General features: G+C 37.0%; 1 protein-coding gene, 1 long non-coding RNA gene and 2 pseudogenes across 24 annotated transcripts; 2 read left to right on the top strand and 2 right to left on the bottom strand.

Moving 5' to 3' along the window:
• The first annotated feature begins 66,177 nt into the window (after positions 1-66,177).
• On the top strand, positions 66,178-115,266 carry NXPE4 (neurexophilin and PC-esterase domain family member 4). Of its 23 annotated transcripts, XM_077893597.1 has the most exons (8): positions 67,047-67,483; positions 68,317-68,374; positions 93,505-93,702; positions 93,853-93,955; positions 99,119-99,852; positions 100,356-100,414; positions 111,317-111,523; positions 114,411-115,266. In XM_077893597.1, the coding sequence occupies exons 4-8, from the start codon at positions 93,872-93,874 to the stop codon at positions 114,944-114,946; spliced, it is 1,620 nt and encodes a 539-aa protein (XP_077749723.1). In that variant the 5' UTR covers positions 67,047-67,483; positions 68,317-68,374; positions 93,505-93,702; positions 93,853-93,871; the 3' UTR covers positions 114,947-115,266. The 23 variants fall into 23 exon arrangements, with proteins under 23 accessions (XP_077749711.1, XP_077749716.1, XP_077749718.1 ...); XM_077893585.1 differs by lacking the exons at positions 67,047-67,483; positions 68,317-68,374; positions 93,505-93,702 and adding exons at positions 66,178-66,227; positions 66,709-66,821; XM_077893590.1 differs by lacking the exons at positions 67,047-67,483; positions 93,505-93,702; positions 93,853-93,955 and adding exons at positions 66,178-66,227; positions 66,709-66,821.
• LOC144311292 (uncharacterized) lies at positions 97,177-136,015 on the bottom strand. The gene is made up of 3 exons (XR_013376842.1): positions 135,842-136,015; positions 121,765-121,900; positions 97,177-97,707 (listed from the first exon to the last, which is right to left on the bottom strand). It is a non-coding gene; the product is annotated as an uncharacterized LOC144311292 (long non-coding RNA).
• Positions 105,945-107,441, bottom strand: LOC144311291 (large ribosomal subunit protein uL30 pseudogene; annotated as a pseudogene).
• A 7,998-nt stretch (positions 136,016-144,013) lies between the features above and the next one.
• The window catches only part of LOC144305601 (stress-induced-phosphoprotein 1 pseudogene), a 1,828-nt pseudogene continuing 1,662 nt past the window's right edge, over positions 144,014-144,179 (top strand).

Genomic DNA, 144,179 nt, shown 5'->3' with positions numbered 1-144,179 from the left:
TGGCTCGCTTTAGAAGCATAATTGGACTCGAAAGAATTAGACCCAAAATACATGCAGGTGTGCCAGACCAGGAATTTAGGATTTCCTACAAAAAGGCAGGAGTGTGTAAGGAGAGCTCCCCCAACCCAGGCTGCAATGATGACCATCTCAAGAGGGAGCCATATGTGGCCAACAGGGAAAATGGAATCATCCTGAATAGACTCTTCCTGTAGAGTTAAGACATGGCCTTCAAAATAGGAAGGCCTCTATGTCTCCATGATTATATCTCCTTTAGTCATTGGTAAGATGTTTTTGTTTTTGTTCGTTTGTTTTTTTAAAGTCCAGCCTCTTGGGGGCAGCCCAGGTGGCTCAGTGGTTTAGCACCACCTTTAGCCCAGGGCCTGATCCTGGAGACCTGGGATTGAGTCCCACGTCAGGTTCCCTGCATGGAGCCTGCTTTTCCCTCTGCCTGTGTCTCTCTCTATCTCTCTCTCTCTTTCTCATGAATAAATAAATAAAATCTTAAAAAAAAAAAAAAAAAAGCCAGCCTCTTTTGTCTGAGCCATAGGATAAAGGGATTGTTCCACAACTTGATCAGGAAAAAAAACAGTGACAAAGGGGTGAAAGGGAAATTTTGTAGGGATGTAGGATCAGTTGTCTCCTGTGCTCTGCCCTTGTATCATCATAATGTTTGAAATAGATTTGAACTTGAATTTCCAGGGCATTATGTTATCCTACTTGTTTTTCTGAACCCACATCACACAAATAAGTCCTCTCTACAGTAGAAATTACCAAACTTTGGAACTAAAATCTCTTTAAATGATCCGTTAAAAAAATAACTGTTCCATGGTCAAATAATTGTGAAGTTCTGCATTCTATCCCCCCTTGAAGGGATAGATACTACAGTTACTGAAGATGTGGCTGCAAATAAACCTATTTAATTATTTTCCCAGACTGTATTTCACTTATTTTTCCATTCAACAGTTGAGAATCCAGATGTTAGGCATCATACAAGAATGTGAGAAAAAATGGTGGCCTTCAAGGTCTTCCCATCATATACAGATGGTCTCTAAGCTCTGCTTCTGCCTCTCACCTCCTCTTCCTCATTCACTGCATTCCAGCCTCCGGTTCCCTTTACAATTCCTGGAACATTCCAGCATGCTCCTGTCTCAGTTCATATACCCTCTCTAGGGGATGGTATTTCCCCCCAAATTCACCTGACTCACTTCCTCACTTCATACAAGGTGCTGTTCAAGTGTCCCATTCTCAGGTTGGTGTTCAAGACAGGCCTTTCCTGGCCTCTTTTAAAATAGCATTTACCAGGGCCACCTAGGTGGCTCAGTCAGTTAAATGTCAAACTCTTGATTTCAGATCAGGTCATGATCTCAGGATAATGAGGTTGATCCCTGTGTCAGGCTCCATGCTGAGTGTGGAGTCTGCTTAAGATTCTCTCTCTCCCTCTCTTAGCCCCTCCATCCCACCCCTGCATGCATTCTCTTGTTATCTCTCTATATACATAAAGAAGAAATAGCATTCACCATTTCAGTGAAATTCCATATTCAGGTGACTGTTACAAACCTGTTTGTCTTTTTACCCCACTAGAATGTTTAATTCCAAACACCTAGGGCTATGCCTAGAACATAGAAAGTCCTAATTGTTGACAAATTGAATAAATGGTGAAAAAAAATAATTATGGTTATTGCTTCATGGAGCTTATGGTTTAGCATAAGATGAAAAAATATGGTTGAAATTTAATAATGTTGTGAGTGTTGTCACCGGGGACAAACATTACACACCGGAAGAATATGAGACTAGCACTGACATGGAGGAAATGACACTTAAACCAAGGCTTGTAAAATGCCAGAGTTGAGAGAATGCATGGTCTATTTGTGAAATAAAACTTGAGTTTGCCTGATGGAGCAAAGCAGCATAAGGGTGAGACAACAGGCTTCAGAGCTCAACAAGTCCTTGTAAACATTAAAGAATCTGGATTTTGTCCTTAGAGCAATGAAGTCATAAAAAGGGTTTTAAGCAAGGAAAAGTAAAAGTCATCTAGATTTTAGAAACATTGGCCTGGGTGCAGTGTGGAGAGCAGACTGAAGGAACAAGATTATGGACAAGGTGGGGCACCTGGGTGGCTCAGGGGTCGAGTATCTGCCTTTGGCTCAGGTCATGATCCCCAGGTCCTGGGATCGAGCTCCACATCAGACTTCCCTGCAAGAAGCCTGCTACTCCCTCTGCCTATGTCTCTGCCTCTCTCTCTCTCTCTCTCTGTGTCTCTCATGAATAAATTAAAATATTTTTTAAAAAAGATTATGGGCAAGGAAACCAGCTCTGGAGATTGTTGCAATAATCTAATGAGGGTACAATGATAGTTTACATAAAGATTGAGGCAACAGCAATGAAGTGAAATGGCTGGGTTCAGGAGCTACATAGGAAGTATAATTCCTAGGATTTGGTCATTTATTTAATGTACAGGGTGAAGTAACTAAAGAATAATATCATTCATGCTCCCCCTTTTTTTACATCACATCAACTAATATCCTGTAGGATTGGTGTTTCATGGAATATGTTCTAGAAAGTACTGGTCCCTAAGAAGTTACCACATCTAGAAATATTATAAACCATGGAGGACTATTGGCATCTGTGAAGTGCATAATCAGTTCTACTCCTTAAAAACCACAGTCATAGAAGTGACTTGTATGGGGCCCTGTGAGTATACTAGCAGGTGAAGTGACTCTGAGCCACGGATGGATTTATAATCTAATCAACATTCGTTGACCTAAGGGGGCTTGATTAGGAAAAGTTTCTAGGCGGGGTTAGTCTGAACCTAAGCCTCCCTCTTTATACCGGTTATTGTATGTGAAGGCCTGTTTACCTGTGGAAAAAACTTCATTCTTCCTTTCTAAAATAAGAAATATTTCCATTGCTGGTGGTCTTGTGGAGCAGGGCCTCACAGGGAACATGTGGAGGACCTCATGCAGTAGAAGGCTCATTGGTCTCCAAAGTCCAGGTATTTGCATAGCTCAGCACTTGAATTTAGGGTCAGACTAAATACTTTTTTCTACTAATATATTTCTTCTGAACAGCCTATTTTCTTTGTCCATTTTTAAATTTCAATGTCAATGTTTTCAATTTCTGAGTTGACAGTTCTTTACATAACAAACATCTTAACATTCAGGCTCTCAATTTTGTAGAAAATATTTGATTAATTGCTTGACATTTTAGAAGTGTTTAATATTTACAGTTAAAGCACTGAAGAATACCTTTGTGACATATTTCTATTTCTTCTAATCTTAGGCTGTCCTCCACACTTCCATTTCTAAATATTTAATTTTATTTTAATATTTTCTATGATTGGACTTTTTATTCTTTTGTGTACCTAGATTCAGCCAAGTGGATAGAAAGGTCTACTCTGCTGGTTATTACGATAAAGGTACTTTCTGCCCTCATATTGATCTTAATAATTTAAATTTATTTACTACTAATTAACTACAAAAGGAAGACACACAATTATCATTTGCAGCTGATATGATTATATCCCTAGGAAAGCCAATCCAGTGAGAGGAACAAACATGTAAACTTACTACAAAGAAGTAAATAATTTAAAGATACATAAGCAAAATTTCATGGGTACCAGAAATATCATGGCAAATTTGGCCTGGGACAGTTAAAAATGGCTTCATGGGAGTGAGAGGTAGAGGGCAGAATGGAAGTTATAGTTCCATTATATGAACTATATATAATGAATATATATGAACATATATATGAACCAAATATATATGTGTGTATATATATTCATATATATATGATATGGTGTTTCCATATGGAATGATGAAAAAGTTTTGGAAAAAGATAGTGGCCGTGGTCCCATAATATTGTGAATGTAATTAATGCCACTGCTTTATACATTTCAGTGGTTAAAATAGAGAAGTTTTAGGTAATCTATAATCATAATATTTTTCATCATAATGTTTATAATTAATAATGTAATGTACCAGAAAGCATTGAATTACAGACTTTAAATAGGTGAGTTGTAGGTAAATTATTATATCAATAAAGCTTTATTTTTTTTTCTTTAAAGAATGGCTGTACAGGGCTGATGACATTTGATTCACAAAAAACTGGAAGGGGATTACCAAATAAAGGGGAAAAACATATTTTAGATAAGAAAAGCTATCTTTGGCATGGGGATTTTTCTTTTCAGAAAAATGTTATTTTCACTATATTTCTGTCAACTGTGTGCATAAGTCCAGAACCATTAACTTTCCTTTGAGAACAATTTTTGAATCAAGAAGGAGACTGGTGTCTGCCTTCAGCTCAGGTCATGCTCTCAGGGTCCTGGACTAGAGCCCAGAGTCAGGCTCCCTCCTCAGTGAGGAGTCTGCATTTTCCTGCCCCATCCCCCCAACCCTCCTTTCCCAGTTCATTTTCTCTCTCACACACACATGCTCTCTTAAATAAGTCTTTTTTAAAAAAAAAAGTCTAGGCTAACAAGTGATAAACATTCTGGATGATTTTGAAGAATTATAACTTATTTTTTAATTGAAGTATAATTAACATACAGTTATATTAGTTTTGAGTGTACAATATAATAATCTAACAATTCTATATATTACTCAGTGTTCATCACCATAAGTGTATTCTTAATCCTTTTTATTTCACTCATCCCCTGCCCCTCATACCTCCCCTCTGGCAACCAGTTTGAACCAGTTTGTTCTCTGTATTGAAAAGTCCATTTTCTTCTCTCTTATCTTTGTTCATTTGTTATATTTCTTAAATTCCACATATGAATGAAATCATATGGTATGTGTTTTTCTGAGTTATTTCATTTAGCACTATGCCCCCAGTCTCCTCCACGCCATTGCAAAAGACAAGATCTCATTCCTCTTTATGGCTAAGTAATATTCCACTATGTGATATATATATATATACACACACACACACACACACACACACACACATATACCACATCATCTTTATCCTCTGTGGATGGACACTTGGGTTGCCTCCATATCTTGGCTGTTGTAAATAATGCTACAATAACATAGGGGTGCATATTGGCTGGTGTTTTCAAAGAAGAATGATAACTTATCCTTAACATGGAACTTCCAGAGTAGAATGTTCATCTGATTACTCAGAAATAACATGTTTGTTCTTGAGTCTGTTAAAAATTCTTGCCTTTAGGACTCCCTTTCTAACTCTGGATCCTGAATGATTGAGGGGAGAAACTCTAAAGTTGAAGAGTTTGGATCTCTACCACTAACCAACGATCATACCTGAAACTCTGGAATCCAGCTTAGTATTGCGAAGAGTGAGATTGTCAAGGACTCAGAATAGACCATTTAAGACATCAGATATTCCAAGAAAATAAATTTTCCTTCAACAGAATCACTATAATGATTACATGCTCCAGTAAAAACATTGAGTCTTGATTCTTGGTATCACCATTTACTACCTGTGTAATAATGCATTAGGCAAAGCTCCATTTCTTATTGTTAAAGTAGGGTTCTTTACATATGGGACATTCATGTTGAAACAAAATAATAGAATACGTGTATTTAATTCCAGATGTGCTTTATAAATAGCAATTCACTGGGTCATTCTTTAAATTTTTTTCCTTTGGCCCATTTTAAAAATTGTGTTAAATATCAATAACATAAAATTTACCATTACAACTATTTTAAGTGAACAATTTAGTGGTATTAATAATTTAAGCCATATATTGTCATTTTAAAGATATTTTAACTTTTTATTATGGATATTAAAAGCATACAGAAGCAAAAGTATACACACCACTTACTCCTGCAATGTACCCTCAATTTCAGAAACCTGTTTCTGCATCCCCAGAATCAATTCCACTTGATCGCTCTGATTGACCTTTATAGTGATTGTTGGATACACTGTGGTAATATTTTGTTGAGAATTTTTGCATCTAGTTCATTAGAGATTTTGGCCTGTAGTTTTCTTTTTTTGTAGTGTGTTTGCCTGGTGTGAGTATCAGGGAAATGCTAGTCTTGTAGAATGTATTTAAAAGCTTTCCTTTCTCTTCTGTGTTTTTTGTTTGGGTTTTTTTTTTTTTTTTTTTTGGAATAGTTTGAAAAGAATGGGTATTAGCTCTTTTTTAAATGTTTGGGAGAATTTATCTGTGAACTCATCTGGTCCTGGAATCAATGTGAGTTATGTGAGTTTTTAATTGTTGATTCCATTTCATAACTAGTAATTGATTTCAGGTTTTTCTATTTCTTTCTGACTCCAGTTTGGAGGATTGTATGTTTTGAGGAATTCAGCCTTTTCTTGGTCTGTTTTGTTGGCATATTATGACCAATCCTATTTCATCTATATTGCTAGTGACTTCCGGTGCATCTTCCTCTTACTGGATTATTTCAAAGAAAATCATACTGTTTAATCACAAACACTTCAGAATGAGTTATAAAAGATGAATACTCAATTTTTTATAAAAACATACACACAGGGCAGCCTGGGAGGCTCAGCGGTTTAGTGTCACCTTCGGCCCAGGGCGTGATCCTGGAGACCTGGGATGGAGTCCCATGTTGGGCTCCCTGCGTGGAGCCTGCTTCTCCCTCTGCCTGTGTCTCTACCTCTCTCTCTCTCTCTCTCTCCCTCTCTCTCTCTCTCTCTGTTTCTCATGACTAAATAAATAAAATATTAAAAAAAAATCAACCAAAAAAAAAAAAAACCCACACAAACTGTCACTTTACCCAAATGCACAATAATTTAAGTTAGTGTACACATTTCCCTTCGTATTTCATAAGTGATTTTTATTAAACTGTAGTTGAAAAATATTATTTCATGCATGCAGTATAGTGATTCAATAATTCTATACATTACAAAATGCTCACCAAAATAAGTCTGGTTACCATACGTCACCATACAACATTAATAAAATACTAATAACTGTTTTCCTCCTGCTGTACTTTTTGTACCTCTTAATATCTTTCGTCTGTTTTGTCCATTCCTCACCCACCTTCCTCTGGCAACCAGTTTTCTGTCTCTTTGATACTAGCCATTTTGACAAGCGTGAGGTGATATTTCATTGTGATTTTGCTTTGTATTTGCCTGATGATAAATGATGTTGAGCATCTTTTCATGTGACTGCTCGCTATCCATATGTCTTTTTTGGGAAAATGTCTATTCAGATTGTCTACCCATTTTTTATTTGGACTGGTTGAGGGAGTTGTAGAGTTGTATAATTTTATATATTTTGGATATTAACTCCTTATTGGATATGTCATTTACAAATAACCTCTCTGTTCAGTAGCTTGCCTTTTCATTTTGTTGATGGTTTCCTTTGCTGTGCAAAAGCGTTTTCCCTTGTTGTCATTCCAATAGTTTATTTTTGCTTTTCTTGCCCTTGCCTGAGGAGACATAACCAGGAAAATGTTGCTAAAGCTGATGTCAGAGATCACTGCCTATGATCTCTTCTAAGAGTTTTATGCTTTTAGGTCTCCATTTAGGTCTTTAATCCATTTCGAGTTTATTTTTGTGTATGGGGTAAAAAAAATGGTCCAATTTCATTTCTTTAGCATGTAGCTGTGCAGCTTTCCCAGCACCATTTATTAAAGATTACTGTCTCCTTATGTACATTCTTGCCTCCATTTTTGTAGATTAATTGACCATAAAAGTGTGGTTTACCTCTGTCTCCTAATTCTGTTCCATTGATCTATGTATCTATTTTTGTCTCCGTACTATAGTGTTTTATTATAGCTGTGTGGCATATCTTGAAATCTGGGATTGTGATACCTCCAGTTTTATTTTTCTTTCTCAAGATTGCTTTGGCTATTCAGGGCTCTTGTGGATCCACACAAATTTAATATTATTTCTTCTAGTCCTGTGAAAAATGCTATTGATATTTTGATAGGGATTCCATTGAAAGTGTAGATTGCTTTGGGCAGTATAGATATTTTAACGATATTTTTCCAATTCCTTAGCATGGAATATCTTTTCATTAGTGTCCTCTTTAATTTCTCCCATCAGTGTTTTATAGCTCTCAGGGTACAGGTCCTTCATCTCCTTGGTTAGGTTTATTTCTATAATTGTATTTTTTTTCATGCACCTGTAAATGGGACTCTTCATTTGTTCCTGCTACTTTGTTAATAGTACATAGAAATGCAACACATATCTGTATATTAATTTTGTAGCCCACAAATTTACTGAGTTCATTTATCAATAGTTTATTTGATGGAGTCTTTAGGTTTTGTATGTACAGTATCATGTCACTGAAAATAATGGCCATTTTAGTTCTGCTATTCCAATTTGGGTACCTGTTACCACTTTTCCCTGTCCAATGGTTATGGCTAGGACTCTTACTATGCTGAGTAAAAATAGCAAAAGTTGACATCCTTGTACATCCTTGTACTCTTCTTGATCTTGGGGAAAAGTTCTTTTTTCACCATTAAGGAGGATGTTAGCAGTGGGTTTGTCATATATGGGCATTACTATAGTGAGGTATATTATCTATAAACCCATTTTGCTGTTCAGAATTTTTATCAAGAATGGATGTTGAATTTTGTCAAATGCTTTTTCTGAATCTGTTGAGATCATCAGATGATTTTTTATCCTTCATTTTGTTAATATGGTGTATCATGTTGGTTGATCTGTGGATATTGAACCACACTTGCATGCCCAAAATTAATCTCACTTGGTAGCCATGAGTGATCCTTATAGTTATTATGGAGTGCACTTTGCTAATATTTTGTTGAGAATTTTTGCATTTTCTTCATCAGAAATATTGGCCTATGTTTTTCTTTTTTTTACAGTGTGTTTGTCTTGTTTGGATATCAGAGAAATGCTAGTCTTGTAGAATGTATTTAAAAGCTTTCCTTTCTCTTTTTCTTTTTCTTTCTTTCTTTTTTTTTTTTTTTTTTTTTGAATATTTTGAGAAGAATAGGGGTAAATTCTTTTTTGAATGTTTGGTAGAATTTATCTGTAAACTCATCTGGTCTTGGAATCAATGTGAATTTTTAATTATTTATTCCATTTCATAGCTAGTAATTGATTTCAGATTTTTATATTTCTTTCTGACTCGTTTGGAGGATTGTATGTTTTGAGGAATATAGCCATTTCTTCTACTTTGTCTGTTTTGGCATATGATTTCTCAAGTAGCTTCTTCTAATCCTTTGCATGTCTGTGGTATCTGTTGTTATTTCTCTTTCATTTCTGATTTTGAGTCCAAACTTTTTTTTCCCCAGTGACTCTGACTAAAAGTTTATCAATCTTGTTTCTCTTTTCAAAGAACCAGCTTTTAGTTTCATTCATCTTTTCTACTGATTTTTTTTTTTTTTTTAGCCACTATCTTTCTTATTCCACTCTGATCTTTTTATTTCCTTCCTTCAAGTAACTGTGGGCTTTGTTCTTTTTCTAGTTCATTTAGATGTAAGGTTAGATTGTTTATTTGAAATTTTTTCTTATTTCTTGAGGTAGGTCTATATTGCTGTAAATGTCCCTTAGAACTGCTTTTGCTTTGTACCAAAGCATTATATTTTCATTTTCATATGTCTTCATGTATTTTATTTCCTCTTTGATTTCATTGACCCAATGTTTTTTTTTTTTTTTAAAGATTTATTTATTTCTTTATGAAAGACACAGACTGGGAGAGAGGCAGAGACACAGGCAGAGGGAGAAGCAGGCTCCTGGCAGGGAGCTGGATGCGGGATTCGATTCCGGATCCCGGGATTAGGAATGGAGCCGAAGGTAGACACTCAGCCACAGGGCCACCCAGGCTGCCCCCCAGTGGTTGTTTAGTAGCCTATTGTTCAGCCTCCACCTATTTGTGTTTTGCCCATTTTTTTTTCTTGTGATTGGTTTCTACTTTCATACCATTGAGGTTGGAAAAAATGCTAGATATCATTTCAGTCTTAAGTTTACTGAAACTTCCTTCGTGGCCTACCATGATCAATCCTGGAGAATGTTGCATGTGCACAAATGAAGGTGCGTTTTACCATTTGGGGATGGAATGTTCTGTATATATCTGTTAAGTCCATCTGGTCTAATTTGATATTCAAAGGCAGTTTCTTTATTGATTTTCTGTATGGATGATCTATCCATTGATATCAGTGTAAATACCCCTACTAACATCGTATTACTGTCAATTTCTTCCTTGATGCCTGTTAATATTTGCTTTATGTATTTAGGTGCCCCAGAGTTGAGTGCATAGATACTTAGAATTGTTTTTATCCTCTTGCTGATTGATCCTCTTAGCATTATATAATGCCCCTTTTTGTGTCTTGTTACTATTAATATTGCTACTCCATGTTGTTAGAACAACTTAGCAAAATAAATTCCTGTTTACTATTAGAAAAAATTGTTTCACATATACATCAAACAGACCAAAATAAATAAATAAATAGTAACTTCATAGACAATCAAGGAAAAAAAAGAATTTGTTTTTATCTTTGGCCTTTTTTTAACCATCTCATACAAACCAACTACTTTTAGTAGAGCTCACTGCATACACAAAGTTACTGGAATGCTCGAAATAAGATTTTTGTTGTGGTTTTTGCCTTTTTTAATAAAGTTTTTTCTCTTCTTTGAGATTATAATGAACATGGTCACACCACAAGTAGGACAGAGAATGTTCTGATGGCTGTTTTGGTTTTCTGAGATCATTAAAAATGGCTGACCCCTAACAATATGTACAAAAATATAAAATGTAAATTTAAAAAAACACACTTTCCTTCTTAAACTATTTTGAAGGAAAAAAAGCAGGGCCTTGGAAATTTGGGTTCTGTTTTTCCTGTTCTGTTGCAAATTCACGTGGTGGTGTTGGTTGAGTGATGGAGAGAGGGTGTCATCTATGGCTGGCACTGCCCATGTGGGGCAGCAGGGCAAGACTCTGCTGGGAAGTGACCATGTGTAGATTCTGAGATGGGAAATGAAGAGTGAATAGCTTAGAGTGTCCTTTTGTTGTTGTTAAGTTTAACTTTTCCTTTTTTTTTTTTCCCTGTCTAGTCATCCCCTCAGTCATCTGTTCTTGGTATCAGCATCATCCTCATCATCTTCAGCTGCCCATTTTCCCCTAGCTACCACAGACTCCTCATCTTCATCTCCATCCTCTTCCTCACCCCCTCCTCTCTTCTTCATCTATCTCATTTTTGCCCTCCTGCTCCCCATTTTCCTCATTAGTGTTCCCATTAGCAGCTTCCATTCTCTGCCACCTCCACAACTTCCTTCTTGTGGAAGTCCTTGGTGATGATCTCAGAGCTGGCGTCTGACGGTAAGTCTCTTCTTGCAGGCTGCATATAGTTGGGTCTGAAGATTTTTAACCATCTCATCACCCTAAATCTTTTGACTAAAGCATTTAGTCCATTTACAATTAAAGTAATTTTTGATAGGTATGTACTTATTGTCATGTTGTTCATTGTTTTCCATTTATTTTTATAATTCTTCTCTTTTCTTTCTCTTATTCCCTTCCCTAGTAATTGATGACTTTCTTTCGTGTTATGCTTGACTTCTTTCTCTTTACTTTTTGCATATCCTAGGTTTTGGTTTGTAGTTACCATCAAGTTCATATATAACATGCAAAGAATATAGCAGTTTATATTAAATTAATGGTTACTTCTGTTTGAACACATTAAAAAAAAATCTTTAGTTTTACTCTTTCCTCCATGTTTTATGCACATGTTGGCATATTTTACATCTTTTTACTTTGAATCTTTTTGAGTGATTTCTTAGACCTAATTGATTTTACCATATTTGTTTTTTAATCTTTTTTTCTTATATTTTTATTTATTCATGAGAGACAGAGAGAGAAAGAGGCAGAGACACAGGCAAAGGGAAAAGCAGGCTCTCCGCAGGTGCCCGATGTGGGACTCGATCCCGGGACTCCAGGATCATGCCCTGAGTCAAAGGCAGACGCTCAACCACTGAGCCACCCAAGCATCCCAATTTTTTAATCTTTATACTGGCTTTATAAGTGATTAATGTACTACCTTAATGTTTATTTCTCCAGTGAATTGCTTTCCTTTTGTAATTTCTTTCTTATGGCCTCTTTTCCATTTAAAAAAGTTCTCCTAATATTTCATTTAAGGCTGGTTTACTGGTGATATGCTACTTTAACTTTTTGTTGTGGTTGTTCTCTAAGTTTTAATTTAAATTCCAGTTAGTTAACATGCAGTGTAGCATTGGTTTCTGGTGTAGAATTTAGTGATTCAGCACTTATACACAACACCCAGTGCTCATCACAAATGCCCTTCTTAATGCCCATCACCCATCCTCCCCACCCATCTCCCCTCTGGTATTAATCAGATTGTTCACTACAGTTAAGAGTCCGTTTTTTGGTTTGCCTCTCTTCCCCCCACTCATGTTCATTTGTTTTGTTTCTTAAATTCTACATTGAGTGAAATCATACAGTATTTGCCTTTCTGACTTATTTTGTTTAGCATAATACTCTCTAGCTCTATCCACACTATTTCAAATGGTGAGATTTCATTCTTTTTGATGGCTGAGTAATATTCCATTTTATATATACACCACATCATCTTCATTCATCAGGCAATAGATATTTGAGCTCATTCTGTAATTTGGCTATTTTTTCATAATGCTGCTATAAACATCAGGGTGCATGTATCCCTTCAAATTAGTATTTTTTTATCCTTTGGGTAAATACCTAGTAGTGCAATTACTGGATCATAAGATATTTCTATTTTTAATGTTTTGAGGAAACTCCATACTGCTTTCCAGAGTGCCTATGCTGGTTTGCATTCCTACTGACATTATAAAAGGGTACCCCTTTTCCACGACCTTTCCAACATCTGTTGTTTCCTGAATTATTTTGGCCATACTGACTGGTGTGAAGGGGATATCTTACTGTAGTTTTGATTTGTATTTCTCTGATGCTGAATGGTGTTGAGCAGCTTTTCATGTGTCTGTTTGCTATCTGTATGTCTTCTATGGAAAAATGTTTATTCATGTCTTTTGCCCATTTCTAAACTGGATTATTTGTTTTTTTGAGTATTGAATTTTATAAGTTCTTTATAGATTATGGGTACTAACCCTCTATCAGATATGTCACTGGCAAATATCTTCTCCTATTGCATAGGTTGCTTTTTAGTTTCGTGATGGTTTCCTTCACAGTACAGAAGCTTTTTTATCTTGATGAAGTCCCAATAGTTTATTTTCGCTCTTGTCCCTCTTGCTTCAGGAGACATATGTAGTAAAAAGTTGCTATAGCTAATGTCAAAGAGGTTACTACCTGTGTTCTTTTCTAGGATTTTAATGGTTTCCTGTCTCACATTTAGGTCTTTCATCCACTTTGAACTTATTGTTGTGTATGGTGTAAGAAAGTGCTCACTCCAGTTTCATTATTTTGCATGTAGCTATTCAGTTTCCCAGTATCATTTCTTGAAAAGACTGCCTTTTCCTAATTGTATATTTTTGTGGGGTTTTTTTTTGTCATTGTTTGAATATGCATGGGTTTATTTCTGGCATATTTGTGTGCTCTATCCTGATTCATCAATTTATGTGTCTGTTTTTGTGTTAATCCTCTACTGTTTTGATTAGTACAACTTTGTAGTATATTTTGAAATCTGGGATTGTGATACCTCCAACTTTGTTCTTCTTTCTCATGACTGCTTTGGCTATTCAGGGTCTCCTGTGGTTGCAAACAAATTTTAGCATTTATTTTAGTTTTGTGAAAAATGTTGGTATTTTAATAAGGATTGCATAAAATCCATAGGTTGTTTTGGACAGTAGGATCATTTTAACAATACTGGTTCTTCCAATCCATGAGCACAGAATATTTTTATTTTATTTTATTTTATTTTATTTTATTTTATTTTATTTTATTTTTATTGGTGTTCAATTTACTAACATACAGAATAACACCCAGTGCCCGTCACCCATTCACTCCCACCCCCCGCCCTCCTCCCCTTCTACCACCCCTAGTTCGTTTCCCAGAGTTAGCAGTCTTTATGTTCTGTCTCCCTTTCTGATATTTCCCACACATTTCTTCTCCCTTCCCTTATTTTCCCTTTCACTATTATTTATATTCCCCAAATGAATGAGAACATATAATGTTTGTCCTTCTCCGACTGACTTACTTCACTCAGCATAATACCCTCCAGTTCCATCCACGTTGAAGCAAATGGTGGGTATTTGTCATTTCTAATAGCTGAGTAATATTCCATTGTATACATAAACCACATCTTCTTTATCCATTCATCTTTCGTTGGACACCGAGGCTCCTTCCACAGTTTGGCTATCGTGGCCATTGCTGCTAGAAACATCGGGGTGCAGGTGTCCCAGCGTTTCATTGCATTTGTATCTTTGGGGTAAATCCCCAACAGTGCAATTGCTGGGTCGTAGGGCAGGTATATTTTTAACTGTTTGAGGAACCTCCACACAGTTTTCCACAGTGGCTGCACCAGTTCACATTCCCACCAACAGTGTAAGAGGGTTCCCTTTTCTCCACATCCTCTCCAACATTTGTTGTTTCCTGCCTTGTTAATTTTTCCCATTCTCACTGGTGTGAGGTGGTATCTCATTGTGGTTTTGATTTGTATTTCCCTGATGGCAAGTGATGCAGAGCATTTTCTCATGTGCATGTTGGCCATGTCTATGTCTTCTTCTGTGAGATTTCTGTTCATGTCTTTTGCCCATTTCATGATTGGATTGTTTGTTTCTTTGGTGTTGAGTTTAATAAGTTCTTTATAGATCTTGGAAACTAGCCCTTTATCTGATATGTCATTTGCAAATATCTTCTCCCATTCTGTAGGTTGTCTTTGAGTTTTGTTGACTGTATCCTTTGCTGTGCAAAAGCTTCTTATCTTGATGAAGTCCCAATAGTTCATTTTTGCTTTTGTTTCTTTTGCCTTCGTGGATGTATCTTGCAAGAAGTTACTATGGCCGAGTTCAAAAAGGGTGTTGCCTGTGTTCTTCTCTAGGATTTTGATGGAATCTTGTCTCACATTTAGATCTTTCATCCATTTTGAGTTTATCTTTGTGTATGGTGAAAGAGAGTGGTCTAGTTTCATTCTTCTGCATGTGGATGTCCAATTTTCCCAGCACCATTTATTGAAGAGACTGTCTTTCTTCCAATGGATAGTCTTTCCTCCTTTATCGAATATTAGTTGCCCATAAAGTTCAGGGTCCACTTCTGGATTCTCTATTCTGTTCCACTGATCTATGTGTCTGTTTTTGTGCCAGTACCACACTGTCTTGATGACCACAGCTTTGTAGTACAACCTGAAATCTGGCATTGTGATGCCCCCAGATATGGTTTTCTTTTTTAAAATTCCCCTGGCTATTCGGGGTCTTTTCTGATTCCACACAAATCTTAAAATAATTTGTTCTAACTCTCTGAAGAAAGTCCATGGTATTTTGATAGGGATTGCATTAAACGTGTATATTGCCCTGGGTAACATTGACATTTTCACAATATTAATTCTGCCAATCCATGAGCATGGAATATTTTTCCATCTCTTTGTGTCTTCCTCAATTTCTTTCAGAAGTGTTCTATAGTTTTGAGGGTATAGGTCCTTTACATCTTTGGTGAGGTTTATTCCTAGGTATCTTATGCTTTTGGGTGCAATTGTAAATGGGATTGACTCCTTAATTTCTCTTTCTTCAGTCTCATTGTTAGTGTATAGAAATGCCACTGACTTCTGGGCATTGATTTTGTATCCTGCCACGCTACCGAATTGCTGTATGAGTTCTAGCAATCTTGGGGTGGAGACTTTTGGGTTTTCTATGTAGAGTATCATGTCATCGGCGAAGAGGGAGAGTTTGACTTCTTCTTTGCCAATTTGAATGCCTTTAATGTCTTTTTGTTGTCTGATTGCTGAGGCTAGGACTTCCAGTACTATGTTGAATAGCAGTGGTGAGAGTGGACATCCCTGTCTTGTTCCTGATCTTAGGGGAAAGGCTCCCAGTGCTTCCCCATTGAGAATGATATTTGCTGTGGGCTTTTCATAGATGGCTTTTAAGATGTCGAGGAATGTTCCCTCTATCCCTACACTCTGAAGAGTTTTGATCAGGAATGGATGCTGTATTTTGTCAAATGCTTTCTCTGCATCCAATGAGAGGATCATATGGTTCTTGGTTTTTCTCTTGCTGATATGATGAATCACATTGATTGTTTTACGGGTGTTGAACCAGCCTTGTGTCCCAGGGATAAATCCTACTTGGTCATGGTGAATAATTTTCTTAATGTACTGTTGGATCCTATTGGCCAGTATCTTGTTGAGAATTTTTGCATCCATGTTCATCAGGGATATTGGTCTGTAATTCTCCTTTTTGGCGGGGTCTTTGTCTGGCTTTGGAATTAAGGTGATGCTGGCTTCATAGAACAAATTTGGAAGTACTCCATCTCTTTCTATCTTTCCAAACAGCTTTAGGAGAATAGGTATGATTTCTTCTTTAAACGTTTGATAAAATTCTCCTGGGAAGCCATCTGGCCCTGGACTCTTGTGTCTTGGGAGGTTTTTGATGACTGCTTCAATTTCCTCCCTGGTTATTGGCCTGTTCAGGTTTTCTATTTCTTCCTGTTCCAGTTTTGGTAGTTTGTGGCTTTCCAGGAATGCGTCCATTTCTTCTAGATTGCCTAATTTATTGGCGTATAGCTGTTCATAATAGGTTTTTAAAATCGTTTGTATTTCCTTGGTGTTGGTAGTGATCTCTCCTTTCTCATTCATGATTTTATTAATTTGAGTCTTCTCTCTCTTCTTTTTAATAAGGCTGGCTAATGGTTTATCTATCTTATTAATTCTTTCAAAGAACCAACTCCTGGTTCTGTTGATCTGTTCCACAGTTCTTTTGGTCTCGATTTCGTTGAGTTCTGCTCGAATCTTTATTAGCTCCCTTCTTCTCTTGGGTGTAGGATCTATTTGCTGTTTTTTCTCTAGCTCCTTTATGTGTAAGGTTAGCTTTTGTATTTGAGTTCTTTCCAGTTTTTGAATGGATGCTTGTATTGCGATGTATTTCCCCCTTAGGACTGCTTTTGCTGCATCCCAAAGATTTTGAACAGTTGTATCTTCATTCTCATTAGTTTCCATGAATCTTTTTAATTCTTCCTTAATTTCCTGGTTGACCCTTTTATCTTTTAGCAGGATGGTCCTTAACCTCCATGTGTTTGAGCTCCTTCCAAACTTCTTGTTGTGATTTAGTTCTAATTTCAAGGCATTATGGTCCGAGAATATGCAGGGGACAATCCCAATCTTTTGGTATCGGTTCAGACCCGATTTGTGACCCAATATGTGGTCTATTCTGGAGAAAGTTCCATGTGCGCTTGAGAAGAATGTGTATTCAGTTGAGTTTGGATGTAAAGTTCTGTAGATATCTGTGAAATCCATCTGGTCCAGTGTATCATTTAAAGCTCTCGTTTCTTTGGAGATGTTTTGCTTAGAAGACCTATCGAGTATAGAAAGAGCTAGATTGAAGTCACCAAGTATAAGTGTATTATTATCTAAGTATTTCTTCACTTTGGTTAATAATTGATTTATATATTTGGCAGCTCCCACATTTGGAGCATATATATTGAGGATTGTTAAGTCCTCTTGTTGAATAGATCCTTTAAGTATGATATAGTGTCCCTCTTCATCTCTCACTACAGTCTTTGGGGTAAATTTTAGTTTATCTGATATAAGGATGGCTACCCCTGCTTTCTTTTGAGGACCATTCGAATGGTAAATGGTTCTCCAACCTTTTATTTTCAGGCTGTAGGTGTCCTTCTGTCTAAAATGAGTCTCTTGTAGGCAGCAAATAGATGGGTCCTGCTTTTTTATCCAGTCTGAAACCCTGTGCCTTTTGATGGGGTCATTAAGCCCGTTCACATTCAGAGTTACTATTGAGAGATATGAGTTTAGTGTCATCATGATATCTATTCAGTCTTTGTTTTTGTGGACTGTTCCACTGAACTTCTTCTTAAAGGGGAATTTTAAGAGGCCCCCTTAAAATTTCTTGCAGAGCTGGTTTGGAGGTCACATATTCTTTTAGTTGCTGCCTGTCTTGGAAGCTCTTTATCTCTCCTTCCATTTTGAATGAGAGCCTTGCTGGATAAAGTATTCTTGGTTGCATGTTCTTCTCATTTAGGACCCTGAATATATCCTTCCAGCCCTTTCTGGCCTGCCAGGTCTCTGTGGAGAGGTCTGCTGTTACCCTAATACTCTTCCCCATAAAAGTCAGGGATTTCTTGTCTCTTGCTGCTTTAAGGATCTTCTCTTTATCTTTGGAATTTGCAAGCTTCACTATTAAATGTCGAGGTGTTGAACGGTTTTTATTGATTTTAGGGGGGGATCTCTCTATTTCCTGGATCTGAATGCCTGTTTCCCTTCCCAGATTAGGAAAGTTTTCAGCTAGAATTTGTTCAAATATATATTCTGGCCCTCTGTCCCTTTCGGCGCCCTCAGGAACCCCAATTAAACGTAGGTTTTTCTTTCTCAGGCTGTCGTTTATTTCCCTTAATCTATCTTCATGGTCTTTTAATTGTTTGTCTCTTTTTTCCTCAGTTTCCCTCTTTGCTATCAACTTGTCTTCTATGTCACTCACTCGTTCTTCCACCTCGTTAACCCTCGTCGTTAGGACTTCTAGTTTGGATTGCATCTCATTCAATTGATTTTTAATTTCTGCCTGATTAGCTCTAAATTCTGCAGTCATGAAGTCTCTTGAGTCCTTTATGCTTTTTTCTAGAGCCACCAGTAGCTGTATAATAGTGCTTCTGAATTGGCTTTCTGACATTGAATTGTAATCCAGATTTTGTAACTCTGTGGGAGAGAGGACTGTTTCTGATTCTTTCTTTTGAGGTGAGGTTTTCCTTCTAGTCATTTTGCTCAGTGCAGAGTGGCCAAAAGCAAGTTGTATTGGGAAAAAGAGAAAAAGAGAGGAGAGAAAGAAGGAAAGAAAAGAGAAAGAGAAAAAAAAAGGGAAGAAAAAGAAAAAAAAAACGAAAAAAAAAAAAAAAGAAGAAAAAGAGAAAGAAAAAGAAAGGAGAAAAAAAGGGGGTGGGGGAAGGAAACAAATCAAAAAGCAAAACAAAACAAAAACAAAAACAAAAACAAAAACAAACAAACAAAAAAAGAACCACCGGGGAGTATCTTCTGATTCTGTGTTCTTTAAGTCCCTTGGCTTCTCCTGGAAGTTGTCAGTCTAGCTGGTGTTCTGGGGGAGGGGCCTGTTGTGCTGATTTTCAGGTGTTAGCAGTTGGGGGAGCTGCTGTGCCCCTGCCTGGTGCAGGGCTCGGTGGGGGTTGTTTACCCCGTGAGGCCGCAGGAGGAACAGCCCCAGTGGCGGGGCAGCTCTGGAAACCTGGATTCAGCTCCGGCAGGAACTCCGTCTGCAGGGCCTGGAGGCTCCGGGGCGGGGCCGCTGATCTGCTCAGCTGGGGCAGGAGCGTCCTTGCTGTCCTGGGCCCTCCCGGCCTCTGCCTGTCCCGGGGGAGGCGGGATCCTGGGCTGTGTCCCGGCGCCCTGTGCTCCGGAGCCTGCGCTGGTGGATTCGCGCTCCCGGGCCGCGCAACCCCCTCCGCGGAGCTGCCGCCCGAGCCCCTCCGAGCTGCTCCTGGAACCGCGCAGCCCCCTCCGCGGAGCCTCTTCTTCTGCCCGAGCCCCTCCGAGCTGCTCCCGGGGCCCCGCAGCCCCCTCCGCGGAGCTGCCGCCCGAGCCCCTCCGAGCTGCTCCTGGAACCGCGCAGCCCCCTCCGCGGAGCCTCTTCTTCTGCCCGAGCCCCTCCGAGCTGCTCCCGGGGCCCCGCAGCCCCCTCCGCGGAGCTGCCGCCCGAGCCCCTCCGAGCTGCTCCTGGAACCGCGCAGCCCCCTCCGCGGAGCCTCTTCTTCTGCCCGAGCCCCTCCGAGCTGCTCCCGGGGCCCCGCAGCCCCCTCCGCGGAGCCGCCCCCGAGCCCCTTCAGCTGCTCCGGGTCCCGCCGGGTCCCGCCGTGCGCGCTGCAGCCCTTAGGGAGCTCGGCGCACTCTCCCGGGGCGCAGGTGTCTGTTAGTGTCCCCGGGAGCCCGAGGGCATCCCCGCCCTCCTGGGTCCTGCTCCACCTCCCCACGAGCCCCTTTCCGCCCGGGAAGGTCGGTGCAGCTCCTGCGTCTCCGGGACGGGGCTCTCCTGTCCTGGGGACACTCGCCCCAGCCTCAGCCCGGCTCCTCGCGGGGCCCCTCCCCCTTGGAGGCCTTTGTTCCTTTATTTCTTTTTCCCCGTCTTCCTACCTTGATAGATGCGCGAACTCTTCTCACTGTAGCATTCCAGCTGGTCTCTCTTTAAATCTCAGGCCGAATTCATAGATTTTCAGGATAATTTGAAGGTTTTCTAGGTAGTTTGGTGGAGACAGGTGATTTGGCGACCCTACTCTTCCGCCATCTTGCTCCCAGAATATCTTTACATTAGTGTCATCTTCAAATATCTTTCTTTTTTTTTTTTTTTTTTTTTTTTTTACTCAAATATCTTTCATCAGTGTTTTATAGTTTCCAGAGTACAGGTCTTTCACCTTCTTGGTTAAGTGTATTCCTAGGTATTTTATTCTTTTTGTGAATAGCAAATGGAATGATTAATTTCTCTTTCTGCCACTTCATTTTTAGTGTATATAAATGGCAACAGATTTCTTCACATTAATTTTGTATCTTGTGACTTTACTGAATTATCAGTTCTAGTAGTTTCTTAGGGTGGAGTCTTTAGGGTTTCTTATATAGAGAACCATGTCATCTGCAAATAGTGAATGTTTTACTTCTGCCTTGCCAGTTTGGATACCTTTTATTTAATTTAATTTATTTTATTTTATTTTATTTATTTATTTTTTCTTTTTTTAAATCTTTTTTTTTTTTTTTATGATAGTCAGAGAGAGAGAGAGAGAGAGAGAGAGAGGCAGAGACACAGGCAGAGGGAGAAGCAGGCTCCATGCACCGGGAGCCCGACGTGGGATTCGATCCCGGGTCTCCAGGATCGCACCCTGGGCCAAAGGCAGGCGCTAAACCGCTGGGCCACCCAGGGATCCCCTATTTTATTTTTTTTATGATTGCTGCGTTAAGCGTTTAGTACTATGTTGAATAAAAGTTGTGAGAGTGAACATCTTGTTTCTGATCTTAGAGAAAAAGTTTCCACTTTTTCACCATTAAGTATGATATTAGCTATGGGTTTTTCATACACGGCCTGTATTATGTTGAGGTAAGTTACCTCTGAACCTACTTTATTGAGTATTTTTATCATGAATGTATGTTGTTCTTTGTCAAATACTTTTTCTGCATATATGAGATAGTCCACTAGATTGTGGTAAATGATTTTTTAATGTATTGTTGAATTTAGTTTATTAATGTTTTGTTGAGGATTTTTGCATTGATGTTCATCAGAGATATTTGCCTGTAGTTTTTTTTTTCCTTTTAGTTTTTCTTTTTCCTTTTAGTTTTTTTTTTTCCTTTTAGTTTTTATCCTTTTATCTGATTTTTTGTGTCAGAGTAAAGCTGGCCTCATAGAATAAATATAGAAGCTTTCCTTCCTCTTCTGTTTTGGAATAGTATGAGAAAAATAGATGTTAACTCTTCTTTAAATGTTTGGTAGAATTCACCTGTAAAACCGTCTGGTCCTGGACTTTCATTTTTGGGGAGTTCTTTGATTACTGGTTGAAATTCATTTATAGTAATGGATCTGTTCAAATTTCCTTTTCTTCCTGATATGGTTTTGAAAGGTTATATGTTCTAGGTATGTATCCATTTCTTCTAGGTAGTCCAATTTGTTGGCATATAATTTTTCATTGTATATTCCTATAATCCTTTGTATATCTGTGGTGTTGGTTGTTATTTCTTCTCCTTCATTTCTGAATTTGAATTCTCCCTTTTTTTCTTGATGAGTCTGGCTAAGGTTTATCAGTTTTGTTTATCTTTTTAAAGAACCAGTTCCTTGCTTTTATTGATCTGTTCTATTGTGTCTTTAGTTTCTATTTCATTTATTTCTGCTCTAATCTTTTTTATTCCTTCTTTCTACTAACTTTGGGATTTCTGCTTTTTCTAACACCTTTAAGTGTAAGCTTAGGTTGTTTGAGATTTTTCATTACTTGAGGTAGGCCTGTTTTGCCATAAACTTCTCGCAAAGAGTTTTTGTGCATTCTAAAGGTTTTTGACCATTGTGTTTTCATTTTCATTTATCTCCATGTATTTTTTAAATTTCCTCTTTGATTTCTTGGCTAATCTATTTATTGTTTAGTATTTTGATATTTAGTCTCCATGTATTTGTGTTCTTTTCAGATTTTTTTTTATGATTTCTAGTTTCATATGGTCAGAAAGGATGCATGGAATGATTTTAATCTTTTTGAATTTGAGATTTGTTTTTGTGGTTTAACATGTGATCTAGTCTGGTAAATGTTCATGTGTTCTTGAAAAAATGTCTAGTCTGCTGTTTTTGGATGAAATGTTCTGAATATATGTTAGGTTTATCTGGTCCAATGTGTCATTCAACACCAGTGTTTTCTTACTGATTTTTTTTCTGGATAATATATCTATTGATGTAAATGGGCTAGTAAAGTTCCTTTCTGTTATAATATTATTGTCCATTATTTCCTTTATGTCTCTTAATAGTATTTTATGCATTTTAGTGCACCCATGTTGGTACACAAATATTTGCAAGTGTTGTATATCCTTTTTTCCTTTTTTAAAAATTTAAATTCAATTAGCTAACATATAGTACATTATTAGTTTCAGATGTATTTTCAATAATTTATCAGTTGCATATTACACTCAGTGCTCATCCCATCACATGCCCTCCTTAATGACCATCACCCAGTTACCCCATCCTCCTGCCCACTTCTCCTTTAGCAACACTCAGGTTCCCAGAATTAAGAGTCTCTCATGGTTTGTCTCCCTCTCTAATTTTTTCCCATTCAGTTTTCCCTCTCTTTCCTTATTGTCCTCTGTACTATTTCTTATATTCTATAAGTGAAACCATATGATAATTGCCTTTCTCTGATCAACTTTTTTCACTTAGCTTAATACCTTCCAGTTCTACCCACATCAATGTAAATGGTAGGTAGTCATCCTTTCTGATGGCTGAGTAATATTCCATTGTATATATTGACCACATTTTGTTTATCCATTCACCTTTTGATGAACACCGAGGCTCCTTCCACAGTTTGGCTATTGTGGACATTGCTGCTATAAACATTGGGGTGCAGGTGCCCCTTTGTTTCACTACATCTGTATCTCTGGGATAAAACCCAGTAGTGTAAATACTGGGTCATAGGATAGCTCTATTTTTAACTTCTTGAGGAACTTCCATACTGTTTTTCCAGAATGGCTGTACCAGCTTGCATTCCCACCAACAGTGTAAGAGGATTCTCCTTTCTCCACATTCTTGCCAACATTTGTTGTTTACTGTCTTGTTAATTTTAGCCATGCTCACTGGTATAAAGTGGTTTTGATTTGTATTTATGTGATGCCAAGTGGATGTGAATCATTTTTTCATGTGTCTGTTGGCCATTTGTATGTCTGCTTTAAAATGTCTGTTTACATCTTCTCATTTCTTGACTGAATTATATCTTCTGGTTTGCTTGTTCTCTTTATCATTATGTAGTATCCTTTGCTTCTTATTATGGTCTTTGTTTTAAAGACCTTTTGTCTGATATAAGTATTGCTACCCCAGCTTTCTTTTCCCTTCAATTTGCATATCTTTCTATCCCTTCACTTTTAGTATGCAGGTCTTTAGGTCAGAGTGTGTCTTTCCTATGCAGCATATAGGGGTCTTGCTTTGTTATCCATTTAGTCACATTCTGTCTTTTGATTGGAGCATTTAGGCCATTTATGTTTAAAGCGAATGATAGTTATATAGACCTATTCCCTTGTGGTTTGATAGCTTTTCTTAATGTTATGCTTGGATTCCTTTTCCTATATTTTTTTGGTGTCTATTACAGGATTTTGATTTGTGGTTACCTTTAGGTTCATATATAAAAGATCTATGTATACATCAGTCAATATATTAAGTAGATGGTATCATAAGTTTGAACTCATTATAAAGCATTAAACTTTTCTTCTCTTGGCCTCCATGTTTTATGTATATGATATCATACTTTACATTCTTATATGAATCTCTTGACTGATATTTACAAATATAATTGTTTTTATTCCTTTGTGTTTTTACCTCCACACTGGTTTTATAAGTGATTAATCTACTACTTTTATTATGTTTGCATTTACCTGTGAATTTTTTTCATAATTTTATTAGTCCTGATTAGGATCTTTTCTTTCCACTCAAAGAATTCCCTTTAATGTTTCTTGTACGATTGGTTTAGTCATGAGAAGTCCTTTTTTTTTTTTAATTTTTATTTATTTATGATAGTCACACACACACACACACACACACACACACACACACACAGAGGCAGAGACATAGGCAGAGGGAGAAGCAGGCTCCATGCACCGGGGGCCCGATGTGGGATTCGTTCCCGCATCTCCAGGATCGCGCCCTGGGCCAAAGGCAGGCGCTAAACCGCTGCGCCACCCAGGGATCCCATGAAAAGTCCTTTAACTTTGTCTTGAAATTCTTTATTTCTCCTATTCTGAACAATGATCCTGCTGAGTACAGTATTCTTGGTTGTAGATATTTTTTCCTTTTAATATTTTAAAACATATTGTGTCACTTTCTTCTGGCCTACAAACAAAGTTTCTGTTTAAAATTCAGCTAATAATCGTATGAGATTTCCCTTATATGTAGGTGTTGTACCTTGTTGCTTTTAAAATTCTCTCTTTATTACTACTTTTTGCCATTTTAACTATTTTTTTTATTTAGGTGTGCCTCCTTGGGTTATTTTTCTTTGGGGCTGATCCTGGATCTGGATGTCTGTTTCCTTCCCCAGATTAGGGAAGTTTTCAGCTATTTCCCTAAATAGATTATGTGCCTTCTCACTTTGCTTCCTGATACTCCTATAATGAGGATGTTATATATTTGATGATGTGCTGTGTTCCCTTAGCCCGTCATCATCGTCTTCCTCGTCGTCTTCCTCCTCCTCCTCCTGTTCAGATTGGTTGCTTTTTATAACTCTGTCTTCCAGATTGATAATCTATTTCTTATGCCTCCTCTAATCTGCTTATAATTCCCTCTAATGTATTCTTTTAAATTTCAGTTATTGAGTTCTTCAACTTCTTTTTTATATTTTCTGTCTCTCTGTTGAAGGTCTTACTGAGATCCTCCACTCTTAAGTCAAATGAATATTTTTAAATATTTGGATTCTTTTTAAATTTAAATTTAATTCATTAACATATAGTATATTATTAGTTTTAGGGGTAGAGTTTAGTGATTCATCAGTTGCATATAGCATCCAGTGCTCTTTGAATTCTTTATCAGGCCTATTGCTTACCTGTTTTACTTAGTCCTTTTACTATGGTTTTACCCTTTTCTTTCATTTGAGGCATATTTCTCTGTTTTCTCATTTTGTCTAACTCTGTTTCTGTGTATTAGGAAAGTTAGCTATGTCTCCTGCTCTTGAAAGTCATGGCCTTATGAAAAAGACGTCCTGCTGATACTTGTTTGCTATGTTGAGAATGTCCTATCAATGACTAAAAGTGACTACTATTCTGCAGTGCATGTACAGAAATGTTTAATAACAGTTATAATAAAGATGACACTTCCACACTATGTTGAGAACAGTATTATATCACTTAATGGAAATTTTACACAATCTGCAATGTATATGGAAAAGTGTTTAAAGATGTCTGTAAGAGAGAAGCATAGGTAGAGAGGTATTTAAATATACATGAAGTAAAAATGTTTCTAAAAATGCTTTTGCTTACTATGTTGAGAGCAGAATTATTTCAGTCAATGGATGTATTGACCAGACTTTATTGCATGAATAAAATTAACAAAATATACTTGAACACACACACACACACACACACACACACATATATATATATATATATATATATATTTTAAATGAGGTTCTGTGGTGCCCCACAGCACAAAGCCCTCTCTTTTTTTTTTTTTTTTAATTTAATTTAATTTTTTTTTTTATTGGTGTTCAATTTACTAACATAGAGAATAACACCCAGTGCCCGTCACCCATTCACTCCCACTCCCCGCCCTCCTCCCCTTCCACCACCCCTGGTTCGCTTCCCAGAGTTAGCAGTCTTTACGTTCTGTCTCCCTTTCTGATATTTCCCACACATTTCTTCTCCCTTCCCTTATTTTCCCTTTCACTATTATTTATATTCCTCAAATGAATGAGAACATATAATGTTTGTCCTTCTCCGACTGACTTACTTCACTCAGCATAATACCCTCCAGTTCCATCCACGTTGAAGCAAATGGTGGGTATTTGTCATTTCTAATAGCTGAGTAATATTCCATTGTATACATAAACCACATCTTCTTTATCCATTCATCTTTCGTTGGACACCGAGGCTCCTTCCACAGTTTGGCTATCGTGGCCATTGCTGCTAGAAACATTGGGGTGCAGGTGTCCCGGCGTTTCATTGCATTTGTATCTTTGGGGCAAATCCCCAACAGTGCAATTGCTGGGTCGTAGGGCAGGTATATTTTTAACTCTTTGAGGAACCTCCACACAGTTTTCCAGAGTGGCTGCACCAGTTCACATTCCCACCAACAGTGTATGAGGGTTCCCTTTTCTCCGCATCCTCTCCAACATTTGTTGTTTCCTGCCTTGTTAATTTTCCCCATTCTCACTGGTGTGAGGTGGTATCTCATTGTAGTTTTGATTTGTATTTCCCTGATGGCAAGTGATGCAGAGCATTTTCTCATATGCATGTTGGCCATGTCTATGTCTTCCTCTGTGAGATTTCTGTTCATGTCTTTTGCCCATTTCCTGATTGGATTGTTTGTTTCTTTGGTGTTGAGTTTAATAAGTTCTTTATAGATCTTGGAAACTAGCCCTTTATCTGATACGTCATTTGCAAATATCTTCTCCCATTCTGTAGGTTGTCTTTGAGTTTTGTTGACTGTATCCTTTGCTGTGCAAAAGCTTCTTATCTTGATGAAGTCCCAATAGTTCATTTTTGCTTTTGTTTCTTTTGCCTTCGTGGATGTATCTTGCAAGAAGTTACTATGGCCGAGTTCAAAAAGGGTGTTGCCTGTGTTCTTCTCTAGGATTTTGATGGAATCTTGTCTCACATTTAGATCTTTCATCCATTTTGAGTTTATCTTTGTGTATGGTGAAAGAGAGTGGTCTAGTTTCATTCTTCTGCATGTGGATGTCCAATTTTCCCAGCACCATTTATTGAAGAGACTGTCTTTCTTCCAATGGATAGTCTTTCCTCCTTTATCGAATATTAGTTGCCCATAAAGTTCAGGGTCCACTTCTGGATTCTCTATTCTGTTCCACTGATCTATGTGTCTGTTTTTGTGCCAGTACCACACTGTCTTGATGACCACAGCTTTGTAGTACAACCTGAAATCTGGCATTGTGATGCCCCCAGATATGGTTTTCTTTTTTAAAATTCCCCTGGCTATTCGGGGTCTTTTCTGATTCCACACAAATCTTAAAATAATTTGGTCTAACTCTCTGAAGAAAGTCCATGGTATTTTGATAGGGATTGCATTAAACGTGTATATTGCCCTGGGTAACATTGACATTTTCACAATATTAATTCTGCCAATCCATGAGCATGGAATATTTTTCCATCTCTTTGTGTCTTCCTCAATTTCTTTCAGAAGTGTTCTATAGTTTTGAGGGTATAGATCCTTTACATCTTTGGTGAGGTTTATTCCTAGGTATCTTATGCTTTTGGGTGCAATTGTAAATGGGATTGACTCCTTAATTTCTCTTTCTTCAGTCTCATTGTTAGTGTATAGAAATGCCACTGACTTCTGGGCATTGATTTTGTATCCTGCCACGCTACCGAATTGCTGTATGAGTTCTAGCAATCTTAGGGTGGAGACTTTTGGGTTTTCTATGTAGAGTATCATGTCATCGGCGAAGAGGGAGAGTTTGACTTCTTCTTTGCCAATTTGAATGCCTTTAATGTCTTTTTGTTGTCTGATTGCTGAGGCTAGGACTTCCAGTACTATGTTGAACAGCAGTGGTGAGAGTGGACATCCCTGTCTTGTTCCTGATCTTAGGGGAAAGGCTCCCAGTGCTTCCCCATTGAGAATGATATTTGCTGTGGGCTTTTCATAGATGGCTTTTAAGATGTCGAGGAATGTTCCCTCTATCCCTACACTCTGAAGAGTTTTGATCAGGAATGGATGCTGTATTTTGTCAAATGCTTTCTCTGCATCCAATGAGAGGATCATATGGTTCTTGGTTTTTCTCTTGCTGATATGATGAATCACATTGATTGTTTTACGGGTGTTGAACCAGCCTTGTGTCCTAGGGATAAATCCTACTTGGTCATGGTGAATAATTTTCTTAATGTACTGTTGGATCCTATTGGCCAGTATCTTGTTGAGAATTTTTGCATCCATGTTCATCAGGGATATTGGTCTGTAATTCTCCTTTTTGGTGGGGTCTTTGTCTGGCTTTGGAATTAAGGTGATGCTGGCTTCATAGAACGAATTTGGAAGTACTCCATCTCTTTCTATCTTTCCAAACAGCTTTAGGAGAATAGGTATGATTTCTTCTTTAAACGTTTGATAAAATTCCCCTGGGAAGCCATCTGGCCCTGGACTCTTGTGTCTTGGGAGGTTTTTGATGACTGCTTCAATTTCCTCCCTGGTTATTGGCCTGTTCAGGTTTTCTATTTCTTCCTGTTCCAGTTTTGGTAGTTTGTGGCTTTCCAGGAATGCGTCCATTTCTTCTAGATTGCCTAATTTATTGGCGTATAGCTGTTCATAATAGGTTTTTAAAATCGTTTGTATTTCCTTGGTGTTGGTAGTGATCTCTCCTTTCTCATTCATGATTTTATTAATTTGAGTCTTCTCTCTCTTCTTTTTAATAAGGCTGGCTAATGGTTTATCTATCTTATTAATTCTTTCAAAGAACCAACTCCTGGTTCTGTTGATCTGTTCCACAGTTCTTCTGGTCTCGATTTCGTTGAGTTCTGCTCGAATCTTTATTAACTCCCTTCTTCTCTTGGGTGTAGGATCTATTTGCTGTTTTTTCTCTAGCTCCTTTATGTGTAAGGTTAGCTTTTGTATTTGAGTTCTTTCCAGTTTTTGAATGGATGCACAAAGCCCTCTCTTCACCAGAACCAGGCACTTGAAAGAGTACCTTCTATGTGGGTTGCATGAACCCAGTGTTGTTGTGGCTGAGCTGTGTTTGTCTTCAGTCCAATTAGCATCAGTGGTCCTCTTACCTTTTGTGGGTGCACTGGGCAGTGTTTGGTCCCTGTGCTATTAAGAGTCCTGTCTGGGACTTCCACGGGCTTGTAGTTGAGTGGTGTCAGCAGTCTGAGAAGATCCTACTCTCAGCCTACTTTCTAAAGCTGCAGTCACACTGAACTGCAGGGCACTTTCCCTGTTCTGCTCATTTTGAAGCTATCTTTGGTGGGTGGAGCTGGCAGTCAAACTAATACCTACCCTAAATCCATCTGCTGGGGCTGCAGTCACCCCAACCTACAGGCTGTTCTCCCTACATTGTCTCCTGTGAGGCTTTCATTGGTGAGGAGGGCCAGCAGTCAGACCAGATGCCTGCTCCTAGTCCATCTGGCATGGTTGCAGTTGTACTGATCGGCAGGGCACCCTCTGTGTGCTGCCAGCTATAAGGTTCAGCTGCTGGGCCTATGTATATATTGATGTGTGTGGTTACCTTCCCCTCTCCCCAGGTCAGGAGTCACTTTGGAGTGGTGCTGGTCCCTGCTTGGAGTCCTTTGCAAGGTATGTAGGGGCAGGAACTACTTTGAAAGGATGCCTGCAGAGGGGGGCAGGTTGGTTAGAGGGGATCTTCAAGACAACATGAAAGTGGGGTCCACAGTGCTTGTAAGATAAATGGAAAGTATTTGCTCTGATTCCTGCAAGTGTCTTGCAACATAAACTTGAGGGGTAGGGGTAAGAGAGAAATAGCCCTGACCAGCACTTTTGTTCTTGGAGAAATCTCCTAAAGATCTCTGTAACCCCCACCCCAGAGCCTGTGCTGGTATTAGTAAATAAATCTCCTTGAATGCCCCCAGGTGCTTTTCAAACTGCCGTTTCTATGCTGTATCTTAGCCAGGTTATTATCTTGGTTCTTTAAGGGTGAGGACTCCATTTCCTATCACCCTCTGGCTCTCCTAGACTTAAGCCTGCTGAATTTTAAGGTATGCAGAGTTAAGCCCTGCAGATGGTAAAAACTCACAAAACTAAACCCCACTGGCTTCCTCCCACCCTTCACTGGCTTTTGAAGTGAAAATGTTATGGGGACTCCTCTTTCCCGTGTAGGTGTCCCATGTCTGGGGTACCTGGTGTAGGGTTTGACCCTCTCTTCCATGTTTGTGGTATCCCTCTCATTTGTGGTGAGTCCAGCAGGGGGATTGGTTTCCAACCAGGGTTTGGTCTCCACCCCTCTGTTCCTTTTTGATGCGGCAGTTACCTGTAGAAAATTTGTTCTGTCAGTCTTTTGGTTCATTTTCAGAGTTGCACTAATGTGGCTCTTACCTTGATGTGTCCACGTGGTGAAGTTAGCTCAGAACCCTCCTATTCTGTCATCTTCTCAAACTTCTTTCCTAATGTATTTAAAGTCCCTGATTTCTTCAGTAATATCTCTTCTTTCATTCCTGATATCTGTTATTTATGTCTTTTATTTCCTTTTAAGTTAGGCTCACCTTTTATCAATTTTATTGATCATTTTAAAGAATCAGTGTTAGTTCTATTGATTTTTCTCTACTGTGTTTCTCTTTCCTACTTTAATAATTTCTACTGTACTATTTATTTCCTTCTTGCCTTCTCTAGATTTTTAAGATGGAATTTTAGGTTTTGAACTAATACCTTTTTTCTTTTCTAGAATAACCATTTAATGTTATAAATTTTACTCTAGCACTGCTTTACCTGTATACAACAAGGATTAAGTTATATTGCCATTTTTGTTCAATTCAAAGTATTTTCTACTATGTCTTGAGACTGTTGCTTTGATCTATAGAGGTATGATATTTAATTTCCAAGTGCTTGGAGATTTACCAGTTATTCTGTTATGTATTTCCAGATTAATTTCATTATGGTCAAAGAACTTACCTTGTATGATTTCAATTATTTTAAAATTTAAGGTTTGTCTTATGACTCAAAATATATTTTGTCTTTGTTAATATTTCATATTCATTGAAAAGAAATGTATATTCTGCTGTTGGGTGAAATATTTTTTAAATGTCAATTAGGTCAAGTTAATTATGTTCTTTAGTTCTTTTATATATTTGCTTACTACTAGTTTCCTTGAGCTGCCATAACAAATTACCACAATTTTGGTTGCTTAAAACTACTTTATTCTCTCACAGTTATGGAGACCAGCAGTCCTAAATCAAGGTGTCAACAGAGTTGATTCCTTTGGAGGTTCTGAGAGAAAATGTATTCCATGCTTCCCTAACTTCTAGTGGCTGCTAGCAATCCTTAGTATTCTTGACTTATAGATGTATCATTTCAATCTTTGCCATTATCTTCACATCATCATCCCCTCTGTATGTTGTCTCCCCTTCTCTTAAAAGGACACTTGTCATTAAATTTAGGGCTCACCCTAGGGGCACCTGGTTGGCTTAGTTGGTTAAGCATCTGCCTTCAGCTTGGGTCGTGATCTTGGTGTCCTGGGATCAGGCCTACATTGGGCTCCCTGCTCAGCAGGGAGTCTGCTTCTCCCTTTCCCTCTGCCCTCCCTACTACTCATGCATTCATTCTCTATCTCTTTCTCTCTCTCTTATAAAATCTTGTAAAAATAATAGTAAATTTAGGGTCCAGCCTAATCCAAGATGGTCTACTCTCAAGATCTTTAATTTAATTACATCTGCAAAGAGTATTTTACTAACTAGCTTACATTTCATGGTTTTAGATAGACCTATCTTTTTTGTAGGATACCAGTCAACCTACTACACTACTAAGGGCACTGTAGAAGTCGCCAGCTATTACCAATTTTGGATTTGTCCTTTCTCTTTTTGTTGTCCTTTTTCCTTTCATTTATATGTGCTTTTGATATGTTTGGAAGCTCTCATGTCAGTTGTACACAAATTTATGATTAAGAATTTAGGGTGAATTGAGCCTTTTATCATTATAGAATGATCCTATTCACTTCTGATGATGTTTCTTTTCCTGAAATCTACATTTGATATTAATAAATCCATACTAGCATTATTTTGGTTCATATTTGCATGGCATATCTCTTCATATTATCATCCCCTGACAACCAGCATACTGACACTGATACATAGTCAAGATACAGAACATTTCCATTACCACAAGTCACCTTGACATTCCCTTTCCTACCCATACCTCCTTCCCTCCCACCTCCGCTCCTTCTTAGCCTCTTTAATCCCTGGCAACCAGTTACCTGTTCTCCATTTCTATAATTTTGTCATATCAAAAACATTATGTAATGGAATCACATAACATATGAGTCATAAAGATGAGCAAGGACAAAGAATTTTTGTGCCAAATTCTTAGAGTAAGACATATAAAGAGGAACGTCTCTTTAAAATAGTAGTAGCAAGGCTAGAGTCAGCAGTCAATGCTAAATTTCACTCTTAGTTCAATTGCCTCATTCTTTTAATAACCTATCTCAAAACACATATACATAAAGTTAGGGATATATATTTCAAGTAAATGTTAGAGATAAATATGTGTGTGTGTATTTCAAATACGTGTTTCATATTATAGACCCTAATATATAGGATCTTTTTCTGAAGATTCTAAGCCCTTTTATTCACCATGGTCTATCTGACCAAATATCACCTATTAATACATAATTCTACTCTTCTTTCCTTTTCTAACCCTTCTAGTCATTGACTGAAAATTTTGAAGAATTTAGCATATAGTCTTCTTCATTATTAAAATCTCTGACATCTTCCTAGTAGAACTTGTTGTCCATTGAGATGACCCTTTGATTCCTAGATTCTTTACTCCTTAACCTTCTCAGATTTAGAGACCCATAAGAGTCATCAAATGGCAATTCAACTTCCTATTCCCCTGCCCAGCTTAAATATAGCTGCATTTTTTTCTTTCCTACTTCCTAGATGTTCCTGTTAGTTTCTTTCCACAAGAACCGAACTATATTCAAGTCCTTCCCATATGGAAAAAAATATTTTTGAGCCTATTTCCTTTACTACCCTAACTTTTACTTATTCCTCAACCCCACCCAATTAACCTCACCAATCCTCTTCAATCTCTGTACTCCCTTTCTCTCCTACCACTCATTTTTTAAAAAAGATTTTATTTATTTGTTCATGAGAGACACAGATAGAGACAGAGACATAGCCAGAGGGAAAAGCAGGCTCCCTGTGGGGAGCCCAATGCTGGACTCAGTCCCAGAACCCCGGGATCATGATCTGAGCCAAAGGCAGATGCTCAACCTCTGAGCCACTGAGGTACCCCTACCAATCAGTTTTTTAACCAGTGCTTTTTTTCTCCTTGAGGCAATACCATTTAGCAATTTTTTCTTCTCCTTCTATATCTCACTCAAGGACTGTCACAAACTCCAATGACTTGAACTGCCATTTATATTCTGATTCTTCCTAGATCATTTTTTTTTAAAACCAGGTCTCTCTCAGCTTCAAATCTGTATATTCAACAATATACTGAAGCAATATCTGCATGTGGATAACCTGAAAACTCCTCAAACATAGACTGTTCATACTTAAATTTATGTTTTTCTTCCAAAACCATTTATCCTACTGTTCTATACTTCAGTGAATGGCATGCATTAGCCATGCACCTGTAAATCCCTGAAATGATTTCTGCCTGTAAGCCCCCCCTCTTAAACCCCATAGTCAACTATTTCTGTCAATTCTATCTCAAACTGACTTTTCTCCATCCTCAGTTAGTACATTATTTCAAGTGACCATTACTTCCTACCTGGATTACTGGGCAGCCTTCTGTTAGTTGACAGTTATTTACTAAGCCCCTACTATGTGTCAGTCACTGTTTTGGGTGCTTAAGATATACCAACAAATAAATACAGGTAAAAATGCTTGCTCTTAGGCAGGGCACCTTTTAGTAGGTAAAGATGGACAATAATCCATGAACATAATAAATACATAAATCATGTAATACTTTAGAAAGTGAAAAGTATTATTGCAAAGAAATCAAAATCAAATGGAGTAAGGGAAATGTTAAGACATGAGAGTAGGACTATTTCTAATGTTAAATAAAGAAGATGACATTTGAGCAAAGACTTGAAGAAAGAGAGTTAGCTATGTGGAACCTGGAAGAAGAGAAGCGAGAAGAAACAGCCATTGTAAGAATGTCGTGGGCCAGCTTAAGTGAGTTTCTGTTTCCTTTAATTAACTGGGCCTGAAACACTGTGCCAAGGAGTTTGGACTCTACTATGCTACAGGAAGAGCTACTGAAGGTGGTTAGGGTAACATATCTACATTGTCATTCTAGGAATATAATCTGATTCTTGGACACAAAGAGGACCATCTATATTTCTGTATCCTTAATACCTAGCCCAGTGTCAGACACACAATCTATATTCAACAAATGTTTGTTGAATGAATGATAAAAGCAGGCTTAGACAGAGGCAGGGAAATTAATTAGAAGACTGTTTCAACAACAAGGATGAGAAATGACAAAGAACTGAGCTAAATTGAGGTAATGGAGATGGAGAAAAAAGGATCGATTTGAGAGATATTTAGGAGTTAGAATTTATGAGGCTTAGTGGTGGATTGCCTGTGGAGAGAGTTTGGGTCTTATTGACTAATGAGCTGTGGCAACATGGGAGAAATGGGAGAAAGAGTAGGGAATTTGTTTTCATTTGATTTTGTTTGTGCCAAGAAGGGTGGTAAGAGAGATGATAAATTCAGTGTAAATTTCTTTGGTTACAATACTAGTCGAAGACGGGGTGGAGATAACTGATGAAGAGCACATGCTCAAGAGCAAGGCACAGAAGAGGTCTCAGCTTTGGAGCTACATTGGCAGATAGTCTCAAACTTTAGCAGGTATAAGAATAGCAAGGGAGCTTGTTAATACTTTGTAATATTAGGCTCAATCCCAAAGTTTTCCTTTCAGTAGTTCTGGAGCAGGGCCAAGGGATCTGCATTTTGCACACATGCACAGACATAGGTATTGTTCTGGTGCATAGACTGGCCAGACCTCACTGTAGGAAACACTAATATTAGTAGTAAATTATGGGACCTGAACATGTGAATTAAAAGGTATAAGTGTGAGAGAGAAGAGGATTGGAGGGGAAAAAAATCTAGAGAGCACAAATATTACAGACAGAACTCACAAAAAGAAACAAATCTTATGAGCTGTGCTCTGAGATCTCTATTATTAACCAGTTGACATCATTGTCTCAATGTCCTAGACTTATGGTTGTTTTTGTTTTGTTTTGTTTTGTTTTTAAGTAATCTCTATACCCAATGTGGGACTCAAATTTACAACCCCAGGATTAAGAGTTGTATGCTCTACCGATTGAAACAGTCAGTGTCCCCTCTCCAATTTATTTTTAAGTAGGCTTCATGCCCAACGTGGGGCTTAAACTCACAACCTCATGATCAAGAATTGCATGCTCTACCGACTGTGCCAACTAGACACCCCTTATGGTCCTTTTTGTTTGGATCTGGAAGTTTGTATTAGACAAAGGTCAGAGAGAGACCCCTTTAAAAGAAGTTGTATTCAAATTTGGAAGTGTCTTGAATGGTGAAACTAAGGAGTTTGATCTCATTGGTGCTGCCATCTGTGAAAGCCATTGGTGAAAATTTTTGACCAGGACAATAAGATGATAAAAGCAGAAATTTTGAAAGATCAATTTTGTATTAAACAGTTGGGAAAAAGAGAAAGTGTAAGCAAGATCAGTTAAGAAAGAATGTAGAAAGGGGAAAAAAAATGGCTGAAATATGCAAAATAAATAAGAAGACCCCTGTGGAGAAGTTAGAGTGTTGAAACAGATTTAAATGGATTGGAGTCCCAGAGGCCAATGTTGGAGAGAATATTTAGGTGAGATGGTTAGTAGTGCCAAATACTACAGAGTTGGTTGCAAATCCACCTGCCACTAAAAAAAAAATCACATATATATTGTCAAAGGGACTACTGTCAAACAGAGAAACCTCTTGTTCATGTCTGTTTCTAAGGCCATGTGTTTTTAACTTTTAGTTCCTGCCTTGATAATCAAGGTGAGCTTCCAAAGTCACTATGACCATTTCTGAAATTTTGAAAAAGGAAACCATTCTTTCTTTTGGGGTTTTCTGAAGCCAAGTAAATGACCCAGACAATTAAGAAAAATAATCAACTTTAGCAGTAATTTACAAACTGGCATTTGTAAACAAAATGAGTATCCTTTAAGAGAGGACAGGAAGAATAATCACACATTAACTCAAATAATCATGACATTGCTCTGCATACTTTGTTCAGAACTTTCCAGAACATAAATTGTTCTATACAGCTGCTGTCTTCTGGGTTTTGAGAAAGTTCCATTATGTGTTCTACTAGAAATCAGACATAGTGATCCTTCCTGAAGCTGCTGGGAATCAAACTGGCTGAACCTCTTAGGTTAATTCTTCCCTTTGGAGTAACATCAGAGCTCTGAGCCTGTTTTCTCATCAATAATTAGTAGGTATAGCAAACTTTTAGCAACTGCTAAGCTAAGAAACACGTTTTTCTGGCCCCCTCCAATGCATCCTAGCATCTAAGTCTCTCTGGGCTACGTAAACACACCTGTCACCTGGTGATGTCTCTTCTTGTCTTGTCTGCCTTGTCAAATTTCATTTTAAATCTATTTGAGGGATCCCTGGGTGGCGCAGCGGTTTGGCACCTGCCTTTGGCCCAGGGCGCGATCCTGGAGACCCGGGATCGAATCCCACGTCGGGCTCCCGGTGCATGGAGCCTGCTTCTCCCTCTGCCTGTGTGTCTCTGCCTCTCTCTCTCTCTCTCTCTCTCTCTCTATCATAAATAAATAAAAATTAAAAAAAAAACAAAAAAACTTAAATCTATTTGATTTTTAAGCAGCTTGTTTCTACCTCCAGGTTTTTAATCTCATGTCGAAGTAGTTGAGAAACATTGTCATGAGGAGCAAGGAAGGGTGCATTCTTTAGAAAAGGCCATTGTTGAATGGCTGGAATTTTAGTTCTTTTTTAGACCTATAATCCCAAAGGAATGCAGCAAAGAGCTAAGTTGTGGCAATGTTTCTCAAACTTTTTTTGCCTGGGACCCACAGTAAGAAAATCCTATCAAATCTCATTGCAGAGAATATACACAACATGCGAGTCTGGTAAAACAATACTTAATCCTAACTGCATGTAATTACTGTGATATTTTCTAGTTATTCTATTTTATTCCATTCCATTCTATTCCACTTTTAAAGTATTTCCCATGCCCAAATAAAATAATTTTACTCTCCCCTAGAGTTGCAGTGCACCATTGGAAAAACACAGACTGACCAGTCTGTGGTTCTCTTTCCTGTCTCTACTATTAACCCTGAAAATAAGAGCTGGAAGGTACCACACATATGGATGAGCATCTTCTCCATCCTATTCTCTCAGAAGAATTACAACCATGCAGAGTTGCTTTGGTTCAAGCAGTCTTTATTTCAGTGTTGGAGTTTTCTATGAGCTTCATTGACCCAAAGCTGAAATGCCACTTATGGCCACAGCGTGCCAGCTGGCGTCACAGACCTCACTCCCCTCCGTGACCTGCACCTGTTCGCTCCACAAAGCCAGAAGAAAGAAGCCAGGAGGGAGTTACTCACTCTGTTTTAGAGAATAGATCTAATCACAGCCCATTGTCACCTGTAGCTGAGGCCTGACATACTTTTACACCAAGTGCATTTCCTTTGCTCACGCCTTTGTTTTGCTGTCATGTGGAATTAGTCACTTCCACAGCAGCAGGAGAAATATTTGAAAAACTGGGAAGAGAGAAAACAAAAGCCCTTGACTTGATTTGGCTAGTTTCTCTCAAAATTTGTAGTGCTTTCTCTGTAAACTCTTTCCCTTACTCTAAACAATTACATACCTGAAGCACTCCAACAATAATAATTAAATCTTAGGCCACCAAAGGAAGAAGAACCACAGGCCTAAATCCTAATGCAGCTTGCATCTGTAGGAGGGTAGGATGAATCCAAAAGAGCAAACTCTGTGGACATGAGTATCACTGCCACTAAAGGTAGCAGTACATAGTCACAGTACAGCCATTACCAGGTTGCCTGTTACCACCATAATATACTGGCCATGCTCAATTTGCATTACTCTGTGTAGGAATACCTACATAGATAGAAGTGTGGAGAAAAGTATAAGAAGATCTAGATGATCTAGTTATAGTGATATCTAGGCATAGTTATGTGTATAGATATACATTCATGTTTTTCATGTATGTATGTATATACATATTACACTTGTGTGTGTGCATCTGTGCCAGTGCCTCCAGACACATATGCATATAAATGTATGGATATCAGAACTGGGATTATGGCATGTTGGAAACATGGTAGATATTTTATAAAGGAATTTACTGGGGGGAGAAAAAAACCTATGAATTGGTCCTGCCAGTCCTTCACCAGCCCTTCAGTGGTATGTTTCTCTACTACCTTGTATAGGATCATGACAATTATAACAGCAAGTTTAGGATTCTTAATCTATACACTCTTATATGCAATAGAATGAAAACATTTGGTTCCATAAATCCTTGATGATAAATGTGTGCTCTGAGCTACTGGCATAATCACCATGACCACATAGATAATTGCATAATAAGCAGACAAGGCCTTCGTACCCCTAAAATATATAATTAACCCATGTTGGTTTTGTAACAGTTGTTGAGCTAGTCAGGGCAGACACTTCCACTCCCTTAAAATAAAGAGCCCGGGACAAAGAGGGGGCCCACAAAACTGGTCTGAGCTCACAGTTCAGCAAATAAGGTGAAGTTAGAGCTTCAGGCCCCTGACCTGTGTGGGCCTGCTGCCCACGGAGGAATGGTTTGGCTCCACAGTCCTTGAGACGGATATGAGAGGAAATGAGCGCAATGGAGAGCTGATCTTTAGTTGAAGTAACATAGTCCTTATTTGTGCTTCTCAAAGTTGTTTTGCCTGGGGAGGGTGGGGGGTAAGGCTGCATTTGTGGGGAAGAGTGTTAGGTACTACAAAGCACATTTTTCCATAGTGTTAATTTTATTCAAAGACGTTGTATGTGTGGTGGGGGAGGCATTTAAAGCTTTTTAACTGGTAAAAAACTTGAGACATTTTGCCAGTCTAAATTTCAACCATAGGGAAAATGTAACATTTGCTTGGTTTTTTTAAGATGAAAGACTACTGAAGAATTTTAATCTCTTAGCAGGATCTTTTATAACAATATCCATAAGCCCCTGGAGGTTAGAGTTTATTATTCTTTACTTTTGGAATATATTTATGGAGAACTTTGAGCTAAACTCTGAGAAATGCTTTTGGCACATACTCAGAGAAAACCACGAGAATGTGTGTGTGTTGCCAGCACCCTTGTGGGAGAGGTTGTCCTGACTTTGTGAACCTAACTATCCAGTCTGAGGACAATGGGGGAAGAAAAAAAACATTTGTTCTAGGCAGAACATTAAGAACCCACTCCTGATATCTCCATCCATTTGGAAGATCGTTAAAAATTTTAAGAAGGTTCCCAATCTTTGCCTCTTCCTGCTCAAGAGGGCCTGGCTTTGTCTAGTGCTGCCTGGGCAGGGTGAGTAAGCTGCTCTGATTTGGGGATTCATCATTAGAAAGACCACTGGCCTATAGACATTTCACATTCTCCATTTCAGCTTTCTTACACATAACAGTGAATTTTGAGGAGGTAGCTCTCTATTAGTTATTCTTTTCAAATTTCTAAACTCATTCAGAACTCAGATGAGAGAAGAGAATGTATTTATAGAACCTCTTTTATGGGGCTCAGCAGTTGAGCCCTTTGGCTCAGGGCCTGATCCCCGTCCAGGGATCGAGTTCCACATCAGACTTTCTGCATGGAGCCTGCTTCTCCCTCTGCCTGTGTCTCTGTATCTTTCATGAATCAATAAATAAAAATCTTAAAAAAAAAAAAAAAGAAAAACCTATTTTATGTTTTTTAAGTTTTACTTGAGAGAGAGCAAGTACAAGCAAGGAGCAGGGGATAGGGAGAAGCAGACTCCTCACTGAGCAGGGAACCTGACATGGGGCTCAATCCCAGGACCCTAGGATCATAACCTGAGCAGATGCTTAACCAACTGATCCCCCCCAGGCACCCCAAGAACCATTTTTAAAAGCAGGAATTTTGTCAATACTATGTGCCATCAACTGCACTTAAACTTTTTATTCATCTTCTCATTGAGCAGTTATAAACTTGGAGAGGTAGAAAACATTATTGCCATTACATACATGGAAAAAAGGGAGACTCAGAAAAGTAAAATAATTTGCTTGTATTTGTATAAGCCTGTGTCTAAGCTAAGAGTAGAGAAGTACAAACTATATCCCATGAACCAAATCTAGTCCATGGCCTATTTTGTAAAAGGTTTTCTTGGAAGACCACCATGTCCATCGGCTTACTTATTGCCTATAGATGCTTTTTCTCACAACAACAGAATAGGCAACAGAGTTGGGTAATTGTGACAGAGGTCCTGGGATCCATAAACTTAAAATACAATCTGGCTCTTGACAGAAAAAATTTGCTAATGACCCCTGATCTAAACAATGTAATAACTTGTGTTAGTAAGAGTAAAAAAGTGAGTGTGCTGCAAGAAGAGGAGGTTGTGCTATGTGGAGTAGTGAAGTGACAGAGAAATTATGGCTAATGACAAGTTGCAGCATGTGCCCATGGGTCTGATTTGTGAAGTGGTATGGAGAAGAAGGTCATGGATTGAAGACAGACAAACTATGTGGACTTAGATGTCAGATGTGTCATCCTTGAGGTTATTAAAAACTCAAAGAATGAGAAAAGGGAGGAAGGTCATAAACTCCATACTAAACTCTTCTACAATGCAAGAGAGAGATTGACAAATGGCAAAGGAGGGTGGTGAGGGGTTTTAGCAGAATAGAATGATCCTCAGAAACAGGAAGAATTCCACAGAAAAGGATGGGATTGGTGAAACCAAGGATGGTTTTCATTCCATAGTCCATATTTACTGTCCTCTAACCTCAGAATGAGCAGATTTTCCCTCAGTTTGTTTCCAACAGGTCATGCATTCCTTTAGAAAATATATTCCACAGATATTTTTTTAAACAATTTTGTTGAGTTAGAATATACATACCATAAAATTCACCCAGTTTAATCATACAGTTAACTATGATAACCGTATGTTAACAAATGTACCTAGTTATGAAACCAAAGCACACAATTAATTTGAGAACATTTCGACTGTCCCCAAAAGATCTCTCATGTCCATCTGCAGTCCTTCTCATTCCCAATTCTAGCCCCAAACAATTATTAATTTTCTTTCAGTCTCTAGGCCTTTTCTGGATGTTTCATATAAATGTAATCATTCAATATATGGTCTCTTATGTCTTTCTTTCATTAGCAAAATGTTTTTGAGGTTTTATCCAAATGGCAACATGAATCAGTATTTTATTCTTTTATTGCTGAACTATAATCCACCTCACACATAGACCACATTTATCCATCAATTGATGGATATTTAAGTTTTTCTCCTTTGGAGGTCTTACTAATAGTGCTGCCATGAACATTTATGTACATTTTTTGTGTAGACTATGCTTTCATTTCTCTTGGGTACATACCCTAGGAGCAGAATTTCTGGACATGGTAACTCTATGTTTAACATTTTGAGGAACTGCAAGACAGTTTTCCAAAGCAATTGCACCATTTTATATTTCTACCAGCAATGTATGAGGATTTCAATTTTTTCCACATCCTTGCCAATATTTGCTATTGTTTTTTTTCTTCATAGCTTGTCTACTGGATATTAAAGAGTATCTCATTGTGATTTTGATTTGCATTTCCCTAATGACTAATGATATTGAGCATCTTTTCATGTGCTGATTGGCCTTCTGTACATCTTTGGTGAAATGTCTATTCATCTTTTCTGTCCATTTTTTATTGGTTTGTCTTTTTATTATTGAGTTGTAAAAGTTTTTTATGTAGTCTAGATTCAAGTACCCAAATGGATATATGGGGACAAATATTTTCTCCCATTTTGTGGGTTGTTTCATTTTTTAAGTGGTGTCCTTTGAAATATGGAAGTGTTCAATTTCAATGAAGTGTAATTTATTTTTTTTCTTTTGTTCCTTGTGCTATTGGAGTCCTATCTCAGAAGGCTTTGTCTAATCTAAAGTCACAAATATTTCCTTGTGTATTATCTTTTTAAGAGTTTTGTAGTTTTCCTCTTATATGTAAGTCTATAATCTATTTTGAGTGAATTATTGCATATGCTGTGAGGAAGTGGTCCAACTTCATTCTTTTCCTATACTGAGATGTCCCAGCACCATTTGTAAAATAGACTATTCTTTTCCATTGAATTGTCTTGGCACCCTTGCCAAAAATCAAGTAATTATAAATGTAAAGGTTTATTTCTGGACTGTAAATTCCATTCCATTTATTATGAGTCTATCTTCATGCCAAGACCACACAGGCTTAATTACTATTACTTTGTACATTTCAAATTGGGAAGTATGAATTCTCTGACCTTACTTTTTTTTTTTTTTTTTTTTGCCAAGATTGTTTTGACTATTTTGTGTCCCTTGAATTTCCACATGAATTTTAGGACCATCTTATTACTTTCTGGAAAAAAAGAATACACTAGGAATTTGTTAGAGATTGTGTTAAATATGAGGATCAACTTGGGGAGAATTATCATGCTCACAATATTAAGTTCTCTTATCCATGAATGAGGGAGATCTTTCATTTTTTTAAGGTCTTTAATTTCTTACAACAATGTTTTGTAATATTCAGATTATAAACTTTGCACCTATTCTTAAGTATTTGATTTTTGCTACTAAAAATGGAATTATTTTCTTAATTTTCAGATTGTTCATGATAATTTATAGAAATACAATTGATTTTTTTTATTGTCGTGCTTTATTTAGAAATTTGTTCAGACTTTAGATTCCAATTAGTCTAGGTTGTTTAGAAATATAAATTAAAATAACATGATTGGAAATAAAATCTGAGGAATATATATCATAATTATTTTAGTACTTCAGCTTCTTTTTTTAAAGTTTTTCTTTAAAGTTTTTCTTTTATTTATTTTTATTATAAAAACTTTATTTTAAAGTTTTATTTAAAGTGTAATATTAGTTTCCAGTGTACAGTATAGTGATTCGAAGCTTATATACAACACCTGGTGTTCATCACAAGTGCCTTCCTTAATCTCCATCACCTCTTTCACCCATCCCCCCCTTCCTCTGGTAACCATCAGTTTCTTCTCTATAGCTAAGTGTGTTTCTTGATTTGCCTTTTTTCCCCTCTGGTTTCTTAAATTCCACATATGAGTGAAATCATATGATACTTGTCTTCCTCTTGCTGACTTAAACTATATCTTAATAAAGGGGACAATCCAACAAGACCTAACAATTATAAATGTTTATGCATCCAAATATATAAAACAATTAATATGAAACTTAAGGAAACTGATAATAATACAATAATAGTAAGGGATCTTAACCCCACTTACATCAATAGACATAATCTAAACAGAAAATCAAGGAAACATTGGCTTTAAATGATACACTGAACCAGATGAATCCAACAGATATATTCAGAACATTCCATCCTAGAGCAGCAGAATACACATTCTTTTCAAGTCCACATGGAACATTCTCCTGCATAGATCACATACTAGGTCACAAATCAGGCCTCAATAAATAAAAAAGATTGAGATCATACCATGCATATTTTTCTGACCACAATGCTATGAAACTTGAAGTCAACTACAAGAAAAAATTTGGAAAGATGACAAATACATGGAGATTAAACAACATGTTTCTAAACAGTGAATGGGCCAACCAGGAAATCAAAGAAGAAATTAAAAAAAATACATGGAGACAATTAAAAATGAAAACACAATGGTCCAAGATCTCTAGGACACAACAAAAATAGTTCTAAGACTATTTAGCAATATAGGCATAGCTAGAGAAACAAACAAAAAAAGAAACCTCAATCTAATTCTACACCTAAAGGAACTAGAAAAAGAACAAAGTTCAAGGTGAGTAGAAGAAAGGAAATAATAGAGATAGATGACATACTAACTGAAAAAACTACAAAAAATAATGAGGGGTGCCTGTGTGGCTCAGCTGGTTAAGTGTCTGCCTTCAGCTCAGGTATGATCTCAGGGTCCTGGGATCAAGTTCTGCATTGGGCTCCCCACAGCAGGGAGTCTACTTGTCTCTCTCCTTCTGTCTCCCCGCCCCCCCCCCCATTTGTGCTCATTCTCTCTCTCTCTCTCTCAAATAAATTTTTTAAAAAAGAAAAAAAAAAAGAAAGATGGTACTTTAATAAACAAAGTTGACAAATCCTTAGCCAGACTCACAAAAAAGGAGAAAGGACCCAAACGAAATCAGAAATGAGGAAAAAGTAACAACTGACACAACAGACATACAAAAGGTAAGACTGTGACAAATTATATGCCAACAAACTGAACAACCTAGAAGAAATGGATAAATTCCTAGAAACATATAATCTTCCAAAACTGAACAACAAAGAAAACTAAAATCTGAAGAGATGATAACAAGTAATGAAATTGAATCAGTAAGCAAAAACCACCAAGAAAATAAAAGTCCAGGCTGAATGGATTCACAAGTAAATTCTGCTAGACATTAAAGAAGAGTTAATATCTATTCTCAGGGATCCCTGGGTGGCGCAGCGGTTTGGCGCCTGCCTTTGGCCCAGGGCGCGATCCTGGAGACCCAGGATCGAATCCCACGTCGGGCTCCCGGTGCATGGAGCCTGCTTCTCCCTCTGCCTGTGTCTCTGCCTCTCTCTCTCTCTCTCTCTGTGTGACTATCATAAATAAATAAAAAAATTAAAAAAAAAAAAAAAAGACTCTTTAAAAAAAAAAAAAAAAAAAAAAAAAAAAAAATATCTATTCTCAAAGTATTCCAAAAAATAGGAGAGGAAGGAAAGCTTCCAAATAGGTTCTAAAGGGCCAGCATTACCCTGATACAAAAGACAAAGACATCACAAAAAAAGAAAACTACAAGCTAATATCCCTGATGAATATAGGTGCAAAAATCTCAACAGGATATTAGCAAACTATATACAACAATACTTTAAAAGATCAGTTACCACCATCTGGTAGGATTTATTCCTGGTATGCAAGGATGGTTCAATGTGTGCAAATCAATCAACATCATGCACCACATCAACAAAATGAAGGATAAAATTCATGATTATCTCAACAGATGCAGAAAAAAAGCATTTGACAAGATTCAGCATCTGTTAGTAAAAAAACTCTCAACAAAATGAGGATAGAGGAAAATACCTGCACATCATAGAGGCCATATGAAAAACCCAAGGCTAACACCATCCTTGATGGTGAAAAAAAGTTTTCCCTCTATGGTCAGAAACAAGACAGGACCTCAACTGTCATCGCTTTTATTCAACATAGTACTATAAAAGTCCTAGCCAAATCAGAGAGAAAAAAGAAATGAGGCATCTATATTGGTAAAGAAGTTAAACTCCCACTCTTCACAGACAACATGATACTGTCTATAGAAAATCCTAAAGATTCCACAAAAAATCTGCTAGAAGTAATGAATGAATTCAGTAAAGTGGCATGATATAAAATAATTAGCCAAAAATTGGTAATGTTTTTATACACTAAACAAAGTAGCAGAAAGAGAAATTTAAAAAACCATACCATTTACAATTGCATCAAAAGAATAAAATATGTAAGAATATACCTAACCAAAGAGATGAAAGACCTGTACTCTAAAAACTATAAAACACTGATGAAAGCATTTGAAAATATCACAAAAAAATGGAAAGATAGTCCCATGGATTGGAAGAATTGATATTGTCAAATGTCCATCATTACTCAAAACAATCTACAAATTCAATGCAATCCTTGTCAAGTTACCAATACTATTTTTGGCAAAATTAAAACAAATAATACTAAAATTTGTATGGAACCACAGAATAATCTTAATAGTTAAAGCAATTTTTAGAAGAACTAAGCTCCAAGTATGATAATCCCTAGATTTCAAGATATGAAAGCTGTAGTAATCAAAACTGTATGGTAAAATAGAACAGTATAGAGGCCCCAGAAATAAACCCATATATATGAATATGTATACATATTCAATGCATATTCTATACAATTCTATACATATTCCTCAACAAAGGAGGAAAGAATATGCTTGGGGGAAAAGCAATCTTTTAAATAAATTGTGCTGGGCAAACTGGACAAATATGTATAAAATAATGAAAGTGGACTACTTCCTAATACCATACATAAAAATAAACTCAGAATGTATTGAAGACCTAAATGTGAGACAACTATAAAAATCCTAGAAGAGAACACAGGCAGTAATTTCTCTGACATCAGCCATAGCAACCTATTTCTGGTTAGGTCTCCTAAGGCAAGGGAAACAAAAGCAAACGTAAAGTATTGGGACTACATCAAAATAAAAATTTTTAATAGTGAAAGGGAATATAAGGGAAGGGAGAAGAAATGTGTGGGAAATATCAGAAAGGGAGACAGAACGTAAAGACTGCTAACTCTGGGAAACGAACTAGGGGTGGTGGAAGGGGAGAAGGGCGGGGGGTGGGAGTGAATGGGTGATGGGCACTGGGGGTTATTCTGTATGTTAGTAAATTGAACACCAATAAAAAAATAAATTTAAAAAAAATAAAATAAAAAAATAAAAAATAAAAATTTTTTTGCACAGCAAAGGAAATCATCAATAAAATAAAAAGACAACCTACTGAATGGGAGAATACATCTGCAAATGATACATCCAATGAGAGGTTAATATCCAAAATACATGAAGAACTCCTACAACTCAATGCCAAAAAAATCCCAAACACTCTAATTTAAAAAAAATCGGCAAGGACCTTAATAGCTGTTTTTCCAAAGAGGACATACAGATTGCCAACTGACACATGAAAATATGCTCAAAATCCCTAATTATCAGGGAAAGGCAAATCAAAACAATTAGATATCACCTCATACCTGTTACAATGGCTAAAAATCAGGAAGATAAGAAACATGTGTTGACAAAGATGTGGAGAAAAAGTAACACTTGAACACCATTGGTGGGGATGCAAATAGGTATAGCTACTATGGAAAATAGTATGAAGGTTCCTCACAAAATAAATACCATATGATCCAATAATTCCACTAGTGGGTATTTACTCAAGGAAAATTAAAACACCCAAAAAGATATAAAGCTATGTTAACATCTATGTTTATTCCAGTTTATTATTTTTTAGAATAGCTAAGACATGGGCATGATGTAAGTGTCCATTAATAAACAAGTGAATAAGGAAAATTCGATATATATACAATAGAATATTGCATAGCCATAAAAAAGGAGGATGTTGAGTCATTTGAGACAACGTGGATGGACCTAGGAGGGTATTGTGATAAGTGAAGTAAGTCAGACTGGGAAAGACAAATACCATATGATATTACTTCTAAACGGAATCTAAAAAAAAAAAAAAAGTAAGAATCAAAACTGTAAATACAGAGAATTGGTGGTTGCCAGAGGGGGATAGGGTGGAAGTTGAGCAAAATGGATAAAGGAGAGAGGGATATCCAGTCTGTAGTTATGTAATGAGTAAGTCACAGCAATAAAAAAGTAGAGCATAAGGAATACAATCAATGAATGATATTGTAATAGCGACATAAAGGGACAAATGGTAGCTATACTTGTGGTGAACATGCATAATGTAAAAACTTGTCAAATCATTAAGGTGTACACTTTAACATTATGTGTTGACTATACTTAAATTTTAAAAAATCATCTCAGTAGATGCAGAAAAAGCTTTTGACAAAGTACAACATCCATTCATGATAAAAACCCTCAGAAAAGTAGGTTTAGAGGGAACATACCTTAACATAATAAAAGCCATGTAAGAAAGCCCACAGCCAACATACTTAATAGTGAAAAATTGAGAGCTTTTCTCTTAAGATCAGAAACAAGACAAGGATGTCCACTCTCACAACTGTTATTCAAATAGTACTGGAACTTCTAGCCACAGCAATCAGGCAAGAAAAAGAAATGTATTCATATTGGTAAGGAAGAAGTAAAACTTTCATTATTTGCAAATGACATAGTGTACATAGAAAATCATAAGACTCCACCAAAAGCTGCTAGAACTCACAAATGAATTCATTAAAGTATTAGGATCTAAAATTAATATGCAGAAATCTATTGTATTTCTATATGCTAATAAGGTAGTAGAAAGTGAAATTAAGAAAACAATCTTATTTACACTTAGACAAAAAATAATAAAATATCTAGGAATAAACTTACCCAAGGAGATGAGAAGCTTGTACTCTAAAAAAAGAAAATATTAATGAAAACAAATTGAAGATGACATGAACAAATGGAAAGTCCATCCTCATGGATTGGAAGAATATTGATAAAATATTTCTACTCTGCAAAGCAATCTACAGATTTAATGCAATTCTTATCAAAATACCAGTAGCATTTTCACAGCCCTAGAATAATCCTAAAATTTGTATGGAACCACAGAAGTCCCTGAGTAGCCAAAGCAATCTTGAAAAAGAACAAAATGAGGTATCACAATCCCACATTTCTAGATGTACTACAAAGCTATAATAATAGTATGGTACTAGCACAAAAATAGACCCAGAGATCAATGGAACAGAATAGAGATCCCAGAAATCCTCAATGATGTGGTCAATTAATGTATGACAAAGGAGGCAAGACTATACAATAGGAATATGCAATATCTCTTCAATAAATGGTGTTAGGAAAACTGGGCAGCTACCTGCAAAAGAATGAAATTGAACCACTTTCCTACACCATATCACAAAAATAAAATCAGAATGGATTAAAGACCTAAATCTGAAACCTGAAACCATAAAAATCCTAGAAGAGAACAAAGCAGTAATTTCTCTGACATTGGCCATAACATTTTTTTTCCCTAGATCTATTACCTAAGGCAAGGGAACAAAAGCAAAAATAAACTGTCAGAAATATATCAAAACAAAAAGATTTTGCACAGGAAAGGAAACAGTCAACAAAACTAAAAGCCTAATGAATGGAAGAAGATATTTGCAAATGAAATATCTCATAAGGGATTGATATCTCAGATGTATAAGGAATTCCTACAACTCAACACCAAAAAACAACAAACAAACAAACAAACAAAAAACAAATAATCCCATTAAAAATAGAGGACAAAATCATTTTTCCAAAGACATAAGAATGGCCAACAGAAACATGAAAAGATGTTCAAAATCACTAATCATCAGGGAAATGCAAATTAAGACCAAAATGACATATCACGTTACACCTGTCAGAATAGCTAAATTAAAGAAGAAACAAGTGTTGATGAGGATGTGAAGAAAAAGAATAAACTCTCATGCACTGTTGGCAGGTATGCAAACTGGTACAACCCCTGTGGAAAATAGTATGCTGATACTTCAAAAAAGTATAAATAAAAATACTACATGATCCAGTATTTCCACTCTTGGTATTTACCCAAAGGAAATGAAAGCACTAATTCAAAGAAATGTGCACCCATCTATTTATTGCATCATTGTTTCCAATACTCAAGACATGGAAGCAACCCAAGTGTCCATTCGTGGATAAATGGATCAAAAACAGATGGCCTGGTCTAGTTTCAAGGTGGGGTAGGAAAGCAAACCATGTCATTCTCCAGTTTTCTTGCAGCTCCTCCTCACTGCCATTGGTAATGTTGGGGATGGTTTCCCTTGTTACCCTGTCTCCATCTTTCTTGTCATTCTCTCCATCTTTGGTTGTTCAGTAGCTCTTCAGTCAGCTCTCATTTGTTCTTCATGAGGAATTATTCTATTCATAAGTGTAATTTAGTGTGTTCGGTGGAGGAAGTGAGTTCTGGGTCTTCCTACATTGCCATCTTGAACCATAATGAATCACACAGTTTTTACCCTTTTTCCTGTTGATGTGGTGTATCATGTAGGTTAATTTGCAGGTATTGAACCACCTTTGCTTCCCAGGAATACATCTTTCTTGATCATGATGAATGATTTTAATATATTGTTGGATTGTTTCCTAGTATTTTGTTGAAGATTTTTGCATCTATGTTTATCAGATATTTGCCTGTAGTTCCTTTTTCTGTAGTGTCTTTATCTGGTTTTGATATCAGTGTAATCCTGGCCTCATAAAATGAATTAGGAAGCTTTCCTTCCTCTTCTATTTTTTGAAATAGTTTGAGAAGAATATGTATTAACTTTTCTTCTTGAAAAGTGAAATTCTTGGTAGAATTCACCTGTGAAGTCATCTGGTCCTGGACTTTTGTTTTTGAGGGAGTTTTTTGATTACTGATTTAATTTCATTGCTGGTAATTGATCTGTTCAAATTTTGTTTCTTTGTGGCTTAGTTTTAGGGGATTTAGGAGTTTGTCCATTTCTTTTAGGTTGTCCAATTTATTGGCATATACTTTTTAATATTCTCTTAAAACCTTTTGTATTTCTGCGAGGTTGTTTGTTATTTCTCTTCTTTAATCTCTGATTTTGTATATTTGAGACCTCTGGTTTTTTCTTGATGAGACTGGCTAAAGGTTTATCAATTTATTTGATCTTTTCAAAGAATCAGATCCTGGTTTCATTGATCTATTCTAATTTTATAGTTTCTCTTTCATTTATTTCTGCCCTAGTCATTATTCCCTTCCTGCTACTGGTTTGGGGCTTTGTTTGTTCTTTTTGTAGCTCCTTTAGGTGTAAAGTTAGATTGTTTTAGATTTTTCTTCTTGAAGTAGCCCTGTGTTGCCAAAAAATTGTGCTTAGAACATCTTTTACTGCATCTCAAAGATTTTGAACCATTGTATTTTCATTTTCACTTGTCTCTATTGTTTGATTTCTTCTTTGATGTCTTGGTTGACCCACTCATTTTTTGGTAGCATGTTATTTAACCTCCATGTATTTCTGTTCTTTCCAGATTTTTTTCTTGTGATTGATTTCTAATTTCATAGCATTGTGGTCAGAAAAGATGCATGATATGATTTCAATCTTGTTGAGCTTTTTGAGACTTGTGGCCTAACATGATCGATTCTAGAGAATGTTCCATGGGCACTTGAAAAGAATGTTCATCCTGCTGTTTTGGCATGGAATATTCTGAATGTATCTGTTATATTCATCTGATCCAGTGTGTCATGTTTTCATGTTCATTTTCCATTTGGATGATCTATCCATTGATATAGATCAGGTGTTAAACTTCCCTACTATTATTATATTACTACTGATTTCTTCCTGCATTTTTGTTAATAACTGCTATATGTATTTGAGTCCTTCCATGTTGGGTACATAAATATTTACAATTGTTATACCTTTTTATTGGATTACTCCCTTTATTATTGTGTATTATCCTCCTTTGTCTCTTGTTAGTTTTTTTTTTTTAGGTCTATTTTGTACAACATAAGTATTGCAATCCTAGCTTTTCACTTCCCTTACATAATAAATTATTTTTCATCCCTTTACTTTCAATTTGCATGTGTCTTTAGGTCTGAAATATGTCTCTTGTAAGCAGCATTTAAGATGATTCTTACTTTTTTATCTATTCCATCAACTGCATCTTTTGATTGGAGCATTTAGTTTATTTACATTCAAAGTAATTATTAGCAGGTATATAATCATTGTCATCTTGTTACTTATTTAATGATTACATTTGTAGTCTTTGTTCTTCTGCTTTCTTGTGATTTGATGGGTTTCTTCAGTGATACGTTTCAATTATTTTCTCTATATTTTTTGTATATCTGTTACAGGTTTTGATTTGTGGTTACCATTAAGTTATTATATAATATCTTATGGATATAGCAGTCTATTTTAGGATGATGGTCACTTAAGTTTGAATCTATTCTAAAAGCACTAAGTTTTTACTACCCATCCCCCATGTTTTAGGTATATGGTGTCATACTTTATATCCTTATATTGTGAATCCCATGAGTGATTTTTATATATACCCGATTTTTACTACTTTTGTGCCTCAACTTCCATACTGGTTTCGTGACTGATTAATTTTATTATGTTTCTATGTGTCAGTGAAATTTTTTCATTTCCTTTTTTTCTTACTCATGATAATGGTCCTTCTTTTTTCACTCAGAGAATCCCATTTAACATTTCTTGTAAGGCTGGTTTAATGGTGATGAATTCCTTCAACTTTTGGGTACAAAGTTATTTCTCTTTATCTGTCTTTCTCTCTTTCTATTCTGAATGATAGCCTTGCTGGATAGAGTATTCTTGGTTGCAAGTTTTTTCTTTTCAGCACTTTGAAGATACCAGGCCACAGTCGTCTGGCCTGCAAAGTTTCTGCTGAAAATCTAGCAGCTTTATAGGGTTTCCATTTTATAGAACAATTTTATTTTATCTTGCTTTAAAAAATATCTTTATCACTCCTTTTTGCCCTTTTAATTATTTTATTTGTCTTGGTGTGGACTCCTTCAGTTGATTTTTGTTGGGGGCTCTCTGTGGCTCCTGGATCTGAATGTTCTTTCCTTCCCTAGATTTGGGGAGTTTTTAGCTATTATTTCTTCAGGTACTTCTCTGTCCCCTTTTCTCTCTCTTCTCCTTTTGGGATCCCAATAATGCAAATGTTGTTATGTTCAATGGTGTCACTGAGTTCTCTTAACTTATTCTCATATTTTATTATTCTTTTTTCTTGTTCAGCTTAGTTGCTTTCCATTACTCTGTCTTCCAGCTTGCTGATACATTCTTATCCTTCCTCTAGCATACTGTTTATTACCTCTAATGTATTTTCAGTTATTGAGTTCATCATCTATAATTGATTCTTCTTTATATTTTTCGTCTCTTTTTTGATGATCTCACTGAGATTCCATTCTTTTCTCAAGCCCAGTGAGTATCTTTATGATCATTACTTTAACTTCTATATCAGGCATGTTATTTATCACCATTTTGTTTAGCTCTCTTGTGATTTTTGTCCTGTTCTTTCATTTGGGACATATTCCTCTGTCCCATCATTTTGTCTAACTCTGTGTCTGTTCCTATGTGTTAGGAAAGTCAGCTGTATCTCCTCTTAAAATAGTGGCCTTGTGATAGAAAAGATCCTGCAATGCCCTGCAGTGCAGTGTCCCCTTTTTACCAGAATCTATTGCTTAGGGAGTGTCGCCTGTGTGTGTGTGTGTGTGTGTGTGTGTGTGTGTTATATGTGCCCTACTGTTATGACTGAGCCACTTTTTCCTTCAATCCAGTCATCTGCAATGACTTTCTTTGCTTGTTGTGGACAAGATTTGGTCCCTGTGCTGTTAAGGGACCAGGGTGGGGTTGCCTTAGGCTTGAGTTTGGTTGAACAAGATGTTTGCCAGAAGTGCAGTTGCACAAAACTATATAGGGTGTTCTCCCTGTATTATCCTCTGAGAGGCTTTTGTTAGTGGGCAGGCAGAGCCTGTAGTCAGACCAGATGTCTGCCTGCAGTCTGTCTGTTGAGGTTGCAGTGACCCCAAACTACCAGGCTCTCTTTGTGCTTCCCTTTTTGAGGTATTTGTTGATTGTTGGGGCTTGTAGTCAGACCAGGTATCTTCCCCTGGCCCATTGTTCTAGCTGTAGTTGAACTTGTAAATGTAATTATTTTCCCCTCCCCCAGGGCAGGACTCACTTTTGGGTGGTGCTGGCCACTGTCAGGTTTGCCTGCACAATGCTATGCTTGTGGCATCGCTTAGGATGGATGCTTACCACCTGCGGTGGCTTGGATGGGGTGAATTTACAGGAGATGGTGAGGTTGAGGTACATTAGCAGAGTATGCACTGATCTGCTTGCATGAAAAGACCTAGAACTTCTTTTGAAGAATTCCTGCTGAAAGGGGCAGGTTGAATGGTAATTCCACAAGAGAATGTGAGGGTAGGGTATACTGCTAGCAAGCTAGGTGGAGAGTGAGCTGGTTCCCTTACATATCCATATAACTAGGCTCTTAGGCAGCAAAGAGAAATCATGCCAGCCAGCTCTTTTGTTTTGGAGAAATCTCCTAAAGATTCCTGCTTCTCCTGCACTCACTCTGACACTAGTAAATAAATTCCCTTTCTGTATCCTCCAGACATTTTCCAAACTGCTGTTTACATGCTGTATCTCTGTTTACATGCTATAGCAAACAACCTGTTGTTTTAAGGACAGGCCTCAGTTTCCTATTTCCTTCCAGCTCTACCAGAGCAAAGTCCAGTGAGTTTTAAAGTTGCTATTGGTAAGCCCCATTGAGTATAAAAATTCGCAAGGTTAAGCCTCCTGCTTTTCAAAGCCAAATATTATGGGTATTTGTCTTGCTAGTGTAGGTCCTCCTGTGCCTGAGGTGCCAGACATGCAGTCTGCTCCTCCCCTTCACCATACTTTCAATGCCTCTCTCTTTTGTGGCTAGTCCTGCAGGTTAGTTAGTTCCCAGTTGGGTCTCTGCTCTTCCTACACTTTTTCCATGTGGCCTCCTTTCTACAAATAGCTGTGGAGAGTCTGTTCTGCTAGTCTACAAATAATTTTATGGGTTATTTATACTGATATGGTTGTTGTTCCCTAGGTGTATCCATGGGATGGGTTCAGCTTAGGATCTTCCTACTCTGTCACCTTCCCCTGTCTTGATTTTTCTGTTCCTTTGTTCCTTCATTACTGGTTCCTTTTGTAGTAAATGAGTGTTTTCTAGTGCAACTCTTAATTCCTTTAGTGGTATTTTTACTATTTAAAAACTTTTAATGGTTGTTCTAGCAATTACCTTATGCAGTAGGTTCTGATGATTTATGGTAATTATGATCTTTAGTCACTCTGTGTGTGTGCGTGTGTGCATGCACACATGTGCATGCATATGTGTGTCAATTAAAATTACTGAGTCACTTATTTTCAGCCTGAAGAACTCTTCCTTACTTTTTCTCGTAAGGCAGGTCTGTTAGTAATAGATTCTCTCCATTGTTATTTCTCTGGGAATGTCTTTTATTTCTTTACCTTCAATTTTGAAAGGTGGTTTTGCTGGATAAAAGATTCTAGCTGATGAGTTTGTTGTCCCCCCCGGCCCCAGTACTTTACATTTCTCTCTTTCTGCTTTCTAGATTTTCAGTTTGTCTTTGTCTTTCAACATTCTTTACTATTATGTGTCTGGATGTGGGGAACCTTTTTATCCTATCCAGTTGGGAGTTGGTTGAGCTTCCTGGATGTATAGATTTGTATTTTTAATTGAACTTGAGAAACTTTCAACTATTATTTCTTCAAATATTTTTTCTACCTTTTTCCCTCCCTCTCTTCTGTTGCTCTCCCATTATGTGTATGTTGATGCACTTAAGTCGTACCACATTTCCAGAAGGATCTATTTTTTTATTTTTCTGTCTGTTCTTCAGAATGTATGATCCCTATCAAGGTATCTTCAAATAAGCTGATATGCCCACTCAAATCTATTGAGCACCACAGTGAAACTTTCAGTTATTGTCCTTTTCAACTCTAGAATTTTATTTTACTTGTCTTTTTAAATTATTTCTCTGAATTGATGATCTCTCTTTGAGATTTTTGTCAAGATACCTTTATCTCTTTAAACATAATTTCCCTTATTACTTGAACATATTTATAATTGTTGTTTGAAGTTTTTCTCTACAAGATCTAACACCTTGACCCTCTCTGAGGTGATTTCTGTTACTTTTTTTCTAGTCATACTTTGCATGGATCATGGGTTCTTTTTGTTGAAAACTAGACATTTCAGATAATATATTGCAGTAACTTTATGTACTGATCTCTCCCTATAAATCTTGATGTTGTTTGCTTGTTTGTTCAATGACTTGGCTGGAAATGTTAGTAAAGTTTGTTTCTTCTGGGGTATGCAGACTTTGATATTACTCCTCAGAAAGTATAATCTTGGGGATTCATGCAATCACCCTGAAATGATAGTGGTTTTATCAAGGTTCTCTTTTATTGTCTCTTATTCTGCTCTCTCTATTAAACTCTCTTCATCTGTTGGTATAACATCCAGCTGCTTATCCAAAGCTTGAAGGACCCCCACAATGAAATTAAGTATGTAATCTCAGGGACCCTGGGAATCTGTACAAAGATTTAGAGAACATTGTAAAATATTTTAACATTTTGGGCTGTCTGATGTAAGTAGGTTTGAATCTATCCTGAGTTGGTAGCTCAATATCTCACTGAATTAGTCTCTTAGTCTTGAGACTAGGTCAGTTCAGTTAAAGGGTTGTGTCTCAATTCAGAGGGTGGTGACCTAACCCAAGTTAAGTCTATATGGTCCAAGTGTTTGCATCAGGTATTTAAAAATAGAAAGAAAAAAATAATTGTTTCATATTATAAAGGTACATTTTACAAAATTGCCAGAAGTCCTTGCTTATGAGAAAATTTCTTAAATCTGGAAAATGAAAGATTAAAAAATATAGCAATATTTCAAACAAAGGTCATAAAAAATTATAATCACCCTCATCTGTTCACTCAGTTGTATGTAATTAATTATTGATCTTGTGTTTGCAGTTTTATGAATCCACTTTTTCCTTAGTGTTGAGTTTTTACCCAGTTCAGTGGTATGACCTAAAAATTATCAGAAACTTGTACTTGTCAGAGACCCTTCCATGAAGATCTATCTTCCTTGAAGATGAAGTACTTTTGCAAGCATCAGAGTAAATGATAGCTGTTTATAAATGACAACAGACTTAAAAAATGTCAGTGTTTAAAGATCTGATGAGAGTTTATTATAATGCAATTGACAAAGAAATTTGGTTATTTCTGTGACATACATTTTAAGGTAACTGGAATTATGACTGATAACATTACACATTAGGTTTTTATGAATGTCATATAACTTCTAGAATGCTTATATTAATAATATATATCCATACAAGGATATCTATAAAGAGGGTGTAGCATTATTTCTTATTTGACTATACTTCCCATGTAATTTAACACATCAAATAAGTCTAGTTTAATGTCTTTTTTTTATAGAGAAAACAAAATTTTTAATATGTTCCAGGGACCTTCTGAAAACTCTCAAATTTCCAGTTCAAAAAGCCTTCATTTAGAATTTGATTTGAGAAAGTTTATCAAAAATATCAAAAGGCTTTGGACACTTGACTAAATAGTATCACAGAACATTATGAAACAATAGTTCATTATTTAACCAAAGTGACAAAAGAATTTAAGACAAACATAGAAGGTTACATAGTTTTATGCAAATCTAGTTCTTAATATTGAAAAGATTATTTTCTTAAGTAATCAAAGACCTGATTAAGATAACATGAAACACAGGAAATTATTTTGCTAAAACACAAAATCTTGGCTGTCTAGTCAGATTGCTGAAAAGGTAAAAATCTTCCACAATCTCTTATCAGAAACAGATCAATATTCTAAGAAAATTTTGTCCTTTTAGCAGGTGCAAGAAAATTACATAAGCATGCTATTGATAATAAAGCTTATTTTAAAAATCCTTGTAATAACAATGCAATTTTAGCCAATTTGACCACACATGGTAAAATTCTTTCTTTCCCCCACCTCACCAACTTTCTATACCACTTTGTTCTTTATTTTCCTTCCCATTCTGACACCCCCAGTTTTACTTTATGACAAAATTACTTTTTACTTCCCTTCACAAAAATTTATCTCCATACTTCATACCTTTCATACTCAAAAGCACATCCTAATTTGCCTTGCATACAGAATTTCCGTTATTTCTAGAAGTTTTAATCACATATGTCATTAGAATGCTTAACCCTCAAAAACCTTAATTTCAAGTAAAAACTAAGAAGTAAGAAATTGGGAACTGTTCTGCCAACTTTCTTTAGATTGATAAACTTATGAATACATTTCAAATTATCTAGAAACCTCTGTACTAAGAGGTCAAAAGTAGGTAAATGAATCTGCTTAGCAATTAATGTTTTAGTATTTTATCTTATTTGGAAATCATCTAGATATTCAGCGAGTTCCCATCATTTAATTCAGCAAAATTCAAAAAGTAGAAGTTATCAAAGGTTTGGGAAACTATTTTTTAAGTACATACCATAATTATTCCTGATAAGTCACCTAAAAACTGTTATCCTGCTTACACCTATCTAAATCACTTGATCCCAACAATTAAGTTTAGACTACCCATGAAAATTTCATTAGACAATTGACAAAATCACCTGCTACCACAAGTTTTTTCTTGCCAACAAGTTTTATAATAGAGATAACATAAAAATTATTTGACTAATAAATTCAAGTAGAATAAAAGATGTTCATCTGCATTATATTTAATGCTGATAACTCTAAATACATACCTCCTTTAAATAAATGAAACTAGGGAGCCCTGGATGGCTCAGTGGTTTAGCGCCTGCCTTTGGCCCAGGGCATGGTCCTGGGGTCCCGGGATCAAGTCCCACATCAGGCTCCCTGCATGGGGCCTGCTTCTCCCTCTGCCTGTATCTCTGCCTCTCTCTGTGTGTGTCTTTCATAAATAAATAAATAAAAATCTTTAAAATAAAAATAAATGAATGAATGAATGAATGAATGAATGAAAGAAACTAGCTTTTATTTATTAGACTATCCCAGGTTATGTGAACTTGAAAATTATTTGGGTTAATTTCTGTACTTCTGATTTTTAGGAAAACTTAATTCGTATGAGCTTATTTTTAAGCTAATTAAATAGACCTCTTCTACAAATTAATTTTGGCAATTGCATCCAAAGGTAGAAAAATAGCATGCATCTGCAACATACATGTAAAGACACATAGACTCAAACAGAAATCTTAGAGCTTTCATTCCAAAATTTTAGCCATGAATTGGGTGCAATATAAAACTCACTAGTGGGATCCCTGGGTGGCGCAGCGGTTTGGCGCCTGCCTTTGGCCCAGGGCGCGATCCTGGAGACCCGGGATCGAATCCCACGTCGGGCTCCCGGTGCATGGAGCCTGCTTCTCCCTCTGCCTATGTCTCTGCCTCTCTCTCTCTGTGACTATCATAAATAAATTAAAAAAAAATAAAACTCACTAGTTTACAAATAACAGTTTATAAATAACGGTCTCTGGCAGAGGAAAAAGTGAAGGTTACCCACTCCAGTGGCTAAAGCTTTTTACTAATTGTGGAGACTTTTAAAATTTGTATTTGTCCCTGACGAGTAATCTTAAGGAAGCTGTGGACTAGATTTTGGGCAAAAGAGCTTTATTAGCAGCTTATATTTTAAAAGGTCTCTTTCTGTTTTGGGTTTTGGGTTTGTTTTGTTTGTTTTTTCCTTCATTCTCCAGCAATTGTGAATAGACCTTTAGTTATCTCCTGGGGTGTCTACATTTCAAAGTCATGGTAAGATTTACATCTTTAAGGGACAGAGAAAGAAAATGTAAATTTTATCCTAGGAAGTTTAGTGTCTCTTGGATCCTTTTGGCACCCCAGTTAAAATGTAACAGTACCATCCTATAATTAGAGGAATGACATATAAAAAATTTCTGGACTCAGAGTCAAGTGGGGCATCTTTAGGGTTGGAAACAGGGGTCATTTGGGTCACTATTGGGGAAATGATAAAACCCATTGGACCATGCCCATTTTGTGCAGCAGGAGGTGGGCTTCACTTTAGTGCTTTCATTCACTTAGAGCCCTAGCTGTGATCACTGTGATGGAAGGGTGGGTGTGGAGCCAGGTAATAGATATCCAAATGAGTAGTGGGAGGACTCTGGTTTGAGCATCAGTGGCTCCAGGGGGCCTTTGCCTTTCCTCTTTCCTTTTCCTTCTGCGGAGGCCTCAATAACCCTGTCAGCTTTCCCCTTGGTGATAGAAATGCCTCATGGGGTATGCTGCTCAGTTCCTGTCCATTCAGGGAAAAGTCAAAGAGGCTTGGAATCTGTGGTATTTTAGAGGAAATGAGCATAAAGCTCAGAAGGATCTTTAAGAAAGTTATAGATTGTAGGGTCTTTAGAGATACTGTCTAGTTAATACATTTTGTCAGCTATGAGTAAAAATTTAGGTTGAACCTGTTCAAACAAGAAAATCCATAATAGCCAACAAACTCCCCTCTCTCAGTCCTGCTGCATAAAATCTCTAAGAAAAAAAAAAATATATATATATATATATATTTATTTATTTATTTATTTAGAAGAATTTAAATTTCAGTTAAGGTATAGTTTTTGATCTCGGTTTCTACTTCTTATTTTTGTCTAGTTCCCTTAGTCTCGGGCATTGTTATCAGAAGTTTTTGGATAGTGTCACTCTGAGCCTTCCTTATAGGTGGCTTCTTTCCTTTCCAACATGTTCCAAGAGATCTCTTCTGGGATTGAAATCTGTCTCCACTAGCATTGATTATGTTCAGTTTTCTGGAGAGCCCTAGGCCTCTGGAGTGTAATATTAAAGTCTTGGCATGTTGGTATATGGCACAGAATAATGTCCATGAAGCATTCATGGGATTTCACATTTATCAGAAAGTTGGCATACTTCCTCAGGTTCTTGGGAGGCACCGGCACTAGACGTTCAGGACATTTATATATGTCCACTAATTTTTTTTAGCAACATTACACCAGGGACTGGACCCATAATGTCCCATTGGGTCAGAGGATGAAGAGCAAGAGTAGTGAGTGAAATGGTGACAGACCATAGCCTCTTGTATTTTCCCTCCAGTGCCACTATTGGTTTCTGGTTGCAGGGCTCTTTCACTCTTCTGGGTTAGGACACGTAGTCCAAGCATGACTCACTGACTCAGTGGCCACAGATGGAGATCTCCTGTCCTCCTCACCTATGGGAACATTTCCTTTGTGCCTTTAGCCCAGAACCTCTCTGTGGGCAGTGACAATAGCTTTGCAATCCAAACCCTTTCCTTATCTATCCTTGGCCTTGAGGCATGAAGGAGCTTTATGCACTTTGATAGTCAGTGAAGGCCTTTATGTCTCATTAGACTGTGTGGCCTTGATCAGCCTGCTCTGGGGATATAATGAGTTATTACAGCAGCTGTGACCTTTGGGTTGGATACAGCAGGCAACACACTACAGAAGCCATATGCAAATCACATTGTAGCTTAACAGACCCCCCAGCAAGTGCAGCTTTTTTTTTCAGATGATGGAACGCACCTGACTTAGGTCTAATCAAGCAAATTTCAAGTATAGGGCATTCACCCTGGTTAATATCAATTGTTTTGTGCCAGTATCAGCCTATCAATAACCAATGTTAGTGTTAGACCTGGTCTCATAGTTATTATGATTGCAACATCCCCTTTAGCAATAACCATCAGGAAATCTTGAAAAATTAAAGTTTATTATTTACAGAATTCTACAGAGTACCTGGGGGCCACACAGGTCATGGGAAGTGAGGAGTGTGATAAGATCTGGTGTTCTGCTTTCATTGAGGATGATGGTAGGGGCCTAAGGTTTCACAGGCTCATTCTTTATTGGTGAATTTAAAAGATAGGACTGGGAACTTACAGTGGGGGAAGAGAAAAAAAAGTGGCCCAAATGCTCATGATCAGTTATTGAAATCAACCAAGATCTTTAAAACATAGAAGCCTCCATGGGGGAAGGTGGCCTGGTTCTTTATTTAGTGGTGTGGCTGGTGATGTGTTTATTAGAGATAGGCATCTTTGAAGTGAGTGTCTCAGCCGTCAAAGCTTATATTAGGCACTTGTGTTCCAAAAAAAACCCAAGCCTCTCAGAGTTTCCACTATGGGATGGGATTGTGATATATGTAGGGATGTGTTTTATATATAAGTATATGTATACATTGTGAATGAGGAATGGTGCCTGTTTTCCTTTGGTAATTTTGTCCATCGTGACTGAACAAGAATTCAGCTCACATAAAGGCTATAAATATAAGAAAAACATGAATACGCTGAGAGTGCTCCACAATAAGCTGAAATACCAGCTACTACTATGAGCTTATCACATGCATACAGTAGCAGTCTAGAGTGAGATTTGGGTCTCTAGGACCTTTTTAGAAGTTATTTGGGAAAACTATGCCTAATTTTTAAGATCAAGAAGCAAGTTCAAAGTGGTTTTATGATTTAATAAAGTCGACATAGCTAACTAAACAATGAATTTAGGATAAAACAGGTTTCTTACCTACTGGTCCAGTGAATTTCAGTTATACCATGTTACCATTTCTATAAAAAAGCAACTGTCTTTGGATTGAGAGTCCATAGAAATTTTAAAACAGAACTGATGTAAGATCAAATATTTTAAAACTTGATGATAATCAGTTGAATTATTTTTTTGGGGAGGGGAGATTTTTCCCAATCCTCAAATTAAGGGTAATTGTGAAGCTGTAGGACTTTCACTATAGAGAAAACCCTGACACAAGTTCCAGGCAAGAAAGGAATGTTGTAAAACTGAAGATGCTGCTGTGGATCAGTAAGATGACCTTAGAAAGAGGAATAAAACTGCTACTGGGGAGAACAGGTGTTTGTTTCAAAAGAATCAAAGTGAAGGAAACTGTCAGACAGGGTCTTAGTGAGAAGAGGCTAATTCAGAGTCCTAGAGCATGCTATAAATCATAAAAGAAGGAGGTAGAGCCAGTGAGAAGAATGGCCTGGATGTCTGAAGATAGGAAATAGTCTTTGGAAATCTGAAAATGTGCAGTAGGGCCAAATAAGACAGACTATTGGGTGGTTTTTCATAAGATGCTGGCTAGTGTGGAACAAATAGAGACATCAGAATCAGAAAGGTGTACATGCAGTTCCTGACCCTGCAACTAGCTCTGTTCCCTAATAAAATGAGATTAATAATAACTGCACAGAAGTTTGTCATGAAGGTACAGGTTTGAATGCAGGTAAAGGCCTTCGTGCATTGTTGCTGTTGGATAAATGGTAGCATTGGTTAGAGTCAGGCTATGTAGGCGGGAGCATTTCCAAGGGGAAGCCTCTAACTTTGATATTCTTAGCTCTCCTTTGAGTCCCTGGACTCTGACCCAGACTTGATCTCCATGTTTGCCACCTACACGCTCTGCCTTTATGACTCCAGAGTTTAAATTATTTTTAACTCATCAAATTATCTCCCACCTACGCAGACTCTAGCAGTCTGTTCTGGCTCTCTATGTCCTGTCCTACCACATTTATTGTTAACTATGTGGGCTTCAGAGGAGTTGTCAAAAGATTTTAAAAGGTACGTGTCTCTCTGCATACTTTGAGATCCTCAGACTTTACAAACCCTTTCATTTTTAAGATTGATAAATTACCCTCAGCAAAGTATAGGGTTAAAATAATCAACTATGCTCCTAATATTTTAAACTTTGAGCAAGTTTAGGGTATAACTTTTTGTTAACAGATCATCATGATCCAATAGGCCTACAATCACAACATTGTAATTGAAGAAATTTGGGGTGGGGGAGTGAGCATTTCAAATTATTTAGCATATAACTGGATGAGACAATATTTTTAAGAATAGCCAACATTTAAAAAATTTATCTTAAATATTATATTCTGTATTTTACCAAGATGATGGCATTATTATAAAGAAAGTGGGAAAGGTATGGCAAGCCTCTTTCACATAGCTATAATAAAACTCTATTTTAGGGATGCCTGGGTGACACAGCGGTTGAGTGTCACCTTTGGCTCAGCGTGTGACCCTAGAGTCCTGGGATCAAGTCCCACATTGGGCTCCCAGCATGGAGCCTGCTTCTCTCTCTGCCTGTGTCTCTGCCACTCTCTCTGTGTCTCTCATGAATAAATAAATAATATATTTTAAAATAACTCTGTTTTTATTGAAAAATATAAGATATGCCATCTGTTTAAATTGTGTACAAGTTTATATGTATGTCGTTTTCTTCATGGTGTACAGAACAGTGTGACAGCAAATATGGAAAATGACACTGTCCAGACTTTTCTGAAAGTCAGTTTATTGAGGTACAATATATTTATAGTAAAATTCAGCATTTTTAGTATATTCTGAGTTTTGGCAGAATGTTACTATTAGCACAATCAAGATGGAGAATAGTTCTATCACCCAATTTGACTATTGTTGATAATGCTTCTATGAACACTTGGGTGCATGTACCCCATCAAATCTGTGTTTTTGTATCCTTTGGCTAAATACCTACTAGTGCTGGATGGATCACAGGAGAGCTCTATTAACTTTTTGAGGAAATTCTATACTGTTCTCCAGAGTGGCTGCACCAGTTTGTACTCCAACCAACAGTGCAAGAGGGATCCCCTTTCTCCACATCCTCACTAACATCTGTTGTTTCTTGTGGTGTTAATTTTAGCCATTCTGATCAGTGTGAGGTGGTATCTCATTGTGGTTTTGATTTACATTTTCCCGATGCTGAGTGAAGTTGAGCATTTTTTCATTTGTCTGTTGGACATCTGGATGTCTTCTTTGGAAAAGTATCTGTTCATGTCTTCTGCCTATTTCTTAACTGGATTATTTGTGTGTTGGGTGCTGAGTTTGAGAAGTTCTTTATAGGCTTTGGATATCAACCCTTTATCAGATATGTCATTTGCAAATATCTTCTCCCATTGAATAGACTGCCTTGTAGTTTGCTGTGTAAAAGCTCTTTATCTTCATGAAGTCTCAATAGTTTGTTTGCTTTTGTTTCCCCTGCCTCCAGTGATGTGTCTAGAAAGAAGTTGCTCTGGCTAAGGTCAGAGAGGTTGCTGCCTGTGTTCTCCTCTAGGATTTTGATGATTCCTTGTCACACATTTAGAGCTTTCATCCATTTTAAATTTATTTTTGTGTATGATGCAGGAAAGTGGCCCAGTTTCATTCTTCATGTTTCTGTCCAGTCTTCCCAATACTATTTGTTGAAGAGAGACTGTCTTTTTTCCTTTGGATATTCTTTCCTGCTTTGTCAATGATTATTGACCATATAGTTGTGGGTCCATTTCTGGGTTTTCTATTCTGTTCCATTGATCTCTGTATCTGTTTCTGTGCCAGTACCATACTGTCTTGATTACAGTTTTGTAATTCAGCTTGAAATCAGGAATTGTAATGCCTCTAGTTTGATTTTCTTTTTCAGGATTACTTAGGCTTTTCAGGGTCTTCTGTGGTTTCATACAAATTTTAGGATTGGGCGAGTGAAAAAAAAATTAGGATTGTTTGTTGTAGCTCTGTGAAAAATGCTGGTGGTATTTTGAGAGGGAGTCCATTAAATGTGTAGATTGCTTTGGATGATATAGACATTTTAATGATGTTTGTTCTTCCAATCCATGAGCATGGAGTGTTTTTCCATTTTTTGTGTCCTCTTAAATTTCTTTCATAAGTTTTCTATAGTTTTCAGAGTACAGATCTTTTAACTCTTTAGTTGGGTTTATTCCTAGGTATCTTAAGGTATTTGGGTGCAATTGTAAATGGGATCAATTCCTTGATTTCTTTTTTTTGCTGCCTCATTACTGGTGTATAGGAATACAATCGATTTCTGTACACTGATTTTATAGCCTGTAACTTTGCTGAATTCTATAGCTTTTTTTAAAAAAGATATTTTAATGGATGTGTAGTAGTATCTCATTATAATTTTAATTTTTATTTCCCTAATGTTTAATGATGTTGAGCATCCTTTTATATGTTCATTTGCCATCTGTATATCTTCTTTGGTGAAATGAACAAATTTTTTTCCACTCTGTAATTGGATTCTTTATTTTCTCATTGAGTCTTGGGAGAAAATATATATAATTTCTAGTTTGAGTCCAAAGGCTTGAGAACCAGAAACACATCTGGGGCTAAAAAAAGAAAAAAAAAAAGTGTCTCAGTTTAAGTAGTGAGACCAAATTCATCCTATTTCCATCTTCTTATGCTCTTCTGGGCTCAGTGGATAGGATGATATCTGTCTACAGTAGTAAGGGGTGAGGGTGACCTTTACTCCATCTGGCTAGAATCATTAATCTCTTCTGGAAACACTCTCCTAGATATTCCCCCAAGATAATATTTTACCAGCTATTTGGGCATTTTTTAGCCTGGTCAAGTAGACACTTAAAAGTAGCCATCATAGCTACCAGAGGCATAGTTGCCCTCTGTCACTGCCCCTGTCTTATAATTCCAATATTTGGGTCATCTCTAAGACTAATTCTATGGTTTGCCTTGCTCTTTACCATGGGGTATTTTTTCTTGTTTATTTTGTGTGTTTCACAAATTTTTTATTTATTGCCAAACACAAAGTTGAAAATAATACACACTGAAATAAATAGTATTTATGCACAGAAAAGCTACACCCCTTCTCCTAGGTCAATAGTGTGTGTGTTGGGTGAAGAGAGTTCATTCAGTCTAATCAGGAGTTGAGCTGGGTTTGGGTCTCTGTTGTTGCTATGGTGACCTTGAATTCACCATCAGCTTCAAGATTCTCTGGAGTTACTGGTGTTTAGGGTGGGTTTTGTTTCAACAAAGGATTTTTCTCAGTGTTCCTCTTTCATCCTTAGTATTATCCTTCCCTGTGTCTTAGAATGAATCTTTCTCCAAGCTCTTGCTCCTTCTCTCATGGTTGACAGCAGTTGCTTTTCACTTGGTGCTGTCTACCCTGCTGGGGAGAAGGAGTGGGATTCTCTGGTGTTCCAGTTCAGCTTCAATCTTAGGCAGGCTTTGTGTCCCTACGTTGGATAGAGGTTGGAGTGGCTTTCTTGGTGATGCCGCCTGCCTCCTTGCAGCATTAGGAAATCTCTAATGATCTTGGTAGAGGTCAGTTTCCTGTCCCGCCCCACCCTGAGCAGCACACAGTTTTATTTCTCCATTTCCCCAACTATAGTTTGGCTCTAGAAAGGCCAGGGCTTACAGTTCTTTTTTAGTGGCATAAGGCCTTAGCTCTTAGTGGAAGAGGATGCAGGAGAGGTTTTGTGTCTTTCCCATCAAGGAGCTTCTCTCTCCTCCAGACCTGGCCCGCTGAGGAGGCTTTGTCTAGTCTTCTGCACTGACCCTAGTCTTTCTCATGAGTGTTTGGTGGAGATCCAAGGAGAAGAACAATCAGTAAGTACAAATGTTTCCTATGTCTTCATTCCTAGGAGTTCTGTACTCTCACACCCTCTGCCCACACTCAGCTTTTAGCAATTTGTTTAAAAAAAAGTAACTAAATTCTTATTATTCATTGTTCCCTCAGAAGTCAGTATTTGTGTCCCTTTTGTCCTTGGAAGTAGTCTTTCCTGAGATTTTAAGCTAGATGGTTGGTCTGTGACCCCAGTTTCTGGTAAGTTAAGCAACAGTTAGCATTTTGTAGATCTTCTGGATTTTCCTTATAACTCTGGGAGTAATAATGTTCCTGCTGACTAAATACAACCTAGGCTGAAGTTAAAAGTCCTTTGGGGTTTATGCTAAAGGATATAAAACTGTTTTAGGGAGACAAGACACTTGAACTAGAGAAGAAAATCCAAATTTTTTTGTTAAATTTATTTATTTATTTTGAGAGAAAGAGAGAGTCAAGGAATGGGCAGAGGCAGAGGGAGAGAGAGAGAGAGAGGATCCCAAACGGACTCACCACTGAGCTCAGAGTAAGTTTGAGGCTTGATCCCATGATCCTGAGGGCATGAGTCAGATGCTTAACCAACTGAGCCACCCAGGTGCCCAGGAAATCCTAATTTAAAGAACACCCATGCTCAATGAGCTCACTGGACACCAACTGTCTATAACTAAAAGTAAGTAATTGTGTCTTGTCTTTTTGATGGAGGGAGATGATGGCATTAATTGAAACTAAAGTTTTGCTCAGAATATAAATTTGAGACTGTACACTAACTTCTAACTGAAAACAGTGTATTTATCTAAATTAGTGGACAGTATACTATAGTAAGTGCTAAGACAGAGTTTCATAATCTTTCTTTGTGTGTGTGTGTGCCATAGAACCCTTTCATGATCTCTGAACCCTTTCTGTCATTAAATGTTATTACATGCATGAATTAAAATATATAGGACTTCAAAGAAAACCAATTATATTGAATTACAGTTTTCAAGGTATTTCAAAATCTGATGTAGACATATATGCCCTTCTATTTACCCATTAATTAAAAATATCTACTGTTAGGTCTAATAACTACTGCAATTTCAAAGTAGTAATGAGAATAAATGCTATTTCATGATATCTGCAACAACTGGGACTTGATATGAAATATTTGTGATTTTTTAAAAGATTTTATTTATTCATGAGAGACACAGAGAGAGCAGTAGAGACACAGGCAGAGGGAGAAGCAGGCTACATGCAGGGAGCCCAATGTGGGACCTGATCCCAGGACTCTAGGACCATGCCCTGAGCCTAAGGCAGGCAGATGCTCAACCACTGAGCCACCCAGGCATCCCAATATTTGTGATTTCTAATCATTTGAATGTTAGATATCACTAATACTATGGCACTTTATTATCTATCCAAAAAAATTTTAATGCTGAATTTTAGCGAGATGTTAGGGAAAATAAAATCTAATCTTCTTTTGATCTAAATTCACATTCTCCTTTGATTTCTATCTATGGATCTCCCAAGGGACCCTGGGTTAAGCAATCTCTACGCTGAAGTGGGAAACCATCAAAAGCAATCAGAGGTAAATATAACACTGTATGTTAACTATACTGGAATTAAAATTTAAAATAAAAGAGCAATCAGAGGTAGGGGGAGGAAAGTCAGAGGAAGTTTTAGAGAGACTCCAGGTGGAAGGCACAACATCTACAAAAATATGTTGAAGATGACTGTAGTACATTCAGAGTAATTTTGTATTTTTGGAACACAACTGTTATTACTACTAGTTGCCCTTTACTAAGAACTTTTTACATGTAGAGTACTGTGTTAAGTTTATTAAAAACATGTTCAGGGGATCCCAGGGTGGCTCAGTGGTTTAGTGCCTGCCTTTGGCCCAGGGCGTGATCCTGGAGACCCGAGATCAAGTCCCACATCAGGCTCCCAGCATGGAGCAGGCTTCTTCCTCTGCCTGTGTCCTGGCTCCCCACCCCCTTCTGTGTCTTTCACGAATGAATAAATAATAAATAAATAAATAAATCTATTAAAAAAAAACCCACATTCATGTAGTTAAGTCCTCACAACAACTCTTTGAGATAAACATACTTGATTTCCATTTTACAAATAAGGAAACTGGGGTCCAAAGATTTTAAGTAATTCCTGAGGTCAAGTACCTCGTATGTTGCAGAGCATGTACTTAAGCCTAAATCTCTTTCATCTAAAGCTCACAAAGAACTTTGGGTGTGTCTTTGTCTCTGTGGGAGGGAGGCATTTCTGTTTGGAAATACTCCAGGATGAAGTCTTGGAGGCTATATGAAGAGGTGGAGATTGTATCATGAAAACCAACTTTCCAATTTCATCTCCTGCCTCCTCACATGTTTCGTAGCCACTCTGTACCACAATCATTCCTAAACATAACTTGATTCTGCTACCTTTATGCTTTGTACTTGCTTCCTTTTTTTTTTTTTTTAAGATTTTATTCATTTATTCATGAGAGACACACAGAGGCAGAGACACAGGCAGAGGGAGAAGCAGGCTCCCTGCAGGGACCCCAATGCAGGACTCGATCCCAGGACCCCAGAATCATGACCTGAGCCAAAGTCAGACATTCAAACACTGAGCCACCCAGGTGCCCCTTTGTACCTACTTCTTTCTCTGCCTTGCATACCCTCCTTCCAAGTATGTCTTTGTCTCCTGATTAACTAGAACTCAGACTTTGTGGCGAGCTCTTCTCTAGCCTACAAATACAGATGCCATCCATGTTTAAGAAAGCTTTCCAGAGGCAGGTGGGAGAGAAAGCAGGGTAAAGGCAGTTCTAACAAGAAAAGAGAATACAATACAGAGTATAAGCAGCAAAGGCTAAAATGTTTTAAAACTGTCTTCTCAGTCAGAAAAAAAAAAAATGTGGCATCAGCAGAGGAATCAAGAGGAAAATTAGATGGTTTACTGCCTGTATAACAAGATTATCGAGCTTACTGAAAAAATTAAAAGTAGTGTCTGTGGACCGAAAAGACTACCTCTTCCTTGAACAATTCTGCCTGGGGGTTCACTCTACATAATATGTTTGTAATGTTTATTTCCTTTGCATCTCCAATATTAAACTGTTAAATATCAAACAAGAAAGTGAGGTTTTAAAATCTCATTCTCCAAACACTTTTATAAATTTGAAACTTATAAAATCAATAAGTATTGGTATGTATGCTTTATGGAAAATCCTTTCATCAAAAATCCATTTATCCAACCAATATTTAATGGGAAAGGTATTATGGGACGTATAATGAGGAATTCCACAGCAGTGGAACCTCTAAGATCCTACACAGAGGTTGCAAATTTGCATCTCACAGTCATGTTTTATTTGCTCCAGATTTTCAAGAATATAAAATATTCAAGAGATTTCACATAATTATCTGGATTTCTGGCTTCAACTGGAAAAAGTAGTGAGTTGGCTTGCAATCCCAAATGGAATGGGCTGGAGCCAAATGGACCACCTGTTACAAACCTGATGCATGCTTTCCAGTGTATCAACAGCACCACCATTCTGGTGCTCATTTGGGGGGTCTCAAAATGCAGCACCATTTTCCATCCCACCCTCTTTCTCATCCTTCAGTTCAATGAGTCAACAAGTTGATTCAGTCTCTACAATATCCTTCTCTTCTATCTCCTTCATTTCATTCTAACTTCAAGAGTGATTCAAGGACTTTATTACCTCCTGATGAGAATTAGAATTATCACAGCTAACATACACTGAGCAGCATTCACTGTGCTAAGCATTTTACGTGGGATGTTTCTTTTAATCCTCACATGAACCCTGTAAGATAAATTTCATCACAATCCTCATTTTACAATAGACACAATTGACACACTAGAAGCTTAATGCACCTGTCCAAGGTCTCACAGCCTGCAAGTGGGGCAGTCTGACTCTTGAAACTATACTCTTAATTTTATAAACAAATTGTATGGATAGTTTCAAGCTTGAGTACAGGTGGTCCTGGTGACTTCAAGCCTTTTCAAAAGGTGGGAAGGATTAAAAGACTTTAGAAAATCGTTATCCACTCTAGACATTCAATTTACATACATATTCTTTTATAGAAGAGATCTGCCTACTAACTCAGGTGATGTTTCAGAGTCCCCTTTCAATATGACCCTTCCCTCACTGATTCTCCCTCTCCCATTGTGAATTTTACTAGGGTGTATTGCCCCACTGTGTAAAACACTATAGGTAGTAATCAAAAGGACAATTTGAAATACTGGCTTTTTTGTGTTGGAAAAAAATGAAGACTTTTTTCAGTTGTGTAACAGATCCTTCGGAGGTTCCCATATAATTTTAAGTACTGCTTCAACCCAGCATAAACTCTCTCTCTCTCTCTCTCTCTCTCATAAATAAATAAATAAATCTTTAAAAAAGGGGGGGGCGGGAAATCCCTGGGTGGCTCAGCGGTTTGATGCCTGCCTTTGGCCCAGGGCACGATCCTGGAGTCCCAGGATCGAGTCCCGCTCGGGCTCCCGGCATGGATCCTCCTTCTCCCTCTGCCTGTGTCTCTGTCTCTGTCTCTCTCTTTCTCATAAATAAATAAATCTTAAAAAAAAAAAACCAGCATAAAGAACGATGGAGTGGTGTTGCTATCCTAGCAACATCCTAATAACTCGTTCTTGGTGTTATTAGCTTCTAGGTACCAAAGGCTTCAAGTTCTTTGTTGCCCTACGGTTAAGGTGGGGGCTGAGAGGTAGGAAGGTCTTTCCTCAGTGTTCCTGCTGCACCCTGTGCTCTCAACCTTCTCTGAAGCCAATGTCACCATGATGTCCATCCCCCCCTCCCCCACCCCCACCCCACTGCAGGCTGCTGTTGTTCCTTTGCTACTGGGTATCAGACCTGGAGTGGAGGCAGGAGAGATTCTCTGTTTTCCTGGTTCAGCCCCAGTCTAGGCAAGTCCTCTGTGCCTGAGTCTTTATGAAAGCCTGTCTGAGTTCCTGCTTCTCCTTCCCATGGCAGCCACTCTCTGGCTTAGATCTATGATTGGTCTTAGGTGGGAGTTTCCTGCCCTGTTATTATAGAGGTAGACCTTCCTGGGTCCAGTAAGGCTCTCTGCCTCTTCCCTAGGAGTAGAGAATTTATTCTTTTGCCTCCTCTCTTTGCAGCAGTGGATCTTTGTGTCCTGGGAGCAAGAAAGTCACCTATCTGTCTCCCAAGGAAGATGTTGTATTTCTAATCTTTCTTTCTCAGCCATGGAGTTTTATCTGGACCCTGGGAGTTACAGTTTGCAGCCTCTCCTCAAGCAGTTTAAGGCTTCTGCTTAAGGGTTGGAGGGGAAGTGTGCAGGGCTGTATACTCATCTCTTAGCAGCTGCCAGTCGCTTCCTTTATGCCTTCACCAATTAGTGGTACCTCTTGGTCTACTGCTCAGACTCCACTACCCATGAGACCATGAACTGAGCCAAAGCCAAGAGTGGGATGCTTAACCTATGAGCCACCCAGGTGTTGCTCATCTGCTCATTTTTAAATCAGATTATTTGTTTTTTAGATCATTTGAAATGTCTTGCCACTTGAACTCTCTACTCAAGGGAGTTACAGTTTTTGTGTCTTATCTGGCTTTTTTCCTGATTGTTAGAATAAGAGTGTAGTTTTTGCAGCTTGTTATATTCTGTAGAAACAGAAATCTTTACTGACTTATTGAAATATTACTTTATTAAGGCATATTTTCACATATTGTATAATCTACCCATTATAAGTATATAGTTGAATCATCTTTCAAACTGCATATAATCACCTACCACCCCTAGAGACCCTGCCTTAATGATTTGCTGTAACTGAGAAGACTGTCATAAACCTGAGGAGTATGTTTAAAACACGGGAAATGGTTGGCTAACATCCCAAAGACAAAAAGAACATGCAGTGTGTAGTCAGAAAAGGCCCCTGGATTTGTCCCTCTTTGGGAATCCTATAATTATTCCTCCTAGCTGCCTTCCTACCCTCAGACCTCCTCCATTTCAACCTATTTTGTTTCATGACTGTGTACAATAATTATCATAAATCAGTAATAGAATATTTTCATCATCCCATGATCCTTCATGCCCATTTGCTATTAATTCCCCTTCCCAATCCTTTCTCATCCTCAGCCCAGCAACCACTGTGGTAGTTTCTGTCTTTGAAGCTTTGCCTTTTCTAGATATTTCCATTTTTTTTTTTTTTGTATCACAAGTGGAATCATGGAATATAGTACTCTGTGTCTGCCTTCTTTCACTGAGCATAGCAGTTTTGACTATCCAGACCCTAGTATATATAAGTAATTCATTCCTTTTTATTGCTGAATACTATTTCATTATATAAATATGCAACATTTTCCAGTTAACAGAATTCAGGTTTCCTCCAATTTGGAGTTATTGTGAATAATGATGCTATGAACACTCATTCAAAATCCTTCCATGGCTCATTGAATTTTTAGCTATACCTCTGTGTTTTATCAGTGGTTGCTCAACTATAGCAACTATGGTTGCCCACAGCTTGTTTTTCTAAATAAAATTTTATTGGAACTCAGTCCAGCATATGTCTACATGTGGTCTATAGTTGTTTCCACATTATACTACAACAGCAGAGTTGAATACTTGTGACAAAGACACTCTGGCCTGCAGAGTTTTCAATATTTACCATCTGGCCCTTTTTAGAAAAATAAGTTGTCACCCCTGCTCTAGAGTTTATAAAGTGAATCTTTAATTTATCACAGTCTATTTTCTAGTAATATACTGCTTCATGATTAATGTAGGAACTATTCAGCAGCATAAGTCTATTTATTCTCTGCTACCTTTATGCCCTTGTGATTATATAGTTTTATGTCTATTTCTGCTACAAATTCCACAATACGTAATATATACATACATATTACAGGTTGTGTTTCTCAAGAGAGTCCTGACTAATACACTTTGTACATCATATGTCTTTTTCTTGGGCTGTTAAGAGATTTCTTATCTTCACTTCTCAACAGATTGACTATGATATGCCTGGTTGAGGAAGTCTTCATTTTGTTGTCCTAGGGGTTCATCGAGCTTCTTAGATCTGTGAGTTAAAGTCTTTTATCAGTTTTGGAAAATTCTCAGTCATTATTTCTCCAGAATATTCACTACCCCATTATCTCTTTTCTTTTTTAGGCCTCTAGTTATTTGTATGCTAGACCAATTGATACTGTCCCACAAATCATAGATACTCCCTGAGGATTTTTTGCTTTCTTTGCTTTTTTGTTGCATATAATGGCTATTAGCTTGTCTTCAAGCATGCTGTTCTTATTCTGAGTCCAGTCCACTATAATTCCAATATAATTTTCATGTCTGAATTTTTTTCATTTTTAACATTTTCATCTATAAGCTCCTTCAAAATATTTGGTTCTCTTTAATAATTTTTATTTCTCTATTGAAATTCTCATATCTATTCACACTGTCCAATTTTTCCACTAGATTTTAACATATTTTTCAGGGTTATGTTAAAATATTTGACTATTGATTCCAACAAGCAGACTTTGAGTCTTCCATATGTGACTTGTAATTTTTGACTCTGTCAGATATTTTGTATAAACAAAGAGTAGATATTGAAGTAAATAATATTTATGCCCCTCCCAAAAAGAGGGCATATTCCTTCTGTTGAGTTACCAGAATGCAGGATTGAGTCCATTTAATCTATAGTTGAGCTGTTTGGGCTTTGTTGAAGCTTTACTTTGAGTTAGTTCATCACTAGCTTTAAAAATTTTAAAGACAGAGTAAGAGCTTTCTCTCCAGTAGAGCTTGGGTCTGATCATGCACAAGACTTCACAGATCCCTTCATGCTTTAGAGACCAGTCATCAAATTTCCAATTTTTAGTTCATGATGCTAGCTTCTTTGGCTCTCTGGGGATTTCTATTTGCTCTTCAGTCTCACTCTCAGATTAGTGTGCTTTATAGTATATTCTACATCCAGAGGCCTTGCCTCTAACCTTTGGAGAGCACTGCAGTGCACTAGATCAGCACAGCCTGAAGTGCTTTGGAGGCCTGTCCTTCTGTCCTCCCCTGTCTCACCATGCCCCTCACCTTGGCAGGCCACTGCAATGAACCTGGTGAAGGCTTGGACTGACTCCAGGTAACGTGTCTCAGCTTTCCTACCCTCTCCACAGCTTTAGCAGAGGTTGCATGTCTTGGAAGGAATCTCTCTCAGCCTTGCTCCTACATCTCAAGTAAAATATTAGTAAGAGTAGTAAGAACAGGCATCCTAGGGCATCCCAGGTGGCTCAGTGGTTTAGCAATGCCTTCAGCCCAGGGCCTGATCCTGGAGACCCAGGATTGAGTCCCACGTCGGGCTCCCTGCAATGAGCCTGCTTTTCCCTCTGCCTGTGTCTCTGCCCCTCTCTCTCTCTCTCTTTCAGTGTGTGTCTCTCATGAATAAATGAATAAATAAAATCTTAAAAAAAAAAAAAGAACAGGCAGCCTAGACTTCCTCCTGGTCCTAGAATGCATTCTGTATGATGTTAATACATACAGTTTAGTTTAGATGGCAACAAAATTGATACATGTCAGAATTCGTAACATATATCTAAACAAAACTTAGAAGGAAATTTACTTTGAATACATTTAAAAGGTGAACGTTTTAATTATATAACTCTTGAACTTAAGAAACCAGAGGAGACAATCCCAACAAGCAAGTCAGAAAAAAATCCATAAATTAGAGAACCAAACAACAATGGAGAATATATGATTTTATTCTGACACAAAATATGTCATTTACCCACATACCAATCCATTTTCCAACACCAGCTATTTGTGTCGAAAAACTCAATTCTATCACGAATTGTCCAGAATTAGCACAGACCCCACAAGGCAGCCCCATATCACATACTAGTTGCAAGTCTTAGGGGACAACTGTAATTCTAACCAACCACTATACATTTGAGGGGCTCTCCTAACCCCTTCCTCAGGTTTGAATGTTTACTAGAATGACTCTCAGCATGCAAGAAAGTGCTGTACTTACTATTCCCTATTTACTATAAAGGATACAACTAAGGTAGAAATGCACAGGATAAAGTATAAGAAGGAAACTCAGAGTTTGCAAACCCTCTATGGGTGTATCACCCTCCTCAGCACACTGATGTGTTCACCAGTCCAGAAGCTCTCTAAATACTGTTCAGGAGTTTTTATAACTCAGTTTCCAGCCCTTTCTCCTCCCCCAGGGGGGTCTATAATCACATTTTTTACCCTTCTGGTGACAAATCCCCATCCTGAAGCCATCTAGGTCCCCCACCCTGAGTCTCCTCAGAAGCTCAGTTCTAAAGCAGCTCATTATGAATAAAAACACTCCTGTCACTCAAGACACTGAAAGTTTTAGGAACTTTGTATTAGGAACCAGGGACAGAAGCCATATATATATATATATATTACTATGTAAAGTATTAACTTTAACTAAAATAAGGGGTTTTTTTTAATAAAAAAGACTAAGAAGAAAGAGAAGTCCTTTAAAAATTGACAGTCTTAGTGAACAAAATATAGAATAAATGCTGTAAACCTATTACCCAACAAATTTGAAAACTAAAAGAAATGATATATTTCTGGAAAAGTATAAAACTCCAAAATTAGCTTACGGAGAAATGGAAAACTTAAAAAAAGAGTGGTAAGCATTAAGAAAATAAAGACTTTCTTCTAAGCAAACACTAGATTTAGATAGTTTTGCGAGTGAGAGTTATCAAACTTTTATGAAAGAGATTATCCTATTTTATACAAGTTTTTTCAGAAAACAAAGGAAAGCCTGTGACTTATCCTTTGAAACCTCATACCAAAGCCAATGAAGACAGTAAAATAAAATTACTGGCTTTATTTAACCTAGGAACATACATATGGAAATCCTAAGTAAAACATTAATTAGCCAACTCTATCATTATATAAGATAAATAAAATACCTATACCAGTGATAAGTAACCTTTCAGGTTATCAGAATATAACTTGATTAGGGATATTAAATAAAACCCTGTATGTGGCCTCATATTGGTTTTACAAGGGTTATTTTCAATTTAGGCCATCTTTCTAGAAGGTGGGCTCTACTCTATGCAGTCATCTTTCCAGTGTGTTGGTGACTTTCCCTCCCAGGACACATGTGCTGGTTTACAGAACTTGTAATCTCATACCCAATGTCCTTTATTTGTCAACATTTGCAGCGAATGTAGTATAATTTGCCATGTTTCCACCAAGTTCTTTCTTTCGTTTTTTCCTTTTATTTAAATTCAATTTGCCAACATATAACACCTAGTGCTCATTTCATCTTGTGCCCTCCCCAATGTTCATTACCCAGTTACCCCATCCCCCTACCCACCTCCCCTTCTGTAGCCCTTTGTTTGTTTCCCAGAGTTAGGAGTCTCTCAATGGTTTGCCTTCCTGTCTAATTTTTCCTCACTCAGCTTCTCCTCTTCCTTATGGTCCCTTTCATTATTTCTTATATTCCACATATGAAACCATATGATAATTGTTTTTGTCTGATTTATTATTTTAATTTTTAAAATATGTTATTAATTTTTTCATGAGAGACAGAGAGGCAGAGACATAGACAGAGGGAGAAGCAGGCTCCCTACAGGGAGCCCAGTGTGGGACTCAATCCCCAGACCTGGGATCATGCCTTGAGCCTAAGGCAGACACTCAACAACTGAGCCACCCAGGCGTCCCTCTCCAGGTGATGCATTGCATAATACCCTCCAGTTCCAAACACATCTATGTAAATGGTAGGTAGTCATCCTTTCTGATGGCTGAGTAATATTCCATTGTATATATAGATCACATCTTCTTTATCCATTCATCTGTCATTGGACATCTTGGCTTCTTCCACAGTTTGGCTATTGTGACATTGCTGCTAAGAACATTGGTCCACCAAGTTCTTTTGCTCTAGTTTTTCTTCTTGGATTTTCTTTTTTTCCCCTTAAAGTCTGAATTGCACAAATGTTGAAAATCATGTATAACCTCTTTGTGAGCATATTCCTAAGGGTATGATGTACAATAGTTTATTATTTTTTTTTGATGTACAATAGTTTAAAAGAAGATTCCTTAATGAGAGAAGATAAGCTTTCCTATAGATAAACATGATGTACCATTCTATTTATTCAGACCTTTTTTTAATGTCCTTTACATTTTATAATGTCCATAAGAATCTTCTATATCTTGGTTAATTTTATATGTGACTGCAAATATGGTATTTACTAATAATGTTTTCAGTTAGTCATTATTACTGCTTTGATACACAATTGATTTTTTTTTTTAACGTGGATTAATTTCCGAGGGCTGCCATAACAAAGTACCACAAACTGCATGGCTGAAACAACTTAAATTTATTCTTTCATAGTTTTGGAAGCCAGGAGTCTGAAATCAATGTGTCAGAAAGGCCTTGTTCCCTCAGAAGACTTTAGGGAAGAAGGCTCAAGCTTGCCACTCTCAGCTTCTAGTGACCCCAGGAATTCCTTGGCTGGTGGCAACATAATTCCAACCTCTACCTTCATCTTCACAGGATCTCCTCTTTTCTGTGTCCTTTTGTCTTTTTTTGAAGGTATCAATCATTGAATTTGGGGCCTTGGAGCAGCTGGGTGGATCAGTGGTTGAGCATCTGCCTTCGGCCCAGGTCGTGATCCCGGGGTCCTGGGATCAAGTCCCACATCAGGCTCCCCACGGGAGCCTGCTTCTCCTTCCAAATAAGTTCACCATCTGAGATTCCAGGTGGATATGAATTTTTAGGAATCAATATTCAACTTCCAATCTCGTATCAAATAATTTGACCAAACTTTATTAATTCTAATAATTTGTGGGTTATCTATGTGGACATTTATGTTTTTGTGAAACAGACAATTTTGTCATTTTGCCTCTTCTGTCACTTTTTTTTCCTTTTAAGATCTTCCTTCCTACTTTTGCTACAACTCCAGGAAAATGTTGAGTAGAAGTTGTGGCAACAAACAATTTTAATTTCTTCCTAACTAGTATAATTTCTTCTAAAATTTTACAGGTAAGCATAATGTATTGGATGTAGGGTTTTAATAAATGTCCTTTATTGTAGTAATCAAGTTTCTATTTCTAGTTTGCTGAGAAGTTGTTTTTACATTGTTTTATTTTTTAATTATAAATGACTGCTGCATTTTATTGATGTTTTTCTAGCATCAAATGAAATGATCGCATTTCCTTCATCTAAATGTTAATGTGTTTGTCAGGGAAGAAAAACTGTTCCTCTCTTCCCTCCTGTTTAGTGACTGGAGTTCTGTGAATTACACTGACAAAAGACAGAGTAACAAGAAGAAAAGGTTTATATATGTACATATGGAAACCAACAAAATGGTAGCTGTCTTTTTAATGTTTGAGGTTGGAGGCTTACCCATCTAATTTGTTAGGGAAAAGGGGGACACCTGGGTGGCTCAGAGGTTGAGAATCTACCTTCAGCTCAGGGCATGATCCTGCTTCTTCCTCTGTCTATGTCTATGCCTTTCTCTCTCTATCTCATGAATAAATAAACACAATCTTTAATTTATTAGGGAAAAGAAAGGGGGGAGAAAAGGCTCTTTGGGAAGAACAAATAGTTCCTTTAGGAAAGACAACCTGCTTTTTAGAAGAATAAATAGGATATAAGAAAGTTTGTGATAATGTTTGTTTATGCAGGTGCCACTTGTCTTTTTCATGGCCATGAAACTCCCCAGAGGGACATTTATGGTAGTCTCCTTGCCCAGAAGTTGCTGTTTTTAATCAGATAAGGGATGCTCCAAGAAGGCTACTATTCGCATCTATTGAATCTCAAATGTCTTTAGCTTAATATACTTCTGATATGAACCCAGGGGTTCTGAGTCAGTCCCTCATGGCAAAATACAGTAGATGTCTAACGTCGTCTTCCTGGGATAATACTAAGCCATGATGGTTTTCTTCCCTCATATGTTACAGAATTCAATTAGATAATCTATTTAGGATTAATTTTCCCTTTCTTTACTTTTCTCACAAAATACTGTGAGGAATTTTCAGCCTTTTTTTCTATTTCTAAATAGTTTATATAACATAGGTAAAAGGGGTAGAAAATCAGGTAAAACTTGTGCTTTGTGGTACATGGTGGAGAAATTTTTCTTTATTATGAATTTATATTCTTTAATAATTATACTTTAAAAATCTTTAATTTTTAAGAGGTTTAGATTTACAGAAAAATGGGGAAGATAGTAGAGTTCCCAAATACTTTTGCACTCTTGTATTATTAACATATTATCATCAGACATTTATATTATGATATAAACATATATATGTAGTATATATTACTATAATACATATTCTATTGTATGTTGTTATAATTAATGGACCAATATTGATACATTGTCATTAACTAAAAACTACTTTATTCAGATTTCTTTAGTTTTTATCCAATATCCTTTTTCTGTTCCAAGATCCCATGTTACATTTAGCTAACATGTCTTTTTAAATTCCTTTTGGCTGTAATAGTTTTTCAGACTTGTTTGTTGATTACTTGATTTTTGAGGAGTACTGATTAGGTATTTTACATAAAATGTTCATCAGTTGAGATTTATCTGGTGTTTTTCTCCGGGTTAAGTTAAAGTTATGGGTTTGGAGAAGACTACAGAGGTGAAGTGTTATTTTTATCACTGTATATCAAGGGTACATCTTATTGATACGATTTGTCACGATTCATGTTGGTCACCTGGCTGAGGTTCTCTGGCAGGCTTCTCTACGGTCAGTTATCCTCCCTCCCACCCCTATGCTATAGTCTTTAGAAGAATTATTCTGCGCATGGAATAATTACCATTTTTTAGTTTATTTCTTCTCCCATCAATTTTATTGTCATATATTTTGAAAATAATTCCTGTATCAAGCTTTGCAAATGTATTGATATAGTTATTTCAGTTTTCTCTCATGATTTCAAAAGTCTTTGTGGCAGCTGTAGTAAACACTTTTTTTATTCCCCAAATTAATTATTTGTACATTTTCCCTTTCTATCGATCACATTTACTGGCAAGTTACTCACTTTTCAGTTTTATTCTAAGAATTAAGGCTTTTATTCTGTTAATTATTGCTTTTTTGTTTTATACCCTATTAACATGCTCTTTTACTTATGATATCCTTATTTCATCAAGTTTACTTTGCTGTTCCTTTTCTATTACTGACATTGACATCTAGCTCATCTGGTCTTAATTCTTACTGCTATTTAGTAGTTACATTTACAGTTATATATTTCCTTCTTAGTGTAACTTGGTGGCATTCTACAACATTTGGTATAAGGTAATTTCATGGTTATTCACTGTCAAAATTTTGATGTGATTTCATTGTTGTTTACATTTAAATAATTTAATAGTTGTTGAAGTTTTCCTTGTGACCTAGGATGCGGTCTATTTTTTTTATTTTCACAGGTACTTGAAAGTAATGTAGTATCTCTTCTTATTTACTTGGATTTTACCCAGCCTGAGATTCTTATGGATATTGACCTATTTATTTCTTTGCTCCATATCTTTTAATTTATCCTTCATATTCTTTCAACTCTTTCCTCTTTGATTTCTGGGAGAGTTCCTCAACCTGATCTCTCAGTTTCCTAATTGGACTTTTGTATGCATTCTACTCTTGCATCAGACTGTCATTTATTTTGGGTATTGTTTGTTTTTGATAGAGAATCTTCAACTGGTTCTTTTTTTATGACTGCTTGTTTCTGCTTTCTAACCAATCAGTATATCCACTTGCTCTCCCTCTAATGATATGATAACTCTAATTCTTGCTGTGTGTTCCATTACTTTTTCTCTTTCTTACATAGTGTTTGTACCTTCAGATGTCTCATTATTTTTCTTGTGATGCCACATTTCCTTGGGATTATCTATACTGTCAACAGTAATGTTTCTCTGGGATAAAAGGCCAAATTCCAAGCCCTAGCTTGTGCCCTTGGTGTAGTGAGTTTACAGAGATTCTTAGAAGGGTTCTTTAGGGCTAAGAGCCTATTTTGATTTTTTTCTCAACAATTTCCAGTTTGTCACGCACATGTAATGTGACACTGATCTCAAGTGACTTTTCTATACCTCCACCAAAGCACAGCTTTTCCCAAGAGCTGTCATCCTCTTGGGATCTAATCCCCTAAACCACAGCTTCTCAACCACAAATGGTATTTGGAAATGTGTGAAGGGAATTTGGGGGCCATTGTAATGACACTGTTGCTACCGTGTCATTTAGGGCAAGGGGTTGGGAATACTAAACATATGGTGAAATCCCACACAATAAAGCACCATCCCAAATAAAATGATAATGGCCTCCCCATGGGTAGCAATAGGGGAGAAGTTAGGAGGAGTTAGGACTTAGTCCTCAACTAAGTCTCTCATTTGCACATGCAGGTTTCCCCTCCCTGCATTCAGGTTTCTATAGTGATGCGGAGGCTACTACACTGCCTCCAGGTAGGTACTGAAATACAGTGCTGCTGCTTCTCTCCCTACAGTTACAAGGTAACACTCAATGTTCTAACCAGGACATTGCAAAGAAATTAAAAAGGCCCAGAAGGCTTGCCTCAATCTTTTCCCTGTTTATGGCTATCAGCTTTCTCCTGCCCTGGTTTGGCTTCCTCTTCCTAAACCCTAACCCCCATCAGGTACATCAGAATCTAATTATCTTGGACTTCTAGGGAGATTTTATAGTTTTTACTAATATCTGAATATACCATCTTCTCACTTCTGTGGCATATGCATTTTTCAATCAAATGAAGGAGCCGGCATCCCGTTAGCATTCCATCTTGCTACCTTACTCTAGGAACACTGATTCTTAAAAACACGTGAGGAAAAATGTATATTGGATAGCTAATTTTGAAAATTTGGAGCATCAGAAGTAGATTTACCCCAGAAAAAAAAGATATACAAAGATTTGTAAAACAACAACAGCAACAACAATGGGGTGCCTGGGTGGCTCAGTCGGTTAAGCATCGGATTCTTGATGATCCCAAGTCATGATCTCAGGGTCTTGGGATCAAGCCCTACATCGAGTTCCATGCTCAGCATGGAGTGTGCTTCAGAGTCTGTCTTTCCCTCTAACTTCTCCCCACCTCTCCATGCACTCTCTCTCTCTAAAATAAATAAATAAATCTTAAAAAAAAGATAGTATAACGTTTACCAATGAAAAACCTACCAAGCAAGATGAAGAGCCCAGGACTATACCATGTATAGATGGCAACATGAAATGATAGAAGTAGTAGCACCAATCTGTGTGGACATGATAAATTACTTGCTAAATTTATTTGGTAGATGATTTAGGGAAAATGTAACATTTCATAGGAAAATATATTATTTCTACTATTTGAGAATGCTTTAAAAAATTCTTATAAAGATTTTATTTACTTGAGAGAGAGAGAGTACAAGTGAGAGCAGAGGGGCAGAGGGAAAGGAAGAAGCAGACTCCCCACTGATCAGGGAGTCCAACCCGGGTTCAATCCCAGGACCCCAAGATCATGACCTCAGCTGAAGGCAGATGTTCGATTGACTGAGCCACCCAGGCACCCCTAAATTTTTTAAAGTAAAATAATTTTATAAGTATAGAATGCTTTCAAAAATAGTATAGAGCATTCTAATATATGCTTCAGCCAGCTTCACATAATAACATCTTGTATAATTATTATGCAGTGTACAAAATCTAGAAATTGATGCATTAGTGACTATTACCTAAACTATAGACTTTATTTGAATTTTAACATTTTTTCCACTAATGTCCTTTTTCTGTTCCAGAACCCAAGCCATGATCCCACATTGAATTTTGTCATAGTCTTCTTAATCTCTTCCAAACTCTGAAAGTCTTATTGTTTTTCACAATCATAAATCTTTTTTTAAATTGTGGTTCATATACACGGTTATATTAGTTTTGGGTGTACAATATAATGATTCGATAACTCTGTAGCTACTCAATGCTCACTACAATGGATGTAGCCACTTTACATCATTGCAATATTATTGACTATTCCTTATGCTGTACTTTTCATCTGACTTTTATACTTCATATCTACAAGTGTGTACTTTTTAATCTCCTTTAACTATTTCACCTATCTCCCCACCCCCTTTCCCTCTGGCAACCACCAGCTTGTTTCCAGTATTTATGAGTCTGTCTCAAATTCTCTGTTGAGAATTTGTTGTTTGGTTGGTTTGGTTTGGTTTTTAGATTCCATATATAAGTAAAATCATACTTGTCTTGGACTTATTTTGGTTAGTGTAGTATACTCTGTGTTCATCCATATTAATGCAAATAGCAAAAACGCATTCCTTTTAATGGCTAATATTCCGGGGGGGGGGGGAGGTGGGTGTGCATGTGTGTGTGTACATATCACATGTTCTTTTTATCCATTCATCTATTGATGGACACTTTGGTTGCTTCCGTATCTTGGTTATTATAAATAATGCTATAATAAACATAGGTGCCTATGTCTTTTTGAATTAGTGTTTTCATTTTCTTTGGGTAAATACCCAACGGTGGAATTATTGGATCAAATGGTATTTCTATTGTTAATTTTTTGAGGAAACTCAATATTCTTTTCTACGAAGATTATACCAATTTATATTCCCATTAACAGTGCACAAGTGCTCCCTTTTCTCCACATCCTTTCCAATATTTGCTATTCCTTGTCTTTTTATACAACCACTCTAACCAGTGTGAGGTGATATTTTGTTGCATTTTTGTTTGTGTTTTCCTGATGAGTAATACTGAGCATCTTTTCATGTTCCTATTCGCCATATGTATGCCTTCTTTGGAAAAAAATGTCTATTCAGGGATCCCTGGGTGGCGCAGCGGTTTGGCACCTGCCTTTGGCCCAGGGCGTGATCCTGGAGACCCAGGATCGAATCCCACATCAGGCTCCCGGTGCATGGAGCCTGCCTCTCCCTCTGCCTATGTCTCTGCCTCTCTCCCTTTCTCTCTTTGTGACTATCATAAATAAATAAAAAAATTTAAAAAATTAAAAAAAAATGTCTATTCAGATCTTATGCCCATTATTTTATTTTATTTATTTATTTTGGTGTTGAGCTATGTAAGTTCTTTATATATTTTGGATATTAATCCATTATTAGATACTTCATTTGCAAATATCTCCTCCCATCCAGGAGGTTACCTTTTCATTTTATTGTTTCCTTTGCCATGCAAAAGCTTTTTATTTTGGTGTATTACCAATAGTTTATTTTTGCTTTCATTTTCTGGTCTGGGAAGATACAGCCATAAACATGTTGCTAAGGCTAATGTCCAGGAGAAGACTTGCAAAGATTTCCTTTTATAGTTTTATGCTTGCACGCCTCACATTTAAGCCCTTAATCTATTTTGAGTTTATTTTTGTATATGATGTAAGAAAGTGGTCCAGTCTCATTCTTCTGCATTAGCTGTCTGTGCAGCTACCTCATTTATTGAAGAGATAATCATTCCCCTATTGCATATTCTTGTCTCCATTGTCATAGATTAATCAATCATATAAGTGTGGGTTTATTTACTGGGTGGGTTACTTACTGGGCTCTGTATCTTGTTCTATTGATCTATGTGTCTATCATACCAGTACCATAGTGTTCAATTGCTATAGTTTTGTGGTATATCTTGAAAATCCGGAATTGAGGTAGCTCCGGTGGCACAGCGGTTTAGCGCCGCCTGCAGCCCAGGGCGTGATCCTGGAGACCCTGGATCGAGTCCCACGTCAGGCTCCAAGCATGGAGCCTGCTTCTCCCTCTGCCTGTGTCTCTGCCTCTCTCTCTCTGTCTCTATGAGTAAATAAATAGAATCTTAAAAAAAAAAAAGAAAAAAAATCCAGAATTGTGATATTTTCAGCTTTATTCCTCTTTCTTTAGATTGCCTTGGCTATTAAGCATCTCTTGGTTCCATATAAATATTAGGATTATTTGCTTTAATGTTGAGAAAGATACTACTGGTATATGGATAAGGATTGCATTGAATCAGTAGATTGCTTTGAGTAGTACGGACATTTTGACAATATTACTTCTTCTAGTCTGTGAACATGGAATATTTTTCCATTTGTTTCATCTTTCATTTCTTTATCAATGTTTTCTAATTTTCAAAGTAAGGATCTTTCACTACCTTGGTTAAATTTATTCCTAAGTATTTTATCCTTTTTGGTGCAATTATTAATGGGATTTTATTCTTAATTTCTCTTTCTACTATTTTGTTACTAGTGTATAGAAATGCAACTGATTTCTGTACATTAATTTGTATCCTGTAACTCTACTGAATTCATTTATTAATTTTGATCATTTTTGATGAAATCCTTAGGGTTTTTACCAATTTAGATGACTTTTATTTCTTTTTTCTTGTCCTCTTAATTGCTGAAGCTAGCACTTCCAGTACAATGTTGAATGAAAGTGACAAGAGTGGAAATCCTTATCTTGGTCCTCATCCTAGGAGAAATTCTTAGTTTTTCACCATTGAATATGATGTAACTTGTGGATTTTTCATATTTGGCTTTTATTATGTTGAGGTATGTTCCCTCCAAACCTATTCTGTTGAAAGCTTGTATCATGAATGGATGTTAAATTTTGTCAAGTACTTTTCTGCATATTGAGTCGATCACATGGTTTATCCTTTCTATTGTTAATATGGTGTATTGCATTGATTTGCAAACATTGAGCCATCTTTGTAACCCTGAATAAATCCTACCATATCGTGGTAAATAATATTTTTAATGTATTATTTAATTCAATTTGCTAAATTTTTTTGAAGACTTTTGCATCTATGTTCATGACAGATACTGGCCTGTAGTTTTTTTGTTTGTTTGTTTGTTTGTTTTTTATCAGGACTTTGGTTGTGGTATCAGGGTAATACTGCTCTTATAGAATGAATTTGGAAGTTTTCCTTCCTCCTATTTTTTGGAATTAATTTGACAGAATAATTCTTGAAATGTTTGGTAGAATTCAACTGTGAAGATATCTGATCCTGACTTTGGTTTCTTGGGAATTTTTTGATTACTGATTCAACTTTGTTATTAGAAATCTATCAGTTTAGATTTTCTACTACTTGAATCAGTCTTGGAAGACTGGGTTTCTAGGAATTTATCCATGTCCCTAGGTGTCCATTTTTTGTATATAAATTTTCATAGTATTCTTATAATCCTTTGTATTTATGAAGTGTTAGTTGTTACTTCTTTTCTTTCATTTTTTTATTTTATATGTGTCATGTATTTTTTCCTCCTTAGTGAGTCTGGCTAGATATTTATCAATTTTGCTTGTCTTTTCCAAGAACCAGCTCTTGATTTCAGTGGTGTGCTCTATTTTTTTCTCTATTTCATTTATTTCTGCTTTAATCTTTATTTATTTTCTTCATTCTGGTAACTTTAGGTTTTGTTTGCTCTGCTTTTTCTAATTCCTGAAGATGTAAGGTTTGTTTGTTAAGATTTTTCTGGATGTTGGCCTGTATTGCTATCAACTTTCCTTGTAGAACTGCCACTGTTGCATTTCAAAGATTTTGAACTATTTTCATTTCCACTTGTCTTCATTTTTTTAATTTACTCTTTGTATTTTTTTGACCCCTTGGTTGTTTAGGAGCATGTTGTTTGCCTCTGTGTTTGTTTGCTTGTTTCCAACTTTTCTTATAACTGACTTCTAGTTTTATATTGTGGACAGAAAAAAAAATGCTTGATATAATTTTAATCTTCCTAAATTTATTGAGACTGATTTTTTGACTTAAGTTCTCTCTCCTGGGGAATGTTCTATGTGCTCTTACAAATAATGCATATTCTGCTATTTGGGAATGGAAACATTCTATATAGATCTGTTAAGTCCATCTGGTCTAGTATGCCATTCAAAGCCATTGTTTTCTTATTGATTGTCTGGATTATCTATCCATTGATGTAGGTAGGGTGTTAAAGTTTCCTACTATTATTGTTTTACTGCCAATTTCTTCCTTTATGTCTCTTAATATTTGCTTTATGTATATAGGTGCTCCAGTTTTGGATCCATTGATATTAACAAATAAATCCTCTTGTTAGAGTGATCCCTTTATTATATCATTATGTAAGGGCCTTCTTTATCTCTTATTACAGTCTGTGTTTTAAAGTTTGTATTGTATGATATAAATATTGTTACCCTGGCCTCTTTCTTTCTTTCTTTCTTTCTTTCTCTTTCTTTCTTTCTTTCTTTCTTTCTTTCTTTCTTTCTTTCTTTCTTTCTTTCTTCTTTCTTTCTTTTTCTTTCTTTCTTTCTTTCTTTCTTTCTTTCTTTCTTTCTTTCTTTCTTTCTTTTTTTTATTTATATGAACTAACTTTTTCCATCCCTTCACTTTCAGTTTGTATACATCTTTAAATCTCAGGTGAGTCTCCCTTATAGCAACATGTGGATGGGTCATGTTTTTTTTGTTTTGTTTTGTTTTTGTTTTTTTGTTTTTGTTTTTTTGATCTATTCGGTCATCTTCTATCTTTTGATTGGACCATTTAGTTTATTTACATTTAAAGTAATTATTTTTAGGTATATACTTGTTGCTATTTTGTTAATTGTTTTCTGGTTATTTTTGTTGTTCTCTTCTGTCATTCTTCTTCTCTAGCCATCTTCCACTGTGGTTTCGTGGTTTTCTTTAATGTTAGTGCTTGAATTCCTTTTTTAAAATTTTTTTGTATATCTATTATTGGTTTTTGTTTTGTGGCTACCACGGGACTCATATTTACATTCTATGTGTCTAGCAATCTATGTTAGATTGACAGCCATTTAAGTTCAAATACCTTATGAAATCACTACATCTTTACTCTCCTCTCTCTGTTTTATGTATGTCATATTTTATATCTTTTGTTTTGTGTATCCCTTGATTAGTTTTTATTGATATAATTGATTTTGCTACTTTTTTCTTTTAGCCTTTATACTGGTTTTATTAGTGATTAATCTACTATTTTTATTACATGTTTACTTCTACCTATGAATTTTTTTTTTACCTAATGAATTTTTTTTTTATTCTTTGTCAAGAATAACACAGAAGTGATGTGCCCTTGGTACAACAATCATGAAAAAAGATAAACCTTATAACTACAAATATTAACCTGATCACTGGAGTAAGCCAGTGTTGATTTTACTCACTGTAAAGTTACTCTTTTTCAGTTTGAAATTAATAAATATATTAGTGGGAAGATATTCTTATTTCTCATCAAACTCCCACTAATTTTAGGCTTCTGCAGCAGCTCTTGACTATAATAGTTACTGCAGTATTATAATGCAGAGAAAAGATGTACCCTAACAATGTATGTATATTATGAAATGGAATACTTTTCATTCTGAAACATCTATGTTTAAGTTGCTGCATGTTTTCCACAGGAAAAAAAGGGGCCTACATTTCCTCTATAGTCATATGACCAAAAGGGTTTCAGTAGTGGAGGAATTCTAGTGTGAAGGGCAAGACTGCTCCCAATTTTTTAAAGTTCTTCTTCATTCTACATTGGAAGTAAAGTCTCAACCAGGCACACTTGTTGATCAAGTTTTGGCCATAAAATGACTAGATGGCCTGATGCCTCTATTCTCTCGTTCAGGTTGTTCAAATCCATGAAGGTTTTTAAGGAAGCCAACCAAAGCACTATCCGAGCAAACATGTCCATTGACCTAACCAGGGAAATTCCTAGACATGTGCTGCTGGTATCACTAAGGTGTGAAGACCAGCTGTGTTTGAATGAAATCCTCATAGCTTGCCTATGTTTAATTTTTTACCTTCATAGAAAACATGTTTCAGGCTGCTGGTAAATAAAAATATAGTGATTTGTGTTTGTAAGATATGTAGCTAGTTTCATGTAATTTTGAGACTTTCTCACATTTGAGAATTCTGTCTGAGAATTTTAGGGGTAAGATAAAACCCTTCTTCCCAGGCCCCCAACATATTGCAGTGCCTCACAGAGATCCTAAAATGTTGCTGAGGAACTAGCTAAAAGGGAAGAGCCTTTAGGACGTGACATGGTCCTAATGATGGGTTTAAAACCATCTCCAGAGCAGGCCCCATTTTTATTGTGCTCCACCATTTCAGTGATTCAAGCACTTTTGTGTCCATTTCTCCTGCTTCTGCTATTAACATTTAACTGGTCTCTACTCTCTGTTTCTGCTTCATGGCACTACTGTAGAGTGGTTAAAAATGCAGCTCTGAAGATCTGGCTCCCAGGCCTGCCTCTTCCGTGTACTAACTGTGTGAACTCAGCTAACATTTAACTGTACTCTGACTTGTTTCCTCAGCTGAAAATGGTAACTACATCATAGTGTAGTTCTGAGAGTTAAGTAGGTTTGCTTAAGAAGCACTAGGATAGCTCCTGGCATACAGGAAGTCCTCAATAAATATTGGCTGTTGTTCAATCTGTGGCTCTCTCCACACCTACTCCCACCAACTGCTTCCTGTCTCACATATATGTGTCTCTTTCAAACTTCAGCAGCTGGAGCTCTGAGTGGTAGGCAGTCACCCACAAAAGGGAGTTCTGGTGGTATGACAATGTTTTCATTCCCAGTTGCCCCCACTATACAACTTGTCTGTTAAATAGATGCCCATGTCTGTTACAGGGTGGCAGGGTAACAATAACTTAAGCATAACCAAGCAGCTTTACACCACTTTTTCACTACTTTTTCCAAAAGTGCTATGAAAATGGCAGTCACTCTGAACTTCATAGGCTTTTTCCCATAGTATACTTGAAAATGATGCAAAGTTTGTGATACTGTTCCTAGTAAATCTGGAGCCATAGCCAGCTATCTGTCCATATTCCTGCCACATTGCTGGCCCTTTTCCCTCCATTAACATGATTGAGTTGCAACAGCCTGTGTCCATCATTATTTAGTCGCCTCAAGAGTCCTGTGTGCCAACTTCTCACTGCCTGAATTCTTTTTTTTTTTTTTAATTTTTATTTATTTATGATAGTCACAGAGAGAGAGAGAGGCAGAGACACAGGCAGAGGGAGAAGCAGGCTCCATGCACCAGGAGCCCGACGTGGGACTCGATCCCGGGTCTCTAGGATCGCGCCCTGGGCCAAAGGCAGGCGCTAAACCGCTGTGCCACCCAGGGATCCCTCACTGCCTGAATTCTGAATCATTTTTGGTATCCTATCCTCTCTCATCTCTCCAGGGATGCTCAGATACCACAGACATGAGCTCTACCATTCAGTACAGCCTCTTTGGCAACGGGCATATCTTGTGTGATTCCTGGGGCCCCAGCAGCCATTTCCCTAATTTGTGGCTCAGTCTCTAATGACAGTTCCCTGGACATCAACTCTTTGCTTTGCCAATGCTGGCAGTCTGCCCATTTTGCGTGGGCTTCTTTAGGTCCTGGTTAGCACTACTCTTACCCTACTCATACCCCAAAGAACTGGTGACCTCCTGAATTGTAAACATGGGTTTATACTGTAAACACATAGTCCCATGATCCCCTGATTGAGCTTTCATGTTTCTATCTCTCGCTGGACCTATAAACCTAGAGGAAAGGAAGTTATTCAATCAAAGCCACACAGTAACTGCAAAGAGAATACACTAAGGAGGACCATTTATCTTGCTCACATCAGGTTTTGAGTGGTTAAAGGGGGATGAGGGTCTTTTAGGCATAATGGACAATAAATATATGAACCACAGGATTTACCGGAACTTGGTTATACCATTTGTGTTGGAGTCATGCTGAGTGGTGGAAAGTGCTCTAAATCAGAGGTCAAAGTGACAAGAATCCTGATCTCAGCTCTGCTTCAAAGCATACTAGATGATCTGGACAAACCATTTAAAATCTCTCCTATGCTCTCAGTTAAGTCAAGCATATCTGTTATTCCTGCCTCATGAAGAGATGTCAGGTTGACATAAAATATCAGCATCTGCATAACTAGAGCAAATTAAAATCCATAAATCTGCGTGTCAGAGTAGGTGGTGAACTTGAGTGGTTGCTAACATTAGTCTCCTAAGGAGCAACCAAACCAGAACTACAAATATTTATCTCTCATTAGAGGCTCCCTAGGACAGAAATGAACAATCCTGGACCCAGTCATACATATAAGGTTATAACAGCTTCTCCAACTGTCATATGTAATGACATAGAGAAGTATTGTTAAGGTTAGTTCAGTAGAGCATGATCAAGGATGCTGGAAAGATTATTCTGTCCTTATGAAACAGATCTCGAGTCTTTCATAGACAGATGGACATGTTTAAATTCCTGTGTGGAACAGCACAAACGAGACTGGAGGGATCCACAGTGTAATCAGCTACTGCTCTCTGTGGGCACTGGTGCGATTGCAATTGTCCTGGATACCTGCTCTTTCTGGCACCATTTCTGTCAGTTCAAGAATGCAAATCCCAGGGACACCTGGGTGGCTCAGTGGTTGAGCATCTGCCTTTGTCTTAGGGCATGATTCCAGGGTTCTGGGATCAAGTCCCATATCAGGCTCCCCAAGGGGATCCTGCTTCTCCCTCTGCCTATGTCTTCCTCTCTGTGTCTCTCATGAATAAATAAATAAAATCTTTTAAAAAATGCAAATCCCAGATAGATTCAAACTCAGAAGTATAATCAATCACTCTGTTTTCTTGAGAGTAAATATCATTGTGTTGCCTACATAGTATTTGAGATTCTATTAGTTAAATTAAGCAAATTTTATTGAGTACCTACTATGTACAAGGTAATAGACACTTGAATCTTGGCAAGTGGGTCTTGATGACAAGGCTCAGATGGAAACTAGGCAGTTTCAGCTTTTCAGGAATGACCGACTATTCTCAATCACTCAAACATTCAGCTTCATTCACTCTTTTTCTCATCAGGTATCTCTCGTATATGTACTATAACTAGGCTAACAAAGTCTAAAAACATTAAAATTATCTAATCTATACTCAGGATTTCATTTTCCCTCCTCCATTATGCATGCACTGATGACTGTTAGTTTGTGATCCAGGCCTCTCCTTGAGGGGGAACTGATATGCCTGATAGCAACCTTTATTGAAATATGCACAAGGTTGTGGATGCAAGCTGAAAGCATGCAAGCTGCAACTTTTACCTGTGTTTTCTTTTGGCACAGAGGAGACACACCCCACTGGTACACTACTGTCTTCAAAACAGAGACTCTACACACAGATTATAGTAGTTCCTATGTATAGGATTAAACATAATCTTTAAATTAAAGGTATGAAAACATTTTCAAAATTGTGCAGGTGGGGGAAGAGGTAATGTTTACTCTTGGGTGCACAAACTTCTAATGTCTATATATTAACTGGAGATCCAGGGTATGAGATGCTTCTAGGGGGGAATAAATTTGAAAGACAGAAAATTTTAGAAAGGCAGCATTTAAGCAATCTGCTTTTTTTAAAAAAAGATTTTGTTTACTCATGAGAGACACACAGAGAGAGAGAGAGGCAGAGAGAGAAGCAGGCTCCTTGCAGGAAGCCCAATGCGGGACTCGATCCCAGGACCCCAAGATCACGCCCTGAGCCAAAGGCAGATGCTCAACCACTGAGCCACCCAGATGTCCCTAAGCAATCTGCTTTTAAGGGACAACTTGAAATTTTTGCACAGTGACAGAAATGGAGATGTTAGAATAGGAAAACTTTTTTTTTTATTTATTTTTTTTTTTAGAATAGGAAAACTGAAAAAAAAGTCTAAATTCTTTTTTTAAAAAAAAAATCTAAGGTTTAAAATCTTTTTAAGGTTCAGTGGTACCAGAAAGGGTGGTTAAAACAAGAAAAAGGAACATAATAATAGAATTATAATAAGGAAGCTGGAAATATCAAGTTATATTAAAAGGGCCCTGGGATAATGGTCAGTCAATATTTGCTCATATGTGTTGTATCTGCAGTTTGTGTTTAAGGGAAGAGAACAGGAACTCTGTGAGGGGACAAAATAGCCTGGAGGCTTCACCTAAACATGAGCAGCCTTGCATCCTCCAGGCCATTAATGGCTCAGTTTCATAAAATCCATGGTGGGCTACCTGTCTCAGAATAGTGCTTCCGGTGAAGGTACAAACTGATCACCAGAGACAGTAGCTGGAAGGACGGTAAGAGCAGCTGTGTGGGGGAGAGTGGGGCAAGGTTCTGTTCTGGGAGAAACTTACTGAGGACAAAAGAATCAAGAAATGTAAACTTCTCATGTATTTCCGCATTTCTTTTCTATTGTGAGTGTGCTTGTTCCGTGTTATCTCTTGTAGGATCCTAATCATTAGAAATATGGCAAATCGTAAGTCACTGTTGGTATTGTTGTTTCTGTTGGCCTCCTGGATCACTTTTACAGTTTTTAAAAACTCTACAAAGGTAAGAATCTCTTTCTTTCTGTGTCTTACAGAAGTATATTTTTACTTCCTATTTCACCTGTTCTAGCAAAGTCCAAACAACCAGACTCATAGATTATAGTAGGGAAGTCTCAACAGCTTACATGACCTTGAAGAACTGACATATTTGGGGGTGCCCAGGGGACTCCATTGGTTGGACCTCCAACCATTGATCTTGGCTCAGGTCTTGATCTCAGGGTGGTGAGTTGAGACCCCGTGTTGGGCTTCATGCTGGGTGTGGAGATAGAAAGATAAATAAACAAACAAACATATATGATAACTATTATTTAGCATGGGAGACGATGATATTGTATGCGTGTATGTTGTATGGTGGCATGCACGCTCTCTTCCTTTGTCACTTACATATGCCCTGCAAGGATTTTCTCCCAATGTTTAGCTTAGCTTCTTCAAGGAATTTCTGAACAACACATTTTCATGTTTATATAGTAAAATTTATCTTCCTTTTTAAACAGTTGATTCTTTTTGAGTATTAAGAAACCTTTCCCTGCTTCAGTGTCAGATTTTTTATCTAAATGTTCTTCTTAAACTTTTACAGGTTGCTTTAGACATTTAACCCTGCACCAGATCTGAATTTTATTCTTTCCTGATTTTTATATCCATATGGATAATCACGCTTTCAGCTCTTCTTACTCTGTAGTTGTTTCTATGCTGATTTGCCATCTCATTTTTGTCAGATAGCAACATTTCTGATAAGTACACGTCCCTTTCTGGTCTCTTTGTTCTAGTTCATTGACCTATTTTTCTTCCCTGTATCAATACCACATTGATATAATTAATTTAATGATAATAATAATTAGTTTTATATTTAGTCTTGAAAGCTTGTAGGTCAAGTTACCACTGCTTAATCAACTTCACAAAGTTCCTGGCCAGGCTTGGCCCTTTACTCTTTTATTATATGTTTTAGAATCAGTCTGTCAGATTTGATGGAAAAATCTTACTTAAATTTTGTGTGTACTACATTAACCATGCAGATCAAATTGGAGAAAGTGACATTTTTATTTTTGCTTTTTAGCAACATGTAATCTCTGTACATTTATTTGGATCTACTTCAAGAATTTTTAGTAAATTAAAAAATTTTAGCATACATGTCTTCTACATCTTTTAGATTTATAACTAGGTACTTTCTGATTTTTGTAGCTATTGTAATGGTGTTTTTAAAATACATTTTCTTTTTTTAAAGATTTTATTTATTTATTCATGAGAGACACACAGAGAGAAAGAGAGGCAGAGACATAGGCAGAGGGAAAAGCAGGCTCCATGCAGGGAGCCCAATGTGGGACTCAATCCCGGGTCCCCAGGATCACACCCTGGGCCAAAGTCTAAACCGCTGAGCCCAGGGATCCCTAAAATACATTTTCTAATTCCTTCTTGCTGGTATGAAGGAATGCAGTGGACTTGTGCATATTGAACAGCAAGATTTTGCTTTCCAAGGTCTCAGATTCATTAGCTGATGGTTGCAAGTATCACCTAGCATCTCCTTGAGGATTGAAATATACTTGCTCTAAAGTTTTGTTTTGCATTTTCTATTTCTGTTCCTTGGTCTTTTCTTTATTGAACTTGATACCTTTCTTTTTTGAGTTGGCTTTCATAAAATTTTTACCAATTCTTGGTTGTGTGTATATTCTTACACTTAAGGTTCTGTGGTGGCCAGTCTGGGTCCTGTTACCTGTTTTGTCCATCATATTTGTAGCAGAGCTGCAAAAAGTACTCAAGGCAATGAATGTTCCCCATCTGTCTAGGGTATTGCCAGGCACACAGGGTCATATCCTATATCCTCCAACTTAAATATCTATGGTTTTTACTCACAGTAAAGTACAGAAGTCCCTATTTCTAGCTGCCTGGCCAGACACAGGCAGAAACCTAGGGAAGTGTTAACCATTCCAATACATCTTCCTGTGGGCTACTCCTTTATCCTCTCTTATTCTAATTACCAACTTCCTCCAGTTGTAGAATCCTTGGAGTGGCTTCCATCTTCTACAGACTTCTCATTGACATGCATTTGGAGCCATGGTTTTGTTACTTGATCTAATCTCATCTGCCTTTTGTTCTTCAGATCGATTGTTCTCTCTCTCTCTCTCTCTCTCTTTCATCTCTCCATCCAATGTGGGGCTCAAACTCATGACCCTGAGATCAAGAGTCTCATGTTCTACCAACTGAGACAGCAACACACTCCTATTTTTCAGATTTCTTATAAATTCTGATCTAATTAAGGTATCTTGTCCTATTTCCCAGAATACTTAGAAATTTTTAATTTTTTCCCTATATTTCATTAGAGTTTCTGGTGAGAAATTGAAACTATAATATGTTCTTTGTCCTCCATCTTGAATCAGGTTTTCCTGTTTATTTTTACTAAAAAAATTTTGGCACAGATTATTACTCTATCATAAATCACTTAAAATTTAAATGTGGAGGTGCAGCAGTTAAAAAATACCGATAATGTATTGTGATTACTATGATAATGTTCATATTTATAGGTCATTACTTATTTTTTAATCTAGTTCCTGCAGCAACCACTGATATAAGTTTTTAAGTTTCTAATTATTATTGTGGATTTCTGTGTTTATCCCTTAAATTCTGTCAATTTTTTCCCACATATACGTACATGCACATGTAGGTACAATACACAATTTATGATGCTATATTTTCTTACAAATTGACACTTACCACAAATTGACTCTTAACACAAATTGACTCTTAGAGATGGAGATGTCCATTTCTATGTCTGGTGACACTTTGTCTCGAAGTTTATTTTAACACTAATATTAGATTTTTCATGCTTATATGGCATGTTGTTTTCCATCTTTACTTTCAATCTTTTTTTTATTATTTCATGTATTTATTCATAGAGACACAGGCAGAGGGAGAAGCAGGCACCATGCAGGAGCCTGACTCGGAACTTGATCCAGGGTCTCCAGGACCACGCCCTGGGCTGCAGGCACAGCGGTTTAGCGCCACCAGGGCTGCCCCTTTACTTTCAATCTATACATAACTTTATGCTTAAATTACATTCTTGGTAAACAGCAAATAGTTGGGTCTTGCTTTTTTAGCTCTGTCTTGTAATAGAACATTTAGCCAACTTATTGTTAATGAAATTACTGAGTGGATTTAGGTCCACCAATTTGCTGTTAGTTTTCTGTTTAGCCCCTTTGTTCCTCTTTTTGGATTAATTGAATTCTTTTAGAATTTCCTTTTAGTTTCTTTATTATTTTTAAAGCTATAAGTTTTTTTTAAGTAGTTCCTCTAGGAATTAAAATACACATTCTTTTATAGTTAATATCAGGTAAGGTCATGCTACTTCATGTGATCTGTAATAACCTTGCCACCCTTTACTTTCATTTATTAGCCACCCCATTCATTATGCCATCATTGCCATATTATTACAAAATTATAGTTTTTACTTTAAATAATTACATGCATTTTAGAGAGATTAGAAGACAAACACATAGTCTTTTATATTTATCCATATAGTTGCCATTTCTGGTGCTTTTGGTTCTTTCCTGAAGATCTGTGTTTCTCTTTGTGTAATTTCCCTTCCACTGGAAGAACTTTATTTAGTTAATACCCCCTTAGAATGCAAGTCCAGTGCCGTTCCTTACTGCAGGTTTCAACATCCCTCCAGTGTCCATCTGCTTGTAGCAGTCACTTTCCAGCACTTGGGGAGATTTTTTTGGTTTTGATTTAGAGTTTATCATTGTTGGCTGCAGGAGAATTGTTCTGAAAAACAATTTTATAGCATTTATTAAGACCTTTAGCAGCATTCACCACATTGAACCAATAATTCTATTTCTTGAGTTCTTAGCAAATAACCTGGCTTGCAAAGATTTATACCAAAAGGTGTTCTTTTTTTTAAAGATTTATTTATTTATTTATGAGAGAGAGAGAGTCTCTCTGAGAGAGAGAGAGAGGCAGAGACACAGGAGACACGCCGGGAGCCTGATGTGGGACTCGATCCCGGGACTCCAGGATCGCGCCCTGGGCCAAAGACAGGCGCTAAACCACTGAGCCACCCAGGGATCCCCCAAAAGGTGTTCTTTATAGAAGCATAAGTAAGAGAAAAGTTGAGAGTGATAAATATCCAAAAAATATGGGAATATGTAAAATATTAAGCCATAGCCATAGGTTGGGATACTACATGAGGCAGTGATATAAGGTGGAGTTTTTATAACACTGCTTTTTAAAATGCCAAAACTCATGGGTAATATTCAATTTGTTCACAATCATGTGAAATGGCATATAGAGAATGCAAGAAAAATCACCAAAATATTAACACTAATTATCCATGATTGATAGAATTGTCACTGATTTTTGTTTCCTATACAGTTCGGCATTCTCTCACTTTTTAATAATCAGTGTTATTTTATGATTAGAAAATGAGTGTTTATAAACATAAGTTTATTATTCCCTGAGTTAACTAAAACAATCTGAAAAATACTAATAAATATCCTAGAATGTTTAAGCAAAGTATAAAATATCAAATAGAAAAAAATAATCATATTTTGCATAAAAGTCTCATGCATCTTAAGCATTTTCTTAAATATTTTTTTAATGACTGAATTCTAGTTTAAAGATTACAAAATAATAGAACAATTAAGTATTTGTTGTGCACTATTCAGTTAAGAAAATCATTTCTTCACAACTGCTCAGTAAAGAAAGGTGTATTTTACCAACACCACTTTAGGGAAGAATATCCTGGAACCCAAAATAGGTTAGCCAGTGAAAAGTGGAGTTCCACAAACAAAGTTAAGGAAAATTATTTTGCCCATGAAACCTACATGATAATAGAATTTCAATATCCTTTTAGTTTTTATATCTCCCATTATTCTATAAAAGATCAATGTTGGGGACGCCTGAGTGGCTCAGTGGTAGAGCGTCTGCCTTCAGCTCAGGTCATGATCCCAGGGTCCTAGGATAGAGTACAGCATCAAGATCTCTGTAGGAAGCCTGCTTCTCCCTCTGCCTATATATCTGTCTCTCTCTCTCTGTGTGCGTGTGTCTCTCGTGAATAAATACATAAAATGTTGAAAATAAGTTTAAAAAAAAGATCAAGGTTGGCTAGCCTACCAAAAATTACTATATTATATAAAAACATTTTCTATGTTCTTTATTGTATTTATTATCATTTCAGATATGGACTGCACTGAGGTTGCCCATCACCCTCCATCACTGGAACTTGGTCATGAAATCCCCATGTCCTGAAGTACCGCTGCATCCAGTAGTTTCATCAGCTGAGACCGAGCTAAGAATAAAGAGAATCACAGGGAAACTAGACCAGCTGATCCCACCCAGACCTTTCACCCACATGAATACCACCACCAGTGCAGCACATAGCACAGCTACCATCCTCCACCCTCGAGATGCCTACTGCAGGGGGGATCGGCTAGATGTTGTACTGGAGGGGAGGGATCACTTGGGACGCAGGAAGGAATATGGTGGGGACTTCCTGAGAGCCAGGATGTCCTCTCCAGCCCTGAAGGCAGGTGCATCAGGAAATGTGACCGACTACAACAATGGCACTTACCTGGTCAGCTTCACTCTCTTCTGGGAGGGCTGGGTCTCTCTGTCTCTCCTGCTTATCCACCCCAGTGAAGGGGCGTCAGCTCTCTGGAGGGCCAGGAACCAAGGCTATGACAGGGTGATCTTCACAGGCCAGTTTGCCAGTGGTACCTCCCATGTCGATACTGATTGTGCCCTGGTTTTAAACTCCAGCACTGAGCTGTGTGAGTACTTGGATGCTCAAGACCAAGAAGCCTTCTACTGTGTAAGACCACCGCACATGCCCTGTGCTGCTCTCACACACATGCATTCCAAAAACAAGGATGTTTCTTATCTCAGCAAACAAGAATGGAGCCTCTTTGAAAGGTAAATAATTTTTTTCTGGAGACTACCTGGGAAGAGAGACTACATGGGAAAATATGGTAATGATTTAGCCTCTGTGTGGCCCCAAAGGAAAGTGCCATGAGTATATCAAATTTGGGGATTCTATGAAGAGCCATTTTAGAAAAAAATCTGTGAATTCTTTTGGGGACAGTATTTACTTTCCAGTAGTCCTCAGTCTTTTTGGATATTTAACCCTTATCATTGAAACAAAAAGATAAACAGAATAAAAATCAAAAGGGAATGAGAAACATATGTGTAAATGTGTGCTTGAATATATTCTTACTGCACTTCAATAAGTTATCTTGCACACCTTGTGGGTATCTGTACCCCCTGGACTAATAAGCAAAGAAAGGAAAATTTAATCAGTAGTCAATAGTCAATTCTTAGCACTAAGAAGTAACTGAAAACAATAGATAATGTGGCTTCTTGTGTTTCCTGATTTTGGGGGTCACCTGCAGATTAATTTCTGTATTTTTCTCTTTAAGGTCAAATGTGGGTGTAGAGATTATGGAAAAAAATGTCATCAGTGTCTCCAAATGCAACAGTAAGTTCTCCCTGTGATGATGGGTGGTGCCTAGCACTAAATTCATCTAAATGGTTTCTTTCTTTTCCTACTGGTACTCTGCCCATTAGGCTTCTCTGTGGTGAGTCAAGATATCCATTACTCAAGTGAATAAGTGATTGGAATCACTCGGATATCATAAACCAGTTTTAGTAACTGTAACTGAACATTAATCTATTTCTTGGGCAACAGATTACCTGCTCATCTAACATAATAACCTTCAAATGTCAAAATTCTGTTTACACCTGGGTGTTTACCTCCCCATATCACTATCATTGTCTCCTCCTCACATCACTAGGAGTCCAAAATGTAACAGAGGTTTACAACCTGCCATCCTAGAGTCTCTTATGTTGAGATATGTTTCTTCTGTACTCAGTTTGTTAAGAATTCTTACAAATGTATATTGCATTTTGTCACATTCATTCTTTGCCTCTATTAAGGTGATCATACGATTTGTATCCTTGTTTGGTAATATGGTGTGTCACATTGATTTGTAGGTACTGAACCATCCTTGCATTCCTGGAACAAATCCTGCTCAATTGTGGTGTATGATCTTTTTATTGTATTGTTGAGTTTGATTTGTTAAATATTTTCTTAAGGTTTTTTTCATCTAACTTCATCATGCATATTAGCCTATCATTTTGTGAATGTGATGTCTTTGCTTAGTTTTGATATCAGGATACTGCTGTCCTCATAAAATGAGTTTGGAAATATTCCTTTCTTCTAAATTGTTTGGAATAATTTGATAAAAGTAGGCATTAACTTTTCTTTAGATATTTATTAGAATTCACCTGTGAAGCTAGCTGTCTGATTCTGGACTTTTCCTTTTTGAAAGTTTTGAATTACAGACTCAATTTCATTCCTTGTAATTGTTCTATTCAGATTTTCTTTTCTTTATGATTCAGAGTTGGAAAGCTATTCATCTATTCTAGGTTTTCCAAATTTTTGGCACATAATTGTTCACAGTCATCTCTTATGATATTTTATGTATATAGTATCATTTGTAAGTTCTCTTTTTATTTCTTTCTTTTAAAGACTTTATTTATTTGAGAGAGAGAGAGAGAGCATGAGTGGGGGAAGGGGAGGTGCAGACAGAGAGGGAGAAGCAGGTTCCCGTGGAGCAGGGAGCCCAACTAGGGGTTGGATCCCAGGACCCCGAGATGATGACCTGAACTGAAGGAAGACACTTAACTGAGCCACTCAGGCACTCTTCTTTTTTCTGATTTCGTCTGTGTGTGTGTGTGTGCTCTCTTGTTTTCATTGATAAACCTGACTAGAGGTATATTGATTTTGTTTACCTTTTCAAAGAACCAGCTTTTAGTTCATTGATCTTTTATAATTTTTTTCAGTCTGTTTCATTTATTTCCACCATTTTCTTTATTAAGTCTTTTCTTCTCCTAAAGTTAGGCTTTGTTCTTTTTTTCTAGTTTCTTTAGGTATAAAATTGTACTGTTTATTTAGACTTTTTAAAATTTATTTTTTGCTATATTGCTATGTGCTTTCTCTTTGAACTGTTTTTGCCATGTCCCACAGATTTGGGGGAGTTATGTTTCTGTTTTCATTTGTTTCAAGGTATTTTTTTTATTTCCTCTTTGATTTCTTTTTAATCCATTAGTCGTTTAGTAACATGCTATATGGTCTCCATGTGTTCATTTTTTCCCCAGTTCTTCTTGTAATTGATTCCTAGTTTCATACTTTTGTGGTTAGAGAAGATGCTTGGTTAAGATTTCAGTCTTCTTGAATTTAATGAGACTTATTTTGTGACCTAATGTGATCTATCCTGGAGAATGTTCCCTATGCACTTAAAAAAAAAAAATCTGAAGTTCTTGAATGAAATGTTCTATAGGTATCTATTAAGTCTATTTGATATAATGTGTCATTTAAGGCCAATGTTTCCTTATTGATTTTCTGTCTGGATGATCTACTCAATAGCAGAAATGTGGAGTATTTAAGTCTCCTACTGTTATCGTATTACTGTCAATTTCATCCTGTGTCTGTTATGTTTGTTTTATGTATTTAGATACTCCCATCTTAGGTTGCATAAGTATAAAACATACACTGCTTGGATTTAACCCTTTATCGTTATGTGATGCCTTTCTTTGTCTTTAGAGTTTCTGTTTTAAAGTCTATTTTGTCCTATACAAATATTATGTACCAGCTTTCTTTTTATTTTCATTTGTATAGAATATCTTGTTTTCCTTCACTTTCAGCCTGTGTGTCTTTAGATCTGAAGTAAGTCTCCTGTAGGCAGCATACAGGTGGTCTTATTTTTTTTAATCTGTTTTGTCACCCTATGTCTGTTTTTTCTTTCTGAGAAGATTTTATTACAAATTTAATTTATTTAATATGACTATGCCTATTCAGATTTTCTATTTCATCTTGTGTCAATTTTGGTAAATTATATTTTTCAGAGAATTTATCTATCTCATTGAAGTTTTGAAATTTGTTGACATACACTTTTATAGTAATACTGCCTTGTTATCCTTTTAATGTCTGTAGAATCTTTAGTGATACTTTCTCACTTCTAATACTGGTAACTTGTGCATTCTTTTTTTCCTTTTGATTGGAGCATTTAGTCCATTTAAACTTAAAGTAATTATTGATAAGTATGTGCTTATTACTATTTTATTCATTGTCCTCCGGTTCTTTTTGTGGTCCTTCTGTTCCTTTCTTCTCTTGTTCTCTTCCCTTTTGGTTTATTTTCTTGATGGTTGTATTTGAGGTCCTTTCTCTTTTGTGCATCTATTGTAGTTTTTAGTTTGTGGATACCATAAGGTTCATATATTGACACATATATGTACATGTTTGTATATATATATATATTTTTTTTTGAGCTGATAGTCACTTAAAATCAAGTGCATTCAGAAACAGTACAATTTTTTTAAATTCCCCTCACCCCCTACTATCTGGAGGGTTTTTTGATGTCTTATTTTACATATTTTTATTTTGTGATCTTTTAACTGCTTACTGTTGTCATAGTCAATTAAACTATTTTTGTATTCAACCTTCATACTAGTTCTTTTTTTGAAGTTTTCTTCTATTTAAATTCAATTAACATATATTATTACTACCTAATTCATCAGTCTTATATAATACCCAGTGCTCACTACATCATGTCCCCTCCTTAATGTCCATCAGCCAGTTACCCCTTTCCCCCTCCCCTCCAACAACCCTCAGTTTGTTTCCTATGATTAAGAGCCTTTTGTGGTTGGTCTCCCTCTCTGATTTTGTCTTGTTTTATTTTTTTCCTCTCTTCACCTATGATCTGTGTTTCTTAAATTTCACATATGAGTGAGACCATATGGTAATTGTCTTTCTGATTAATTTATTTCACTTGGCCTAGTACCCCCTATTTCCATCCACATCACTGCAAATGGCAAGATTTCTTTCTTTTTTGATGGCTGAGTAGTATTCCATTGCTTTAGCCATTCATCTGTCATTGGACATCTGGGCTCTTTCCATAGATTGGCTATTGTGGACATTGCTGCTATAAACATTGGGGTGCAGTTGCCCCTTTGGATCACTACATTTGTGTCTCTGGGGTAAATCCCTAGTAGTGTAATTGCTGGGTCATAGGTTAGTTCTTTTTTCAACTTTTTGAAGAACCTCCATACTGTTTTCCAGAGTGGCTGCACCAACTTACATTCTCACCAACAGTATATGAGGGTTCCTCTTTCTCCACATCCCCACCAACATATGTTGTTTCCTGACTTTTAATTTTAGCCATTCTTACTGGTGTGAAGTGGTATCTCATTGTGGTTTTGATTTGTATTTCTGTGATGCCAAGTGATTTGGAACATTTTTTCATGTGTCTATTGGCCATTTATATGTCTTCTTTGGAGAAATGTCTGTTCATGTCTTCTGCCCATTTCTTGATTGGATTATTTTTTCTTTGGGTCTTTATAGATATTGGATATTAGCCCTTTATCTAATAAGACATTTGCAAATACCTTCTCCCATTCTATCCATTGTCTTTTGGTTTTGTCAGCTGTTTCCTTTACTGTGAAAAAAGCTTTTTATCTTGATGAAGTCCCAACAATTCTTTGCTTTTGTTTCCTTTGCCTTTGGAAACATGTCTAGCAAGAATTTTCTGCAGCCAAAGTCATAGAGTTTGCTGCCTGTGTTCTCCTCTAGGATTTTGATGGATTCCTGCCTCACATTTAGGTCTTTCATCCATTTTGAGTCTATTTTTATGTATGGTGTAAGGAAATGGTCCAGTTTCATTCTTCTGCATGTGGCTATCCAATTTTCCCAACATCATTTTTTGAAGAAACTGTCTTTTTCCATTGGATATTCTTTTCCTCTTCTTCTGCAGTCTCAATTATTCTAATATTGTTTTTGCTTTATGTTATCACTTAACTCTTGAATTCTCCCCTCATGATCCTCTAGTTTATTTCTTTTTTTCTCAGCTTCTTATTTTCCATCATTTTGTCATCTGTATCACTAATTCTCTATTCTGCCTAATTTTTCCTAGCAATTAGAGTCTCCATTTTTTATCTCATCTCATTAATAGTCTTTTTTATTTTGACTTTATTAAATTTTAGTTTTTATTTCTCTGAAAACAGATTCTCCAGTTCCTTCTATCCTTTGTTGAAGCCCAGCCCAGAATAAAACTCTAGTTCCAACATCTTACTTATATCCATACCATATAGGTCCCTGGCAGTCAGTATGGCCTCTTGTTCTCTTTTTTGAGGTGAGTTTTCCATCTTGTCTCTCAGTCTAGAGAACAGATGAATGCAAGAACAAAATGCTAAAATGGCAACAATGACCCCAGAGAAATATACAATAAACAAATCAGAAGACACCCAAAACTGTAAAAAAAAGATTAAAATTTTAAAAAGAATATAGTAAGACAGGTGGACAGAACAGAGCAATACACTGGGTCCTGTGTGTATTTTGGTCTCGTTAGAAAACTAGATCCCAAAATTGTAAAGAAAGAAAAATTTAGGGATCCCTGGGTGGCGCAGCGGTTTGGCGCCTGCCTTTGGCCCAGGGCGCGATCCTGGAGACCTGGGATCGAATCCCACATCGGGCTCCCGGTGCATGGAGCCTGCTTCTCCCTCTGCCTGTGTCTCTGCGCCTCTCTCTCTCTGTGACTATCATAAATAAATAAAAATTAAAAAAAAAAAGTTTAGAAAGAAAAATTTATATATATATATAAATTTGTATATATACAAACACTTGTGTATGTATGTGTGTGTGTGTGTGTATATATATACACACACACACATACACAAAATAACATTGAAAGGATAGAATGTAACTGTAAAGATGAAAATTAAAGACTTCAAAAAAAAGAGAATATGATCAGATAGGTGAAGAGAACAGAGCCATACACCAAATTTTGGGTGTACTTTGATCTGTTTGTTAGAAGAAACTGTATTCCAAAATTGTAAAGAAAGAAAAACTTATGTATATACAAAAATAAAATTAAACACAATGAAAGGATAGAATGTAACTCTAAATTCATTTTTAGAAAAAATGTCTTAACCATTTGAAAGCAGTCATTTATTAAGTGATCAGATTACAAAAATAATCATGGTAGATACCTTAGTTCATCCTTCTAATAAGCCTATTGATCTGGCCTTCCCTGTTGCCAGCATCTCCACCTTCTACAAAATGAGTGGTCTTTTTCTTCATTCTGCCATGTGGAAAAGATAATTTGAAGGACCATAAAAAGTTGTTTGCTTCTTTGAAACGTTTTCCAATGGTATAGATCTTGTGAATCAGATCCTCCATGCAGATGATGCCATATTTACCAAGAGATCAGGCAATCAATGTGTTATCTGTCAGGGCAATTCGCTTCTTGTTGAGCTTGCCATAACCACGCTTGTAGATCAATTCATTCACTGACTTCAGGTTTGGATGCCCCCATGCTTACATGGTTCCACAATCCTTAGCATATTAACTGAAGCCTTGTTGAGCTTAACAAAGGTGCCATTAAAGATCTGGCGAAGGCAAAGAAGCTGCAACACCTTTCGAACCCTTGGGCTCACACCATTGATACCTCTGATCCTGATGACAAATGCCAATTTGGGTTCTGCAGGCACCTAGAAGTTGCTAGCTTTTCTCACCATCCCTGCCATTTGAATCTCGGTTCTGTACATCCTTGGGGTAATGCTTAGCTTTTTCATAGATAAGCTTCCTTCTTGCCTTTTGAAGCATCTTTTGGGCAAACTTTTTTCTCAGATGCTTGATCTTCAACTGTGCAAAATTCCTTTGCCTTTTCTTAAGGGTTTCTGGCACAGCAGGAACCTTCTTCTCTTCTGCACCCTCCATGGTTCCAGCCAGAAAGGGTAAAAATGAAAATTTTTAAAGATTTTTGAAAAGAGTTGATAAAATAAGAAATTTGTTGAAAAAGGGAAGAGAGAAAACAATTAAAATTAAAAGACTAAGAATCTTGGGGGTAAAAGCATGAATCTTTTTACTATTTTCCCCTAATGTTGGAGTTTTGCAGTTCTCTATGACTGGTAAACTGGCTCTTAGCCAATCTTCTTGCTAATCTCTTGGGGGAGAGGCCTGTTGCACTGATTCTCAGGTGTCTTTGCCCCTGGCAGAATTTTACCACCCTTGCCAAGGGGTCAGGCTAAATAATATGTTCCAGATTGCTCTATGTGGCTTTTGTTCCCTGAAGGCTTTACATACCACTTTAGAGGATGAGAATGAAAACGGCAGTTTCCCAATCTCCAGGCTTGGAGCCAAAAGCCTGGGACCCTACTCCTCAGTGCACCGTCCGGGAAAAACAGTCATTCCTGTCTCCCTGGTCTCTATTCACTCTCCATGCTCACCCAGCCTAAGCAGGTTTCTCTCTCAGGTATACAACCCCATTTCAATTCTCCAAATCCTTCAGACTCCTGTGGCTTCCACCCATGCTGCTCCTTCCAGAGGAGGAAGCAAGGGGTGGGTCTTGTCAGTTATGCTGTTTGTGGGGTCCCTGCTCAGGGAGTGGTTGCCTGGACCCTGCTGTGGTTCATGGTATATGGCCACCCCAAGCTGATTGCAGCCAGATTCCCCACTCTGAGGCCTGGGAACTCTGCTGCACTCAGGTACCCTTGGTCTTCCTGTGATTCCAAGGATCCTGAGACCACATTGTCCCATGCAGGATTCTGCCCTGCCTAGCCACCTGAGCACTTTTCAGGTCAGGACATCCTTCACTGGAACAGACTCTAAAAGTTCCAATTTTGCACGCTGCTGCTATGTCACTTTCCAGTAGCCAGCTTATGGAGGTTCCCCCCCACCGTGATTTATTTTCCCATATATTGCCACAAATTCACTTCTCTGTACCTCCTGCCTTACAGAAAGTAGTCACTTTTCTATTTGTCAAGTTGCACTTATTCTTTTCTTAGATCTCCAATTGAGTTCACAGGTGTTCAGAATATTTGATAGCTATCTAGCTGAATTCCTGGGACCAGACAAAACTAAGGTCTCCTACTCCTCTGCCATCTTGGACTCCCCATACTAGTGCTTTAAGTGGCTGATTTACAACCTTTCTATATATTTGCCTTTACCAATGGATTTTTTTCATATATATATACACACACACACATATGTGTGTGTATAGATAGATATGAATATATGTATATATTTCAAGTTATAGCCTATTTTCTGTTTAAAGAAAACCCTTTATAATTTCTTGTAAGTACAGTGTAGTGGTGATTAACTCCTTTAGTTTTTGTTAGTCCCAGAAACTATATTTCCTTCAATTCTGAATGATAAACTTGCTAGATATTCTTTACTATAAGTTTTTCCTTTCAGCACTCTAAATATATGCTTCCATTCCCTTCTTGCCTACAAAGTTTCTGCTAAACATCAGCTGATAGTCTCACAGTGTTTCCTATGTTGATTGTTTTTCTCTTACTGATTTTAAGATTCTTTAACTTTTGCCATTTTAGTTGGCGTACCCAGCCTTAGTATAGATCTCTTTGGATTCAACTGGTTTGGGACTCTCTGTGCTTCCTGGACCTTGATGTCTATTTCTTTCTCCAGGTTAAAGAAATTTTCAACCATTATTTATGCAAATGAGTTTTCTGCCCATTTATCTCTCTTTCTTCTTCTGGGATCCCTATAGTATAAGTGTTAGTATTCTTGATGTTATTCCATAGCTACCTTAGACTACCTTTATTTTAATTTTAATTTTTAAAATTTATTTTGTTGAGGTACCTTTCTTCTCTCACTACTTTCTTGAGGATTTTTATCAGGAAAGGATCCTATATTTTGTCAGATGCTTTTTCTGTATCTATTGAGAGGATCATATCAAACTCAACACCCAAAAAACAAATAACCCAATTAAGAAATGGGAAGAAGACATGAATAGACACTTCTCCAAAGAAGATATCCAGATGGCTAACAGACACATGAAAAAAAAAAATGCTCAACATCATTCATCATCAGGGAAATACAAATCAAAACCATAATGAGATACCGCCTCACATTGTCAGAATGGCTAAAATTAACAACTCAGGAAACTAACAGATGTTGACAAGGATGTGGAGCAAGGGGAACTCTTTTGCACTGTTGGCAGGAATGCAAGCAGGTGCGGCCACTCTGGAGAATAATATGGAGGTTCCTCAAAAAGTTAAAACTAGAACTAACCTATGACCCAGCAATTGCACTACTAGGTATTTATCCAAAGGATATGAAAATGCTGATTCAAATGGGGCATATGCATCCCAATGTTTATACCAGCCACTATCAACAATAGCCAAATTATGGAAAGAGCCCAAATGTCTATTGACAGATGAATGCATAAAGAAGATATGGTATATATAGACAATGGAATACTACTCAACCATCAAAAAGGATGAAATCTTACCATTTGCAACAACATGGATGGAACTAGATTATATTATGTTAAATGAAATAAGTCAAAGACAAATAACATATGATTTCACTCATGTAGAATATAAGAAACAAAACAGATGAACATAAGGGAAGGAAAAATAAGATAAAAACAGAAAGGGATACAAACCGTAAGAAACTCTTAACTATAGAGAATAAACTAAAGATTGCTGGAAGGGGATGTGTGTGGGGGGAACGGACTAAATGGGTGATGGGCATTAAGGAGGGCATTTATTCAGATGAGTATATGTCACTATAAATTATATGTTATATATGTCACTAATTCAACTCCTGAAACAAATAAACACACAAACAAACAAAAAGCATTTGTGCCATTCAGCTTGGATGGTTTCCACTTCTCTGTCTTCCAGATTGCTATTCCATTCTTCTGTTTCATCTAATCTGCTGTTGATTTACCTTAGTTTACTTCCCATTTCAGTTTGTATTCTTCAGCTCTGGTTATTTTTATATTTTCTAACTCTTTTTTGAAGCCCTCTACTCATCCATTTTGGTCAATGTCTTTATAACTATTAATTTGAATTCTTTATCAGATAAATTGCTTATCTCTGTTTCATTGGGGTTTTTTTCTAGGGCTTTATTTTGCTTTTTTCATTTGGAACCAAATTCTTTGTTCTTTGTTCATTTTTGTGGGGTTTTTTTCTATGAATTAGGCAGAATAGTTACCTCTCTGTCTTAAAAGAGTGGCCTTGTATAGGAGCATCCCCCGTGTGAGCTGTGTGCCTTGTGGTTTTGGTGGGATGACTGGGGCTGGAACAAGTGTGGGTCCTGGGGTTTCCAGGGTGAACTGTGCTGGGGCCATCCTGATAAGATAGCTGGACCTGGAGTGGACATGGGCCAGGGGATCCTGCTATGTCCATCCTCATGAGATGGCTAAATCTTGAGTGAGTGCATGCCTGGGGGTTCCTGATGCACACCATGCAGGGCTACCTGGGCTACATTGGCAAGATGGCTGGGTCAGGCGTGACCTTGGGAAACTCTATGGCATGCAACTCTGGGGTCCCTTGGCAGGACAGATGGAGCTAGGGAGGGCACAAACAGGGGTGAGGGCGTTTGGGATAGGGTAGTGCCTTGGGGGAAGCTGGAACTGCTGTAAACTAGAGACTCAGGACTTGCATAGGGCAGATCTAGTAAGCTGCTAGAGCACTTGACCCTGTTTCTATCCATGCTATTATAGCAAAGAGGGAATATGAAAAAAAAAAAAAAAAGGCACTTGTCAGCATCTCCCACCCCAGAAAGCATTTCAGTAGTTCCCCTACTTACATAACAGATGATGCAGGGTTAGTAAATGGATTTACTTCACTTATAGACTAGTTGCCTTTTAAATAGATGGTTTTCTGCTGTGCCCACGACAAGCACATCTGTGTGTGGTCCTCTGCATGATATCCCTCCCTAATGCAGGTTGCTGTGTTGAGGACAGGGCTCCCCTGGTTACCATGCCTCCATCTTTTTACCTTTCTCTATGCAGTCCCTCTATCATTTGTTGTGAAGCAGCTGTTCAATAGGACCTCAGTTATTCAGGGGGAATTGTTGTATATGTAGTGGGAGATTCGGTGTGTCCATGGGAGGGGGTAGGTTCAGGATCTTCCTATGCTGCCATCCTGGACCCTCTATTCAAAGAATTTAGTTTGCTGATGTCATTTAAGACACTGTGACAGAGTGGACAAACTTGGAGGTAAAGTAGGCTTAAAATGATAAAATAATTGGGTTTTTATTACTAAGCAAGAATTGATAACTTTACTTCCATAGGAAAGCAAATATTTAAATTTTACCAAGAGAGTTCTTTGTGGGGAGTGGGTAGAGAAAATATGTTCTCTATAATAAACATTAATGGGCATAATTTAGAATATTCATATCAGAGAAAAATTTTGCTAAAAAGAACTATTACATTAAGATGATGATGCTTCAATAGGCTTTTTCACCTCCTTCATGACCCATTAAAAGGATACTTAGAAAAGATAGTAGGTTCTTAATAAATACTGATGCATGTGTGATATTTTAGATCTTATCTTGCTGATTCTTTGGCAGGAAAAACTGTTCCAGTGAAAAAGAAATGCAAGTTTGGAATGACATCCACAATCCCTGGTGGACATGTCTGGAAAGAGACATGGAATCCTGTCTCCTGTAGTTTGGCTCCGATCAAAATGAAAGAATGCCTAACAGGAAAATTCGTGTATCTAATGGGAGATTCCACAGTCCGCCAGTGGATGGAATATTTCAAAAACAGTATCAACAGTATGCCTCAGTCTAAGCCATTATTCATATCCCTTTCAGAAATTTACTTTTTATTTCAAGGGAGCAATAGGAAATGCCTCTTCTTCATATCTCTTAATCACAACACACTAAAACTTTTCAAGACATCATTGTCTTTCTTTTAAAAGAATACATTAATCTGACTGGAAGGAGCATGTGTAGAAAAGATTTATTATATCTGTATCCCAATGTGTACCTGAGTATGTACCCAGCATGCCCAGAAAATCATTGACAGAGCTGAAAATAATGTAAGATACTACATTGCCCATTTTCTACAGTTGGCATAATGATTAAGGATGTAGATTCTAGATCCTAGATGATCTCAGAGCAAAATCTGGCTTCTTCATGTTCTACCTGGGTAACCTTGGGCAAGTTATATAACCGTTGTCCTTCTCAGCTTCTTCATCTATAAAATAAACATGAAAAAATAACCCACCTGGTAGAATGAAGTAATATATACAATGCATTTAGAATTGTTACATAGGTAGGTCCTCTTTGGTGTAAGCTATCATCCCTGTTATCATTACTTGAAAAGAAAACTTCCAGGAGCAAGGCAATGACTTAGCACCAGTTAGAAATAATACTTAAAAGTATAGGCTGTGTTGTCTAATGTACGTAGGCTGTGCCACTCAGAAGCTATGACTTTTGGTGTGTTACTTATTTTTGGTGCCTTATTTTTCTCATCCATCAACTACAAATAATAATACTATCTGATGGTTGTTATGAAGACCCAATGAGATAATGGTTATAAAATACTTAGTACATTGCAAGACACATAGTGCCCAGTGAACAAGAGCTACTGTGACTGTTATCCCATGTCCAAATTGGGGCTGGAATCCAGTGGCTAGAATCCTAGTCCAGTTGCTCTATTTACTAAACCAAGGATACACCAATAATAATTCAGAATTCACTAGTAGACCTTAGCACTCTTAACTGGAAAATGAGGTGCCTGCCTGCCTGCTGGGTCCCGGGTCCTGGCTCCTGGCTGTCATTACTGGGAATAGCTCACCTTATGTGTCTCCATTACAGCCTTTCTGACATGGCTGCCACTTTTGTGATCTCGCACTTTAGAAGGTAGGCTGATCCTCCCAATAAAAAAGAGAACGGTAGGGCCTCAGCTCCAAGCAGTAGGTGGAATTCCCACCAAAGGGGAGAGTTTTCAGTTGTGACCTCTGAATTCTTCTAGACCTCAGTTTCCTGGTCTATAAGATTAAGGGTCTGGTGGTAATCTTTAGCATTCCATTCTACAATACTGAATTCCTTAGGTTATAGAAAGTCTGAGTTTAATGAGTTCCCTCCTCTTTGTCTAACCATTTAAATTGTAGCAAAACGTCTGTTGCACATTTTGTTAAAAGTTAAATTTTATAGCATGCTTTGGAAAAGGAAGTTGAAGTAAGTCAGAAGCAGAACGAAGACAATGATACTGCCATCTTCCTTCAACTAATGTTCCAGTATCTTTATTTTCAAACGCCTTGGGTGAAAACTAAATGTAGCCCTTTACTTCAAAGATGGCACTTGTTACAAAGCATTAATAATCCTTTTCTACATATTTTCCTCAGAAGTTCTAACTACAAAGCAGCTGGCCCTGATAGTCTGATAAAGGCCTAATTTATAGGATGAAAAATGGAAGGACTTGGCTTTATTCTGTTAGTATTATACTCATGTTTTCATAGGTTCTAAGGTTGGGTAGACAGTTTTCATGAGAGTTGGGAGGAGCTTCAAATTGAGGTGCAGCTTCTGTCACTTACTAGCTTCAGCAGGTCATTTCATCTCTTGATTTTCTATAATATGATAATTAAATGTGTCTGCATGTACGTGTGTGTGTATGTGTGTATATACCCAGGAGTTGGTTTCATTTTCTACAGTTTGAGCTACTTGCTGTCAACTGCAGTCTGGAAGCAGATCATCCTCCTGACATATTGTGAGGTCAATAGTAGCCTAAGGCTATGTTGTGATGCCTACATCATCCACCTCACTTCATCTCATCACATAGGCATTTTATCATCTCACGTCATCACAGAAAAAGGAGGAGTCCAGTACAGCAAGACATTTTGAGAGAGATCACATTTGCATAACTTTATTGCAGTATATTGTTATAATTGTTCTATTTTATTTTCATTGTTGTTAATCTTTTACTGTGCCTAATTTATAAATTCAACTTTATCATAGGTATATATGTACAGGAAAAAAACATGGTATATATAGGGTTCAGTGCTATCTGCAGTCTCAGGCATCCACCAGGGGTCTTGGAATGTATCCTCAGTGGATAAGAAGGACTACAGTGTGTCTGTGTCTGTTTGTGTAGGGAGGAAGGAACATGCCTTGAGGCGAATGAATATATCCAAATGCTTTGTAAACTATGAAGACCTTCACAAGTGAATAGTAATACTATTATAGATGAGATGCTCAGTACTATTCTAAGCATATGTAAAGGAAACACAAAAGTATAGAATATAATTCCAGTCTTATGGAAACTCTGAGTATTTGGAGAAATAAGTTTACTTGTTTTTTTAATGTAAAGACATAAGTACTTTCTCTAGCCTCAAGCTTAATCTACAGCTCACGAAATGTACAAATATAATACCTAAAAAATTAACTACATCATGCTCCCATGAAGTTACTGCAGTGCTTACATCCCCAATCAGTTTGCTTCTGCATGGTTCTACAAATGAACATATATAACCTCTTACCTGTATAACACTTTGGATTGTTAAAATAATTTTCAAAGCTATTCCTTCATTTAAACCTATAATAAAATCAGTTATGCATGATTAACTTATCTGATTATAAACACCAAAACTTTTCTTCTGTCTTTAGATCTTTATAACTTTATACTTCTTTTATTTTGGGATTGCCTACTTGTCATAAGCACTGAAGTCAGTGGATCTGCATGAATCGGGAAAATTTCAACACCAGCTTGCTGTGGATTTGGACAAGAATATCAACATCCAGTGGCAAAAACATGGTTACCCTCTGATTGGATCATTGACCTATTCAGTGAAAGAAATTGAATACATTGCCCGAGTCATTGACAGAACTGGAGGAGAAAAAAACACTGTCATTGTTATTTCTCTGGGCCAGCATTTCAGGCCCTTCCCCATTGATGTTTTTATCCGAAGGGCCCTCAATGTCCACAAAGCTGTTCAGCGTCTTCTTCTGAGAAGCCCAGACACTATGGTTATTATCAAGGCAGAAAACATCAGGGAGATGCATGGTGATGTGGAAAGATTTAGTGACTTTCATGGTTATGTCCAGTATCTTGCCCTTAAGGAAATTTTTCAAGATCTTAATGTGGGCCTCATTGATGCCTGGGATATAACAATTGCATATGGCACAAAGAGTGTGCACCCACCTCAATCTGTAGTCAGAAATGAAGTTAATATATTATTAAACTATATTTGCTAGATAACACCTCTGAAATTCATTCACTTGATTAAAAATATTTATAAAGTGTTTGCAGTCATGCCAGATCTTGTGTTTGGCTCTGAACTCCCAATTAGCATGAGATCTGCACCATTGCTAATCAATAAACAACCAATTTAACAAATAAATAACTTCTAATTGGGCTTCTACTTAAGAATAAAAATTGAAAATACCCATGAAAAAGGACCATACTTCTTGATCAGAGTCATGCCACTCTTCACAAATGGGAAGTCAGGACACCTAATGGTTAAAAGTTGTCTCTGATTCATGGAAATCCAGTGCAATAAAGTCATGTAAAAATATTTGGAGATAATGGTCTCATTTTTCTTGTTTCTGCTGCTAAAGACAAGCTCAAGATGACATCCAAGTGGCAAGAGAAGTCCTGAAAGGCAATTCTCCATGCCTAGAGTCCTAGAGGAGCAACAGAATTCTAAGCAAGGCCCCCTGGATACTGAAAACCTCTGACTTTTCTCTCCCTATAAGAACTCCAACTGCTAGGAGCTAATTTAATTTGATAGAATTTATCTTCCAGGAATATAGAACAACACAGGTAAAAACACAGTTCCCTAGAGTTTAGGAAGCTGAGCTTCAGTCCTTTTGTTGACAGTAATTTTACAATTTTGGATAAAGCACTTCAGTTCTATGGGCCTATTTCCCAAATAAAGGAGTCAGTTTAAAACTTATGGTTTTTCAAACCTTGATCTGTGCAGATCTGGGTGCTCTAGGTGGTACTTCAGGTACTTCCTGAATGGACAGGACTTAGAAGAGGTGCCTGGTGGGTAGGGTACAGGTTCTGTTATACCATTTCAGCCAGGCTGTCAGCCATGCTAACCTACAGGTGTGTTGGACTTGTGGGAGAGCTTGTGATGAAACATGTTGGAAACCCATGATGTAGATAATCAACAACACTGGTTTCTGTAATCAACATTTTAATCTCTCTCTCTTGCATTTTAACAGACCTTCCCAAAATTTGGCCAAAAAAGAATGATTGATAGAATTTCAGTTGAAAGGTACAACATAATTATTATAAAACAATTTGGCATCATATTCTTCCTTAATTTTTCACTCTAAACCATGTCCCAGATACCACTGGGCCTCTGACCTACTCTTGGTATTTCTAGGCAAGAACAATTATAATAAAAACAATCTATTTATCCAGTTTCCTCTGGGTAAGGGATAATAAATTTTCTACTTATTTGCCCATGAATCATGGTTCATGGTTCAAAGCCCAGTAAACATTCAGATGGTCAAAAAATATTATCATGTGCCAGGAACTGTTCTACTCTTTAGAGATAAAGTGGTCAAAAAGGCACATGAATTCTCTGCCATAAAAAAAATTTACACTGCAATAAAAAAGATAGAAAATAATTCCAACCTACTAAAGTAGTGTCAACAAAGTATGTAATGGACAGTGGTGGCATGCTGGTGATGGAGGTAACAAAGATAGTGGAGAAGGCATCTCAGAGAGGAAGGCATTTCAAGTGAAATCAAACTACTAGTGGAAAGGAGGTATCCATGAGGGAAAGATGGAACAGAAAAAAAATGACAACTATCAACCCCCTGAGACATGATGGAGCTTGATTTATATAAGGAAGAGGAGATCATTATGCCTGGAGTATTGTCAATGCAAGCAATATGGAGGAAGAAGTTAGAGACAAAGGCAGGGGCCAGATTATGTATGGCCTTTGTAGCCTATGGCAAGGAGTTTGAATTTTTTTTTTTTTTTAATGATAGTCACACAGAGAGAGAGAGAGAGAGAGAGAGGCAGAGACAAAGGCAGAGGGAGAAGCAGGCTCCATACACTGGGAGCCCGACGTGGGACTCGATCCAGGGTCTCCAGGATCGGGCCCTGGGCCAAAGGCAGGCGCTAAACCGCTGCGCCACCCAGGGATCCCCTGAATTTTATAATTATAGTGGGAAGGCAGTTAAGGGATGAGAAAAGAGAAGGAGCAGGTTCCCTGAACCAGGGCATCACCGTAGACTGTTGCAGTTGTTAAGGTCAGAATGAACAAGAGTTGTGAAACCATGGAAACCTGGCACAGCATGTGTTGTTCTCTGTTAGTAAAGTGACTTTCCATGACCACTTTTCGGCTGTAGTGAGAATGAATAAGGGGCATTAGAGGTCTTATTCGAGGGGCAGATTTTTTAAAAAGACACACAGAGGGCTGTAATTTTAGAACAGAGACTACCTATTAGAATGTGACCTGGAGATTTAAGTAAAGAAAGGGAAATAAGTTTGTAATGTATAAATCCTAAGAGAAAGTGTAAGCCCAGATAGGATAATACATTCAGGATAGCTCAGAGATTAGTGCTTCTGGTTCTTCCAAAAACTAAATCATCATAAATATAGAGGTAACTCTTGCTTTGTCTCGACATTTGGTGTGGCCATTTCCTATCTGAGATAATTGCCAACTATGTACGCAGCAAATGCAATTTGGTCTTCTAACAGGAGTAAAAGGTGAAAATGTCTGGCACCCAGCCTTTTGGGCAGGACAGATTCTTACAGATGGATAAATACTCCTAAAAGAAACAAAGAGGTAAATATTTTCAAGGAAAACCATTATAAAGAGGCAAGGATGTTAAATATATACTGAGAAGAAACCAAGAAGGTGAGAGTTTTTTAATTACATATATGAAGATATGGCCAAGGAAAATGCTTTAAAAACTGGCATATTCTAAGTAGCAGCTAGTGCTAAATTCCTGCAGTTATAATCTCTCTTGTGGCCGTATCATCTGGATCCAATTAGAAGGTAGAAACCAGGGGCAGCCCAGGTGGCTCAACGGTTTAGCACCGCCTTCAGTCCAGGGCCTGATCCTAGAGACCTGGGATTGAGTTCCACGTGGGGCTCCCTGCATGGAGCTGCTTCTCTCTCTGCCTGCCTGTCTCTCTCTCTCTCTCTCTCTCTCTTTCTCTCTCTCTCCCCCTCACTCCCTCCCTTCTCTTCCCCCTCCCCCTCTCCCCCTCTCTTTCTCATGAATAATAATAATTAAAAAAAAGGTAGAAACCACAACATGAACTAAACCCAAGAAGTCTTGAATAGAGAAATAGTAAACCCTTGATAAAGGAGAGATTATAATATGTAAGGAAACCACATGGTACCCTTAGGGTAGAGGGAGGAAATTCAAGGAGGGAGCAACTTGGAAGGGGCCTTCCCAAGGCAGAGGGTCAGACCTTGTTGGTGAAAGTAGCAGAGGTTGCTGTTGGTCCAGGCCATGCCCAGTGTGCAGTTGCTGAGCAAGCAAAAAACACCCTGTGTGGGTGTGGGCAGAGTGCAGATGATTGGCCAGCAGGGGCATGGGCATGCAGAGCAGGTGGGGACTCTGCAGGAGACCTGCCAAAGGAATGGGTGCCCATGCAAGCAGGAGGCCTTCATCAGCAGGAAGTTTTGTGGTGTCATTTTCTGGGTAGCAAAGGCCAGGGAAGATTATCATTAGTCCAGGACAAGTCTGCAAGGTCATAAAATGATGGACAGGTCCTGGGAACAAGACTGGGAAAGAGCTCCATCAGATGGCCCAGTATCCACACTACCAACCCACTGCAAAGCCACTGAAAATGTCAGCATAGCTGATGCTTCCTACAATGTCCCTTCATCACCCTCTACTGAGAACGTTTAACAATGTGCAGGAGAGAAGCTTAATAGCATTCTGTCCATTATTGCAGAGAATATATTGAAGGGTAAGTTTGGAGCTGAGAGACAATAAGTTGATAACTGTTACAGTCATCAGCTTACTCTTTTACTGGGTCATTTCCTTAGAAAACAAGACCATGCTCTAATATTTTACATCTCTAAAAACAGGAACAAAAATTTTAAAACCTATGTGTTAAAAAACCCTATAGATCCCTGGTATTACATTTCTCTTCAATTACTGTCACACATCTTCTCCCCTTTGAACAAAACCTTCTTGAAAATGTGATTCTATATTTACTCTCCTCATTGCCTCCTATTCTTTGTTACAATACATTCCAAGTTGGCTTATGTTATCCACTTCTCCTGTTAAGCTCACCTTTGTGTCATCAAATATGATGGCCCCTTGTCTGTGTTCATCCAATTCAGCCCCTTGGTATCATTTAATTTGAATACGTCTTCTTCGTTCAGACCCTCACTTTCCTTTGTGTAACATGACTCTATGTTTTCCTCTTGCCTGTCTAGAAAGTTCCTCCCCCTCTCCTTTGACAATTCTACCTCCCCTACTTGGCCTCTAAATTTGGAATACCCTGGGGTTCAATCCTATTCACTTTTTGCTCTATAGTCTCATTCTGAATGGTTTCTACCCTCTGGTTTAAATACTGCCTATAGTTTTAATGACTTCTAAATTTGTCTTCAACTTTGGTCTCTGTATTGTATTTAGGAATTGCATATCTAATTGCCTACTTAATTCTCTATTTCCCTATCTAGGAGGTGTCTCAAACTCACCATGATCAAAGTACAATTCTTGATTTATATTCCAAAACATATTTGTCCCTAGTCTCCAAGTTAAAAAAAAAGAAATGTTAGCAAGATCCACACAGTAGTCAAAAGGTATCCTTTATTCATCCATTCCTCTCGTTTCCAAGTCCTGCCATAATTTGTTCTATGTAGACAATCTGTCTCTTCTTTTCTACTTCAGTTGCTCCATCCTGGTTCAGACTATACTATCTCTCTCCTGGAGTTAGGCAACAACTGGTCTTTCTGCTTATAATCTTGAAACCTCTATAAAGCATTCTCTACACAGCTGCTAGATTGTTCTTTTGAAAATACATATCAAATTATTTCACACCCTTAGATAAAAATCTTTCAGTAGATTCTAAATCCAGCCTCAGAGCAAATGTCTCCTAAGAGGTAATTCTTCCTGGCCACACAATCTAGATGCAGGTCCTCCATCTATTAGCTAATTATTATGTTCCCTTTTTATGCAACTGTATATCACTATTCAAGATGATCTCATTAAGTTAGTTTTACATCTGATTTTTACCTGCTCTACTCAATGCTATATTCTAAGCTCCCTAACTATAAGAGTCTTGTGTTGCTCACTAGATGTTTTGTCTACAGTATATAGAAAATGCCCAGAATGTATTGGTTCAATCTGTACGTGTTGAATAAAATAAAGACTCCTCTTACATTTGCCAGGGAGAAAGCTGGATACAACAGTGACTAACAGTCACCTATTTGGAATTACAGAGCTATTTTATGAATAGAATGGCATGGCATGTAGTAAAGACGTGTTCTCTTTCAGGAGAACATATCCATGATATTACAGAAAGACTCCAAGATTCATCGAGTCTGCCAAAGCCCATGAGATATGTATCACAAAATATTTTCATGTTGTGGCTCAGAAATCAAAAGTTTATGGACAAAGATTGCATTTTTCATTATTACCTATTGATGACTGAAGCTTTAAAAGAGAACATAGAGTATGGACATATTAATAGTTGTATCTTTGTGTTGCCAGGAAAGATTTACTCTTTTTGGAACATGAAGAATGATATTGATCCAAGTGGCTCCTGGAAAGGGTTTGGCACACTTAGAAAAACAAGGAAGAATTAGATTTGGTCTCTGACCAGAAAGTATTTATAATCCAACTAAAGAGATAAACTTGTATAGAAATAACTTAGAAATGAAACTAGGAGTATGCCAGCATTACCTAAACTTCTATATCTCACACTAAGTTTGGCTCTAAAAGTGTCCCTTTGATGGGTTTCCCACTTCCAAAACTAGGTAAGGATCATATTGACTATATATTCCTGTCTTAAATCCATTGTCTAAGCTGTTCCTTTTTAATGGAAAGAAAACCTTTCATAGCATTCTCTAATTAAAGAGATCTGTTCTCCTTCAAGTCCCAGATCTATATAGGCATACTCAACCACTCCCTCTTCTGTGCACCCATGGCACTATTTTCATAGGGCTGTAATGTTCTATTGTAGTAGAAATAATTATATGTGTCTGATAACATAGGTAACACTGAAAGTAAATTACATATTTCATGAGAGCAGGGAATATATCTTTATCACCTATAAATAGTCCCAGATCTTTAGAGCTGAGAGATCATCCTTGGATTCCCCGTTATTTCCAAGTCTGCAACTGCAGGTATGCAATACATGATTGGGACTAAATGAATGAATGAGTGATTAAGTAATTTAGATGACTCATGAGGATAAAGCAAACTTTCAGATAAAACTTCCCTAGAGGGGCACCTGGGTGGCTTAGTGGTTAGGGATCTGCCTTCGGCTCAGGTTGTGATCCCAGAGTCCTGGATGGAGTCCTGCATCAGGCTCCCTTGAGGTAGCCTGCTTCTCCCTCTACCTGTCTCTGCCTCTCTCTGTGTGTTTCTCGTGAATAAATAAGATCATTTAAAAAAACTCTTCCCTAGAGATAAAGTATTAATGGCAGGAAAAATGACTCCCTCTCTTACCTACCTTCAACTATTTTGCCTTCTGTACTGAGCATTGTTTCTGTCCTGGCCAATGTTCCCTTCTAATAACAGAACCCCTCTTTTCCTAGAGAACTGCAACTTATCCACTTTATATCATACTGCTGGAACTGTCAACCATGTGGTTCTGCGTCTCTTTGGATCCTCCTCATCTATGAAAGTGTTCTACTGCCTGCATAAGTGATTGGTCCAAGCAGAGTCTATCAGAATTGTTATTTTTTGCTGGGGTTTTTCTATGACCTATAAATTCTGAATCTCTCATTGAGAGATCTTGAACACTGAAGACCATTATGACGTAAGCTTCTTGGGACTACAGTGTGAAGAGGATCAGTCTGAGAATGGATCCAAGGAAAGAGGACAGCAGAACCTAAAGGCTTAGAGAATTGGCTTACCTTATTTGACTCCCAAGATGAGTCATTCAGTTTCCTTTTGGTTTTTCCTTTAGCTGCCATGGAAATTACTAGCATGAGTTGGAAACTACAACTGGAAGAGTCCTGGGTAATGTGTTTCTGTAAGGTCAACTTGCCCCTAGAGAGTAATAAATAGAGATTTCAGATGCAGTTGTAAAAGTCATTATAAACCATAGAAAATTAGAATTAAATAGTCCTAGGATCTGTGATTGATACCCAAAAAAATACTTTCTGGATACCCTGATGGGCAATAGTTGAAATCATATTATTTCTGTTTTTTGCTATGAGTCTTTTTGAAATAAGTAAAGGTGGACACAAAGAGTTTGTGTGGAAACTGAACAGTTTTATTTTACATATTTCTCTGGAAACAAATAGTGAAAGAAACGGATTAAAGAAACTACCAAGTGCCTGCATATGTTTTTACACTTAATCCTCACATACTCTAAGAGGTTTGTACTGTTAATATCCTACTTTATGGATAATAAAAATCTGCCTACAGATGAGTAGAAAGTTAAAAACTGTCAAAGATTCTAAAGCTTTTATTTATCACTATCTAGTGATAAAAGATAAAACAAGTGACTCACAGTATAAAGGAGTTTTACACAATATATTAACAGTAGAAGGTAGGAAGCTGATGATAAATGAGAAAAGCTATGGAATTTATTCAAAATGGTGGACTTGGCACACACTGTATCCTTCCCTCTAAAATAAGTCCACAGAAATGCCTGGAAGGAGATTTATAAAACTTCATTATCACACCAGAAAAGAATTTCCTTCAACAAAACAGAGTGTGAGAAAATCCAAAGACTAATATCAGAAGGGATAAGATTAACTAGAAAACTCCAGTCCAAAATGAATTCAGGGCTGGACTGCCACAAAAGTTTCATATGACAGAATCAGGAGAGACCCCTGAGAAGATTGTAGTCTCTTAAGTGTGCAATACCATTATATCTAAAAAAAAAAAAAGATGTGCATACCTTAATTTAAAAATAACTTATTGCTAATTTTCCAATGAATCGTAACACTGATCATGGATTACCATAATAAATATGATCATGAAAAAGTTTTAAATATTGCAAGAATTACAAAAATGTGACAGACACAAAGTAAGCAATTGATGCTGAAAAAGATGGCATCAATAGATTGCTAGATGGAGGGTTGGTACAAACCATTACTTTGTAAAACAAAACAAAAATGCAATATCTTCAAAGCACAATAAAATGAAGCACGACAAAATACATCTCTGCAAGTGGGTCAGTAGTGAGTCTCAAATTTAAAGATAAATGCATCCCCAAAACTTACCAATCATTTGAAAATGGTGAATACTTGAAAGAAAAGGTATCGAGCACAACGAGAAGAAATTTGCACATCAAAGAAGCAGTAAGTTATACAGAACTTAAAATCTAATTCATTTCTGGAGTGACATGAGAAGATGTTGCAGCCATACTTAGAGTTAGCTAGATGTTTGCTAAATTGAATGTGTGATAGGTGGAGTAAAGAAAAAACTAGAGGGATACACTGAAAATCAAAATGAAAACAATACACAGTGTAAGATGAAATATTAAGGATTCCTCCAGAATATAGAATAGAAGGAAAATGAGATCAAAATTGTGAAAGGAAAGTTAGCAGGTATTAGTTCCCAGATTTAAAGGGTCATGAGCCATTAAAAGTGCCAACCAAGATAAAAAGGATTTGCATAAATTTCATAAGATCAAGGACGAAGAGAAAATTTTAAAAAGTTCCAGAAGGATATTAACTATGATATCTGATATTTCATCAGGCACATTAGATTCAAGAAGAAAATAGAATAGTGCTTTCAAAGCTATGAGATAAATATTTTTCATCTTATGGTCCTATACTACATAAACTTAACTATTTGTGGAGGCAAAACAAAAACCTGTTCAATGTTATGTTGGCCTTCTCTGAAAGCACTAAAGAATGTATAACAAGATAAATCAATTTTGTATATAGGAGTAGATTTTAGAAGTAAGGTTATTGAAGAAACTAGAAACACAACAATATTGTTATAATTGTGAGCTAATATATAATATGTAAAACTTACCCTTAAGCATAAAGAATAGTAGTACAGGTGGTGATGGTAGTAGCTGATAATTGCTGAGCTTAAGCTAAGTGCAAAACATTGTTCTAAGTATTATACATGTATTAATTCATTTCATTTTCCTAACAATCCTATGTACTATACACCTGATAACTGATGATATTGAGGCACAGAAAAATTGAATAACTTGCCATTTGTCACAGAGCTAGTAGGTGATAGAGCCAGGATGTGAACATATAAACACTGAGATTCCAGATGATAATAACATGTGTTATGTACTAAACTGTCCCACCCAAATTTGTATGTTGAAGTCCCAGCCCCCAGTACTTCAGAATATAATTTCATATTTAAAAATGAGGTCTTTAAAAAGGTTAAGATTAGGCCTTTTATGTAGGACCTTAATCCAGTAAAACTGCTGTCCTCATAAGAAAAAGAGAAGAGACACCAGGGAGGCACATGCACAGAGGAAAGGCCATGTGAGAACACAAGAAGGAGACCAATTCCAAACCAAGAAGAGGGACCTCAGAAGACGCCAAACTTGCCAACATTTTGACCTTGGATTTATAGCCTCCAGAACTGTGAGAAAATAGATTTATGTGGTTTATACCACTCAGTCTGTAGAATTTTGTTATGGAAACTCTACCAAATTAATACTGGTTTGAGTGATAACAGTGTAGCAATAGAAAAATTTTACATGCTAACAAATTCTAGATGCATCTTTTAAAGTAGAAATTTAAGCTTACTGTTCTTTTTAATTAAGAGCAACTCACAAAGAAATATCTAATTTTAAACCAGAAGAGGAAAAATATGTAACAAAGGAAATACATTTTATTAAAAAATGAAATGAGAAAAAAGAAACCAAGACCTGGAAATTGGATTTACAAAATAATATGGTAGAAGGTAGTCTGCATGTTATCAGTTATTTATTATATATAAAACTAAAATTCCTAATCAAAAGACAGTTCAGGTTAAAATAAAAAACTAAGCCTGCACTTAATATGCAACCCAGGAATTACCCTCCTGGACATTTATCCTAGAGAAAGTAAATGTTATGTTCACGCAATACAATTGTTCATAGCGGCATTTTTTGCTATACGCCAAACTTGGAAATAATTAAATGCTCCTCAGTAGGCAAATGATCATGCAAACAATGGAATGCTATCAGCGATACAAAGGAGCAAATTGTTAGCATATGCAAAAGCTTGGATGGATCTCTACACTATATGCTAAGTGGAAAAGCCAATCTCAAAGCATCACATATGGTATAATTTCATTTATGTAAAATCTGTGTAATGACAAAATTATAGGCAGAATAGGTTAATGGTCACCAGAAGTTAGTAATAGTGGGAGAGCAGGGTGGTGTGATTACAAAGGGATAAATGAAGATCTTTGTGGTGATGGAATAATTCTGTATCCTGGTTGTAATGGTAGTTATACAAATTTACATATGGGATAGCATGTTAGAGAACTATAAGCATGCATTGTACCAATGTCAAATTCCTGGTTTTGATCTTATCTATAGTTATGTAAATTGCAACCATTGGAGAAAACTGGAAGAAGGGCACAGAGGAGCTCTCTGTATTCTCTTTGCAACTTCCTGTGAATCTGAACTTTTAGTGCAAGGCACTGTTCTAAATGTTGTCATGTATTAAGTTAATCCTTATCTCAACATTATGAGTTGTATACCTAGAAACCGATCATAGTAAGGCAATGACAAAATGGGTAGAGTTTTTTTTTTTTCCATACAGTGAACAATGGCACTTGGTAAGCATGTTAAAAACATTTGTTCTTTGAATAAACCTATTAGACAATTGTAATATTGAATAATTAGAAGAATTAAAAACAAAATTAAAATAAATAGTAGATAAAATAATGTAATACAGGAGATCATGGGAGCCAAGTGTTTCTTTGCATAAAGGGAACAGCAAAAGATAAAGATAAATTTTAAGTTTTGTTAAATATGCATATTAAATATTTAAATTCATTAACTGAATATACATATGTGCATACACACACATACACACAATTAAACTTCCAAAGCTATAAAGAGAGGAAAAGGAGAAAAATGTAATCATCAAAATATAAGAAGACAAACCAGAGTGACAAAAGATATTTGCAAAAGACATATGCTATGACATGACATGATGATATGATATGATAAGACTATTATCCAAAATATATAAATAATTCTTAAAATTCAACAATAAGAAAACAACTCAAAAAAATGGGCAAAAGACATGAACATTTGCCTCATCAAAGATATACAAATGGAAAATAAGCATATGCAAAGATGCTCAACCTCCTATGTTATTAAGAAATTGAAAATTATAACGAGAATGAGATATCACAACATACTATTAGAACGACCAAAATTCAAAACATTGACTATACCAAATGTTGGACAGGATGTGGAGCAACAGGAACTTTCATTCATTGCTGGTCAGATGGTAACAACCACTTTGGAAAATAGTTCAGTAGTTTCTTAGAAAACTAAACATCTTCTTACCATATGACCCAGCAATTATGCTCCTTGATATTTCCCCCAAATGATCTGAAAACCCATGTCCACACAAAATCCTGCACATGGATGCATGTAGTAGCTTTATTCATAATTGCCAAAAATTGGAAGCAACCAAGATGTCCTTCAGTAGGTGAGTGGATAAACTAAAGTACAACAAGACAACACAATTTTACTCAGAACTAAAAAGAAGTGAGCTATCAAACCATGGCAAGACACAGAGTAACCTTAAATGCATAATATTGATACATGAAAGAAGCCCATCTGAAAAGACTACATATATGATTCCAACTATATGACATTCTGGAAAAGGCATAATGAGACAGCAAAAAAAATCAGTGGTTACTAGAAGTTAGGGAGGAGGAAGGAATGAATAGGTGAAGCACAGGAGATTTTTAAGGCAGTGAAACTATTTTTCATGATAGTACAATTGTAAGTACATGTCATTGTCACTTGTCAAAACCCATAGAATGTATGATACCCAAAATGAACTTAACATCAAATATGGACTTGGGTGCTAATGATGTGTCAATGTAAGTTCCTTGATCATAACAAGTGCACCCCTCCATGATATTGAAAGGAGAGACTGTGAAGGTGGGGTGGGGGTGGAGGGAATGGAGAATTAGAAAAACTTTCCAATCAGTTTTTTGAATCTTAAAATGCTCTTAAAGTATATTTTTTAAAAAACACATAATTCTAGTAAGAGGACAGGAAAGAAGGGAGAATATGGTAAATAAAAAGCAAAGCAGATGAGAGAAATAAATTCAAATATATCCATAATCACAGTAACTTTAAGTGGACCAAATTTTCCTTAATGTTAAATAGCAGTGATTTACAAATGAGAATTTAAAAAAATTAAGTCCCTCTTTAAGCTGTTCAAAAGATACATCTAAGACCTAATGACACAAATCAGGTTGAAAATCAAAGAATGGGAAAATAGCAAATATAAACAAAAGGGATGCTGTGATATCTAGTTTAACCTAAAATAACGAACCCTTGGAAGAACATAATGACTTTTTAAACAATTCTCTAACAGCTTTTTCTCCTTAGACCTTATTCCTGAATCAAGAACATCAAGTACATCTCCATGGATCTGACACCTAAAAGGTGAGTCACCAGAAGGGCAGATTGTCCCTAGGGAATGTCTAGACACAGGAATATTGTGGCTGAGAAGGCAAATAAATCTCTGGGCAGGATGGGATGTTCTAGGAATAAGTTTGTTAATTCTATAAAGATTATAATTTTGGGACAACTAAATTATGAAATTCTTAAGATCAAGGATAATGTTTTATAATTCATGTTTAAATCACTAGCACCTAAAACATTATAGACATAAATATTGGGTGAATAAATGAGTGAATTAATGTATTATGTAAATTGTATCATACAATGATTTAGTTCATTATGCACATACCCGAATTTATCAATACTTTCTCTAGACCAAAGGCCTATAACATGTAAAAGGAATATGGTGATATCAGAATGCGCAAATAAACCCTACCTGTGTTTTCATGCTCCCTTGTGAAGATTTTCTACTGTAATCTCCTGTCCTATAGGATATTTCTACCACCAGTTTTCTTACATAGCCTTACCTTTACAGCAGTGCTTCTCAAAGTACGGTCCAAAGACATGCACATATAGTCCATGTGCCAGTCCATTGGCTGGTTTTACTGGTCCTCATCAAGATATATATAGGAATTGAGAGTAAGCGTTTGAAGCATTCTAGACAGTTTCAATTACCATGACATTTATGCAGATTTTTATAGTCTCAAAAGTCATGGTAGCTGACAGTTTTAGAAATAAGTAAATAACTTGTCTTTCAGCACAGATATGGTAAGAGGCTTTGTGCCAGGGCTGTTTGCTGAATATGTCACTCGTGATCTTCAAAACCAAATCTTAGGAATTGGCATAGGCTTAGGCATCCAGGCATAAAAAGACAGATGAAGTTGGAGTTTTGTTTCAGAGCTAAAGTAGCAGCCACATGCTAAAACTGATGCTGTTAGATGGGGAAGGGTCTGAAGCAGGGAAGAAGGAAGAGCCCCCTCAGCAGAGATATGAATTGCACCACCTTTTTCTGTCCTACAGAGCAAATAATCCTTCCTGTTTTATTATATCCTTTTCAAAGTGGTAGAAATCTCTCAACCACCCACCATTTCTTTGCCTGGTGTTCACCAACAATGTGTCCTCTTAAGTAGAGTTATCTTCAGACCCCAAGTTTTCAGAGCAATGTCTACCCAAATAGTGGAGCCACTGGGGTATTTTTACACTATGACCACAGGACTTATGTGTCTTAAAACTAAGAAATTTCTATTCCAAGGATTTCTGGTAACATATGGGAAGAGATACAGGAATCTCAAAGATTTTCTGGGTGATTTTCTGGGACACACCCAGTTAGCAGAGCCTAGGAAATTCTATCACCATCCAATTGCACTATTCTTTCTTGCCTCTTCAAACTTATGCTCTGGGTAAATCATAAACCAAGTGACAGTGAATACAGATAGATGAAAATAAATGTCTACAGGGACAAGAAAAATAAGTTTCGTACAGCTACAAGAGAGAGTTAAGAACTCAGGTACTTTTCCATCTACTCAGATGAAGAAGTCATTAAAACAGGTGAGTAAGCAAAACTAGAGATTTCACTATCTTCAATCTTGCCTGTGATGAGTAGGGGAGAGGAAAAAGCAAAGCAAAGGGAATTAGAAAGTCTGTGTTCATGCCAAACATCTTTTTTTTTTCAAGTAAGAGAAAGGAAGAAAAAAGGGGAAAGTTCAAAAGAAAAATGTAGTAAACAAAAATGATTGCAAGAGCCTCTCTTCTTGACAAGGACAGGCTAGTTGTCCTGACATGGCATGAAAATAAAATATTTTTCTAATAACCAATGATCCAAAGTACCCAGTTCTCCATGGGGAATGAGCATATATACAGTCACTCAACCTAATATCTAGTTGGAGAAAGAAAATGTCAAAAATACCTGCTTACAGATGATAATATTTTTTGCCTTGTTTCATGTATGACATTGATTGGGTGGAAAAATGTATATATATGTCACAGGAATTTGGAATGCGGGAGAGATTTCTGTAGAGATGGGCCCTAAGCTGGGGACTGACTGCCTATCAAGTTTGGATTGGTACCAGGCAAGCCATCCCAGGTGGGAAGCAGGATGTGTCATAAAGCTAAAAAGCAGGAAGATCTTTTTGATTTATGTCTTTGAATATGCGAGTATCCTTATACTGTATTTTGTGTATATATTTTTAATTTACATAAATAGTTTTATGCTAAATACTCCTATTTTTTCCTTCACTTAGCAATGTGTTGAGCAACCCTCCATGTTGTATGTAAATGTCATAAATTGCTTCTGACTGCTGTAAGGTGTCTCACATTAGACATACTTCTTAACCATTTGATAGTAATACATATTAAAGTCCATCTAATTCCCTGCAATTACACATATATAGGAAACTGAAATAAAAAAATAAAATTTTGAAAGTAATACTTTTATGAACCTGACTGAAAAGTCATCTGATATACTCAGATTGGATTGCTTGGATTAGGACATAGGTATACACAACTTCAGGGAGAAAAAAACCTGCTACCATATTATTTTCAAACTTTATTATATTTGTGGTATACTCACTAAGGGTACAACAGACTTATGTATAAAAATGCAATATATATTATGGCCCAGTTGGGTTTAAGTGAGCAAGGTAGGGTGTTTAGCTCTAGAAAACATTTAAAGATAAAAGAGAGAAATCATATAACCACCTCAATAATCAGAAAAAAGGCCTATGACAATTCAATTTCCATTAATTCAACTTCCTTTAAACACTTAGCAAACACCTTTTTAGGATATAGTTTCCTCTTTCGCTGAAGTATACATGATATACAATATTATATTAGTTTCACAGGTACAACACAGTGTTTCAATCATGTCATTACAGAGTGCTCCCCACAATAACTGTCACCATATGAAGTTACTACGTTATTGATAGTCCCCGTGCTGTACTCTACATCTCTGTGATCTATTTGTTTTATAACTGGAATTTATAAACCCATTCATCTATTTCACACATCCCCCCATTCTCCTCCCTTCTGGTAACCACAATTTCTCCTCTGTATTTATAATTCTGTTTCTTTTGTTCACTTGCTTTGTTTTTTGGATTTCACATTTAAGTGCAAATACATGGTATTTGTCTTTCTCTGTTTGACTTATTACACTTAGCATAATACCCTCTATGTCTAACCATGTTGTCATGAATGGCCAGATCTCATTCTTTTTTATGGTTTAAATAATAATCCATTCTGTGTGTGTACCATATCTTTATCCATTCATCTATCAATGGATGCTTTGGTTGCTTCCATATTTTGGCTATTGTAGATAATGCTGCAATAAATATAGCAGTGCATATATCCTTTTGAATTCATATTTTCATTTTCCTAAAGTAAATACTCAGTAGCAGAATTATTAAATCACATGGTATTTTCATTTTTAAGTTTTAAGGAATCTCCATACTGTTTTATAGAGTGGCTGTACCAATTTACATTCCCTCCAACAGTGTATGAGGTTTCCTTTTTCTCCACATCCTCCAAGACTTCTTATTTCTTACCAACACTTGATACTAGCAATTCTGGTTAGGTTAAAACCATTGGTAGTGAATGATAGAGCTTCCATGATGGATACCTGGCTTCCCAGATGACCTCAAGGAGCAGAACCTGCCCAAACAATTACATGAGGGAGAAACAAATCCCTATCCTGTTTGAGTTATCATATTTTGGGAGTTTTTCCCCCCTAGCAGTTCAACCTGCCTACACCTACTATTAAGTATCTTTTCAATTTGCAATTAGCAATTCTGACAGGTGTAAGGTGGTATCTCATTGTGGATTGATCTTATTTTTTTCCTTCCCTTCTCCTATGTTCGTTTTGTTATTTATATTTCACATATGAGTGAAATCATGTATTTGTCTTTCTCTAAATTATACACAAGTGCATACATTTGCTAATGCTCAGAAAACTTCACTTAGAATGAACATATTCGGGGATCCCTGGGTGGCGCAGCGGTTTGGCGCCTGCCTTTGGCCCGGGGCGCGATCCTGGAGACCCGGGATCGAATCCCACATCGGGCTCCTGGTGCATGGAGCCTGCTTCTCCCTCTGCCTGTGTCTCTGCCTCTCTCTCTTTCTCTCTGTGTGACTATCATAAATAAATAAAAAAAATTAAAAAAAAAGAATGAACATATTCTTATTGCATACAAGTTATATCTCAAAGTCATAAAAGAAATACCTATTACAATTTCTAAGTAATATTTCAGCAATAACTGTACCAGGTAGCAATAGTAATAATGGAAAAAAGACTGCAAATTGAAAAAAATACTTAATAGTAGGTGTAGGCAGGTTGAACTGCTAGGGGGAAAAACTCCCAAAATATGATAACTCAAACAGGATAGGGATTTGTTTCTCCCTCATGTAATTGTTTAGGCAGGTTCTGCTCCTTGAGGTCATCTGGGAAGCCAGGTATCCATCATGGAAGCTCTATCATTCACTACCAATGGTTTTAACCTAGGTCAATGGACACCCAAATGGCCCTATACACAGAATTTAGGAAGTCTGTAAACTTGAATAGAAAAAAAAAACTATCTTGTGTTCACTAGATTCTAAATGAAATTTAGTAATATCTTTAATTGCAAATAATGACAACAAATCATAATAGCATTGACAGTACCTGTGGCCCAGTCACCAATTGAAATCACAGATACCACAATTCAGCTATTACAGAATCTGGAAATATCACTCACACTTAACATCATTTTTAAATTATTGTAAAATATTAGACTTGGCTGCTCAGTACTATTTGGTGTGCTGGGGCACCTGGGTGGCTCAGATGGTTAAGCATCTGACTTCAGGTCATGATTCTCAGGGTCCTGAGATGGAGCCCCACATCAAGTGCCTAACTTAGCAGGAAGTCTGCTTCTCCCTCTCCTTCTGCCCCTCCTCCTGCTGGTGCGCTCTCTCTCTCTCTCTCTCAAATAAATAAATAAAATCTTTAAAAAAAAAAAAAGACTTGCTATACAACTATATAATAATTATTTAAAATGTTGATAACTGTACTTCAACAGAATTAATTTTTGTTATAATTCTATGCATTTATGGATTTAAAAATATCTGCAGAAGAGGTCAAGGGCTTCATTAGACTGCCATAGGGGTCTATGTTACAAAGAAGTTTTAAGAACACCCCTGTTAGGATATCGTCATCATCCCCATGGTCAAAGACAGGCTGCTGCCCTATTTAGTTTGCATCAAGTGAGAAGAGAAAAGAATGCATGGAGGAGGTATATCATGGCCTTAGGGAAAGGCTAGAGTATGGCATGCATCCCCTTTGTTTGTATTCCATTTCAGGGATCCCTGGGTGGCGCAGTGGTTTGGCGCCTGCCTTTGGCCCAGGGCGCGATCCTGGAGACCCGGGATCGAATCCCACGTCGGGCTCCCGGTGCATGGAGCCTGCTTCTCCCTCTGCCTATGTCTCTGCCTCTCTCTCTCTCTCTCTCTCTCTCTGTGTGACTATCATAAATAAATAAAAATTAAAAAAAAAAATAAAATAAAATGTATTCCATTTCAGACAACTCAGTCTCATGGCCACCCCCAAACACAATGGAAGCTGGGAAACACAAACACTGTGGGAGTTTTTTGTTTTGTTTTGATTTGATTTGATTTGATTTGATTTGATTTGATTTGATTTTTCTATTTTTTTTAAACACTGTTTTTCAGGTGTCAGGGAAGAAAAAGTTTTCCTCAACCCTCTTTGAGTCACTGGTTGGATCTAAAAATTAAACTGACAGAGTAACAGAACAGCATGCAAACTTCATTGAATTTTTACTAGTACATGAGAGTCTTCATAAGAGAATGAACACTCAAAGAAGTAAACAGAACAGAAAGCTTTGACGTCTTTTAGACAATAAATTTGTAAAGACATAGGGGTTTGGGCTAGTGCTAGTCGAACTTGGGCTAGGTACTTTTTTGGAAGATTTTATTTATTTATGAGAGAGATAGACACATAGGCAGAGGGGTCCTGTGGGGAGCCTGATGCAGGACTCAATTATGGGACCACAGGATCATGCCCTGAGCTGAAGGCAGATGCTCAACCATTGACCCACCCAGGCATCTCAGGTCTAGGTACTTCTTATCTTCCTTAGCTAGATAACTTCCTTAAATTCCTAATTGAGGTAAATAAGGGTTAGTTTAACAGGTTTTGTTTGCAGATTCCTCTGGTGCCATCTCTGGGCTAAAAAGTCTATGGCCAATAAAATGAGGGTTGGGTTGGGTTTTTTTTGGTGGGGGGGTTAATTTGTATTTACTGTTTCTTACTTGCCTGCAACTCAAAATAATTTTTATGCCAAAGAGTCAAATTTTGGGGTAGCATATTCAAGTTTCTTTCATAGGCACTGTGATAGGGCATTAGGCATACAAGCCTAAGATAAACATTCCACTACTGAGCTACATCTCTGTTATTAGTAATGAAAGCGACAAGTATGGTCTCTGCACATTGACTCAGTCATGTCTGAAAATAACTGAATATAAACATAAGGGAATTAAATAAGTCAAAGACAATGGCCAGTTTTCTGATTAGTGAATACCATTTACAAAGAGAGAGAGAGAGAGAGGAAGAAGCAGAATAGAAAACATTCCACTGGACAAGTTGACTGAGATTTCTGTGAGCAATAGGGTACTGATAAAGCATCCCTCTGAGGAGTAAGGGGTAGGAGAAAAATCTATTTGGAGCATTTGCTGATTCCCATCATGTAAATCTACCCATCATGGCCACTTTCAAGCTACCAAGATGATATCATGGCACAAGAAGTTGGGAAAGGATGAGCCCAATAAGCTTTCACAAGGTAGTATGAGCTAGTGTACCTCTGCTGGTAAGTGCGAGGATTTCCAGGTGGGGACATTCTGCAGAAATTTGCACATGCAGAGCTCAGCTTTAGAAGTAGAATCTGAGTGAGACATCCATTTGGGAATCAATGAAATTATCTAGCAGTAGGGTTCTTTTTAAATAACATCAAAAATAAAAGGGCACCTGGGTGGCTCAGTCAGCTAAGCATCTGACTCTTGCTTTCAGCTCAGGCCTTGATTTCATCTCAGAGTTCTGGGACTGAGCCCCACATGGAGCTCTGTGCTGGGCATTGAGCCTGCTTAAGATTCCCACCTCCTCTTCCCCTTCCTCTCCTCTCCTGCCCTCCCCTCTCCTCTCCTCTCCTTCCCTCTCTCTTCTAAAAAACAAAAACAAACTCCAATAACAACAAAAAAGACAATGGGCCCAAAATGGAGTCATTTATGCTAAGTCCAATGTCACAAGACCAAGACCTACAGTTTCGGCTCTCCCAGAAATGGAATCTTAAATGATTCAATTAGTACTCACCTGATCAGAACTATTAGGTAATCTGCCTAATAGACACTTGCCATCCCTGAAAGAAAAGTAACCTTGCAAAAACCAACCTTCTTTTTTAGCTTCGTATAGTAACTTCCTGTTCTTACTCCTTTCTACCTATAAAAGTTTTTCATTTTATAGCTCTTCCTGCCAGGTTCAGATTAATATTTGCTCAAACTCTCAAATATTTAATATACCTCAGTTTACCTTTAATAGTTTTAGTATCAGAAGAGGGAACTGAATGAGACCCCTGACAGCCCTCAGAAGCAATGAGAAACCAAGCAAAACCTTGAACTCACTGCTTTCTTGCCTTGGAAGGTTGTAGGTAAGTCTTTTTCTCATCCTAGTTCTGCCATTTTTTTGTTCTAAGCTTTCAGACTTTATTTAAGAATTTCTTTCTCGGGAACCCTGGGTGGCGCAGCGGTTTGGCGCCTGCCTTTGGCCCAGGGCGCGATCCTGGAGACCCACGATCGAATCCCATGTCAGGCTCCCGGTGCATGGAGCCTGCTTCTCCCTCTGCCTGTGTCTCTGCCTCTCTCTGTGTGTGTGTGACTATCATAAATAATAAATAAATTGAAAAAAAAAAAAAAAAGAATTTCTTTCTCCAGACTGGTTCCAGAAACTGGCCAGAGTTGGACTGGCTCTGACTTAGAAAATGAACTTGGTCTGGGTCTGGACTGCATACAACTTAAACTGGACTGGGCCTAGTGTGAGCTTTTAGGTGACTAAAATTTTGTTTTAAGGCTGAACAAACAGGTTAACCTTATCAAAATAATTTCAAATTGCAGTGGCCACAAAGGAGAACAATTTACCCTAGATAAACTAGATTTAGATACCCTGCCTAGGGTACCTGAGTGGTTGAGCATCTACCTTCAACTCAGGTCGTGATCCCAGAGTCCTGGGATCAAGTCCCATATCGGGCTCCCCATGGGGAGCCTGCTTCTGCCTCTGCCTATGTCTCTGCCTCTCTGTGTGTGTCTCTCTCATGAATAAATAAATTTTAAAATCTTTAAAAAAAAAATAAGGTACTCTAGGAAAAGAAGAGTCTCAGGGAAGCACTCACCATAAAGGGTAGATGAAAGTTATCTTTTCTCTTTTAAGTTTCTTGTGACCAGAATGACACCTTCCAAGACATCCTACTCCCTCCAGATCTTGCAGATGGGATCCTGGGAAAATTGGCCGAAGCTCGCAAAGGGAAATTCTTATCAAAGTCAACTTTCCTAGATCTCTCCCTACGGTGCCTGATTGAGAGAAAAAGGTAAGTTTTCACATTATCACTTCTTTTCCAAATTCGGATTTGCTAGTAAAAAATAAAAAATAAAAAAAAAAAAGGTAAGAATTAGATCTTGAGTTGTGACTTATGAATTTGTTTTTTTGGTACCCATTAGTTGTATATATTTTCTCTTCAGAGAAAGCTATTGCCTTCTTGTTTATCTCATTTTGTGTCCTGAGAACTTGGCTTGACAACCATCAGGTTGAAGGCTCTATAAATATGGCTGGAAAGAAATGTGAGTCACGCCCTACTGCCAGCTAGATATTCCTGGACAGAGGTGTGAGTTGTACTCCAATTGCTGCGAGGGTCCTACCAACTGTTGCATCTCTTAGAGGAATTGTCTGTCTTTTGATTATCTTAGGTCTTGGGAGACTAGTATATTTTGCACCCTTTTGGGGACAGCTCTTGTGTCTATGAAGTTGTTTAATACTGCCAGGAATATTTACTGTTTGTCCTTGCAGAAACCTGGCAAGATATTTGAAAGGATTTCTCTTAAGTAGCTTTGTGGTTAAAAGTTGGTCAACTTGGCAGCTGATAGAGCCTGAGAGGAACTTTTTAAAAGACCTTCTCCCCTAAGCTAAGATAAAACTATGTCCCCAGAGGGAAAGAAAAATATTCTGAAACCTTTGTGGGAGGACTTACTAAAACATTCCCAAGACAAACAGCTCCAAATCTAGAACATAGGAATCTTTTGATTTCCATCTTATCATTCAGGTTGCAACCCAATTCTTTGAGGAATTAAAAATAACTGTCCTAAAAATTGAGGACAACTTGTACAACTTGTCTTACAAGTTGAGTCTTTACAGAACAGAAAAAGCCTACCTATCCTTTTTACCAGTCTGCAAATCTCCCCCATTTATCTCAAAAGGCTTGTAGATATTGTAAAAATTCTGGGCTTAGGAAACAAAAATCCTTCTTGGAGGAGCTTTCATTCTTTTTTATGTGCCTTTGAGATATAAATATTCTACCCTGTTTTCTCTCAGAAATAAGGGCCAACTCTTTGAAATGAAGACTTCAGAGAAGTAATTTTTATCAGAAGGAAAAAAGAAAAGGAAAGGAAAAGCTATTTGGAAACTAAGCAAATAAAAATCTTAAAGATCTTCAACACATATAGTGAAAAGTTTAAGCCATCTGGGCAATTAACCTGAACTTATTCCATCTGCCAGAAACATAATTTGGATCCAACTTTTTTTTAATAAACTAGTGAGTTTTACATTATCACACCTGTCTCATGGCTAAAACTTTAAAACAAAAGCTATGATTTATGTTTGTATCTTTCTGTATATTTGTATGTCTATTACATACACATAGGTATCACATAGGTATGTATTTATGTTATATGGATGTGATTTTTGTAACCTCTGGATAATATTGCAAAATTCTTTGTGAAGCACTCTATTTGATTGGCTTAAATATACTCTCAAGAATATAGAAACTACCCAAATGTTTTTCAAGTTCATGTGATCTAGGATAATCTTCAATAAATAAAGGCTAGTTTGTCAGTTTATTTAAAACAGTCATGTCTTTAGCATTATTAGCATTAAATACAATGCAGACATACAAATTCTATCTAGGTTTACTAAAACTTAAATTAACTCATGTTACCTCTGTTACAGAATATATCAGCAGGAAAAATAACATGGTGATTAGCTGTTTAATGTCTCATGAAACAGTAATGTAAACATAATTGCTAAGAACAAGTAAATATATGCAAGTAAAATAAAGTTTATAAATGAACTTTTCAACAATAATTGTTTTATAGTATGTCTACTTAAAAATAGTTTCCAAATCTTTTTAGTAACTTGAAGCCTTAAAGTTATACAGAGATAAATTAAATGACAGATATTCATTAAATATCTAGATTATTTCCAAATATAACAAAATATTGAAACATCACAGAACATAGATTTATCTACTTTGACTTCCTTCTACAGAAGAACTAAAGATATTTAGGTCTGTTAACAAACATGTTAAAAAAAATTACTATAAGGAAGAATATATTTCTAGAAATTATAAAATGCATAAATTTGCCAGTCCGTTGAATGCTAGTGTAATAGTCCACAACTGCTTATTTCTTAGTTTTCACTAGAAATTAAGAATTTTAAGGGTTAAGAATGCTAACCAATATATGTAACTAAAACTACTTAGAAATAATAAGGGTGAAAGGAAGCAACTGCTCATGAAAAACAGGTAAGGCAAGTAAAATTATTGGTTTTTCCAGAATTAGAAAAAGGAAACAAAATAAGAAAAAATATAAACAGATCTAAAAAAAATTGTATGAGTGTTGTGGAAAAATAATTTTGCAAAAGGAGTGTTATGTGTGGTCAAGTTGGCTAAGATTAGAATGGACTGAAAGGTTTCTTTATGAGTTTTTTTTTTTAATATTTATTTGAGAGAGAGAGAGAGCATGTGTGTGAGCAGTGGGAGAGGGAAAGGGAGAGAGTCTCAAACAGACTCCCCACTGAGCACAGAGCCCAACACAGGGCTTGATGCCACAACCCTGAGATTGTGACCTGGGTTGAAATCAAGAATCGGACACTTAACCAACTGAATGAGTCACCCAGGTGCCCCTTTAATGAGTTTTAATATCAAAACTACACAGCATAATTAGAATTTGTTTTATTCTCTGTTAATAGTGCAAAGTTTTCTTGGATTGTTGGCTTACTCTAGATATGATTTTGTGGAAACCCAGCCCTTACAATATTAAAAGAGCTAAGTTTTGTTCACAACTAGGTAACCTTCTGTAACTGCCTTTAAAATCTTTGTCACTTGAATTAAATAGATAATTGAGTATTATTTTATATTGGTCTGTGATCCTATTAGTCAAATGTTCAAACCTTTTGACATTTTGGCAGCCTCCCAAAATTAAATTCTAAATGCAGGGTTTGTTTGTTTGTTTGTTTGTTTGTTTTTTGCCTTACAGTAACTTTGAGATTTCCCACAGGGTCCCTGGAAAGTCTCAAAGGACTTGTACTTCACCCTCTAAAAGAGAGATATTAAATTAATTAGATTTATTTGGTATGTGAAGTTACATGGAGGCATTGTCAAACAAGTGGTGATAAACCCTTTAGATTATATTTTTATGGATGTATGTTATTAATTAATATAATAGTTCTAAAAACTGTATGAAATTCCTAAAAATCTGATATGTCCTGGCATAATGTTATCAGTCATAATTCTAGTTATTATCTTAAAATGCTGTATGTCACAGAAATAACCAAATGTCCTTGTTAATTCCATTACAATGAACTCTTACCAGGTCTTTCACCATAGACATTTTAAAGCCTTGTCATTTACAAGGAGTTACTGCTTTACCCTAAGGCTTTTGCAAAAGTGAGATTCACAGTTCAAAAGATGAATTGGCAGGATGCTCCATGTTTCACTAAACTAGTCTGTTAGTCCTGAAAATAGGTCAGTTCAGTTAAGGGGTTTTGTCTCATCAAGATGTGGTGATGCAAGTGGGCTTCCAAAGTTAGACCTATATGGTGCCAGCAATTAGTATTTCAAAAGAGGCATTCCTGTGAAAACAAAAGAAAAACAATGCTTATTGATTGGAGCAGACTATAAATCTTCCTTAGTCCTGAGGGAAGCCAATTGGTATGATTTCTAGATGTTGGACTGGAAGCAACATCAGATGGGAGTAAGAACAGGCAATGGCAATTGGATACATTTTCCTGGTTTGCAGTATGAATGTCTTGTTGATCTTTCTGAGTGACTCACATAGCAAAAGGCACAAAAGTTATCCATTCATGAGCTGTTGTGGTGATTTCCCTCAAGTTTATATAAAGTTGTCCAGCTTTAGTTGGCAGGGGGAAAAAGCAACCTCTGTTCCTAGTGACTTCAAATCAGAAGGGTAGGGAAAAAATTGAAAATGTTAGTTTGAAAAAATGTAGCCAGATGTATGAGGAAGCTAAAAGAATTTAGTCTCCAGTCCAGTTTATGGGTAAATAACAAAATGTTAAAAACAATAAATAGGTCTAGAATCTAATAGCCACACATGTGCAATATAGTTTCCCATTGAAACATTTTTTTTCTTTCTATAGTCAACTCTATCACAGATAATCTGAAACCAAATTATTTGCAAAATCAGTCTACTCTCCTTACACTTGGCCTGATTATTTAGGTAACTGCAGCAAAAATAGTGATTAATCATATAAGCTCTTTTAAAGTTTGCTTTTATAAGGAATCTCAAGTTAGACTTCAAAGCCTCTTGAGGTTAGAAATCCAAGTTAAGGACTTGCCATTAGACTTTGCTAAATACCTATAGATTTGGGATGATTCTTCTCTTCTCAAGGTCCCCAAAATATCCTGAGGTGCCTGATCCTATCAGGAAGTGACCTTCCTTACTCACTTGGTAAGGATTTAAGGACCCAAGTGAGCAAGGATACAGGCCAATTTTCCAAAGGGGATTTATTGGCTCCATAAAGTCAACCTTAGTTCCTTAAACTGTCTGGTCATATACTATTCTATGCACATTGTTCTCAAAGAGAACAGTCCAATCAAAGTCTTGGTAATATAACCAATATTTCCAGGTGTGTCCTGCTATAGGAAGAACATATTTTCATTGAACTTATGCAAATAACTATATCACCATGAAAATAAGACTACTCTTTAAGAGTTTCTGAATTCTGGAGGAGATAAGTGGAAAGAGACAATAATTGTTTCATTTTGTTCACAAAGGTATAATTTCCCAAATTACTGTAAATCATAGATAGCTTAAGAGAAAAGATGAAAAGGCATCCTTAAATCTGGAAAAATAAGATGTTATTTATTTTAAAATAAATTATTTTATTTTCAAACCAGCAAATGTTTGAAAGAAAAAGTCATACAAAACTACAATTATCTTCATGAATATATTCAGTTCCACATATTTAATTCATGATGATCTTGACCTTTTGTTAGCAGTTGTGTAAAGCCTTCAGCTTCACAATTAGAGTTCTGTAAATTCTTACTCAGTTCAATGGTATGATTGGAAAGTTATCAAAGCTCTGTACTTGTTAGAGTCCTTTCCATGAATCTCCTTGAAAAGTATCAGAGTAAAACAATAATTATCTTTAATGACAAAAGAAAAAATGGACATGGTTTAAAAAAAAAATCCCATAAGACTGTCAGCAGATTTTTCAGAAGAAACTGTGCAGGCCAGAAGACAATGGCATGATATATCAAAGTGCTGAAGAGAAAAACCCATAATAAAGAATATTCTGCCAATAAGATTGTCATATAGAATTGAAGGAGAGAGAGTTTCTTAGACAAGTAAAAGAGAAATTCATCACCACTAAACCAAATTTAAAAGAAATGTTAAGGGGCTTTTTCAAGGGGGAAAATGGCATAATTAAAAGTGAAAAAAATTATTTTTAAAAATTTCATGAGTAGGGCAGCCCAGGTGGCTCAGTGGTTTAGCGCGTACCTTCAGTTCAGGGCCTGATCCTGGAGACCCGGGATTGAGTCCCACATTGGACTCCCTGCATGGAGCCTGCTTCTCCTTCTGCCTGTGTTTCTGCCTCTCTCTCTCTCTGTGTCTCTCATGAATAAATAAATAAAATCTTTAAAAAAATTTTCATGAGTAAAAGCAAACATACAGTAAAGGTAGTAGATCAATCACTTGTAAAGTTAGTATGAAGGTTAAGAGACAGAAGTAAAATTAATTATATCTAAAAATTAGTGTACTCAAAAATATAAATATTACAAAATATACATAAAACATGGAAGGGAAATAAAAATGTTCTTTTACTATGTGTTCAAATTTAAGTGACCATAAACTTAATATAGAATGGTATATATGAAAAATATTATATATAAGCCTCATGGTAACCACGAACCAAATCCTATAATAGATATAGAAAAATAATAGAAAGGATTCCAAGCATAACACTAAATAAAGTTATCTATTACAAAGAAACAGAGCAAAAGAAAAAGAAACCAAGAAAAATTGCAAAAGCAACCAGAAAACAGGATGGCACTAAGTACATACCTATGAATAATGACTTTATGGTCTGAATGTTCCAATCAAAAGGGATAGGGTGGCCAAATGGATAAAAGAGAATAATAAAAAAAAAGATCCATTTATACACTGTCTACAAGAGACTCACTTCAGACTTAAAGAATACATGGACCAAAAATGAAGGCATGGGAAGAAGAAATTTCATGCAAATGGAAACAAAATTTTAAAAAGTCTAGGGTAGTAATACTTATAATAGACTATATAGACTTTAAAAGAAAGACTGTAGCAAGAAAAAGGACATTGCATAATGATAAAAAGGGATCAATCTAACAAGGGGGTTTAACAATTGTAAATGCCTATGCACTCAACACAGGAGCACCTAAATACATAAATAAAATATTAACAGACATAAAGAGAGAAATTGACATTAATACAATAATAGTAGGAAACTTTAACACCCAACTGACATCAATGAATAGATTATCCACATAGAAAACTAATAAGAAAACACTAGCTTTAAACAACACATTAGACCAGATAAACTTAACAAATATACACACATAAAACATTTCACTCAGAAACAGCAGAATACACATTCTTTTCAAGTACACATGAAGCATTCTCCAGTATACATCACATGGGCCACAAACAAACCTCAATAAATTTAAGAAGACTCAAGTGATGTCAAATATCTTTTCTGAGCACAATGGACAGAGAGAGAGAGAGCTTTTCCAAAGACATACAGATGGCCAACTGACATGAAAAGATGCTCAATCTCACTAATTATCAGGGAAATACAAATCAAAAACACAATGAGATACCATCTCACACCCATCAGAATGCTTAGTATCAAAAAGATAAGAAATAAGTGTTGACAAGGATGTGGAGAAAAAAGGACCTTCATGTACCTTTGGTGAGAATGTAAATTTGTCCATCTACTATACAAAACAGTACGGAAGTTCTTCAAAAATTAAAAATAGGAATCACATATCCAATAATTCCACTGCTGGGTATTTACCTAAAGAAAATGAAAACATGGGAGACAGGCAAAAATGGAAGAGTGGGGGGGTCCTTGTTTCATATGGTCCCCTGAATTTAGCTAGATAACTATCAAACCATCCTGAACACATATGAATTCAACCTGAGATGTAAAGAAAGAATGGTTGGATCTCTACAAATAGAAAACTGACTGCTTTTTTCAAGAGGCACAGAAAGCCTTCATGGAACAAAAACCTCAAACAGCAAAGAGTTTACACTGAGTCCGGCTTCCTGGCAAGGGGCAATGCAACTCCACCCAGGCACAGACATAACTGAGAATCAGCAAAGAACCCCCCAACCCCCCAACCCCCCACCCCCACCCCTGGCCAGAAGACCAGCTGGAAGAACAGGTGAACAGTAAGTTTACTGACCAAACAGCACTGGAAAACTCCAAAACTGGAGGAAAGAAGTATCTAGAAATCAAGTTTTTCTCTTATTATTCATTTATCTTTCAGGTTAAAATTGTCCAATATTTTTATCTTCTTTCCCTGCCTCAACTAGTTTCTTATTTTACCAACTCTTCATTTTTAAATCTTTTTTAACTTTCATATTTTACAGTTATAGATATATTCATTTTTGGCTTCCTTTCTCTGTATTCAATTATATATATATATATATATATTTTATATATATAATTTTGGAATCCAGTATCTTCTAACACACCAACCAAAATACACTCAGTACCAAGTGGATCACCCTATTTTGTCCACTCTTTGAGATTATCTTCTCACTTACCCTTTCTTTTCCCCTCTTTTTACGCTTCTCTTTTTATGTTTGTTTGTCTTTGTATTTTTTCTTTTATTTTCTGATTCCTGGCCTCTTCAGAATTGTCTAGCATATATTTTGCTTGGGTCATGGTTGATTTTTTTGACCCTGCTCACTGGTACAGCCATTCTGCATTGGACAAAATGATTAGAAAGAAGAATTCAGGGTTGGGAACATGGAGCGAAGGGAGTCTATTCAACGGGGTTCTGGGCCAGGCTATGGAGCAGATAAATGAGCTGAAAGAGAAGGGCTATAAGGCCACCCTGAATGTGGGCAACAGCGATGATGTGCTGCAGTGCTACTCTGAGGCCGTTAGATCCCCAGAACCACATGCTCTACAGCAATCGCTCCACAGCCTAGCCAAGAAAGGGGACTACCAGAAGG

Source organism: Canis aureus, chromosome 3 (assembly GCF_053574225.1).
Source record: "Canis aureus isolate CA01 chromosome 3, VMU_Caureus_v.1.0, whole genome shotgun sequence".
In the NCBI taxonomy this organism is placed as follows: Eukaryota; Metazoa; Chordata; class Mammalia; order Carnivora; family Canidae; genus Canis; species Canis aureus.
The sequence above is the reverse complement of the archived record's forward strand: the minus strand, read 5'-3'. Positions and strand labels throughout refer to the sequence as shown.

What these genes read in the sequence shown, in the direction of transcription:
- NXPE4 (XM_077893585.1), top strand. Translation starts at nt 66,784, where the DNA reads ATGAGTGTTTGGTGGAGATCCAAGGAGAAGAACAATCA. An exon ending in TTTTTAAAAACTCTACAAAG is followed by an intron (nt 93,956 to 99,118) that starts GTAAGAATCTCT and finishes TTATCATTTCAG; the next exon opens with ATATGGACTGCACTGAGGTT. An exon ending in GAATGGAGCCTCTTTGAAAG is followed by an intron (nt 99,853 to 100,355) that starts GTAAATAATTTT and finishes TTTCTCTTTAAG; the next exon opens with GTCAAATGTGGGTGTAGAGA.